Source organism: Pleurodeles waltl, chromosome 1_2, assembly GCF_031143425.1.
Source record: "Pleurodeles waltl isolate 20211129_DDA chromosome 1_2, aPleWal1.hap1.20221129, whole genome shotgun sequence".
In the NCBI taxonomy this organism is placed as follows: domain Eukaryota; kingdom Metazoa; phylum Chordata; class Amphibia; order Caudata; family Salamandridae; genus Pleurodeles; species Pleurodeles waltl.
In genome coordinates, this window is record NC_090437.1 from 588,472,876 (window position 1) to 588,617,054 (window position 144,179).

The window sequence follows — 144,179 nt, forward strand, 5'->3', positions numbered from 1 at the left end:
TGTTGGTATATATTTAATTTCCATTTCTCTATATAACCTCCAGTGCCACCAATTCTGTGTGGATGCATTTTTTGCAGCTTTTCAGTTAATAGTAATAGATGTAGTAGCAGAGGAGATTAAAAGTTCAAACAATTTCATATCCATATGTGATAGAGGAAATACAAAAGCTGAGGACTTCTTTATACCAACTTCTTAAGAAAGCAGAACATTAATATGAAAAATCTGTGAACATTTATCCCAAACTCTGTCCCAGAATTTACACAACAAACAAATAACATACTCTGATGTACTAGGTTCTATATGACAGTGGCAGCAATCTGATTTGTCACATATTGTTGCATTATGCAACCTAATAGGAGATCAATAACAAATATTTAATATGAACAGGTAAGATTGAGAAATAGATGGTGATAACTACTAGAAACATTATAAAAGCATTTTTTCTTGCACTTCTGTATTATGTAATTAGTATGTAATAGGGTTCTAAAATTCACACAGTTCTAATAGATTCAAATAGTTGAGATCAACATTTTATATGTTTTAGAAGCATGGTGACCAGGAACTATGTAAGTATTGAAGAAAAGCTTCAAGTCTGAACATTTCGGGTGTGGAAAAGAAAAATAGTAAGCATTAAAGATTGTACTGCATAATATAACGTACTTGTGATATTTAGAGAAGAGAATATGAAATTTAGAAAATAAAATAGGTGTAGTTAGCTTAATCCTGGCATTATACCACAAGAATACTTTTTATAGAGAACAATTCTGTTACCAAATAGTGCATCACGACTGAATAAGGCAGTTCTAGTTCTATTTTTAATTTGAGAATGAAGGCCCTTTTTTAGGATTCATAGTGAGGATTGCCTGCAAAGGAAAAGGGACAGAATGTTTCTCTCAATTAAAGCTCATTTAGATGTCAAATGGGGTTTTGGGTTTGAAAACCAATAGATAAGTTGTGCAGCTAAAAAGGAAATATTATATTTCTGAATGTCAGGAGTAACAAACCCCCCCTCTAAATTGGAGGTTTGTTGTATTTTATATTTAAGCCAAGAAGTGTTATTATTCTAAGTCTTTTCATTAAGAGTCTGATTAGAATTCTTAAACAAAGTTTTAGGAAAGAAAATAGGTAACATTGACATTACATATAATATTTGTGGACCTTTTGCTATTTTAACTGCTTACATTTCCCCTACCAAGATCAGTTCAATAAAGACCATTTCTCTAATATCTCTGTAATTCTAGAGGTTAATTTCTTGCAATTTACATCAACTGTATATTTTATTGTATTTTGAAAGTAAATGGCAAGATACTTGAGACCAGATGAATTGCAAATAATTTACATGCCACGCAGCATGTCTGCTGTAAAAACAAAAAACATTTAATGAAAATAAATCACACTCTTATTAATGTTTAATTCATATACTGATACTGATGCAGATCTACCGATATTATCTAGTATAGCTGGAAATGTATGTATAAGTTCCCTGAGAATGATCTGCAATAGCAGAAGCCTTAATCGTGTTATTAATATTCGTACATTTCTTATCAGCAGATCAATGAACAAGCATAGCAATGGTTCAATGAATAATGCAAATATTAAGGGGAGTAAAGGACGACCCTGTCTGGTGCCGCTAATTAAATCAGAAGAAGCTAATTTAATGCCATTAACTTTTATTGTTGTTGTAGGTGCAAATTATAAAGCTTTCACTGTTTATGTAAAGGTAGTGTCAAAGTAAAATTCCTACATGGTTCCAAATGGAAATTTCCAATTAAGCTTATCCAAAGCTTTTTCACTTTCCAAAGCAAATAAACCAAATGGAGAGTTTCATTTTATTTATGGATTCAAGAGTGTGACAAATTCATCTAGCACAGTGTGAGGATAATCTACCCTAATGAAACCAGTTTGACCCAAGGGAATATTATGGTTTACCATAGGAGAAGCCAAATGCCAAAATTTTGCATTTATCTTACAGTCTTGATCAATTAATGAAATGGGGTGAAAGGATTACTCAAAAAAACCTTCAAAAGCAAAATCACGAAATAAAGATAAAAGGGCAGATGATAGTTCCATAACAAAGGTTTTGTCAAACTCTGGTGGAGAAACCATCAGGAAGTAGCTTCTGTTTAACTCTATGTAAATAGTCAGAGATAGTGTTGATTTGTGCCAGAAAGTACTGTAGTAGTAATCCTTCTCCAGCTCGATGTATGTTTAGGGATTTTCTTGTGTTAAAGAAAATTAAGTTAAAGTGTTGTTTGAGATAGTTATGGGTTCTGTTTTGGGGTCTGCAATCATATGGTTTAACTTCCTAGAAGAGAGTATGTAGCTAATAGGTGAATATGTTGTATGTGCATTAGAGGAGAAAGTAAAATCTCTATCAGTGGGATATGTAAGTATCCAGTAATCAATTGATTTATCGCTAGTTACAAAAGTTTTTTATGGAGCCTTTGGTAGGACAAAGTATAACTGTGATTTACAGTCTAATAATAGAGACTAAATCATATTAAAATCACTGTCCAGAATAATAGGAACATTTCCTATTTAAAGTATTTAAGAACATATTGATTTTAAGAATTTGGGATCATCTTGGGAAAGAGCATAAATATTGAATAAGTGAATGGTGTACTTATCAATTCAGATTCAAACATAGCTATAATAACCTTCAGAATCAATTTTGCTTTTTAAAATGGTAAACTGTATTTTGTAATTGAAAAATATAGCTACACCTTTTTTACAACCCTGTGCTGATGAGGAAATTATATTACCGATCTGTGTTTTTATCATATAAGGTGAAATGTTGTCATCTATATTTGTTTCCTGTAAAAACATACAACAGCATTACATTTGTGTAAACAATGTATCTTTTTCTCCATTTCATTTGGTGAAGTATACCTCTAACATTTAAAGATGCAGTTTTCTGATTATATCAGGTAGCTATTAATGTTTATTTAAACACAGAATCGAAAAAAGTGATACAACCTTAAAAGTGAGCAGAGACAGAACAACAAAGACATTTATAAATTCTAAGAGGAAACCACATTAAATAGAACTTTGAGACAAGGAAGGTACAATCCAGGATAGAGGTTACATACTACCTGCTAGTGAAAAGAAATACATACATCATGCAGCACACACCATTGTGTAATATTTATGGAGGACTGGGAGTCCAGATCCAAGTAAGGAATTAGTTCTGCGGGCGAGAATTTGGATGTATCATTTTTCCTTATTTGCATTACTGATGGGTCAAAAAGTCCATATTTGTAATCAGCTTAACTAAGTCTGAGGTGTAAATCAGAGAATTGTTTGTGTAAAGTTACTGTCTCTTTTGCAAAGTCTTAAAGGATTATGGTTAGCATTTCTCTGACCCCTTTTTGCATTAGAATAAGATGGCGTTGGCTTAGCTCATCAAATATCACTAGTCTCATCTTACATAGATTGGAATTACAACACAAAGGTCCTTGATGATCTTTATCAATTTTGAATTCATCAGAGAATGGCATTTTTTATTAGAAGTGGTAGAAGATTATATTTTCGGAATCCAATAGCTGTTATTCATAGGTATTATATGATTGACTTGAGACATTGATCGGTTGATTGCAGGTCTATTAAAATCTGATTTTATTCTCATTGTCAGAAATTTTCACAGTAAGCTCAGCCTTATTTCTTTGAATATGTTTAGCATTAAAACGTATGGCATCTGTGCATTACATGACTTTCCTCCAGTACTTTCTTCATGTGACTCCACTACTGATCTGTTCACACTTGAAATGAGGATTCTGTGTAGATTTCGTGTCCAAATTTGAATGTGACATAATGTGGAATTTTAAAAAGAAAACATCCCTTAATCTGTTGGGTATATTGTAGTATTTACGTCTGCTTGCAGAGTCTCAGACTCAGAATACAAAATACAGAGATATACACTGAAGAGAATAATCTGCAACTAATTTGAAGAAAATAGAAAGATATAGCCTGCTCCCAGATAAAAACAAAAACAAAACAGCAGTCTTCACTTTTAAGGAGGAGAGCTAGATAGTTTTTACAATACTTTTGATAGAGAATAAGGAAGTTGCTTGGTCTGCCCTCTTTACTCAATTCAGTCCTTAGACACATGGCCTCCTGATTAGAAATTGAAGCCCATACAAAAGTTGACAAAGAAGCAGAGCTGTGCTGGAAAATTGAAGCATTGAAGTAGGTAATAGCAGAAGGTTTTACCTCATAAATCGAATACTCAAGGTATGTAAAAAGTCTGCTATTTTACGTTAACAATAGTTGTTATCAGCAAGCAGGATCGGAGCTCAGAGACAGTCTGCAATCATGTATTGCTCACTCTCCTGTGTCTCCCTAATCGGTGTGAACAATATATTAGCCCTGATACGGTATTGATTATACATCTATTGATATTAAGTTGTCTCATATAAGTTGTCTAAACCATTGAACCATATATACAATAAATTGATATAATTTAGATCCTGCATCCAAATGATGTCTACTAAGGTAATTAAGGACTTTTATTTATTAAAGTGGCAATGACATCATACATCCATCGACCTCACATTAAATCACTAGGTTGACCCCTTGCCCCACTCCTTGTCCCCAGCCATCTGATATTTGCTGTTGAAGGGATAGGAAAATGGCAAGTGATGAAAACTATGCAATGAGCCGGCGGTTTAAGAGCTTTGTCTTCTCCATGTTGCATTTTCCATTTGCTACCTTTGTGATGCTCTGAAGCAAATTTTAAACATTCTTATCCGGATGGTAAGCAGCTAGAAGATAATAAATATTGCTGCCTTGTCATTGTGTTCACCACCATTGTTACTATAAACCTATGGAGGCTACTACAGAGTTGTGCAAAAAACACCATGCATAGTCTAAACACATTCTGTAGGCAGCTTAAAAGTCTTTCTCTTCAAAGCCTAAAGTCATTGTTTAACATGAACATTGATCAATTTCTATATTATGGTTCCCCTGTAATAGAAAAGTTGTTAATCCTACCAAGGGCATTATTTTGCAGTTTCTATATAGTGTGAACTCGCCCAAAAACAATGGAGTGCTCTACACATTTTTAAAGCATGGTGAGAGTAAGTGGTTCGCCCAGAATCACAGGATGTTGAGTTGATACCATTACTCGAACCTGTTCCCAAGTTCCAAAGTTGGCGGCTCTGTCCTTTAGGCCACATCTCAACCCCATATGTTATGGAAAAATGCCCTTTTAGTAAGAAGTGCTTTTACTATGTTTGTCATTAGAATAGAATTGTCTATTAGAGATAAGGCTCTTCAAGTCATGTACTTATGAAATAAAAAATAAAGAGGACAGTATGCTCCTTGGTTTGTACAGGAATTATTGTAGTGCTAGATGAAGTTTCAACATGCCCACTTGGATGGAGAGGTTATGCATTGAAGATACCTCCAGTGACTTTACCCAAACTGCATTAGTCTTCAAGCATACTGTTAAACTCAAAGTCATGAAGTGGTTCACTGAGCAACACACTGACCACCTTCAATCAAAAAGTTTGTATGCCCCTTACTGAGGAATTTCAAGCACAAAAATTCTCTTGCAACATAGTATTGAAAAATTTGATCCAGACTATGAAATTCCTTATCTTTTCTTTCTCAATATCTAGAGAAAAGTAAACAAAATGCCATAATATGTCATCTTCATCAAAACTTTATTTCAGCCAAATAGGCCATATAAGTCAAAACAACATACAATGAAAACATTATTATATAATCATTATATTCAGTTTAAGACAGATAAATAAAAAGGAAAATATCTAACCACTAAAAACGTCTAAAATATAAAAACAAAACGATTTCATTATAAAATTCTAAATTAACTAACAAAGTAATTCCACAATACAATATCGCTTAATTGTAAAATTATTTTATCCCTATCAATCATTTCCCAAGGATTTTCCTAACTTTAACTACAGAGGCGATAAAATGATAAACAGTAGTGCAAACCAAACCATTTGTAGCAGCTGGCCTAATGTTCAACGATTCAAGCAATGGGATCAATATATTCCAATATATTCCATCTTTGTCTGTGGTATAGACCACAGAACAGCATCATATGTAGATATGTTTAAGAAGACACAAAATCACACTGGCACATCGTTAAAACTTTAAAGCTGAATACCAGGTAAGCCACCAAAAAGTGGGCAAAACCCAATCAAAGCCTCTGAAGATAATATCTTTGACAATGAGGTACCCTCAACAAGTATTGCTCGGTTTTAGGTGTCATAAAAATAAAGAAATATTCTGCCACCAATGTCTTATCTTGAGCTAAAATACTCTTTTTATTCCTCAATCATTCTTTCAACTTCCTCTTAACCGTCAGGCAAACCAGTTTACTCACAGACCAAGGATTGGTGAAAATTTCAGATCTGTCAATATGACTGAGCATTTGTTTTTACATACATAAGCCATTTTCAGTTAGTAATCCTATTGAGAGTCAAACAATCTTGAATCAGGGATTGAGTTAGTACCGCCTCAGTTCTTGCCCAAACTGACAGCCATAATGTTACAGGAGCAAGTTTCATTATGTCCTCTACAAAGCGACGACACAGTTCCTCATGAACTATAGAAGTGGGAATGTTACCTGGGAGAAACAGTACTTTTCTTAAAACTTTATTCTCGCAAACCTGTTTTGATTGCAAGTGTTTTATATAGGGGGTACATTCCCCATTCCAACCGTGTCTAACTTTTGTTTTAACATCAATGTGCAACTGTGCCATAAGATGCGCTATTTTAGGATCTGCTCCATGGTTTATCAGCATTGCCCAAAGGATGATCCGGTTGACGTTATCAAATACAGCACTGAGATCCATAAATGACGAGTAAAGACATTCCCCCTTGCACTAATATACTTTTCTATCATCAAATTAAGATTCAAACATTGGTCCTTTGTACCCAACCCAGATCTATATCCATACTGGGCAGCTGATAGTATAGAATTATCCATAGCCCATGCTTTGAGATGCACCAAAAGGATTCTGCCCATTACTTTGGCATTAACATTTATCAAAGATATGGGGTGGTAAGAGTGAGGGTCATTACGGTCCCTTTTTTGAAAAATTGGTATGATAGTTGTCCTGGACCCAGCAGTAAGGGGCGATTGCTTAACTGTACTTTTGAAAATATTCAATAAAATTGGTGCCCATCACTCCAAGTTCCCCATAAAAATATCTACAGGGACCCCATCAGGGCCAGGGGTTTTATTTGATGGTGATCTCCTAATAGGTGAAAGTACATCACTAAGATTAATATCTAACTCCTTTTTGCATTCCCAAATATGAGATTCCTTCTGACTTCTAAGAATCTCTGCCCCCTCACTTCTAAATACATTGGTGAAATGCTCAGTCCAAGTACTCTCAGGGATGGTAACTTCCATTCATTCAGTTACATTAGGGGTAAAACAGTGTGAATTTGCCACCTTCCGAAATTGTAATGAGTTCCTTGAGTCAGCAGCACTAACCATTTCCCCCCCAGCATCCCTTCTAATTTCAGCTTTCCTTGCCCAAGTACCTGCTTTATAGGATTTCTAGGGTGCCTCCACAGTGTACATATCAATTATCGATGGGCATGAGAGCAAGTCTTATCAAACCACTTTAATGGCTTTGAAAGCATACATTTGGAAGTAGTAGTTAAAAGTGCCTTAATTGATACACAAATGTCACTAAAAGCATCCAGCACCATTTGTGGATCTGAATTTATATCTAAACAGCAATCAAAACGGTCCCTTTTTTCTGCAATCAGTCGGCTTGAAAATACCTCCTCATCGACATCCCTTCACTTCCTTACTACCCCCTTGTTACTAGTATATACAACAGGGTAGACCATTCTTGCAACCGTTCTAATCCAGCATAAATGCAAAAGGCCAAGGGGTTATGGTCACTCAAGGTACTATTAAAGATCTTAAAATCAACAACATTATTTCCCCATTTCTTAGATAATATAATATTAACAATTATAGGTCCCTTGCCTCTCCCTGTATAGGTAGCTCGCCTGGCATCATTCCCCAAAACTAACTTGAGGCCCAGAATTGAGTCATGTGAGCTCTGGATTGTGTTCAATTAATTCCTGCAAGGATTATAAATAAAATGCGAGAAATTCTATGTCTCATACTCCAGGACCCCATACACCTTACTGTCCAAACAGCACAGGGTTTAACATTAAAATTACCCCCCCGACAATTGAAAAATCAGCATTCAAAGCTGACACAATAGATTCAAAACTATTAGGAAGAGACTCTACATTAACATTTGTTGGGCTGAAATCATTGTGATGGAAATTTACAAGTAAAGTCAAAGGAAGCCCTCTCATGGACAAAAATATCAGCTGATAAAAGGGAGAATCAGTGCAAACTTTAACATTTTAGCCAGAAGTGATCTACTAGTACGTGTTAAAAGTACCCCACTGGAATGTCCTGCTAGGGATTCAATAGCAGGAGTTCAGATTGAGTAAAAAATCAATAAAAACATCCATGTTAGGCCATGTTTCCTACAGACAGACTATTTGGTATTGGACAACTATGGATACCCAATTGCTTTCATTTTATTTGCCTGTAATAAACACAATATTCCAAAAGAGGATGTTCGAATCAGGGGCAGTTCCTCTGCTACCAATAATAATTGACTCACCCTTAGCTGCATCCATACTAGCATAACACTTATTCCCAGCAATCAACTGTACCATCAACAAATTGTGGTGGCTAGTGGGCATGTCATGCAGTCGAATAACCCCTCCAATTTCTCCATCCACTATACTACTATTCATGAAATTTCTGGGAGGATCCATTTTTCTAACAGGGAGACAATCCACCTCCTCTAATGGGGCAAATCATTTCTGGGTCTGTATTGTAAAAGTATTTACTTCTGGGGGCATCTCCATTGGTCTGGTTGGATACAAATAACCCAGCAGAACAGCTTTGATGCTGCATAAATTCTCATTCTGATTGGTACTGTAATCCAGTATCCCACCCACAAAACCTGGGTCATGAAAATGTATCACCACACAATCACCTTGCACCTTCTTCCAGGTATATCCCACTCAGCAAACCCTTCTCACCCCCAAAATACATCTGACCAGGGCATCACTAGAGACACCTGTAGGATAGTACCATCTTGCCTGGCATGTTACCCCCATATTTCACTGTATATATGTTGTTTTAGTCTATGTGTCACTGGGACCCTGCCAGGCAGGGCCCCAGTGCTCATAAGTATGTGCCCTGTATGTGTTCCCTATGTGATGCCTAACTGTCTCACTGAGGCTCTGCTAACCAGAACCTAAGTGGTTATGCTCTCACTGCTTTCCAAATGTGTCACTAACAGGCTAGTGACTAAATTTACCAATTCACATTGGCATACTGGTACACCCATATAATTCCCTAGTATACGGTACTGATGTACCCAGGGTATTGGGGTTCCAGGAGATCCCTATGGGCTGCAGCATTTCTTTTGCCACCCATAGGGAGCTCTGACAATTCTTACACAGGCCTGCCAGTGCAGCCTGAGTGAAATAACGTCCACGTTATTTCACATCCATTTACCACTGCACTTAAGTAACTTATAAGTCACCTATATGTCTAATCTTCACCTGGTGAAGGTTGGGTGCAAAGTTACTTAGTGTGAGGGCACCCTGGCACTAGCCAAGGTGCCCCCACATCGTCCAGGGCAAATTCCCCGGACTTTGTGAGTGTGGGGACACCATTACACGTTTGCACTGTACATAGGTCACTACCTATGTACAGCGTCAAAATGGTAACTCCGAACATGGCCATGTAACATGTCTAAGATCATGGAATTGTCACCCCAATGACATTCTGGCATTGGGGTGACAATTCCATCATCCCCCGGGTCTCTAGCACATAACCCGGGTACTGCCAAACTGCCTTTCCGGGGTCTCCACTGCAGCTGCTGCCAACCCCTCAGACAGGTTTCTGCCCTCCTGGGGTCCAGGCAGCCCTGGCCCAGGAAGGCAGAACACCCTCTCCCTTTGGAAATAGGTGTGAAGGCTTGGGAGGAGTAGCCTCCCCCAGCCTCTGGAAATGCTTTGATGGGCCCAGATAGTGCCCATCTCTGCATAAGCCAGTCTACACCAGTTCAGGGATCCCCCAGCCCTGCTCTGGCGTGAAACTGGACAAAGCAAAGGGGAGTGACCACTCCCCTGACCTGCACCTCCCAGAGGAGGTGCCCAGAGCTCCTCCAGTGTGTCCCAGACCTCTGCCATCTTGGAAACAGAGGTGTTTGTGGCACACTGGACTGCTCTGAGTGGCCAGTGCCAGCAGGTGACGTCGGAGGCTCCTTCTGATAGGCTCTTGCCTCTCTTGGTAGCCAATCCTCCTTCCTAGGTAGCCAAACCTCCTTTTCTGGCTATTATGGGTCTCTGCTTTGGGGATCTCACCAGATAACGAATGCAAGAGCTCAACAGAGTTCCACTGCATCTCCCTCTTCACCTTCTGCCAAAGGATCGACCGCTGACTGCTCAGGACGCCTGCAAAACCGCAACAAAGTAGCAAGACAACTACTAGCAACCTTGTATCACTTCATCCTGCCGGCTTTCTTGACTGTTTCCAGGTGGTGCATGCTCTGGGGGTAGCCTGCCTCCTCTCTGCACCAGGAGCTCTGAAGAAATCTCCCGTCGGTCGACGGAATCTTCCCCCTGCAACCGCAGGCAACAACAAACTGCATCACTGGTCCTCTGGGTCCCCTCTCAGCACAACGAGCGTGGTCCCTGGAACACAGCAACTCTGTCCAAGTGACTCACACAGTCCAGTGACTCTTCAGTCCAAGTTTGGTGGAGATAAGTCCTTGCCTCCCTACGCTAGACTGCATTGCTGGGTACTGAATGATTTGCAGCTGCTCCGGCTCCTGTGCACTCTTCCAGGATTTCCTTTGTGCACAGCCAAGCCTGGGTCCCTGAAACGCTAACCTGCAGTGCACAACCTTCTGAGTTGTCCTCCGGCGTCGTGGGACTGCCTTTTGTGACTTCAGGTGGACTCTGGTTCACTTTTCTTCTAAGTGCCTGTTTAGGTACTTCTGCGGGTGCTGCCTGCTTCTGTGAGGGCTCCCTGACTTGATGGGTGCCCCCTTTGTCTCCTCATCCAAGTGGTGACATCCTGGTCCCTCCTGGGCCACAGCAGCATCCAAAAACCCTAACTGCAAACCTTGCAGCTAGCAAGGCTTGTTTGTGGTCTTTCTGGGTGGGAACACCTCTGCAAGCTTCATCGCAACGTGGGACATCCATCCTCCAAAGAGGAAGTTCCTAGTCCTCTTCTTTCTTGCAGAACTCCAAGCTTCTTCAACAGGTGGCAGCTTCCTTGCACCCTCATATGGCATTTCATGGGCTCCTGCCCACTCTGGACACTATCGCGACTCTTGGACTTGGTCCCCTTGTCTTACAGGTACTCAGGTCCGGAAATCCATTGTTGCTGCATTGCTGGTGTTTGTTCTTCCTGCAGAATCCCCCTATCACGACTTCTGTGCTCTCTGGGGTAGTAGGTTCACTTTACACCTACCTTTCAGGGTCTTGGGGTGGGCTATTTTTCTAACCCTTACTGTTTTCTTACAGTCCCAGCGACCCTCTACAAGCTCACATAGGTTTGGGGTCCATTTGTGGTTCGGAATTCAACTTTTGGAGTATATGGTTTGTGTTGCCCCTATACCTATGTGCTCCTATTGCAATCTACTGTAATTTTACATTGCTTGCATTACTTTCTTGCTATTACCTGCATAATTTTGGTTTGTGTACATATATCTTGTGTATATAACTTATCCTCATACTGAGGGTACTCACTGAGATACTTTTGGCATATTGTCATAAAAATAAAGTATCTTTATTTTTAGTACTTCTGTGTATTGTGTTTTCTTATGATATTGTACATATGATACCAGGGGTATAGTAGGAGCTTTACATGTCTCCTAGTTCAGCCTAAGCTGCTTTGCCATAGCTACCTTCTATCAGCCTAAGCTGCTAGAAACACCTCTTCTACACTAATAAGGGATAACTGGACCTGGCACAAGGTGTAAGTACCTCTGGTACCCACTACAAGCCAGGCCAGCCTCCTACAACACCCTCAAGTACTTTAGACATCCAATGAACTGCCTTGTTCTTCAGTTGATAATCCTGTTCTATAGATACTTTAGAAAGAGGTGGTACATTTTTAAAACAACAATATATGGGTAACAAGCTATATGGAAAAATCTTCCATAGCCACCACTTTCCCCTCGCTCCCCCACCCCCAAGAGTGGCCTTGCTATGTGTTGATCGAAACTAACAAACCTTGTTTCCATATTATCTGCTGCATCCGTCCTAGTAGCACTAATTACCCCCATCTCAGATGTCACCAAGTATCCCCTTTCATCAGCAGCAGGACAACCCTTTCCATACCCAAAAGAATGTGATACATTGCGCTTTACATGTCCCAGGAGCTCTTTCAGGTTTTTGTCTATATTAGCCAGGGTCTATACCATTGGTTCCAATTCTTTTGATAAAGCTGCCACTAAATTAGCAGTGACCCCCGCTGGAAATCCTATAGACGTATTAGATTTGCATTGACCCAAAGAGTGAGTGTGTCATCAGCTGTGGGGGTCTTTCCAGGGTCAGGCAACTTGTTACCAGAATTAGCAATGGCAGGGGCAATACTTGAGGGACGCAGATCTGCTTTCTTCCTTTTACTGGGGGGAGAGGTGTTATCATCAGACGTTTAATTTTTATCAGGGGCAGGCATAATTTGAGGAACCAATGTGTCAGTTATAATTGTCCAAACAACAGTTTGCGCGGCATGTTGTACAGGTCCTGATCTCACTCCTGCAGCCCCTCTAAGCTTTGTCAGTCAAACTGTCACCCCCTCCACAGGGGTATTAACAACATTTCCGACTTTAGATGAAACAGGGATTCATTTCTACACTGCCCCATCATTTCTTTCACTGTTTAAATTTCATCAACTAGCACATTAAACAGGAGGCAATTGATGCAAAAGCCCACTTTTCTCTAATAATAGCACTTGCTGTTCTTTTACCCATATCAGTTCAGGTCTCGCAGATGTCCTTCTTGTTCCAACAATTAGATAGCCAGGCCAAGAGAGGGAGACAGGTGCAGATGGAGCTGCTCTTGTCCCGGTCTTTGCCAGGGCACATCCCACAGGCATCCCGTACCGCAGAATAACTAATGTACTATATAGCGATAGTTCAGGAGAGTCCCTCCTCCAGGGACAGATGTGTTCTGGGGGACGAGGTCCCACCTCAGAAACAGGAGGAAAACTGCAGCAAATGACCCCTGAAGCACAAGCAAGTCCCGCAATGCTGAGTCACTAATGTGCTATATAGCGCTAATTCAGTGTTGTGTTTGGACGTGGGACGCTCCACTATGGAGGGGTATCCACTCTTGTTGTGGCCATGATTCCCCCTCCCTCCAGGAGCAATATGGCGCATCCCTGATGGAAGGGGCGAGGTAATAAAAGGAGGCCCTGTGGGATTTGGCACGGCAGTTGAAACCACTAACTAAGTGTCCGGTCATTATTTCAATTTCCATTGCACCGCTCGGCAACTCAACAAATTGGTGATGAGGTGGGCACCCCAGCTGCGTTGCAAGGCTTCCTTTCAGAGCGGGCGTGCATTTGCATAATCGCCATAGGGCTGGTAGAGTTTGGTGCCTCGCGTGTACTGCAGTGTGGTGGCTGGTGGCCTGGGCCGCGGTGGTGATGATCCCGACATCGGAGCGGATCGGTGGCCCGCCCTTTCCCCACCCCTTGGGATTTCTGAACAGTGATGGAGGACGCTGGGGGGCATAGCACATTCCCCGTCCTGCTGGCAAGACCGAGGGGAATGTGCTTTCTCGGCTCCTTGGGCCTGCTGACGGCCAGATGTCTGCCAGGCTACTGCTGCCCCTGAGTCTCCCGGTCAGGGCATGAAGCACTCAAGGTCCTGGGCAGCCTGAAGGATTACCCTGGAAAAAACGGTGATGACGACCCGGGAGGATGGCATGAAGCATATTCATCGTCTAGGAGCACTCTCAAAGCCAATTTCACCTGCAAGTTACCTGGAGGTAGTCCAACCTCAACAGAACTTGTGCATCACAATCAAAAGTCGGAAGCCTCAGTACAATGCCTGGCGAGTGCATATTATTGGACAGATCTTGGGGAAGGGTGCTAATATTTCTGGCACAGCACAATGTCGGCCGTACCCACGCTGGACCCTTTCTAAATTGACAGACCACCCTCAGCCCAGGCGGCTAGGTGAAAAGAATGAGTCAATAGATTAGAGACATACTTTGCGGCCATCCCCTTGGACAATGATCGGCGCCGTCCCATGCTCTTATATATGGAAGGGGCGCCCATCCATAAAATCAGCAAGTCCATCACTGAGGAAGGACCATCTTTCACATACCAGTCCTTGAAGAGAGCCCTTACCGCTTATTTTGAACCATTAGCCAACCCGGACTACGAAAGATTCCTCTTTCATCAGGCTCGACAACTCCCTGATGAGTTGGTGGACACCTTTTACACAAGACTCCGGAAACTGGCGAGCACCTGCTCCCTGCCGGATGTTGCGGATGAGATTCTAATGCAATTCATCCAAGGGTGTCACTCGGTAAAGCTGAGGGAGAATATTCTACAAGTACCAGGTATGTCTATGGCGTACATGCTCACACTTGGGAGAGCTAAGGAGCTATTGAAGGTGCATGCAGCTCATTTGGAGGCCGCCCTGCAAAAACTGGTAAAGACTGAACCACTGTCCGACAAGCTGGGTCTGGTGTCCTTTGCGTTCAGTGTACACCAAGAAAGTGTCAAAGGGCTAATAGCAGAACACTCCCAACCGTTCCAGGGAATTGGACGTTTGAAAGAGACACTGGTACACCTCCATATCGACCAATCCACACAACCAGTGGCCTTAAAACATCACATGGTCGCATTTCACCTGCACCCCAAGGTAGGAGAGGAATTGCAAAAACTAGAAGCAGCTGGCAAAATTGAGAGGGTGGAGGGACCCACTCCTTGGGTCTCGCCGATTGTGGTCATGCGGAAGCCCAAACCACCTGTTGAGGTGCGGATTTGTGTGGATATGAGGTTGCCCAATGCTGCTATTTGTCGTGAGTGCCACCTAACCCCAACCATTGATGATATAGTGGTTGAAGTGAGTGGGTCGAGGTGGTTCTCAAAAATGGACCTCAGGTCAGGCTACCACCAGCTCATGCTCAACCCTGAATCCAGAGCCATCACTACTTTCTCCACCCATGTAGGGCTCCAGAGGTATACTCACCTCAGCTCCGGAATCTCCAGTGCTGCAGAGGTATTTCAGGACACGATATGAGGAGTACTAGCTGGGCTGGAAGGTGTCATCAAAGTAAGTGATGACATATTGGTACATGCCCCTACCATGGAGGGACACCTGGATAGAATTCAGGCCACATTCAAGCAACTCCAAGAGCATGGCTTAACGCTGCATTGAGAAAAGTGTTTGTTCTTAAAGCATCACGTTGCCTTTTTCGGATATCACTTTTCTGACAAAGGAGTAATGCCAGACCCGGAAAAGGTACACAACATCCAGACGGCACCTGCTCCAATATTGGTCACTGGCGCAAGGAGTTTTCTGGGCATGGTCACGTACTGTGGCAGATTTATTCAAAATCTAGCGTCTCTAACAGCGCCTCTCTGAGAACTGACAAAAACTAACGCTACCTGAGAGTGGGGACCTGCACAGGAAAATGCCTTCCATGCCACCAAGAAAGCTTTGTCTGACCAGACCACTGTGAGATACTTCAATCCAGCCAAGGAGACTGAGCTAGCGGTGGATGCAAGTCCAGTGGGACTTGGGGCCATTCTGTCTCAACGCAGTGAACAAGTGGACTGGGCACTGGTGGCCTATGCTAGTAGAGCTGTGACGGAACAACGTTACTCCCACATTGAAAAAGAGGCCATTGCGGTCCATTTGAGTTGTCGTTATTTTCACCTCTACATATATGGCCAGCCCTTCACGGTGGTGATGGACCATAAAACTCTGGTGCCGCTCTTCAATAGATCCATGTCTGCTTCGCCCCCTCAGATAGAGAAGTGGGTCCTGCAGTTACAAGACTATCAGTTCAAAGTGGTGTATCAACTGGGATCCCAAAATCCTGGAGACTACCTGTCGAGACATGCTTGTTTGGCATTAGCCCAGGAGGAGGGTGAAGCGGATGCTGTGGAGGATTATGTTCGGTTGGTGATAGAGTGGTCACGACCATTACTGGTGTCAATGCAGGAGTTCACGGAGGCCACTTAGGGAGATGAGAATCCAACTTGCAATAACAGCTGTCCATACAGGGAGGTGGCATGAGATGGTACACAATCTATCAAGATGGACTGAGGAGGTGAGACACAGTTTGGCCACTCTGCATCACGTTTGGCAGGAGCAGTCTGTATCGTCAGAGGGGTGTTTTCTCCAGGGCCTGCGACTGGTGGTCTCCCAATCTTTGCAGTCACGCATAGTCGGTTTGCAGCTCACCAAGAAGTGGTCAAAACGAAGGCCCGACTCCACTGCAAAGTATGGTTCTCAGGGTTGGCTCAGCAAGTGGAGAGAGTGGTGCAACACTGTCACCTTTGTCAGGTAGTAGGACCATCGGAACCTCCAGCACCTATAGTCACTGAGCCGATCCCTTCCAGACCATGATGTTGGGCCAGTGCTGACCTGGGTGCCTTACCTGATGGCAGGCACGTGCTGGTAGTCACTGATGACTTTTCCAAACATCCCAAGGTGGAAATACTAGACACAACCACGGCTGGACAAGTCATCCCTCATTTGGAAAAAATAACGGCCACACATGGCATTTTTCAATAACTCTAAAGGGACAATGGCCCACCCTTTCCAGTCAAGAGTTTGTGGAGTATCTTGCCATACATGGGGTTGCCCATCGAAAAATTACACCCTGCTGGCCTCATGCTAATGGTGAGGCAGAGCGTTTCATGTGAACATTGAATAAAGTCTTGAGGATTGCGGTGCCAAAAGCCCACAACGTAGACTGTGCTCTGTATGCATTCTTGAGAGAGTAAAGACTTACACCTCATACCACCACAAAGATATCCCCAAGCGCTTTGTGTATGAACAGACAAGTGGAAGACACCATCCCACAGTGGGACGTTCCAATACCTTTGCAAGAGCAATCGGGTGGGAGATTTCGTCAGCGGGGATCTGCCAATGATCGAGTGTCAAGAAGGAGGTGGGCGAGAGATTTGCCTCTTCAAGTAGGCAACCAAGTGTTGATTAAAAAAAATAAACATCCCAGAGGAAAGTTTAGACTCCCATTTGAGCTGATGCCCTGGACTGTCGTGAGTATTCCAGGCACCATGGTCACTGCTGCCAAAGGTCAAGAGTATGTGACTAGGAACATGTCATGCTGCAGGCAGCATCACCTCCTCATCATCCCCTGATTGAGAGAGTAGGGAGGTGGGGTATGGCTGTCTTGATATCCCGGAGTCAAGGGTCCCAACACTCCAAGATGACTGCCCAGAGGACACCGTGGTCAGTCCCCAAGTTATGACTGATGGACAGGAGGGAGTCATCAGCCACCAACCCGGAGACCGAACAGTAATGCAGAGACAATTATAAATGTTCCTTTATGGGCTGGAACTGAGAGGTATCACCTCAGAACCTCGGCCGAGGCCATCGAGTAAGCTGCAAGACTTCCTATTGATGTAATATAGCACCATGCTGAGATGCATTGGTAGCAACATGTGGGGTCAGAGGCTGTGTTTAAGGGGATTCCTGTGGTGTGCCGGCCATCATAGTTGGGTTCTTGTTTATTGTTTTTGTTAGTTTTGTGTTATTCTTTTTTTTCTTTGGGGTTGAGGAGGAATGTTATGTTTGGAAGTGGGACGCTCCACTATGGAGGGGTATCCACTCTTGTTGTGGCCGTGATTTCCCCTCCCTCCAGGAACAATATGGTGTGCCCCTGACGTAAGGGGTGAGGCAATAAAAGGAGGCCGTGTGAGATTTGGCACAGCAGTTGAAACCACTAAGGCCCTCATTCTGACCTTGGCGGTCGGCGGAGAGGCGGCGGTCGGACCGCGAACAGACCGGCGGTATTAAAAATGGCATTCTGACCGCGGCGGTCACCGCCGCGACCGACCGCCACTTCCCCACTCCGACAGCCACGGCGGTCATGACCGACGGGCTGGAGTCTGCGCACTCCGGTCCGGCGGTCGACCCAAGACCGCCAACGGTATCATGACCCTGCTTACCGCCGCGGTTTCTGGCGTTCGGGAACCGCCATGCGAACCATGGCGGTAGGCACTATCGGGGCCAGGGAATTCCTTCCCTGGCACTGATAGGGGTCTCCCCCACCCCCCACTGCCCCCCGAGTCCTCCCCCCACACCCTCCACCCCCCTGCCACCCCCCAGAGGTGGTACGAACCCCCTCCCCACCCCGACATACACGCACCCCGACATGCACACACCCCCAACATGCACATATACACACCCCCTACACACACACATACACAACGGGGACACATACCCGCACACATACATGCCGACATGCGCACCCGCCGAACTACACACATTGCCCATAGGCACAGCAGCACTCCCCGCCCGCATGCACGCACTCACACACCCCCTCTACACACTCACACGCACACCCCCATGCACGCACACATCACACAACACCCCCCCACCCCCTCCCCTCACGGACGATCAACTTACCTTGTGCGTTGGTCCTCCGGGAGGTGACAGGAGCCATGGGGAGGTGACCGCCAACAGAAGACCGCCAACAGAAGACCGCCACACAGAAATGTGGGTCGTAATTCTGTGGGCGGTGTTCTGCTGCCGTGGCGGTGGAGGTTGACCAGTCTCCACTTTCCCGCCGACCGCCAGTGTGGCTGCTGGCGGTTTTCCGGCGGAACGCTCCCAGCGGTCAGAATGCGCACAGCGGCATACCGCCGCGGTCGGCGGTCTTCACCGCGGCGGTAACTCGGCGGTCTTGCGAAAAGACCGCCAAGGTCAGAATGACCCCCTAAGTGTCCGGTCATTATTTCAATATGCGTTAGCGAGCCTCTGCTCGCTCAGCAATGCAACATTCAGGAAAGTCCCTCCTCCTGGGCCAGGTGTGTTCTGGTGGATGAAGTTCCACCCCAGAAACAGGAGGAAAACAACATAAAATGACCCCTGAAGAACAAGCACGTCCCGCCATGCAGAGTCACTAATGCTCTATATAACAGGAGTTCAGGAGAGTCCATCCTCCTGGGCCAGGTGTGTTCTGGAGGATAAAGTTCCACCCCAGAAACAGGAGAAAAACAAAAGGAAACGACCCCTGAAGCACAATTGTAAATTTTACTTGGAGTACCCTGCGTGTAAAAAAGAATAGAAGCTACTGCAGAAATTCGTTCAGGCAGCAAAAGTCTTTTAAGCTGAAATCTTCTTAGAAAATCAATCTCCTTCTGGAAATGATGTGAGCATGTGCAATCTGGAGTCTCTGGAAATCTAATGGCTTTGGCAAAGTACAAAGGTCACATTTTTTTAAAGTGTCACCAGTGTAGTTGCATTTTTCCCATGCCTGAACTAGACCTTGAACGACCACTCATACTTTTACAATTAAGTCAATTGTTTCTGTAAAACTGCTCTGTTGTGGCTAGACCAAGTTATAATTAACAGCACTTTCATTGTTGTAAATCACACGAATCATGATATATTCTTTGTCTGAAATATGATTAATCAAAGAAAAATTGTAGACATTGTACAGCACATTGCATTTTTTGATTCATTGCATTTTTTGTTGCATCGTGCTACAAACCTTGGTGAAATGTGTAAACGCGTCCAGTAGGGACAGTAATTATTATCAAATGAAATCTATTTTATATTAGCCACATGAGAAGCATGATTGCATTCTTGTTATTGAAACAGGGTCATCACCATATTATCCGTCTCCCTTTAAGTATCTATACTGAAAGCATTTAGGCCCTGATTTAAGCCAAAGTAGCAGAGTGTGTTGCTGCACCAAAAACAGCAGCGCCGCACTGCATCACTTTTAAAATGCAGGGGAGCGCTGTACTTGCAGGAACATGGTGCAGCCCTGCGTTCCCCCTGCACAAGTGCTAAATGAAGCTGCCTCCACCAAGGCAGACATCCTTGCACCATAGTGCAAAGGTGTCTGCATTGAGGGGATAAATTGATTATGTGCAGGAATTTGTTCCTTCCTGCACATAAACAATCTATGAAGGTGATTTGGCACTACCAAAGCATCATTTCGGAAGGTAGACCTTTCTGCACATAAACAGTCACCCATGGCATTTTGCTTCTTCAATGTGTGCTGCAGGAAGCAGAACACAGAGAAAAAGCAAAAAAACAGGGAAGAATAAAAGCATTCCTCCTCATTTTGCCATGCTGCATTGGAGGTGGCCATATTTACAAGGAGACGTAACGCCACAAAAAGTAGCATCACACCTCCTTGTGAAAATGGGGCAGTGGTTAGCTCCACTGGAGCGGCACAAAAAGGGATGATTCGGTGCGGTAGGGGCAGTGCAATCTGCCCCTTAGTGTTTACATTCTTTGGAAGAAACTAAATAAAGGATTAAGATGACCTAACTCAATCATTCACTTCTGTTGTTTACAGAATGAATTTCTTGGAAATGTATTAATGTGCGCCCTACATTTCTATGAGTTATTTGCCTAATTACATCAGAAATTATTGCGAAATAGCCTATTTGTTAATGCAAAATACATTTTAAAGCCGTCCTAGTTTTCTAGTCCAAATTGTATTCAATAGCAATCAAATATTTTTATTGGGGGACCTGGAAACCTACATGGTTGGATTTTTCCCCTAGGTAGTGAGAGCGTAGATAGTAATTTGAAAGTCAAGCCATCAGGGTGTCTAAACAAACATCCATAATTAGATCATCCGTAAATGAATGTGATTATAATTATATAACACACCTGCTGAATGGATCTTTATCCAAATGAGGCTTAATTAAGTATCTGAGATAATTATTTTGCTTGTCAGTAAAAACAACATTCAATTAAAAAAATCTCCATGTATCTTTGTTTTTCTCTTATATGAAGGTTTTAACCTGATTTCAGCGAGCTGTGGGATCAGGTGGCTTGTTTTGTAACTTCCATATTTGACAGTAAGTGTGGATGAAAATGATTGAAAAGACCACCTGACCAGACCCGCAACAATAATCACTACTGATTGGCCGTGGCAATGTATCTTTTTGCAGTGGCCTCTCATAGCATGTCTTAGTGAATTACGTATAAAGCATGTGAATGTGCATATGCACTTTTTATGGTTTTTGGAAAGAGAGTTGTTGATTCATAGGCATGTTATGTATGGCTTTTGTAGAGAGCCTCTCCCGTTTGCTTCAATATCTGAAAGTCATAGGTCCTTGCTATGACATCACAACAGTTGATTAAAAAAACTGGTTATCAACTATTGTGATGTCATAAAGGCCTTCCAGGCCAGGTGACAGGTCTTTCTAAGAGCCAGTCAGTGCAGCTCTTCTTGTGTGCTTTGACTGACAGCAGAAAGCACAGCTGCAGGAGGGGGAAGGATGGCAGGGAGGGTTGTGGGCATTAGTTAAGGATAGCAGGCAAGGTATTTATTTTTCACATTCACATCAGGGAAGAGAGGGCATGGTGACTATAGCACTTCCATTGTCTTCTGCCCATGCACAGTAGTTAAAGGCAGGGGCAGATGATTTTGGGGGCCATACAGAACGTAACATTATAAATGAGTTCTGAGTGAGATAATAGACAACTCAAACTTCACTCACATTGAACCCTCAGTGAAATATATCCCTGTATGCATCTATAATTATATATTTTCTCTATCAGGAATTAAAATATGGCTAAAAATCAGCAATGTTCTCTCCCATTTTTAAATTCAGTGTTGTTGCTCACTGCGTAGTTGGATGAAATCTACAGTTCTCTAACCTGAACTAACCTGGAGTCCCCCATTCTGTATGCAATCCTTTTCCACAGGAGCACTGGGGATTTGTTTTCCAAAGTATCAATAAATAACTTCAACAATAATGTTAGACTTTTTTAAAGGTTTTCAATTATCACTAATGTAAAGCCCAATGGGGCTAGATTTAGCTTGTAATAACTGTGTCACATTAACAATGGGAGTACAGGAGAGAACAGCCAAGGAAGAGGTTGTTAAAGGTAATTAGCATAACCTGAGTGAGGGCAGGGGAGGGAAAACTTGTCATCATGAAAGGAAAAAATCAACAAAGCAAACTTGGGGGTCTTAATTGTTTGTTTGACTAACTCAAAGTCGGATGTTGATATCAAGTCAACAGAAGAGGGTTCCCACAACCCACTTACATCAGTGGACACCCGTTTCAGAGTTCCTGATTTTAAAAGAACTTGTTTTCAGACTTCAGGGTCTGCACCACTGATAAGGTGCACTCTCATGCTCTGCTCGATGGCACAACCTCAATTGTGCCCATCAGACATAAACCGAGGCAGTCCACCCTATCAGAATGAATGTACTGTTCTGAGTGAAGGCACAAATTTACCTGCACATTGAAAAGTAAATTAGTGGGAGACCGGCTGGCTGTATGAAGCCCAAATCGTTTGTTTACTACAGGTGGCAAATGGGCCTGCATTCCAAAGGTGGGCCACAGGTACCTTTGCAGGTGAATGATTTCACCTCCCTGTAGGACCTGGGGAGGATCAGGAACCATTGTGCACCCCTTTTAAGAGGCACCTTGAGGGTTGCATTGGCTTGCACAACGTCCACGTAGCACACAGGCAATGCACCTCCTTGCATCTGGCAGTTTAACCCACCCCCAGGAAAATGAGGGATGCCCTATCATGGTTGCACTAGTGAAAAATATGCAATAGCGCAATTGATATAATCAAAGGAGTTGCACAAGCATTTTTGTACCCCTTCTACAATACCAAAGCACCTTGGAAGGTGCAAGAAGATGAACAAAAATACCTGTTCAGTCCCCAGGGTATCTACTTTAATACCCCCGCTAATGTCTGGTTGGCCAGTGATGGCTTATTTTAGCTTTGATGTAAAGTATTATTGTGCAAAAGTGGACTTCAAAATTGAGCCTATTGAGAATTAGAAATATTTAGGATAACAACTTTTTACCTCCATTAATAATGGGATGTGTTAAAGAAAAGCAAATTTATTTTTCTGACTCATGCAAAAGAAGAGGTATTAACCGAGCCACTCATAATCAGGTCCTTAGTCTACCAAGACATTTTCTCAATCCTCTTTCAAAAACCCAATTTAGGGTAGTGAAATCATCCCAACTTAGTGGAGTAGAACAATCATGACAATTTCAGAAGCATGATGTACACATGTTCTGCTGTAGACCAATAGAAATGGGCAGCTGGGAGAATGGCACACACTCTTAGGCCCATATTTATACTTTTAGCGCCGCGTTTGCGCCGCTGTTTGACGCAAAAGTGGCTCAAATTTGCAAAATAGTACTGTAGTTTGTAAGTTTGCGCCATTTTTGGCATCAAAAAGAGGCGCAAACACGGCGATAAAAAAGTATAAATATGGGCCTTAGTATTTAAACATTAGTTCATCAGGTATTTTCTGTCCAAAGTTGCAGTGGGTGCTTGAAATACAGAGGTGCCACCAGTTCTTCTGAGGGCGAAAGTCCGCCAAACACAAAATTTGTAATTTCAAACACCACTGTTACACCACTGTAAAGTATACAATTGAGCCCTTCATTAACATAATTACATTTCTCATTTGTTCTGCATAGAAAAATGTTCTAAGTATTCTTCATACAGATATCATCAAAGAGCAGCATCCAAAATAAAAGCCCATTTTACAAGTTTCTTCAAAGAGTAGTATCCAAAACAAAAGCCAACACATGTTTCATCTGCTTAAAGGATATCAACCTAGACTTCATCAGGGCTACAACATCAAAATTATATATATTAGCAAAATGTCAAAGTTGTCTCTGGTCAAAACACCACTGAATACCTGACATGAGGAGAGAAGCAAGCACTGCATGCCAATTCCCAAGGAGATATATAGAGGATCACCTCCAATGTAAGAGGAAGAAAAAAGAGTAGAACCATTGTAGATGAATGTTGTAAGGTGGAAGAACCACAAAGAAAGTTCCAAATAAAATTCAAATGTTTGACATTCCTCAATTAATAGAATAATGTGCCTGTTCAAGTATACTAAATCCAATAAGATAGAATCCTACGAACCCAAGTCAGAATATAGCCAGTATATGTGCTCCAAAACTGCGCATAAACAATCCATCTCAAACATAAAACCATAAAAGCTCATCTCAGTAAAAAAAAGCGGATGTACGTGTGTAACGTGATGGTATGTTACATGGTCGTACCCATGGATAAGTGTGGAAAACAGTACCCAATTTCTAGCGTAATGTTTTAAATATCGGTTCCTAATACGTTCATCATGTAGATACAATACAGTGTTCAACATTCCCTTTTTCTCTAATCCACATGCATAATCTACTGAAATACAATGGGTTAGTGGCAGTTAGCCCAACAACACCTTCACGGCTAAATTAATATTATTAATATTATTTCCAAAGTCTCATCTTCCGCAGCTCACAGACAGTGCCCAGACCCAAGCTCCAATCTAATCACCAGGAAGAATCTTCACACATCCCATAGTATTTCAGTACAACAATTGGTGTGCAGCATGGCCGCCGTGTTGGACATCAAATTTATACTTGCGTCCCTTGCAGTAAAAGTGACGTAGGACCAGCAGAAACTAACCCAGAAGTATTTCCCATAGCACAACAGCCACCACCCTTAAATATGCTATGGAAGTGTATCATCCTATTGTTATTTAATCCCAATTGACAGATGCAAGGAAGGCCTAAATAAAACACTCCATCAGCACAAGGCTGTACAAGTCATAGATATTATTTACCAGTTAAATGTCAAGAACATTGCCAAAATAAACTTCCTTTGGAGCCATTATTCTAAAAAAAGTATCAAGTAAATCCTCTATAGTTGAGTACATAAGTAAAGTAATTCTTTAAAGTAAGTATATGACAATTCCCTATGAAATACTACATATAAAGTAGAGGTATAATAAGCCAACCAGAGACCCCTGTATAAGTTATCACATATTCACATCTTCTACAGTACCGAACTATATCTAATCCTCTGCAAACCACTGCTAAAACTTAAGCCTAGCCTTCTATTTGAAAGAATACCTTCAGAGTAGCAAGCTTGCAAATCTCTTAAAGATATTGCATCAAAGTCCCAAATAAAGCATGACTAACTGATTAGTATGCTCTGATCCCACTTTCCAAATGATCAGCTGTGAGGACTAAAGTTGTGTAGCCAGCTTCCTAACTCCTCAGGAGAGTGATTTTTGCTATGTTATTTTATAGCTAAATATCCTTTGACGCTGATTATAATTTCTTTTAATAAAGTTTTAATCAAAGAATTATGGTGTGTCAATGACCTTCTACTTCTTAGTTGGCCTGGGTGAAATCAAGTTATGCTGGCGTAAACTGAATAATTGTGAGAGAAATTCCCAAAAGTCCACAATTACACCACAATGCATTTTTGTGGTGCAATTTGTGTAAAAAAAATGCAGGGGTGTGGAATCAACATGAACAATCATGATGTGAGCAGATATTGGCAATTCTGTTTTTGTGCGTTTTCTTTTAGTGCAAAATGCATCCTTGCATCAAGGACGCATTTTGTTCTAAAATATAGCACGAGAGGAAATATGAGTATTTTGGCTAATTAATTATAATTGCACATAAAGTCCCTGAAATCTTGCATAATTATGCAAAAGCAAATTATGTACAACACAATTTCCTAGAATTTGTTCGCATACTGCTCCATCCACAAAAGAGTCCAACAAAGGAAGTCAAAAATTTGGGCTGATAATATTAAATCTCATCTTCAATTCAATTGAAAAATACTGTGAAGCTTCCCAACAATATTGATTATGATCTTTCTCTTTGACTGAGGGCTGCTCAGTAGGGATGCTTACTAAACTTACTATGGTGAACATATATACACATGCATTAAGGACAGTGATGGAAACATATTAAGTAGTTTATAGAACATCTCCATGGGCTAAAGAAAGAATATTCTTCTTTCTCATTGGAAATGACTGCACATTTGAATATAAATCTTTATTAGCCCCTACACATAATGAAGGATTCCATTGGAAATAGGCCCTGTGCCATCAGGTTTGCTTCTGATGCAAAGAAAATACACATTTGCTGAACCTCTCCATAACCATCATATAAATTGTAATTGTGAGTGGAAGATTTGCCCTGGATAGAGCAATCTCCCTGACTTCTTGACTTATTCCACTTCATAGAAGTGTAGTATTAGATTGTACTACATTTTATGATCTAACACTACATGGCGGAATGAAGCACTCAGAGCACTTGATAAATGAGACTCTCACTTATTGTTATATGGTTTACTGCCTGAGGTAACCTATAGCATTTTTTCAATGTCTTTCAAATCAACTGGCCTCTTGGGAGAATGTTGTGAGCACTGGTGTTTGAGGGCTGCAGTGTTGTCATACCTGGGAGCTGCATTACCACAGTACCTGGCAACTGCAAGATGCCTTTTGAAGCCTGTGGCTGCAAGCAAGGGAAAGCACTCACAATATTGCTTTTTTATAGCCCCTTTTTGAGGGCAACCAATGAGCTACAGACAGAAGTTCCTAAAAGGTGCCATTACTCTGCTACGATAGGACATCAAAGCTTGAGCTTAGCTTTTGAAGTTGCATCTTGTTCTCTTTGGTGGCCTCTGTATGTGTTGCGAGACACTAACCTGAACTCCAGGTGGTTCTGATGGGGCACTGATAACTCCCAAGTCCCAATGAGAACTGACAGGGCAGCAAAGAAGGATACACTGCAACCCTAGAACTTTCCAAGCGGGAGGGGGGCTGAAATGAGAGAGAAATACTAGAACGTATGCGTATTCTGATTTCTCTACTCTGGGCACTGCAGAGCTCAAGGATATCTGGATTCTGGTCCTGGATTCTCAATACTGGCAATCAGAATTATTCAGATACAAGGGTCTGGACTTTGGCATTAACCAACATCAAAACAACATACTAATAATTCACAATAGAAACACTCCCCAGTGCAATTCAAGAATTATCCAGGAATTATCATGAATTGGATCTATCATGTACAAGGATTTCACTGAGAGAAAATAACTTGGTTAATCACAACAAAACTACAGTTCAAGGTTCATATGCAAATATGCAATAGTAATCAGATTATAGTTCTCAATTGTCCCAAACGCCTTTAGAACACCAACATCAGGTTCTGAATGAAAAGCAACTATGAGCACAAGATCCAGGAAAGCGCAGCTAATACAAGAAATATAACTTTTCTCTAATGTCTTTTCAGTCACGGGATTGACCCGAATATTATTGCGGGCTTTATTTGAGTTTGATTAATCAGCTCTTTTCAAGATCCCAAATGAAACCAAAAAACTTGTGTTACCTTTCTTGGGATTACTCGTGTCTTTTTGCCAGCGCCAGCTTTTTGCTAGAGATGAATTGCAAGTGGCCCGCCTTTTACAGGTACTGTGGTAATTGCATAGAAGTTCAGAAATACTAGGTCAGAACTTCAAAAAGTATGTCACTGCGAGGAGAAGCCTATTACTGTCAAGGTATGGATGCCGCTGTGAAGAGAGGACTGTGGCTGTGAATGTTGCTGAAGATTGTAAAGCGTTGCTTCCTAGTTAAACGAGGCTAAGCAGGGTTTAGTCTGAAATGCCGGCTTTTATAATCGGCCTGAACCAGATGCAAGGAAACACATGGGATAAACAGAGGCACTCGTTAGTTATTATTGTAATTGCACATGTTTCTCAACTGTCTTTTTTCTATTAAGAGGATCAAGTAAGAGCTCTTTAGTCATTATTTTAATTGCACGTTTCTCAACTGTCTTTTTTCCATTAGGATGATCAATTAAAGAACCAGCAGTTGTAGACAGTTGACATGTCCTTCCTGGATTACCTGGGTGAGGCCCAGGTGTTCAGAAGTTATCTTTGACAACAAGCATTGGTCTTGATCTGCTTTTAAGCATTGCGATTATGTTAATAACTGAGTTGCCAACTTGCACAAGGATTCAAACTGGTACTGTGAAAATAAATTATCAACATCTCTTACATCACTCATAAGGGGGAAGTAAGGAATAACTAAGGCATGACTAGCCCTGCTTAAAGCTGGGACAATTACAGTATGTAAGGTCCGGCCCTTATTGTGCTCAGAATACGGCCACCCATGACTAATTGTTTGGGTACATCCAACCATTGCCAGTGCCTCTTCACCCCTGGTATACCATTCCTATTGATTTTATTGTGTACTAACCATCCTTTGGGGGGTGAGGGGGTTGCTGTGTAGTCATGATAACAGTTGATCTCTTCTCTAGTTAAGCACATAAAAGTTGATGGGAGGGATGTTTGCAACAAGTCTAACCACTGCCCTCGGCTCAGATAATATTCAAACCTACTATTATTGTGACCACCAGCTACCTTACGTTAAGCCCAGTCATGTGCAAATCATTCTTGCTTCTACTCATGAGGAGCAGCCCATTTTTCCCCATGCTCATTTTGCCAGATGAAGCAAGGTGCACCTGACAGACAAGCCCAAATCAGGGTAAACCAGTCGTGGGTTGCTTGGGTTGCTTGTGTTACAGGTCAGAAAGGATCTAGCTTGGCAGCTCAGGCTGAACTGTTCCTATTGGAGGAGGATCAAGTAACAAATGATGGCTCAGTGTGCGGTCCAAAGCAGTTACCAATAGCAGAGATTAATTCAGGCATCCTACTCTTCACTTTTTATTTACCTCTTTTTCAAGTTGGCACACTTTTCTTTTTTTTTAGAACCTTCCATCCACTAATATGGCCAGGACATTCTTAAGAGATATATTCTGATTACATGGGCTACTTGACGTAATCATTTCTGTTAGGCCTCTCACTACATCTCACAATTTTGGCAATCAGGTTACTCCTCTGTGGGGCCTCTGCATGCTTCTTCCTTTAGTTTCTATTAGGTCTCTCCATCCATCATGGGGTTTGTCACATGGGGTGTTTCATCATTCCCTATTCATGTTTTGTTAAAAAATAAGTGCCTCAGTTTGATTGAATAGAGTGTTGGATCACAGTCATATTTATTCTGCAGTTCTATAATCATCACCTGCTGATTCCACTTTTTTGTTCTAGAACATAATTCTTCTGGTATTCTATCCTGTACTCTGAAATCCTCCAGTGGCCTTTTGGAATTCTTCATCCTGCAACAAGGTTTTTTATGCCTATGGCATTTTTCTCCTAAGACCGTGGAAGCTTCTTGGGGTACCTGCTGGTCACACATTCCACTTGGGTGTCTACATCATGGCTTCATGAAGTAGTAGCCCAAGCTCTGGCTCTGAAAATAAAATAAGAGCTTAGCTTTGAACAAGGGGGGCAAGATAGAAGCTGTAGACTTGTCTGATGTACAGGATGTAGGGAGCACACTGCCTAGTAGGCCTTTCTGAAATGTTAATCATGCCAGAGTAAATAGAACAATGTTGGTACTTTCAAATTGATCTTTTTAAGAGAAAAATACCAAATATTACGTGATTTCAGCAGTTTGTGTAATTATGAGTAATTTGGCACAAAAATCCTACCTCAGAGGTACAGGAACAATAAATGTTAAAAGTGTGAGTGGTTTCTGTTTGCTGTTGTTCGTGTTAGATTGCATTTAGCACTTTTTTCTTAGTGCAAAAATCATCTTAGAGTCCATTTTTGATGCAGGAGTGCATTTTGTGCTAAGAATATATTGCCCATTTCTCGGCTATGTTCCCTGCATAAGTCCTTCTAATCTCATGTAATGTTGCCCTAACTTTGCATAGTTATACTACAGCAAGCTACACAAGTTGTACCCACTCCTTGAAAACCGTGCATTCATGTAGTAGAGTGAATCACAGACTTCACTTTAGATCTGAGACAAATATTTGTTGTATGGGTTGGACATTACTAAATCTACTGAATATTTGTAATAGTGTGATGACACCTTTCCCACTGTGCTGATGACAGTTTGGTAGCCTAAAGCACATAGTGCAAGAGTGTCTGCGTTGTAGGCAGAATCGTTTTTGTGCAGGAAGTGACACCTTCCTGCACAAATAAAAATCGTGGGATGGTTTTCCTCTTTCTTTGGGTTGCAGACTGCAGCAAAAAAGCAAAGAAGAAACATGAGGGGGAAAAAGGGTTTACAATGCCTTGTATATGTGGTGTGCATCAAAGTCCATAGGTGTTGCATGGAAACATCCACTGCAACACCCATGAAATGCCTCCCTAATGCAGAGTAAGGAACACAGCGATTTGTGCTGCCTTGCCTTACTCCATATTTATGAGGCCATTCAAAGTCACTCAAAGTGGCTTTTGGAGGCCCAATAAATATGGGTGTCATTAAAAATAAAGCAATAGTGGTGCAAGCCTTTCATAAGTATGCCCCATAGTTTTTCACCTTATGGGATAACAACAATCTCTTTTCACTTCCTGGGGTAACGTATGGAATTTTTACACTTTCTCATAAATCAGCCACTATCTTGGAAGGAGGCACCCTGGAAACCATAGACTTGTTCATAGAGCACTACCTAATCATGGTAATTGTGCATTCGCTCAGAAGATGAGCATAGCAGAAGTACCGGCGGCATGCTGAAGTATTGTCGAAGGCAAACCTATATGTCTGTGTCTGAGTTTCTGACAAGTCCAGCACTAGGGACTCTGCAAGTTGGCTCATCACTATCTGCTAGACAAGAGAGAAACTACTGCAGTACTACAATAAACCTTCTAGCTAAGTGGAGGTACACACATCTAATAAGATGGGGCATGTAAGCCCAGTTGAACTGAGGCTAAATAACTTACCACAAGACTTGGAATACAATCTGACAAACTCTGGAACTCCTTATGAGGATAATTCATGCACCTCACTGAAGTGTACATATATTAATGCATGCACAGTGTCAGCACATATTAATGAACTTGCATTATCTATTCAAGCATTATTAAACTCCTAATATAAACATTATCAATTAACATACCATACATACATCATTGAATCCGTATATATTTTAAAATCAATGAAACACTTTACATAATTAATAATCATTTAAATAATTAATTAACAATTAAACATCATTATTTACTATTTCAATAATAATTATGTACTATTTCAAAAATAATTTTATTGGAAGAAACTGGGTTGTTGTGGGTCCATTTTAGTTTCCTCCCTGGGCATAGTATCTGGCTTAGCTTAGGCTTGCGGCCTGTGCCTTTTACCCAGATAACATGCTCTGTTTTTCATTTATTCAATTTCATTCATTTTAGCACAGTTTGTTTTAGCAGCAATGTTTTTATTTTCATAATCAGTCACTATTCTGCGAGAGCGTCACTATCAGTGATATGGATGACATACTTTGCATCATGTTTTTTTTACCCCGGGTTCACAAGAACAGAAGGCAAGGCACACAGAATAATATTTTGTATTGCCACCACAAGACTACGTAAGCAGTCCAGCGCTTAGGTACATACCTGCATCAGGATTCTGTGCAAGAACATAAACGTGTCCCCTATACAAACATATTGTGGTAGGGGGAGTTCCAGCCTGGATTTTCCAGCAATACTTCATGCTGGTTTGCAGCCGAACTCAGCCTTTGTGTCTCTACGTAGCCTGATTTGGAGACTGGAGGACTGACCTGTACCAAGGCAACGGGGGTAGGGTGTGATTCTCATGGACACTGCACAGACAGATTTGGCTTACATCGCCATGCTCTCGCTAATAGGCTAGAGACTACTTTTGAGGTAGGAATTATATATTCATGTCAGTACAATATGAATTACAGCTCATGCATTTTATTGTACATTGCAGTCTTTTCAATAAATGTACTGAAAACTATCCGGCATCTCCTTGTTTGCCTATGTGTGTGTAAGAGACTTGCATGTGTAGAGAAAAGGGTAAGGCTTGTTCACCATGATTTCCCTGAGGAGTTGCATGTGCTAGGCTGCCACAAATCACCTTTACCTTTTGGGCGAAGTGGTGCTAGAGTTCCAGGAGGGTTGGGCCAACAGCTGCCAACGGGTGTGTGAGTGACTCTATTGCCTGCAAGCAGAGGTGCTGCCACCCCAAATTCAGCAGTCTTGTTGTGATTCAAGAGTCCTTAGGACATTGCGCCACCAACGATGGTGTGGGCACTAAATTTATGAGTCTCCTGAGTATCTTTGTCTTTCACACACTAACGGTACCCTAAGTAACATTAGGCGGAGACGTCCATGGTCTTAAGGACAATCCTTCTCAACTGAATAGGGAGCACCTATCTAGTCTGTAGGCTGTTCAAGCTTGAACCTCAAAAGGATTCCCCCCGTTGGAATTCCCAACCCTAATACCTATTTTTAAATATGGCAAGCATGACAAACATTTGCAAGAGCTGCAAACACCCACTTGCGCAGTTTCTTTCATCCTATGGCATAACAGAAGAGGGTGGGGGGTGTTACATGGGTGGAAGCCCATGGAGCATATAGAACAGAAATATTCTACTCCTGGCTCACCTTTCATGAAACAGATGCAAATTCACATACATTTCACGCATACAGAATAGCAAACATACCACAGCAGTACTGAGCTTATCAATTTTTAGAGATACCTCTCTCTTATTAAGAGCACGTAGATTAGGTTCTTTTAGTAATGATAGACTGAAGTGGCCAACACTTAGCATGTACATGCCACATCTCAATGTGCAGGCTATGCCAATAGCTGAAGTGTGCATCCTTTACAATGAGCTAGTAGCAATATATAGACATGTAATACAATTTGTGATGCAGACTTTGAGCACCTCCCCAGCAAGGGATGCTCCAGCTGTTCATCAATTTGCTGTTCCGGGAATTAATCCACAAACAGTCAACTCAATAATAGAAAAAAACACCAAAAGAGCGGGTAAAGATTCTGTTCTGGGTTGCACAAAACAAACAGGCTGGAAGCAGTGGTTTCCCATACAGGACGCCAAGACAAACATAGAATTCTCACAATGTGCTTGCCATTTCATATGGTTCCCTCAATAGAGGACAGGAATACTTGGGGTTCAGTCTTCGCTGCAATTTACACTTCCACACATGGCACCCCAATACTTGCCAATTTATCAGAAATGTTAAAACAAATTCAAAATGAACACAGGGCAGCCTTGGCCCTGGACTTGAGGATGAAGTGGATGTGCAACTTTGACACAGTGTCCCCAATTATTGTAGGCAATATTAAAGGGGAAGCAGCAGCATTGGCCATTTGCTCGGGGAGATTTCTCAACTGAAACAGGAGAGAGAGCTTCCAAAGGTTATTTCTGAAACCTATGCTGTTCTAGGATGGGATAGTCTAGGGGCCAGACCAACTAAACCACAACTACAAAGTACCACCCCTAAGGAAGGTACTAGACAAGCACTGGAGGGTTCTAAGAAATGCTGGGATAATCAAAAACAAAATAAAGACAAATGAAGTCAAAAAGGAGAACCTATGCAACTGGAGACCTCTGACAGAAGATACAGGGCCTGATTACAACTTTGGAGGAGGTGTTAATCCGTCCCAAAAGTGACGGTAAAGTGACGGATGTACCACCAGCCGTATTACGAGTCCATTATATCCTATGGAACTCGTAATACGGCTGGTGGTATATCCGTCACATTTGGGATGGATTAACACCTCCTCCAAAGTTGTAATCAGGCCCATAATCTCCAAAATAGAGAAACTTTAAAAGCACTTCATAGATACATGTCACTCTCGTTCCTTTCAGGACACACCAGATAAACAGAGGGAGAGAGTGGGATGATCAGAAACATGAGGTGACTAAACAAAGCCAAAGAAAGACTTACAATGTTCCTCAGAAGCTTATGTCAAACATCAGGACAAAACTCCTCAGCCAAAGTCCAAATGCAACAAGAAAACGGTAGCTGCAATTTCAATCCAAAATGCCAGCTATGCTGAGAAGGTTGTTGAAGAACAGGACTTGAGCAGTGACTCTGCCAGACAGCGCAGCAGAAGTCACAATTTGTTGCCAGAATCTTATAATCATCTGGATGTGATAGCACCTAATGACTTTCTCGTCATTGAGACATCGGGTAGGCACGCCTCCTCAGCCAACATGGTTTATGAATTAAGGCCCATATTTATACTTTGTTTGCACCGCCTCTGCGTCTTTTTGTGATGCAAAAACGTTGCAAACTTACAAAATGTAATTGTATTTGTTAAGTTTGCAGTGTTTTTTGCGGCAGAAAATGATGCAAAAGCGTCGCAAACAAAGTAGAAGTCTGGGCCTAAATATCCAAAGTGAGGGGGACATAGAGCTCACAATTGAAGTCATAGTCTGAAAATCACTGAACTGTGATATACTATTGCCAGAAAAAGATGGCCACCTGACTTCGTCCACAAACTCCCATATGGGGAAGATGTCATTTTGCCTTCTTTCTCAGTCTTGGTTCCAGACATGGTAAAGGGAGTCCATGCTGCTTAATGGACTCTGGCACAGGCTCCAGCACTGTACCACAACCATGCAGGGTGGGATAAAGATTCCCCTTACCATGTAATACGCATTAGGTCATCACCACAGCCTCAGAACCAATACCCTATTAAACATAAGGCTAAAGCTCTGGTGAGAAAGATTCTGACACTACTTGAGTGCCAGGGAGTAATTGAACCCTGTGTCTCTGCAATGAATAAACTTTCATTCTCCATTGCAAAACCTGACCATTCATGCAGAATAGACATAGGGGGTCATTACAACCCTGACGGACGGTGTTAAAGCGGCGGTAAGACCACCAACAGGCTGGCGGTCTTTTTTGTGGAATTATGACCATGGCGGTTACCGCCATGGTCATCCGCCGCTTCTCCGTTCCGCCCTCCAGGGTGGAGATGACCGCTGGGCTGGAGACCTGGGTCTCCAGCCCGGCGGCCGTGACAATACAGCCACCGGTATTTTGACCCGGCTTGCTGCCGTGGATTTCCAGCGGTAGGAACCGCCATGAAATCCATGGCGGTAAGCACTATCAGTGCCAGGGAATTCTTTCCCTGGCACTGATAGGGGTCTCCCCCAACCCCCAACCCCACTCTGACTCCCTCTCCTACAACCCCCACCACCCCTGCCACCCCCGAGGGTGGCAGGACCCCCCTCCCCGACCCCCAACATTACCTTACACATACACACCCCACACGCACGCAGGCACCACCAACACACATACACGCACACACACATGCCAACATCCACAAACACAGTCAGACACGCACACCCACATTCACACATACACACACACATCCATACAGACATACCTACAGACATACACGCACTCATTCCCATACACACAACACCCCTGCAAGCATACACGCACTCACACACCCCCTCTACATACACACACGCACACCCCCATGCACGCACACAACACACAACAACCCCCCACCCCCCTCCCCTAACGGACGATCGACTTACCTGTTCCGTTGATCCTCCTGGAGGGGACGGGAACCATGGGGGCAGCTCCGCCAACACCACACTGCCAACAGAACACCGCCGCGCAGAATCACAGGACGTGATTCGCTGGGCGGTGTTCTGTTGGCGTGGAGGTGGAGCAACCTCCACTTCCCCGCCACCCGTCACTATGGCTGTTGGCGGCTCTCCATCGGAAAAACGACGTAGAGATGCCAAGAGTCATAATACGCCAAGCGGAAAACCGCCACCACTGGCGGTCTTCAGCACGGCGGTCCCTCAGCGGTCTTGTAAAAAGACAGCCGAGGTTGTAATGACCCCCATAGACTACAGACACTTGAACAGTCACAAATGCAATCATACAATACAAAATGCACACAACACAACACTAATTAACAACATAGGCCCATGCTCATACTTTTTTAGTGCCGCTCTTGCATCAAAAAGTGGCCCAAATGCGGCACTAAAAAAGTATAAATGTGGGCCATAGTGCACAAACAATACAAAACAACCTTGGATATTTCAGGTTTTTCTGCTAAAATATAGCACCTGAAAGTTAGGATCTAAGAGCTTTTAGCACATTAGGCTCCAGCAGCACTTTTTTTTGTTTGCCACAAGGATATAAGAACAGCCCAGGGTTGCTTTCAGCGCGAATAGCATCAATACTACATGATATTGATCCTGAGTCATTGTCCTACATGGATAATATTTATCTTACATATGATGACCACAACACACAACTGGCCTGGGTGGATCGAATCATGTTAGGATTTGCCACCCAGGGCAACAAATTTAATTGTAAGAAACCTAAAATTGCTTTTTTCAGGGTCCTATTTCTAGGATACGAGCTATCAGAGGAAGGCATGGGTATGACCCCTCACTTTCTAGAAAAATGCACTCAACTTCAACCTCCAAATACTATTAACAAATTGCAGTCATTGCTGGGTTTCTTTAACTTTGGCAGAACATACATACCTGATTATGCACAATGCTAGAAGCAAAACACGTGACAAAAAAACAAAAACTTGTAGCTGACCTTCGGAACAAACTACCAGAGGCTCATGTAGTACATACTTTCGGCCATCAATGTGCAGGAATGCACGTTGTAGTAAACACCTTGGCTGATGAAGCTGCCAAATCAGCAGTAGATATTGCTTCTGTTGCTGCAATAACTCGTTCTCATACGAGGTTGGATAATGAGATGTTGGCTGCTGGGAAAGGTTGTGCTGATGGAAAACACTTACCAAAAGCATATCCTGCAAAATATTCCCACCATCTCAGTGCCCAAAACATTGCATTTGCAACCTGTCAGAAGTGGGAGATCGTGTGATTCCCCAACCAAGACTAGAGATTAGATCTCATGAAAGCAGCACATGAGGGCAGCTACAATATCTCTATTGCAAAATCACTTTTGTAGGCCAGGTATTCACAAACAGACCAAGCAATATGTCCTTTGTTGTGACATTTGCCAACAAATTAAAGGGCCCACTTTCAGGGTACCCACTGCAGACATCCCTCCTAATTTGCAACTAACCACTATATTGTGTGTACCTGGACAATTGTGGTTCCTTACAACATGATGATGCATACAAATACAGTCACTATTGATTTCTGTTCTACATTCTTGCGGATATGGCCACAACGTTCTGCTGACGCTTGGACTGTTAATAAAGATTTGCAAGTCTTCATCGATACATATGCGGTTGCAGCATTCCACTCGGACCAGGGCCCTGCTTTTGCTTCTAGGGATGTAGTGCATGAAAAGAATTCTGTGAAAAAAGGAGCTTGGCCCCTCCTACAGAGCACTGGTTCCAGTCCTGGGAATGTACAGTACCAGAACTGTCATCATACCACCACTGCCTGGTTCCAAAGAAAACAGATTTGTTTCCATTGACAATGTCAAATTGCACCATGTGGCTGATCCTGCACAGTAGACCAAGAAGTCCTTTAGTTAGTACCCACTCCTCTCTCACTACCTGACAGGATATACCTCTACAAGCAATAAATAATGTTTTTGCAAATTCCATTGCTACAACTGTCTCCCGAGCAAGGGAAGGATGGAGAATGAGCTTCTGTTAATTCCTGTTACCACTTCATTGACAAGAAAAGTCCCAGATGTAGAACTTTATTATTCTAATTCAACACAGACGGACAAAATTGTCTACTATCAACCACCACAATGGGGTCCTTTCACCAGCTCTACTCCGGCACCTCTGTTTTCAAAGACTGTTTATCGTTATTTCATCGACATTGATGACTTTTCTTCTGACTCATCTGATTCTGCAACTGAAACTGTATCAAAGACACACAAGCTGTACATGTGGCTTAAAAACAACTACTTAATTTATCCATGGTGTTATCTGTGATACTGTTGACATTGCTTGCCTTTGTGCTTTGGAATGGTTTCGTTAGTGTTTTCTTTCTTTTGATAAATGGTCATTATCTTCCTGAAAACTCTGCCGTTGAGCCGGTGGATGAGGTTTTAACACCTTACCTATCTTCCCATAAGGCCCAAAGAGACTTGTCCCTTGTGAACATTTCAGTAGTTTCAATTCCAGATGGGATTGTTTGGGATAAAGTACTATTTGATAAAGAGAGTCCTACTGAAGTCATTCAAATTCCATATTAGTTTAAAATTTCATTGACTGATGTTATTACACCTGGTATTGTTTTCAATGACTGGGATATTAAAACAGTTGATTCCAATCTTTCATGAGACAGAATATCATACTCTATTTGAAAGTGAAGTAGTGTATATGAACACAGCGAATTATAGGAAAATGTTCTCCTATCACCGATATGGACATTACTTTCTGCACTGAACTAGTACTCCAAGATTAGTTTATAATTACACACAATGGGAGCATTGTTCAACTCAACATGTGGGGAGTTCCAAAACATATTTAGACATGTTTGTGTATGTTACTGGGCATGACACTAGAACTGCTGAATCATTCTATTTCATATTGCCCCCTTTTAGTTTGCTAACTGATACAAAATTGATCTATTCAGATTCCTTTGTTTCCCAGTTTACTGTTGAAAGCTATGAATATTGGAAAACACTGTTGATTTGAAGAGTGTATGGGGAACAATACAATTGCATATACAGGGTAGGGAAGCGTATTCCTCTACAAAACAAATTCTTAAATGACACCATCCAACAAACCACCTGTTTGGGGTTAGCAAAAGTCAAATAAATGAATGCGCTCAATATCCCTGCACCAGCTAAATTTCACCATTGGCAAACATTTTGGAATGTCACAGAGGAACAGCTCACTGCTTGGGATCAGAATAGTGCCCTTAATTCCTCCCTTTTGAGTCCTGGTGGGTGGTTATTGCGGCCAATGGACACTAATGAGTGGCAGGCACATTTTGTTAATTCCTCTGGGAGTTTCAGAGCACGCCGACCAGACCCTTGTTTTGTTGCGGCTCAACATTCAGGTATTAACAATACATACATATTGGGTAAACTGTGCCAACAATAGTTACATTCCTTCAATTTAACAGCTGTCAAACAACACCTCAGTCTCCTATCTGAGGAAGTCAGTTTACAAGATTACCTGTTAGGACCCTAGAAAGCCACGCTCAAAAAGCTTTCTGTATGACATATACAACCAGATCTGGAAACTCTCCCAAATGGAAGCTGCCGCGCTTTTAAGGCACATTGATAAGGAAACCATGGCGAAGGCTTAGCTGTTGTTGATAATGGCATAAACACTTTGTCCAACAGGATTTACACCTTAAATAATATAGTGACATCTGCAATCAATATTATCTAGAATGCCATGTCCTTTTTGCAACATGGACAAAACCAGCTGTGTACAATCATGCAGTTAAGTTAGACACTGCAGGTTCTCAAAAGTGGCCGTGTGCCTTATAAGCATTCAAACGGTACTCAATTGTTTGTCAGTTTTATTTTGACCAGACACCCACAGATAATGGCTAAAAAAGAAGCTAGTTACATCATGCTTAACATTCAGAAGCTGAAAACGTTGGCTTTCACTATAGAAGAAATCCCCTCACCAGTATGGGAGTAATAAATCTGCCCATTTCCAACTTTCCTTTCACTAAATGCTTAAAGCATTTTGAAGTAGACAAGTCTGAGTGAAAAGAAGATAGTCACATTCACGAAGTGTGGGAGTTGCCTTTCTATTACATGTGTATGAACAGTGAAACAGAGGTATTTCTTAGCAGAAGCGAATGTGAGACTACTGTTAGTCAGTCTTTATTCTGTCTTTGCAACGCAGAGGTCGCACATTTATTATTGTATCTGAAGAGTACTCCAGTCTCTTTGATTCATATTAATTTGCTCTATATGTTTCAGACTGCCGTAAACGTTTATGTGGCCCTGATGAATTCCCTGAAAGGCTAGATGGCATATCCGTTTGCTATTTTAAGTACAGTGAAGATACTGTCACATTCCACCAGACAAAACGTAGTCTGCAAGCACAGCTGGACTCTCACCAAACATTTTGTAAGGTAACCTTTGTATCATTAAATGATGAAATAAGCTCATGGCATTTGGGTGGTAAATTAAAGAAAAAGGGCCATGCTAAACTGAAGACAAACAAATTAGAACAAGTAAAGTAATATATGTGGGATTAGTTTTCAAATCAATGCAGTCATCATTACGATTCAGCCTTGATGAAGATTAAGCTCTCTTGTCCAACCAATTATTTACTTGTTCAAATAGATGGCTGACCCAACTTTTATCCTAAGATGACAGTGGCAAATAGCACATTTATTTCCATCTATCTCTTACTGCACAAAGCATATCCTGGCAAATACAGATGCTGGATAGATCAGGCTCAAAGTAAAGTATATGAAGCTCTCGTTCTGGTCGCACATTTTACTTCACCAGGACAATTACATTTAATATGTATTCTTCCTTTCACATTGAGTTTCCGAAATCAATGGTATACATATTGGAAAGCTAGTTCAGAAAATTTAAATAATTTAATAAGGAAGGAAGGGAATGTCCACACAGGTCCATGGGCCTGATGTTAAGTACATAAGGTTTCCTCCTTGAATGCTGATAAGTATATATTTTTTAGTTTTTTCACGACCTAGAACGTGGAACTCACATCCTCCACAAAAAATAGTCAACTTAGTGAGTTAAATCGGTGAGTTCTCTCATCAGGGTAATAATACTCCAGTAAATAGCTATATGATGAAACACTGTCTCCACTATTTAATGCTACAAATACATAAACATGTTATTTCTAAAGTATCATTGAGACCCTTAGGTTGTAGGATGCTCAAATAGTTGATCTACCAGATCTCTCTCTGCAGCAGTATTTTCCTCGTGTCAACAGTGGGATCTTCTTGTAAAACGTCTAATACTTGGAATCTCACCTGTACCACATTGTGTCCTATATTAGACAAATGGCATGCTGCAGTTGATTTATCAGATTTCTCCATATATTGCTCTTGTGTTCTGTTATGTGTATTTCAAATTTTCTTTCAGTTTTTCCCACATATGATGAGCAAGACGGACATTTAAGCACATATATGCAAATTTTTGTGTCAAAACTACTGAATGTAATAATTTGATCCTTTTCCCACTGTGTGGTGAGCAACATGTGCTCCGAGAATGATGTAATGAAAACGTACACAATTAGAGCAAGGAACAGTAACTTTTTACACTGGTGTTCTCTTTTATTGTATTTCTTTTTGTCAAATTCTTGATCTTTTCTAAAAAAAAATAATTGAATAAGTATGAAACTAGCAGAATACAGGTAAAAGAAGAGAGCACATTCAATAATGTCCCCATGCCATTAATGAGCAGTGGTAAAACTCGCAAAATGCATATTGTTGTTTAATTATTTAGTATCTGAGAGAGATAGTTGGGCAAGCCAAGAGCAAAGCCTTCCTTCACTAGGGCCCACAATTTCCCCAATCTATGTCTCCTCAGGTTGGAGTGAATAATTGTAAGTTCCAGCCCAAAGGAGAAAAAGAGCTCCTGCCAGCAAGCCCTGGCATAAGGTGCTTCGAGCTTTAGCCAGGCCCTAGCAATATCCAGTGGGTACGGTAATTGCATAGAAATAAATCAATGCCAGAGTTTCTTGAATAGACGCTGTGTGACCCACCATAATTAGGCCGGATGGTAAACAACGTTCCATTGTAAGAAACTTTTAGTCCATAGAAAACCGAAATCCAGTATAGCTCAAGGAAGGGCAAGTGGCAAAAATGTGCATAGCATCAGCCCTTGGTATTTCACACCTAAAGCAATCAGAGTGTGGCTGGAGGCTCATTTTGAGCAATCTATGGGGTGTGTTACAAAAATCAAACTGTCTTAAAAATGGCCCTTCAGCCAAGACACATCGAGTATGCTTCGGGCCAATTGAACACTAAGATTAATATCTCCTTTGGTCACCAGCGATCCTAAATGCTTCGTCCACTTCTCTGCCACCTTTAGTAAGTGTTGCGAGCTGGAGCCCAAAAGGAGAAATCCATTGTACAGAAAACCAATCACCCGTTGTCTAGATATTCAATAAAATTGCTCCAGAAATAGATTGGGGCACATTGAAAAATCCTTGGCAGACAAGTGGCTACCTAAATCCTGTATCTAAAAAAGCCCTGTTGACTTGACCCATTCTGACTTTGAATTGCCTCAAAAGGACAAAACTCACCGTCAACAAGTAGTTGTCCAAGTTCCTTATTGTTGATCTGGTGCCAAAAATGTGGGTACTCCTTTTGCGATACTGCAGGTTAATTGGGATTGCGCCCAAGGGAGGTAAACCTATTGAAGATAGAGATTCAACAGTATGTTTTAATTGCATCCCACACCTTATGAAACACCTCCAGTATGTTAAACCTTGTACGTTTGAAGTAAACCGTGTCAATCAAGCCTGTCGCCCGTGGTGGTACGTAACTGAAAACCCAGTATTCTGGATATAGATAGGACAGCAGACATTTGGTTCTCCCCATGACAACCCTGAGGCAAAGTCAAAAAGAGGAGAGCCATAGCGCACAGATTACAAGGAAGTTGCAGATAGCAGATAGTGCAACGCGATTTCCTATACCCCGACAGGAAGCCCTGGCAACTGGTTTCCACCATTTTAAAGTACTTTTTTGGAAGATGTAATGGTATGGACTGGAAAGAAAATATAAAGACCATGGAAGAATAGTCATTTTAATAAGATTGCAACAACCAATCAAGCCTATTTGAAGTTTGTCCCATTTCCGAAATAATGTCATTGTTTCTTAATATTACCGTGCATAATTGCATTTAATGACAAGCTCTGTGCATGCCGAAACGCAGCCCCCCTGAAAGGAAGATGGCTTCCCTCACATTAGGGGGGTCAGACAGGAGCACGGCAGAGCTGGTCACAATTTGAGTTTTGGTAATATTCAGTTTATAATCGGATAATATGCCACGGTCAGCCTTTGCAGTCTCAATACCAATTAAAGCCTGAAAAGGAGATAACAAAAAGATGGCACTTTTGTCCGCTTACGCCAACACCTTAGTGGTAAACTGATTTAGATGCAAAGGAGGTATGGTGTCCAGAGGCTTCAATCTCTGGATAAAGGTCTCCAAATTAAGTACAAACAGCAGTGGCGACGGGGTTCAGCACTGCCAGGCACTCCACTGGAGCGCACATCTGCCTAATATCTGCCCAATGCTTACGATTCTGGCAGATAAAGAGGTGTTGGGAGTCTTGACCGCACCAATAATCGGGCCTTCTGGAATCTGAGTGGACGTTAGAGATGGTAATTTAATCCCTTCCTGATACCTTGCTATAGTTGCTGCTGAAGGGGGACTCTCACCTGATAAAGTGCTACATATAATTCCTAAAAAAACAGAAAGAATTACACTGGGCCGTGGCACACTTGTCCTGGGCAATCAGAAATTACCACAATTACATGATTTGACTGTTGTTCCCTAATCTGAAAAGTGAGAACCCATCCCAAGTAAATATAAAAAGGGGACAGTGGCCCTCACACAGACTCCTTGGTAGTCATGCCATTCTCTGATAATGGGGCCGCCTTTGACCATTGCTCTGTCAATCGCTTGGCCTGAGCGTCATTATTACAGAAATTAATCCCACCATAGTAGGAAATCTTCAGTGCTCTAACAAAAATACTATTGCCTCCTGCCTCCGGAACCCCACAATGAGCTCATGTAATTGCCACAGACGAGTCATTGTTTCTGTGCAGGAATCTGCCTTACAAGTGTCCTAACCGGAGTTCTAGGGCAGGCTTTTTGATAAATGAGCTGGTGTAGAATGACATTGCTAATATAAATCAGAATAGCCAGCAGGTACCCTTGAACCCTACCTCTGCTAGTTTTGCGGAGCGGAAATATGTGCACCCTCTGAATAACAATGACTATATACCAGTTTGCAAACTGTGTAAATAAAGCTTGGAACAATTAGAAAACAAATGATCAAATGTGTTCTCCTGCCATGCCTTCTGGTACCTCCAGAATGAGTAGATTGTAACTGCGCAGGCAGGGCAAGCTTGGATCATGATTATCGTGGGTTTGCACTGCCAAACTGACCTGTTTCTCTTTGACTACTGTCACACAGGTCTCGGGTGTCGGTTGGATTTGGGCACTGCTAGTTTCTGACAGATGAGGCGACTCTCTCTTTGTGTGGTCGCTCATAGTCATGTGCCCCCATTCTCCTCCTTCCCCTCTGAGTGACTGCTGACCTATGAGAGAGAAAAGAAGGCCTCAAGAGCTTCCTGAGTCTCAGAGAGTTGCCCACAAATGCTTGCTTACTGCCAGCACCCGATCACTTTTTCCTGAAGTCAACATGCTTGACATGCCCAGCTAGCATAGCCCCAACAGCTGGCAACACTCCCTGGCAAAGTGGTTGCCCAGAGGTTAAGTCTTCCTGCAGAATGTCAGCCCCTGCTGCCCCGGTGTCCAGTACAGGTGAGTCATTGCACCCGCAGCTATCAGCAGCAGCAGCAACAGATTGATTGTCTATGCAACAAACTGACAGTGGCTCCATAGTGGTCACACTACAGATGAGTTTGCCAGGTGTAATGCAATAAAAGCGCAAGCTACTATCCAAACCAGGGCAGCCCTTGTTAACTTGAGCCCCCCCCACATGGTATCTACAATGGTGTAATCTGTGTTGGACGTCTGCGAGGGCAGTGGATAGCCTCATTTACCATGCTTAGTGTAGCTGAAGTGTTTATTTTTGTATTTTGGGGCTCATGAGAGATTCCTTGTCTTGGACTCCCTCCTCATCCCTCTCTTAACCACTAGCATTGAAACTCCCTCCCAGTCTCTTGGTGTAGATAGGGGTACGTGTTCTTCTTGCTGTTGCTGTAGACCCTAATGCCATTCCAGGTCTCTTGGTACATACTGTACCCTCTAAGCAATCTGCCATGTGAGAACCACGAATAGCCATTTTCAGAGTCCAGATTGTAGTCACCAATGCACCAGCTTCCTGTTACCAGTAAGCCAAACAGTGCCGAAGCTAAAACAGCCCGAGCAGCCCAAGGCGCCCAAACAGTTGAAGCCTAATAATCAGCCTCTCAGTCTTGACTGAACCAGGAAGTCCAGAGGGCACATGAAGCTGAACCACCTCATCCACCATGACCTTGTCTTGGCTCCTCTCCGCACTGCTGCCCACCTTGCCACTCCACAGCCTCCACAACCTTCTCAAAGGTAAAACTAAGTGGGCACAGACTGCTGCGGTCTTGGGCCCATTACCCGCATAGCTCGGACCTCTGCAGCTTTTTTGAGCTCTGATCCACGCCTGTCCAGAGCTGAGAACAGAGCTTCTGCCACTAGGATGTACTCTGTGACTGTACCCTTTATTACTTGCTACTCTGATAGGCTGCTCTGATGAAGCCCGGTGGTCAGCGTTTTGCACTCGGCACGAACAGTCACATGTACCACACAGCAGCATGTGTCGCCTCAGCAGATCTCAAAGCATTGCTCACAAGCACGCCCCATCTCTACTGCATCCTTCGGACAATTTGGTTGGGTCAATTAGCTAGCTGGGTGGGAGAAGAGAGGCAGGGAGGGCCTCAAATCTTCAACTACATGGCACAATCTTCACTCTAAAATAAAGCTGATAAGTATTTGAATGATGACTTGGCACTCAGAATATTTAAAAACATCATTAAGTAACAAACAAGGAAGCTTTATTTTAACAGGGCCTGGCTGTTTTAGAAAAAGGAAATATTCCCACCATGTAAGTATGGAGTGTTTAACATCCAAGAATACACACCCGGTGGAAAAAACATTCTTCTTTGGGAGGTGGTGCCTGTGGGTTTTAGAGTGAAACATTACCCCCACACTGTATGGCTTTGTCCTCCACAACAACTGCTATCATTTAAATATGGTATTCTGCCCCATAAAGCAGCCGTCCAAGTCTGGTGAGATTTGTTGGATATACACAATTTGCAGGAACATATATAGCTTGAATTAACCTTGCATGTATAAAATAGGTTGTTTGACTAATAAGATTTCTTCTGCAGTAAATTTGTAACAAAGGCCAGCAGAGTGTGACATATAAAAACATAAAAGTCAATTACTTTAAATTTGATTTAAAAGCTGTATGACTATATTTTTTGAGGAAATGGGTTTTAAATGAGAAGGGTCTAGACCCTGCTGCCAGCCACCACTGTGCAGGTGATAGGCCTGCACAGTATGGGTTGGCTGCCTGCAATGGGTTGAGTGCAGAGACAATCCAACATTCTTCATGGTTGAAGGCTGTGCGCAGTGTGGGTTGGTTGCCCAAAGATAGCAGGAGAATCGTGCTTGGCTGGGCCCCTGGCCTGACCACAGTCCAGGCCCAACACCCATTCCTCTACATTGCACGACCAAAGGCTGTGTGCAGCAGGCAATTGACCACCCTCTGGGACTTGCAGAGCCTGGCTAGAGGTCAGAGTCTGTACCCATCTTTGCTGAACATGACTGAAAGATGTGCGCATAGAGGGATTGGGTGCCAGAGAAGGGTTGGGTTCAGGCCATGAGTAAATTTGAAATAGGTAATTATTGCGTTTTTTTCAGTTTTATTCTTGAGTTTTATTCTTGCGTTTTTTCACTCAAAAAATGCATATGTATATAGTTCTCATAATATGTTTTCTACTAAGTAAACTAAAATACTAAAACACTATAGCACCTCTTTGATGCAAACTGTTACCAGACCAACTAAAGCATCTCCATTTATCTGTCCTTTCCCATGCAGAGCACTGCTAAATGTCTCAAAAATGATGAGACACATACATTCAACCTTTAGTCTCGACTTTATTAAAAACAAACAATATTTAATTACTTTCCATCTTCGGGACATATTTATGTGATTTCACCTCCACCAAACGATGAACAGAGGTCTTTTAATACTTAGATTTACTCAAAAGGATTGTCTCCCCTAAGAACGCAAATGATTATTGTAGATAGTTTGGGAAGGAAATCAAAAGACCACTCATGTATGGTTAAAGTGAATCCCGTATTGTAAGCAAATACTTGGAGATCAGAATGTCAATAAAAGTTCCACATTTGTTTCAGTCCTTAAACCAAATTTACTGCTAATAAAATACCCTCAAACCCCATATCATTTGAATCAATTTATGTATGGGAAGAGAAGATTCCCTAACCAGAGTTCGTAGGTACTCCCATTATGGCAATAATGCACTTCGTTCAGGCAGCATTAAATTGTATGGTAGAATTAATAAAGAACAAGAAGGCTTTATTTTTTATTCTTTAGAAAGATAAAATAATATTAACCACTGTCAAAATAAATCCACTCAACTTTGTGTTGACTGCTTATCTGAGAAAAACTGGGTTTAAATTAAATATCAATCAATCAGAGTATTTGTAAAGCGCTCTACTCACCCGTGATCGTCTCAAAGCTCTGAGAGAAGAGGGGCTGCTACTGCTCGAACAGCCATGTCTTGAGATGTCTCCTGAAGGTAAGTAGGTCCTGTGTCTGATGCAGGTGGGTGGGAAGAGTGTTCCACATCTTGGCGGCGAGGTGGGAGAACTATCTCCCACTGGCGGTCGTTCTGTGGCTGCGTGGGACGGTGGCGAGGGCAAGGTCGGTGGAGCGAAGCTGTTGGGTCGGGATGTCGAAGGAGAGCCATCTGTTGAGGTATTCTGGTCCAGTGTTGTGCAGTGCCTTGTGAGCGTGGGTGAGGAGTTTGCAAAAACTTGTTCTAGGGTGTCCACTGTAGATGATGAAGATAAAATAATGCTTCTAAAGTAGATGTCATGGCCTTTGGTGTGGATGATTCTGTGCTTAGTAACAACATAGGTTCAAATGGGTATGTTGAAGTAGTTGAAAAAACGTATGCTTCTTTAGTTGATACTTCAAACAAGGTTAATAAAAATGAAAAAATAAGAAAAAATCAAAATGACCATAGAGAGGACCTGGTTGTACAGAATGGTCTGCTAAATTTAAAGCAATGGCCAAAAAGTTTGCTGAGGACTCGAAGAGTAACAAAATAAGTGAATTCAGATTCTATTAACATTATGCAAGACAATAAAGAAAAGGCAATGCCATTTCCAAACATGTTATTAATGTGAGTTATAATCACTTTTTTCAACTTCGATAGAGCACTAATATAACTGTGAAATCCTCTTTTCTACTAGGAATAATAAAGGTTGGGTGTGCTATTTGTCAACAACTCAACCTAGTATTCCCAAAAACAATGGAAAAATACAAGATAATGTACTTCTTTCTTATGTTTGCATGGCATCAATTATTGATAAGCTACTTCCTCAACAATATTATATGAGTAGGCAATCTATTTTAAAAACATTTAATTCTGTTGATGACTTGTGGTTTATCAGAATTAGTGAAGTGAATGATGGTAATCCAAATAATGGCCATGGATTTTAGTTGTTGTTAGAAATGGGGTGTATGGTTGGCAGTCAATTAGCACTCTGTTCAAGCAGGGACCCTCATTGTAGTGAGGGCAATGGAGAAGTACACACTTACGATAACCCCTGCTCACCCCCTTGGCACAAGCAGTCAGGCATATCTCTAAGGCAATGTGTCAAGTATTTGTACCAACACACAGAGTAATACTGTGAAAACACTTCAAAATGGACACCACACCAGTTTAGAAAAATAGGCAATATTTATCTAACTCAAAGAAGACCAAAATGACAAAAATCTAACATACACAAGTCAAGATATGAATTTTCAAAAGAATAAGTGTTTTAGTCCATAGAAAATGATGGAAACATTGATTTTACCCAAAGTACCTGGTTTGCGTCAAAAATAAAGCTGCACGGGTGAGCTCACATCGGAAAAGTCAGCGATGCATCAATTCCTTACTCGCAAGTGGGGCCGCGCGTTGTTTCTTCTCCGGACGGGTCAGCGATGTGTCGTTTTTCTCCCCTGCAAGAGCACAATGCATCGATTTCCAGATGAGGCACATCGGATCCACGCAGGTTCACAATGACATTGACGTCCAGAGACGAAGCATGAGAAATCTGGTCGCACGATGTTGGAAAACTGTGCTACCTAGGGTTTGCGTCATTATCACTATCTGCAAGCAGGTGTTGCATAGTTTCTCTAGCCATGATGTGTCATTCTCCTAGCCATGATGCAGGTGGAGCATTGATTTTAGCTGCGAATTGGGTGGCGCGTCGTTTTTCAGTCACATTGCAGGTGGTGCATCGAAATGTTGCCTAGCTTTCAGTCCTTGTTCTGCCAACTTCATCTCTCCAGGGCCCAGGGACTGAATAGGGCACCACTTTTCAGGGCAGGAGTTTCAGCAGAGAGTCTAGATGCTGGAAGAGGAAGTCTTTGATGGCCCTGAGCCTTCAAAACAGGAGGCAAGCTCAGTTCAAGCCCTTGGAGATTCTTCTCAAGCAGGAATGCACAACAAAGTCCAGTCTTTTTCCTCTTTCAGGCAGAAGCCGCAATTGCAGGTCAACCCCGCAAAGCACAGTCACTGGCAAAGGAGCAGTACTCCTCCAGCTCTTCAGCTTTTCTCTTTGGCAGAGGTTCTGATTGCTTCCAGAAGTAATCTTGAAGAAATCTTAAAGTCTGGGGTTTGGGGCCTACTACTTATATCCCTTTTTTGCCTTTGAAGTAGGCAAACTTCAAAAGAAAGTCTCTATTGTTTACAGGATCCTGCCTTGCCCAGGCCAGGCCCTAGACACACACCAGGGCATTGGAGACTACATTGTGTGAGGGCAGACACAGCCCTTTCAGGTGTAAGTGAGCACCCCTCCCTCCACTCCAGCCCAGATGGCTCATCAGGATATGCAAGCTACACCCCAGCTCCCTTTGTGGCACTGTCTAGAGCAGATTCACAAAAAGCCCAACTGTCGGTTTGACCCAGACAGCAAATCCACTAACAGGCAGAGTCACAGAATGGTTAAAGCAAGAAAATGCCCACTTTGTAAAAAATGAATCTTTCAAACCAACAGTCTAAAAACCAACTTCACTAACAGATGTATTTTTAAATTGTGAGTTCAGAGACCCAAAACTCCAAATTTCTATCTGCTATCAAAGGGAAACTGCACTTTAAGTCTATTTAAAGGCAGCCTCCATGTTAACCTATGAGAGAGATAGGCCTTGCAACAGTGAAAAACGAATTTGGCAGTATTTCACTGATAGGACATGTAAAACACATCAGTACATGTCCCACCTTTAACATACACTGCACCTTGCCCATGGGGCACCCTTAGGGGTGCCATACATGTATAAAAAGGGAAGATTTGGGCCTGGCAAGTGGGTACACTTGCCAGGTCGAATTGGCAGTTTAATACTGCACACACAGACACTGCAGTGGCAGGTCTGAGCCATGTTTACAGGGCTACTTATGTGGGTGGCACACCCAGTGCTGGAGGCCCACTAGTAGCATTTGATTTACAGACCCTGTGCACCTCTAGTCACTTTACTAGGGACTTACTAGGAAATCAAATGTGTCAATTATTGAAAAGTCAATTGCACATTCATTTTACACAGGGAGCACCTTAGCACTGGGCAGCAGTAGTAAAGTGCCCAGAGTACTAAAAACAGCACAACAGAGTCCAGCACACAGTCAAAATATGGGAAGCAGAGGCAAAAAAGACAGGGGAGACAAGACCAAGGATGCCAGGTCTAACAGTTGTCCAACACATCCAGCATCCACATTTGTTATTTCAGTACAAATTTGAAGAATTGCTCCTCCTATGTAAAGATATGGGCCATCTTACGGATAATTGTTTCCAAAAATGATGCCTATGAAGCAGCCACTTTATTATGGCTACTTAGTTTGTTATTGTAAATCTTGTATTTACCCAATCTACACTGTTTACTTAGAGTTTAAAATTAGCCCGTTTGGGCAGTTCTCAAATGTGGGAAGATCAGAAAACATTTAACCGTTGTACTATATTTTGTCTCCAGGAAACCTAATTGACAAAAATACTTTTATTTGATTCACTTCATCACATTCAGTAGTGCTGCAATAACAGTTCCAAAGGTCCATGCTAAGTGCTGTCTAGACATTCCCTTAATGTTGGATAATAACTGGGATATGATACAATTAAATTCAAATTGTAATTGTATACTTGTGGTGAGTTCCTGATATTAAATTCTGAGTCTTCATCATTTGAGGTTACAATCTCCAATACATGTATTCGATTGGACCCAACATTCTTCTGTTTTAGATGTAAGCATTTCCCACCTTCATCCATTATTATGGAATCAATCTACTGCTGTTTACTTCATAGTACTCAAATTACTTCAAATCTGTCTCTTCAAAGTGTTTTTTTTAGACTTGGATTAAAGTTGGGGCTTTGACTTTCAATGCAAACCTGGCAGAAACTGCCGTCATTTTCCATTACTATGTTTCAATCATTCTGATTATATTCCCTACAACGTTACCAAAGAAGAAGCCTTCATATGGTAGTTACCACATGATTTCAATGTCAGATTAAGAGAATTAAGAGAGAATTAATAAAGCGTACACTTGAATAAATGGTTGCTTGTCCTGATCAAAAATGTAATATTCTAATGTGAAAAATGCATGAGTAATTACTACGTAGGTATCTGTTTTTAATTGGAGAGGTTTTTTTCACACTTCTTCATAAAATTTCCACCAGATAACCAGTGGGTAACTATCCAGTGAAAACATACTTCTCTCTCATCTCAATATAAATATTTTCATGTGTGGCATTGTGGCCAATGACTTCATAAATTAATAGTAAACAAATGCTTTTGTTAAGCTAAGTTCAATTCAGGTGCTTATAATGGTTGTCTTCCAACCTTATAAGCCACATAACGACTCATAGAGTCAAGAATGGTCAAATGTTATATTTGAATCATGAGCCTATGAATACGGAATTTCCACCAATGGAAAGATTTATATTTGGCATGAGAGGTGAAAATGTTTATGTTTATTCAGTGGGGCACTTTGCAAAATAAAGCGATTAGCGAATGCTCACTGATCTGTGAGTGTGTTGGTTTTCACATTCCTCTTGCAAGTAGGTTTATACTCTGGAAGAACATATAAAATGCATCCTGTAAATTCTAAGGCAAGTTTGTGTCACTTCTTGGTATAAAGACTATTTCACAGAGTGCAAATTCTCTTTTCATAAATGGTACCTAATCAAGTTTCTTGATTTTCTCGTTGAATCCTCTGTAAATCTCTCAAAAGTCATAAAACTAGATTTTTTGCTGCTTCGCTGAAGCGACCAACCATTTTGTAAATGTAAGTTTTCAAGGAGTAAGGTCTCTGTGGTTTTGTTTTTTAGGGTCCAACTTAGTGCTTTGTTGGAGTCGGACTTTCAATGTCTTCAACAGTGTTGTTAAAGAGATTAAACATTTCTTTCCTCTGAGTTTCAACAAAGGATTTGGTTGTTTGGTAGAAGTGCCCAACCTCCTACAAGGAAAAGAAAAGGAATGGTGTATTAGAATATATTTTCCCTACTTTTTAAATATTTTTATAAAAGTTTAACATACCATTACACATAGTTCAGGGCAGACCACTCATAGGTTACATCAGAGTGTGACTAACAAAATCAGTCAGTACCAAAAACAGTAGAGAAGGAAAACACATAGGGTGCAAGGGCAGCAGTAAAGTAGAGATAATGTGTGTCATCCTCAAAATGGTATCATTGTCCTTACAAGCAGAGTCCGATCAGTATTTCTCACTGGTCCCCTCCGGCTGCCAGGTTACACGTGGTCTTCCTGACTTCAAGGAAATCTAACCCCTCATCAAAGTTGTTCACATAAATCTGGGCTAGATAATTGCACAAGGGGCCTGTTAGCACGTCAGACCTTATTTGGTTAATTGACATTAATTTATAAGGGGATGCGTTTCTAGGTCGATGAATCTTTTGACTGCGCTTAGAGTAGTTCCCACCATGAGACCCCGTACCAATACAAATCAATAGCAATAACAATCAATAGCATCGATAACCATAAGAGTCTGTAATTTCCACACCATGACCTTTCAGTCATGAATAATCACACCTTTATGTAAAAGTTAGAATGTTTATTTCCCTATATTAACAATGCTAATATCACATAACTTAGTTTCAAAATCAAATGGTATGCACACAGAAACAATACTGACTGCCCAAATCTCCTAAAGAATCGCAATTTAATCAAGGCATCGACCACTACACATTCTAAGGTTACAGTACAAATCAATAGCAAGAATAACATGCAAAAGAATTGGCATACATCTAGACTCAGCAAAGAAAAGACATTAACTGTTATTACATGTACTGAGCGTCATCAGTGAGAACACTAACTAACCTTCAGAATAGAATAGCGTGTTTAGACTTCATACAAAACAACTAAGTCAACACAAATTTGGAAAATGTCTCACTATACCTCTATCAAAATTAGTGGTTGGTACCTACGGACAAAAGCAAATAGATATAACAATCATTAACATCGTCTTATACCTTACCTCAGTATGGTTTAGCAAGCTATGATTTGGTCAGCAAGGCATCAGAATTCATCATTAAGGTTCAGGAAAAGCAAAGTTTCTTCATGCAGTTCGGAAAATAATCATATCTAAACACTCAAAAGAAAATGGGCAGAATGGCCTCACTCCTCTCGGTATAGTGTGGCTGAGTTAGATTTCCTAAAACTACTTCCCACATTGCTATTGGTCAAAGAATCGTACGTTTGCATTTATTCCAATGAAAGTAGAACCCCAAATATAAGATTTTACTACTACACAGTTCACATGTCGATGATTGGCTCCTCTTCTCCTGTTCCCGTTGTTGGGCTTGTCAGGTAACAAATGTGTATCAGCTTATACTCCAGTCAGTGCATCCATTGTCTTCTGCTGGAAAGGTCGTCTTTACACACACTAAGTTATACAATGTAGCCCTAGCTAGTACAGCATATTCTAGCAAGCAGTTCTCATGAGAAAGAATTTCAGCTAGTAGCATTTGGCCAATGCAGTGGAAAATCACAATTTAATTCTCTAAGCAGCCATTTTATAATTCGCTTAAGAAATGCAGCTTGACATGAGGCCATGCAACTAGGCCCAAGACCTTGCTAAAGTAAAGTCTACGAATAATAAAGCAAATACATAATACATAACCCTTAACATGACATACTATTACATTAATTCAAATATGAGCTCAACATTTTACATTAATAAGCTGTTACTAAGTACACTTCATGAACATTGGGGGCCATTCGAGTAGGCACGCATTCAAATGCCTGTATTATTTTTCTACGTTAACTCATTTTCTATGCAAATTCATCACTCAGAATACATGAATATTCATTAATAAAAAATTCACCATTAACAAGTCCCTCCTCTGATGACTAAATATGTCATCACATCTACATCTTCCCTCACAAATTTTCTGCTTCAGCTAAAGATTGTCATTTCTATCCCTCTAAATATTTGTTCCCTCTTCGAATTTTCCCTAAACAAATTTTCCCTTATCATTTCGTCCCTCCTCTGATCTTTACTCATTTTCTTTAATTTAATCACATGATACAATTTACATATTCCTCATGCTCCAATTATGCAAATCACAATAATCAATATCCCTTGTAATATTTTCAATATTATCCCTTTCCCAAAGTTGCTGAGCCAATTTCCCACTGAAGCAAATCCTTTGCAAACTTTCTTATATACACTTGGGGGCATATTTATACTCTGTTTGCGCCGGAATTGCGTAGTTTTTTTTTACGCAATTCCGACGCAAAACTAACTCCATATTTATACTTTGGCGTTAGACGCGTCCAGCGCCAAAGTCCATGGAGTTTGCATCATTTGTTAGCGTGGACACCTACTTTGCGTTAATGATATGCAAGGTAGGCGTTCCCGTCTAAAAAATTGACTCCGAGGCATGTGCGCCGTATTTACACTCCCGGGCAAAATTCACGCCCGGGAGTGGACGGGTAAAAAAAAATTACGTACGGCCGCTTTTGCGCCGTTTCTTAGCGCCTGGTCAGGGCAGGCGTTAAGGGACCTGTGGGCTCGGAAGGAGCCCAGAGGTGCCCTCCCATGCCCCCAGGGACCCCCCCTGTCACCCTTGCCCACCCCAGGAGGACGCCTAAGGATGGAGGGACCCATCCCAGGGACATTAAGGTAAGTTCAGGTAGGTGTTTTAAAAAAAAAAAAAATTGTGGCATGGGGGGGCCTGATTTGTGCCCTCCTACATGCCACTATGCCCAATGACCATGCCCAGGGGACAGAAGTCCCCTGGGCATGGCCATTGGGCAAGGGGGCATGACTCCTGTCTTTGCTAAGACAGGAGTCATTTCTATGGGGGTTGGGAGTCGGAAAAAATGGCGCAAATCGGGTTGAGGCGAAAAATTTGCCTGAGCCTGACTTGCCCCATTTTTTGGTGCCCAAGCTCCATATCCCCCTACGCCGGCGCTGCCTGGTGTACGTCGTTTTTTTTCACGCACACCAGGCAGCGCCGGCGGCTAACGCCGGCTAACGCTGGCTAACGTCATTGAATAAATACGGCGCCCGCATGGCGCTTCAGAATGGCGCTCACCGGCGCTAATTTTTTTGACGCAAAACTGCGTTAGCGCAGTTTTGCGTCAAAAAGTATAAATATGGCCCTTGGTTCTTTCAATTCTTTCAAATCAGCGCTTTCATTAGTCAGATCAGTAAGTAAGCTGCTAATTTCTTTACTATTATCAGAAATGTACGACCAGCAATGCTTTGAATTAAGCATTTTGCATACTCCGCCATCCTTTACTAAAAGAATATCTAACGCAAGGCGGTTCTGAAGAGTCATAGATCTTACCGCAGCCATTTCTGTATTGCTTAGGATCATGGCTCCTGAAATTTTTTTGAACTTGTTACCCACAATAGTAGACAACTTTTGAATCTTTATAGAATTCAGAACATCTCCTACTGAAGGAATCATTGCTCCAAATATATCTCCCACTATACCAGAAGGAGACTCTCTCTTTTGTTTAATGCGATGTAATTCAGTCTTTTTCAGTAATCTTTTAAAGTCATCAATTTGAAAAATCTTTGGGAAAATTATCCCCAAGTAACATGTGCCATACCATCCTCTTGGAAGACGGTCCACAAATGTAATATATGCCAGGAATCCTGTCCATTCAACATAAATGTCCTTTTACTCTGAAACAAAAACACATGTCTACATTCACTTATTCCTACAGAGTGTCAGTACTAAATGTAGGCCTACATACATAAAGCTTTCCTACGTGGTGCACATCTAGAGCTAATTTCCCTTGTGTTTTTATTTCACTAAAAGCGTAAAAGCATAATCAATTTCTAAAAGTCCTTTTCTCTAAACTCTTTTCTAATTTCTCCTTTAATGCCTTTCTCCTGTCGTCTGTCTGTTCTAAAAATCTCTTTTCCAATGGTGTGAACAAGCATGTCAAGTTGTTCTTGTGTCCATATGCTGTGCCAAAAGTTAATGTAGGTTCAAAGAATCATCTCAATAATTCTATATTTTTCTGCTACGCTACTCTACTCAAGCACTTAATTATGGGGACAAACAAAAACACTATGGCCCTCATTACAACATTGGGGGTAAAGCCGCTTACCGCCATGCAGAAGACTACCAACACACCGCCGCGGAAATCCGCCATAGCTATTATGACACACAGCTCGGAATCCACCAAAATTCAGACACCCACACAAGTCCGCCACACCAAAGGTCAGTGATAAACTGGCGAAAACAAAACCTCAACCGTCACGCCAACAGAAATACGCCCACACTATCACGACACACGAATCCACGCGGCGGTCTTTCAACCGTGGTATTCCATTGGCGGTACACACCACCGCGCTCAAAATACACACATCTACAAAACACTACCACATTGGACAATTCGAAATACACACACCTGATACACATACACACACCACTCCCACACACCCATTACAACATAAAACACACACCCATATCACCCACAAACCCCTACGACCACAATTACAGAGAGAAGGCCAGACAGAGACACCACAAACAACTACCAAGCATCCACAGGCACACATTACCATCACCCACAGAACTTCCACGCACCTCACACAACACACCACTAAATATCACCCCACTTATCACTACGCACACCACCCCACACATCACCCATACCACCCCATGGCACGGCAAAGACACCCCAGGTTCTCTGAGGCAGAGCTCAGGGTCATGGTGGAGGAAATCGTCCGGGTAGAGCCACAGCTATTCGGATCACAGGTGCAGCACACCTCCATAGCTAGGAAGATGGAGCTATGGCGCAGAATAGTGGACAGGGTTAACGCAGTGGGACAGCACCCAAGAAATCGGGATGACATCAGAAAGAGGTGGAACGACCTACGGGGGAAGGTGCGTTCCGTGGTCTCAAGACACTACCTTACGGTTCAGCGAACTGGCAGCAGACCCCCACCTCCTCCCCCACAACTAACAACATGGGAGGAGCAGGTCTTGGCGATTCTGCATCATGAGGGCCTCGCAGGAGTAAATGGAGGAATGGACTCTGGTAAGTCAAATCTTAACTATTACATCCCCCACCCTACCTGCATGCCATCACATACCCCCCCCTCACCCTCACTCCATCACTCCAACTCCTCACAAATGTCCCAACATCACAAACCACCCATCCCCACACCAAGCCTTCCATGCAACAACAAAACATGGACACCCATCACCAAAGCATGGCCATTGCACATACCCATACACCCCCCTAAACCACAATCACACAAGGTCCCACACAGGAATGCAAGCACTGGGGTACACGGTCACCCACCTATTGCACACCATGGCACACACAGTTGTAATAAACATCCTTTTATACCCCTGCAGGACCCCTACCCAACTTCACCGGACAGGAGGGTCCACACATGTCCACACCACCAACAGAAGAGGCCCACAGTGATGACAGCAGCTCTGTCCAACTGGATCTAGATGACCAGCCCGGCCGATCGGGGACCTCAGGACAGTTGGTTCCCCTCACACACTCACAGGCCGCTACAGAGCTTCCCCCCTCTGGAAACACCAGCACAGCACCCACCCAGCGGGCCCATACCTCTGTCCCCAGGACACGTCAATCAGCAGTGTGTCCACCACTACAGGGTAACCCAGGTTAACCCACCACCCCAACAACAACAGGGACCTGGGGGCAGTGGTAGTGGGCACACGGTCCAGGGGACGGAGGCCCAGGAACACAGAGGAACTGGGAGGGCTGCTGTGCGACAGGGGGAGGACAGGCCAAGGGAACCCACTCTCCACAAGGCCCTCTCCAACATCATGGGAGCCTACCACCACTCCCAGGAGACGATGGCAACGGTACTGGCCAAGTTTCAGGAGACCCAGCGCCTACAGGAGGAACAGTATTTGGGCTTCAGGGAGGAACTCAGAGCCATCAATTCCACCTTGGGCACCATCGTAGTGGTGCTGAAGGAAATACTCAACAACAGGAGGGACACTGTGGCACAACAAAGTGCCCCTGACACTAGCCTGGACGATTAACTGACCACCACCTCTGCCAGCGCTAGTGGACAGGAGGAACTGCCACAGGACCACCACACCAGCACCCCACCCCCTGCAGAAGGAGCAAAACCCCACAAACGGTCCCTGAGATCCAGGACAAAGACAGAGAACGATGCCAAGACCCCCGCCAAGAAATGAGACCACCCTGAATGTCATCTTTCTGTCCCACTTTGTCACCCTGTCCATCCTCAAACTGCCCCAGCTCCACTTCCTATGCCCATTTGGGCAATGCACCTGTGAGACTAATAGACTGGACTCTGCCATGGACATTCCTCCACCATCACCCCTCAACATTTTACAACACACTCCAATATTGAGCACTTAAATAAACACCCTTGAAGCACAAAACAATTTGGAGTCAGTCTGTGATTTCAAAATAGTGTATTAGCAATTACAGTGTCAAAATGCTCTTTCAAATATAATGTCAACATACCTATGTCACACAGCTCTATTCCATGAGGAAACAAAGCAGATATCACACAGTGGGACCCACATCTGTGAAATCGTAAGGGAAAGTGACAACTCAGTGACCATACACTGGCTGAAAACGACAGACAGTGGAGAGGTAGTAGTGTTAAAGTACATGTAGTAGGCAGGTTTGTATTCTTACCTGTGACTCACTGGAAATATTGCAGGATCACCGAGTTCCTGTTGTCGATGTCCTCTTCTTCTGCTTCCTCGTCTTCACTGTCCACAGGCTCCACAGCTGCAACAACACCGCCATCTGGACCATCCTCCTGCAGAAAAGGCACCTGTCGTCTCAAAACTAATACAGCAGGCCACGATGATCTGGCACACCTTCTTTGGTGAGTAGAATTGGGATCCACCTGTCATATGGAAGCACCTGAACCTGGCCTTCAGGAGGCCGAAGGTCTGCTCTATTATACGCCGAGTTCGCCCATGGGCCTCATTGTAGCGTTCCTCTGCCCTTGTCCTGGGATTCCTCACTGGGGTCAGTAGTCATGACAGGTTGGGGTAACCAGAGTCACCTGCAAATGGTGAGGGACAACTGTTAGACATGCACAAACCTGTAGGGATAGCCCCAGACAACCATTCCCACTGACTTGCTTCCAGGTGCTCACCTAATAGCCACACACAGTGCCTCTGGAGTTGACCCATCACATAAGGGATGCTGCTATTCCGCAGGATGTAAGCGTCATGCACTGAGCCAGGGAACTTGGCATTAACATGGGAGATGTACTGGTCTGCCAAACACATCATCTGCACATTCATGGAATGATAACTCTTCCGGCTTCTGTACACCTGTTCACTCCTGCGGGGGTTACCAAAGCCACATGGGTCCCATCAATGGCACCTATGATGTTGGGGATATGTCCCAGGGCATAGAAGTCTCCTTTCACTGTAGGCAAATCCTCCACCTGAGGGAAAACGATGTAGCTCCGCATGTGTTTCAGCATGGCAGACAACACTCTGGACAACACGTTGGAAAACATAGGCTGGGACATCCCTGATGCTATGGCCACTGTTGTTTGGAATGACCCACTTGCAAGGAAATGGAGTACTGACAGCACCTGCACTTGAGGGGGGATTCCTGTGGGATGGTGGATAGCTGACATCAGGTCTGGCTCCAGCTGGGCACACAGTTCCAGGATTGTGGCACGGTCAAGCCTGTAGGTGATGATCACATGTCTTTCCTCCATTGTCAACAGGTCCACCAGCGGTCTGTACACCGGAGGATGCCGCCATCTCCTCACATGTCCCAGAGGACGGTGCCTATGAAGGACAACAGCGAGCACAGAGTCAACCAACTCAGAGGTACGTACCCACAGCTTACACAGAACACAAATCATAATCCGATATTTGGCCTGTATGAGTTTTGAGGCAAGGCATAGGTATGTGTGACGCAGTTAAATGTTAAGCCATGTGGGCCCCTGAAATAGCGGCTGCCTGACCTGTAAAGTGGGACAATGGGATGTGAGGTAACTGCGCTGGCGTTGTACACCGTTGCGGTAGGCGGTCGAAGACCGCTGCGCAATGCTGCATTGGTTAACATTGGACCCTATGGGTCCCAGGAGCCAATGACGATGTACGTCGGCGGTGATGGTACGCACTGCGCAGACGTGACCACCATTTTCTATCTGTTCAATCACTCAATACCTGATCTTCGACAGGAGAGGACCTACATTGCAAGTGCTGCTGTGACCTTGGTCTGGAAGAGACAATGGCTTGTGCGTCTGGGGAAAGGGCCCCTGCCTTCACATCGGAGGAGTTGGAGAAACTTGTGGATGGGGTCCTCCCCCAGTACACGCTACTCTACGGTCATCCAGACAAACAGGTAAATACACTGGGAGCATGCTGTATGGGCTATGCCTGTGTGGAGTGGGGTGGATGAAAGATGGGGGGGGAGATTGAGGCGTGCATGAAACGACGGTGAGTGCATGTGCATCATGGCAAGGGTAGGGATGGGGGCCAATGACTGTGACGGTGCATTTGGTAATAACTTTTCTTTTCCTGTACAATTCATGTAGGTCAGCGCCCACCAGAAAAAATATATTTGGCATGCCATCGCCAAGGACGTCCGGACCCTGGGGGTCTACCACAGACGGAGCACCCACTGCCGTAAGAGATGGGAGGACATTCGCCGCTGGAGCAAGAAGGCGGCAGAGGCCCAGCTGGGGATGGCCTCACAACGTGGGATGGGTGCCCGTCGCACCATGACCCCCCTGATGTTCAGGATCCTGGCTGTGGCGTATCCTGAGTTGGATGGGCGCTTGAGGGCATCGCAGCAGCCACAAGGGGGTGAGTACACTCTCATTCTGCTGATTTTGCGCGAAGTGGAGATGTCTGGGTGGGGGAGGTGGGCTGTGGGTTTCCCTAGGCCAGGGCGAGTGTGCTAGTTAGGTCCCCTTGTTCTGGCAGACCCTGTGGCACCCCAAAACCACCTGTGTACAGTGCCAAGTACACCTAGTCAGGCTCCTGTGTCATCCATGTGTGCAGATGTCGTCCATAGCCTTGTAGGCCATGTCCCAGGGATTGAACAGTGGAGCCCAAGTCCACGGCGTAGTGCAGGGGGCTTCTGTGTCTGTCGTGTCCACCAACGGTAGCAGTAATGCATGCACTCAACATGTCTTTCTTCTGTTGTCCCCCCCCTTTTTGTGGTCTCGCTGTTCTTGTGTGCATTAGCATCATCAGGCGGAGGAGCAGTGGCACCGGAGCAGGAGGGAGCTGCATCCCACATGGCCCTGGAGGGCGACACTACGGACTCGGAGTTCACCAGTGGGACGGAGGGCGAGGGGAGCTCCACTGCGGGACAGGAGCTGACACCAGTGACACGGACTCATCCTCTGATGGGAGCTCCCTTGTGGTGGTGGCAACATCTGTGCCCCCGCATCTACAGGTACAGCCGCCACCCCCCCCCCCTACCAGCACTGCCCTCCCAGCAGACCCTCAGCCTTTGCCCCGTGCCCGCTCACCCAGGAGGGTGGGCATCACCTTCGCCCCAGGCACCTCAGCCCCTGCCCCAGTCACCCCTGCTGCCCTCAGTGAGGAGGCCATTGACCTCCTCAGGTCCCTCACTGTTGGGCAGTCTACCATTTTGAATGCCATCCAGGGTGTAGAAAGGCAGTTGCAACAAACAAATGCATTCCTGGAGGGCATTCATTCTGGTCAGGCGGCCCTTCAGCGAGCTTTTCAAACTCTGGTCTCAGCACTGATGGCAGCCATTGCCCCTGTCTCTAGCCTCCCCCCTCCAACTTCCTCCACACAGACCCAATCCCCTCTACCTCAGCCTATCCCAAGCACATCTTCAGACCAGCATGCACATACGTCAACACACATGGGAAGCTCTGGCAAACATAAGCACCACACATCCCACAGGCACTAACGCAAGCATCACACACATGCAGACACACCAACATCCACTTCCCCCAACTGTGCCCCCCTCCTCCTCGCCTCCCTCCTTCCTCCCTGTCTCGTCTACACTCACACCTGCATGCACTACATCTACAGCCACTACTTCCATCACCAGCACACCCACCACCACACCCCGCTCACGTGCAATCACCACCCCCACTGCCATTCACACATCCCCTGTGTCCTCTCTCAGTGTGTCTGTGACGCCCCCTCCCAAGATACAAAAACGCAGGCACACACCCACCCAACAGCCATCCACCTCACGACAGCCTCCAGCGCATGCACCTTCACCCTAAGTCACCAAACGAACACCTCCTACAACCACAACCTCTTCCTCCACTCCCAAACGCCCTCCAGCTACCTGTCCCAGTGTTCCCCAAAAACTTTTCCTGTCCAACCTTGACCTCTTTCCCACATCTCCCCCACCCCATCCGTCTCCTAGGGCCCGACTCCCCAGGTCCCAACCTAGCACCTCAGCCACAACATCTCCGGGACCAGTGGTGCCTGTAGTCACCGGAATCTGGTATGCACCAGCCACCAGGGCAGCCAGTGTGGCACGGAGCCACAGCACAGACAGTCCTCCACCTGTCAAGCATCAAAAGTTGGCCAGTGCCAGGCGGGAGAAGGGGAAGACTCCAGCCACCAAAGCCGCTCCCAGGGGTACAGGTGGGAGTGTGGATTCAGCTGCGACACCTTCCAAGGTGGGGAAGGGCCACAAGAAAGTCAGCAAGTCTGGGAAGAGCAGCACGGCGGAGAAGACCGCCATCATCCCCGCTGCCCAGGAGGCCACCGCCAGCAGCCCAGCTGCCCAGGGGGCCACCGCCATCATCCCTGCTGCCCAGGAGGCCACCACCAGCACCAGCCCAGCTGCCCAGGAGGCGACTGCCATCATCCCCGCTGCCCAGGAGGCCACCGCCAGCGCCAGCCCTGCTGCCCAGGAGGCCACCGCCAACAGCCCTGCTGCCCAGGAGGCCACCGCCACCAGCCCTGCTACTCAGGAGGCCAACGCCACCAGCACAGCTGCCCAGGAGGCCTCCGCCAGCACCACCTCCGCTGGTCCACACAGGACCGCCAGCACCAGCCCGCTCGACCAGACAGGACCGCCAGCACCTGCCCCGCTGGGCCAGACAGGACCGCCGGCACCAGCCCCGCTGGGCCAGACAGGACCACCAGCACCAGCCCCGCTGGGCCATGAAGGACCGCCAGCACCAGCCCCGCTGGGCCAGACAGGACCGCCAGCAGCTGAGTCACTGCAAAGGACCCCGCCGCAACAAGCACTGCTGAACAGGGCACTGCCGCCACAAGCACTGCTGAACAGGGCACCTCCGCAACAAGCTCCGCTGAACAGGGCAAAGCCGCCACAAGCACCGCTGAACAGGGCACCTCTGCCACTAGCACCGCTGAACAGGGCACCGCCGCCACAAGCACCACTGGCCCATGAGCGCCAAGGGCACTGACGCTACTGAGTCCGTCACGAGCAGGATGAAGCACTCTGGACACCAAGCCCCCTCCAGAACCAGTGGAGATTCACATCCACTACCTCTGTCCTTGGCAGGATGAAGCACTCTGGGCACAAAGTCCCCTCCAGAACCAGTGGATATTCACATCCACTACCTCTGACCTTGGCAGGATGAAGCACTCTGGGCACAAAGCCCCCTCCGGAACCAGTGGAGATTTACATCCACTATCTCTTTCCTTGGCAGGATGAAGCACTCTGGGCACAAAGCCACCTCCAGAACCAGTGGAGTATCACATCCACTACCTCTGTCCTTGGCAGGATGAAGCACTCTGGGCACAACGCCCCCTCCAGAACCAGTGGATATTCACATCCACTACCTCTGTCCTTGGCAGGATGAAGCACTCTGGGCACAAAGCCCCCTCCAGAACCAGTGGAGATTTACATCCACTATCTCTGTCCTTGGCAGGATGGAGCACTCCGGGCACAAAGCCCCCTCCAGAACCAGTGGAGAAAGGCATCCACTTGAGAGACTGTGGCTTTGCACTCCCCAGGATGGAACAGTGGGCAAACCACCCACTGTAGAGACTTTAGAGACTGTGGCTTTGCACTCCCCAGGATGGAACAGTGGGCATGTGGCCCCCTCGTGGATTTGGCGTTGTGCACTCAACCGGTTGAGGTGCCCCCCCTTTCCCTTCCCCCTGAGGTACCTGTTTTATTGCTATCTGATGCCCCTGCAGTGTTCTCTCCGTCATGTTCGGGGATTGAGTGTGGGCCTCGCCCATACCGTGTGGGCCCAGTGTTCCACAGACTTCAATGGAGCACTTTCTGGACTACTATTCTTGGTGTATATTTTGTTTATAGTGTAGATATATATTTTTGTGTACTGGATTTTAATATATTACAATGGTTACACTCATTTCCTTTTGTCTTTACATTCTTCCAGGGGGCTTGGGGGGGTGTAACTGTAATGTATCAATATGTATTAGTGTGTGTGTTGTTGTGGGTGGGGTGGGGGTGGGGGTGTTGCGTATTGCGTGTGTGTGTCCCTGGTTTTTGCCTCCCCTGTGTCGTAGGTGCTGTACTCACCGTGGTCTTCGCCTGCGGCATTCGTGCTCCTGGTAGAGGAGCAAGAAGATAAGGGCTGGCAGGATCTGGAGCTCGGGTTCCATGGCATCCTGATTCCACGTGGGGTGTGTAGAGGTGAGCGTTTTCCCTTCGAAGTCCTGTTTCCCCTGTGTTTTTGTTCGTGGGGAATCCGCCCCGGAAAAGGTGGCGGATTGGTAGGTTGTGATACTGTGGGCGGTACATTGTCCTCCGCCTGTTGGCGGTGACCGCCGCGCTGTTTGTTTGTACCGCTGTGGCGGTCGGAGTGTTAAAGTGGCTGTCTTTGTTGGCGGTTTCCTCCACGGTCGTGATTCCATTTTTTTTCCGCCGGCCTGTTTGCGGTTTTACCGCCGCTTTAACACCGACCACCAGGGTTGTAATGATCACCTATGTCATGGTTAGAATAGAAATATTGAATGTACTCCTGGTTGTAGAATCTTGTTAGTAACAGATTACAACGTATCCCATAAGTGAGGGGCAAACTATGATAGGTAACTCCGTCTTCGACTGATGAAGGAATCTGGGTGCATACATAACAATTTTTCACATCCATCGTCTCAACATACTCACTCAAAAAGCGATAGAAGACATTCGATGAAAGTTCTCCTTGTGCATATTCTTTGTATAGATACTTCTCATCTAACCTAAATGTCTCTATTTCTGTTAATGCAGTAGTTGACTTTAAAGCTGAAGTATGATTGACTTTACTCTTGTCAACAACAGTCATTCCCACAATCAATATCAAGCACAATATCATGCACACAATTGCCAAACCAATACTCATATATTTAGAGCATCTATCCTTCCTACCTTGCTGGCTAAGGTTACTCGTGATCTGTATAGAATCAGAAAGTAGAAGAGAAAATTAGTAACTATGCGGCAAAATCAAAAACAAAATCTTTAATCTTCTTTCAGCAATTATTTACAGCTTTCAGTCTCACTTCCAGGACCCTTTGTCAAAATCGGTTTAGCAGCTTGTCAAATCAGGTTATCTTGTAAAATCAAGTTTCAAAAGTCTTTTCCGTTTACTTTCAAGTCTTTTTTCTTTGTACTTTTCTCAATTTGTAGTTTCCACAATTCAGTTAATTAGTTTCCATCAAGTGCCAGAATATTGACATGGAATGTCTCGATCAAAACAAAAAGACAAAAATTATCTTTGCCATTCGCTTGATGTTGCATATGCCCATTCAGGACCAGTGTCCTTTCGACTTGCTATTCTCTTTCTTTTCAACTTTCGATCTCCATTCAATTCTCCTTCACTCAGGTTCTCTTCCTTGTTGTATCTACTTCCTCCTCCCTTTTTGTCACTGCAACTGCCACCTTTTTCCTTGATTGTGACTCCGGCCACTTGTCTTCTTACAGTGGACTCTTAGTCAATACTCTTTTTAGTGTTGAATTATAACTTCTTTTTGCTACGCAGGATTTTATCTCGGTGGACCTGCAACTGGTTCAGGAGGAGTCAGACCACATTGGCTTTGATCCACCTCATCTCCTTCCCCCTCAGGGTCTGACATTTTCTCTTTTTGTCTCTCAAAATCGTCTACTTGTGGGAGAGCCCTCCTCCGACTAGACTCTCCTGCTGCCTCTATTGAGAGGGGCTCACTGTCACTCTCCTGTAGGTCTTCTCTTTCGTCTCTCTCAGGAGTGACTAAACAGTTCTCAATGTGCTCAGATCCGGTCTCAGTTCCCCTTTCTTCTCTTTCCGGCTCTGAAGCTGGTCTGGTCATTGTTGGTACTCTCAACAGCTCATCTTCATTGTCCAGAGGACATGCCACTTTTGCTGTATGGCTTGCATGGATCCAGTTTGGAACTCTAGCACACTTCACAGCTGTGGTAGTGATCAGAACTACCTAGAAAGGGCCTTTCCACCAAGGCTCCAAACACGTCTTCCTCACGTTTTCGGATCACAACCCAGTCACCAGCTCTCAAGTTGTGACCTTGAACCTGAGATGGTTGCATTGTGGTGGCTTCCACCTGATGAGAGAAACAGTGAACCACATCAGCCAGACCTTTGCAGGAGTCCAACACCATATCATCTGTTATGTTCACAAGAGTATTTGCAGGAACCGCTGGCAACCTCATTGATCTGCTCTTCCTGTCAGGTGTGTTTCTCATTGCCATCAGAACTAATGGCAGTGCATCTGGCCATTTCAGATTTGTGAACGCACACATTTTCTCTATTCTTGATTTCAAGGTACCATTCTTCTGTTCCACAAGTCCTGATGCTTCAGGGCTGTAACTACAATGCAACTTCTGCACAATGTTTAAGGCTGCACATAGTATGCACATAGTAATTTGACTACTTCATTGTTGAAGTGACTTCCTCTATTTGATTCTAAAGTAATCGGAAACCCAAAACGTGGTATTAGTTCCCTAAGCAGTGATTTGCTACTATGAGGCTGTCAATTCTTTGTGTAGGATAAGCTTCAATTCAATGACTAAAGATGCAGACAATTACCAACACATATCTCAATCCTCCACACACAAGCATCTCAATAAAATCCATTCTCCGGAATGGACCTCCTGCTCTTCCAATGTGGCTCAATTGATCATTGTCCCTTTACCCGTGTTCATTGGCTGACGAATGACGCAACAATGGCAAACTGCGTCATCAACTTGTCTAAATTTTGGATTGAACCAGTATTATTTGAACAGTCGAATCATGGCATCCCTAGCAACATGTGCTTGACCATGATAACACCTACCCATTTGAGTCAACAAACTGTTCGGCAAAAGCACTGACCATCTTCTGAAACCCACAGTTCATCCTGTCGCTGTACACATTTCATTTTGGCCCATGATCGTTTTTCCTCTCTGTCAATATTATTTTGCAGTGTTCTCAGTTCTTCCAATGTATCTATAACATGTAATGCATAACTTGGACATGTCTCATCTTCTTCAGGTAACAATTCCCACTTATCCTTGAATGATATTCAGTTCAATGTGCAAAACCTTGTGACTTGATCCACATATCCATTTCCCATAGACACAAAATCTTGCGATTTCAGATGTGTATTGCATTTTACCACGACAATCTTTTAAAGCACTTGAATAGCTTGCAACAACTCTTGAATTATCTCACCATTTCTTACTGGTGAACCAGAAGAGCTCAGGAAACCTCTCTGTGACCACAACTGGCAAAAATCATGCACTATCCCAAATTCATACTGGCTACCCCTGTAGAGGGTAACTTTAAGCTGTGCAGAAACATGGCATGCTCTAGTAAGGCCTACCAGTTCTGCTACTTTTGCAGAGTATACTCCTCGAAGCCAGGAAGCTTCAAGTATACCAGAAATTGTGCACACAGCATATTATGCTCTCAGTGTTCCCGCATTGTCCCTTAGACAAGAACCATCAACAAAGATAATGTGGTCATTTTCTTCTAATCGGGTGTCTCTGATATCGGGTCTCAGTTATGTGCACAGATCAGTTACTTCAAGACTATCAGTCTCAATGTCTTTTGGGAGTAAGGTTGCCGGGTTAAGCACTGTACATCTTTTCAATGACACATTAAGTGACCCCAACATGTTCGTTTTATAGCGAGTCAATCTGGCACCTGTCAAGTACTGCGTCTTGGTCCTTGTGAATAAAACTTCAATAGAGTGAGGGACCATAATAGTCAGGGGATATCCCATCACAATGGAAGGCTCTATCCAACCACTGCAACTGCAAGCAAACAGCCTGGTAAAGCTGCTGAAACTGGGTCCAAAGTAGCTGAAAAATATGCTACTGGGTGGTTTACACCTACATGGACCTGAGTCAAGACAGACAAAGAACACCCATGACAAAACAATGTGAAAGACTTAGGCCCCCATTACAAACCTGGCGGTCGATGATAAAGTGGCGGTAATACTGCCAACAGGCCAGCTGTAACAACTGCCAAATTATGACCATGGCAGAAAAATCTCCGAAAGACAGCCAATGCACCATACTGACTGCCAGGGCAGAAACAACAGGCACCACGACGGTAGCTGCCTACAGCCAGACAGAAATCAAAGTTCTGGCCCCCATATTATGACCAAACAATCCGCCACATCTTCCAGGGCGGTACCAACGACATCAAAAGCCTGGAGGAAACACTGCACAGAAGTGAAAGAACTCACCATTGGAGACACAGGGAAGAACCACACCGCCATGGAACTCAAACTGCAAGTATTTCTGATGATATTTTACTTTCTGCTCCACCATGAACACCAATGGCGACGAAGATGACAACGGTGAGTATAGCCACCTAGCACACAAGGGAGGGGGGGGGAATGACAGTGACTCACACAACCCAACACCTGACACACACACAGCATACACACACAGCACAAGAAAACAAGTTACCCCCGTACATCGGCTGAATAATGCAAGGACAACAGGAATGTACCAAAGTGATTGTAATAAGATCAACACAGTATAAATAATAACTTAGCCAATGTTCCAGATCTTTACAAATGTACAGAAAAAGGGTAACTGCCAATCCTCAGTGCGCGTGGGCCACAGGGCAAAGTCCAAAGCCCCACTTGTCACCTGCATCAATACGGAGAGAACAATGCAGGGGCATCAGCTGGCAAATAGACAAGCACCTCAGGGGGTGGGGTGGCACCTCAGCCGGAAGCAGAAACAAGACTACTGGTTCTGAAGGGGGCAACATGCCCTGTGCTTTGTCCTGGGGAGTGATAGGCCACAGTCTCTCAGGTGGGTGTCTTCCCCACTGGTTCTGAAAGGGGCAGCATGTCCTGTGCTTGGTCCCGGGGAGTGCAAGGCCACAGTCTCTCAGGTGGGTGTCTTTCCCACTGGTTCTGGAGGGGGCAACATGCCCTGTGCTTGGTCCTGGGGAGTGCAAGGCCACAGTCTCTCGAGTGGGTGTCTTTCCCCCTGGTTCTGGAGGGGACAGGCCGCACACCAGCCCATGGAGGTTGGATCGCATAGTGTCCGCTGGCAGTGACGGCTCCACTGTGGAGATGCTGGTGGTGTGAGCCTCCTGCACAGCCCCTGCACCCTCAGATGGCTGCACTGTGGTGGCGCTGGTGGTGGTGGTGGGAGGCTCCTGCACAGCTTCTGCACCCTCGGGTGGCAGCACTGTGGTGGCGCTGATGGTGGTGGTGGGAGGCTCCTGCACAGCCCCTGCACTCTCGGATGGCTGCACTGTGTTGGCGCTGGTGGTGGTGATGGGAGGCTCCTGCACAGCCCCTGCACCCTCTGATGGCAGCACTGTGTTGGTGCTGGTGGTTGTGGTGGGAGGCTCCTGGACAGCCCCTGCACCCTCAGATGGCTGCACTGTGTTGGCGCTGGTGGTGGGAGGCTCCTGCACAGCCCCTGCACCCTGTGATGTCTGCACAACCAAGGTTGGTGGTGGGGGCTCTGTGTCAGCTGTTGGTGCAGACTCCTTGCCCTTCTTGCCTGCTGTTGCAGGCTCCTTGCCCTTCTTGCTTGCTGGTGCAGGCTCCTTCCCCTTTCGGGTGGCAGGTGCAAGCTCCTTCCCTTTCTTGTCTGCTGTTGCAGGCTCCTTGTGCTTCTTGCCTGCTGGTGCAGGCTCCTTCCCCTTTTGGATGGCAGGTGCAGGCTCCTTCCCCTTCAGTATATGTGGCCTGGAATCCTTTCCACCACGAGTAGGTGCAGATGGAACTGGGCCCATGGACTGTGTGGCTGAGGTGCTTGGCTGGGTTCTTCCTACCCTGCCCAAATGTGCAGGACGGGAGGAGGGGTAGGGAAAAGGTCAATGGTGGAAAGGAAAAGCTTTTTAGGGACAATGGGTGGGAAGTAATGGGGGTGGAGGAAGAGGTAGTGGTTGTTGGAGGTGTCTTTCTGCTGGATTTGGGTGCAGGTGCATGGGTTGTATGCTGTTGTGAGGTGGATGGCTGTTTGGTGTTTGAGTGCTTGCATTTGTGTACTTTAGGAGGTGGGACAGACAGTGGGAGTGAGCACAGGGGACGTGCGCATGGCTGTTGTGGATGTGTCTGGCAGTGAGGTGTGTCTTGTGCTTGGTGTGGTGATGATGTAGGTAGTGGATGATGATGTAGTGCATGGAGGTGTGATTGTAGACGTAACTAGGTGGGAGAAGAAGGAGGAGGAAGAGGGGAAGACAGTGGAAATAGTGGATGTTGTTGTGTCTGCAACTGGATGGTGTTTGTGTGAGTGCCTCTGAGATGAAGTGTGGTGCTTGTGTTTGCCTGTAAGACTCTTGGGTGTTGTCCTGTGTGCATGCTCGTCTGGCTGTGTGCTTGGGATGGGTAGGGGTTGAGGGGAATGGGACTGGGAAGTGCTAGTTGGAGGGGCATGGTAGAAAAAGAGACAATGGCTGCCATCAGGGAGGAGGTCAGAGCCTGGATCGATCTCTGTTGGGCCGCCAAACCAGTGTGAATGGCCTCCAGGAATGTATTAGATTGTTGCATCTGGACTGCCAGCCCCTGGATGGCATTCACAATGGTTGACTGCCCTACAGAGATGGATCTCAGGAGGTCAATAGCCTCCTCACTCAGGGCAGCAGGGCTCACTGGGGCAGGGCCTGAGGTGCCTGGGGCGAAGGAGATGTCCACCCTCCTGGGTGAGCGGGCATGGGAAACTCGCTGAGGGGCTTCTGGGAGGGCGGTGCTGGTACTGGTGTGGCGGCTGTACCTGCAGCTGGGGGGTCACAAAAGTGTCCGTCACCACCAGGGAGCTTCCATCGGAGGAGGTATCTGATGGGGTCATTATGACCCCGACTGACGGCGTTAATATGGAGAAAAGTACTGCCAACAGGCTGGCAGTGCTTTTCTCCATATTAAGACATTGACGGTTTGGCTAAAGCCAAACCGTCAAGGTACCACACCGACCGCCACGTCGGTAACGACCGCCGGGCTGGAGACTTCACTCTCCAACCCGGCGGCTGTCACTTGCCTGCCTTAAGGATTATGACCCCACCTACCGCCATGATTCTCGTGGCAACCTTACCACCATGAAAACCATGGCGGTAGGCACTATCAGTGACAGGGAATCCCTTCCCTGTCACTGATAGGGATCTTCCCCGCCACCCTCCCACTCCCCTGTTTTCCCCACATCCCCCATTCCCCTCCAGAACCCCCTTCCCTACATGTACCTTCAGTCACACACGCACACACACATCCACACACATCCACACACACATACATACAAGCGCACACGCATTCACATAAAACATCATACATACGCTTACACCATCCATACATGCAACCACATACAACAAGCATCACACACCTGCATACACGTGCTCACACACATTCACACACAGCCCCACACACACACACACAACACCTCCCTCTCCTGTTGGAGCACCGACTTACCTGTTGTCAAGGGGTCCTCCGGCAGGGGACAGGACGGGGCGCTGCTGCCAGCAGCAGTGTCCACCAGCAGAACACTGCCAGGCCGTATCATGGTTCATGATACAGTCTGCGGTGGTCTACTGGCGTGGTGCTGCTGCTGGGAGCAGCACCACCTTACCGCCATCTGCTGGCATGGCCACCGCCAGATTTCCACCATCCTTCTAGCGGAAGTCCGACTGTGGTCATAATCCGGCTAACGGCTGGTAGCCGCGGTGCTGTCTTTTGGCATCCGTAGCCGCGGCAGTAGGCGGTTTTTACCGCCGGGGTCCAAATGACCCCCTGAGTCTGAATTGTCCCCTCGCCCGTGGTACTCCCCTCACTCTCCGTCCCACTGGTGCCCTCACCATCGGTGGACTCTCCCTCCCGGGTCCTGTGGGATGCAGCTCCCTCCGTCACCGGTGCCTCTGCTTCTCTGCCAAATGATGCTAATGCACATAAGGACAGGATCAAAAAACAAGAAAGGGGGGAGAGAGACAAAGGATACACTGTGTCAATGGCTGCACCAACACCACCATTGGCGTACACAGCACCCTCACACACAGGGAACAGGCCAACGCACTATGCATTGCACCACCACTGATGTTGCTAGTCACCAAGGCATGAGGAGGGGCACCCACTGCCAACTGCAGCACACCTGGGACCCAAGCAGCCCTGACCACACGTGGATGCTTACTAGCTAGGTAGGCAGGATTATACCTTCTGAATCCTAGCCACCAGAGGACCTAAGCTGCTATGTTAGGCCTGGCCTAGGGGCACCCACTAACACACCTCCATAACCCGTGGTAACTAGCATTGTTACTGGTAGTGCACTGCATAGTGTGTAGGGCTGTTTACTGTGTGTGAGGGTGCTGTGCACGCCAACGGTGGTGTCGGTGCAGCCATTGACCAAGTGTTTCCTTGGTCTCTCTCCCCCTTTTTGTTTTGTCATCCTGTCCTTATGTACATTAGCATCATCTGGTGGAGGAGTAGAGGCACCGGCGATGGAGGGAGCTACATTCCACAGGACCCAAGAGGCAGAGTCGACTGACGGTGAGGGCACCAGTGGGACGGAGAGCGAGGGAAGCACCACAGCAGAGACTGGAGGGGACAGTTCGGACACAGATACCTCCTCCGATGGAAGCTCCCTGGTTGTGGTGGACACCTCTGTGACCACCCCAGCTACAGCCGCCACCCACCATACCAGCAGCGACCTCCCAGCAGCCCCTCATCAAGTTGCCCGTGCCGACTCACCCAGGAGGGTGGGCATCTCCTTCACCCCAGGCACCTCAGGCCCTGCCCCAGTGAGCCCTGCTGCCCTGAGTGAGGAGGCTGTTGACCTCCTGAGATCCATCTACCTTTGGCAGTCAACCATTGTGAATGCCATTCAGGGACTGGCAGCCCAAATGCAACAAACCAATGCATTTCTGGAGGGCATTCACAATGGCTTGGCAGCCCAACAGAGATCAATCTAGGCTCTGCCCTCCTCACTGATTGCAGCCATTGTCCCTGTTTCCACCATCCTCCCTTCAACTTCCTCTACCCAATCCCATTCCTCTCAACCCCAACCTATCCCAAGCACACAGGCAGAGCAGCATGCACACAAGAGTGATTCAGGCAAACACAAGCACCACATGTCATCCCACAGGCACTCACTGTAGGAGGCTGGCCTGGTTTGTAGTGGGTACCTTAGGTACTTACATCTTACACCAGGTCCAGTTATCCCTTGTTAGTGAATGTAATAGTGTTCTAGCAGCTTAGGCTGATAGAGGTCGCTATAGCAGAGCAGCTTAGGCTGAACTAGGAGACATGCAAAGCTCATGCAATACCACGTATAGTTACACAATACTCATACACAAATAAAGACAATACTCAGTGTTATCAAAAATAAAGGTATTTATTTGGGTGACACAGTACCAAAAATATCTTAGAGACAATACTCCTTCTGGAGGTAAGTATTATACACAATATATACACTAGACCCCAAAATTAGACAAGTAAATAGTAATAGAACAATGCAAACAGTAGGAGATCCTATAGAATGCAATTGGAGAAAATAGGTCTAGGGGCAACACAAACCATATACTAAAAAAGTGGAATGTGAATCACAAATTCCTCCCCTAGAAAAGCAGGAGTAAAGTACTGCAAGTTTCCTTAGGACACACTACACCCCGTTTTTGGGATTCTGCAGCATTCAACCAAGTCTGCAAAGAACAACTGCTGGATTATTGGACTGAAGACCTGCAAAGGAAGGGGACCAAGTCCAGAGGGTGAAAGAAGTTCTAGGAAGGACAAGAGCCCCAGCCAACCCAGAAGAGGGTGGAAAAGAAGAGTCCCCAGTTGACTGCAGAAATGCACCCTAGGAAGATGCCAGCGGGTTCCTGCATGATTCAAAAGATGTCCCACGGCGTGAAGATTGTTGCAGATGAGATTTGGTGTTGGAAGGTGACAACAAGCCTTGGGTACGGCAAAAGTGGGTTTTTCATCAAAATGGTGCTGGATGGACCCAGGAGGGACCTGGGCGTCTCAACTCTGTGTGAGGAAGAAGAGGGGGCTCTCAGCACTTTAGAGAGCCCTCAGGATGCCAGCCAGCACCCCCAGAAGTTGCAGGATCTGGGTTCAAAGGAGATGCAAAATGCGGTTGATGCAGCACAACAAAAGAAGGTCCCACGTCACCGGAGAACAACTCAGCAAGTTGAGAGTCGCAGGGTGGAGTGCTGGGGACCTGGCCAGGCTGTGCATGAAGGAATTTTGCAAAGAGTCCACAGAGGCCTCAGGACGAGAAGAAGACACAATAAAAAGGGGTACCGTCGTTCTCGGGGAAGGCAAGGTCTTACCTCCTCCAAATTGCATCAGCAGAACCTCAGGACAGTTTGGGGGTCATTTTGACCTTCGCCAAGGTACCGCCGCTGAATGACCGCGGCGGCCATTCAGACATTTCCTCTGGGCCGGCGGGCGCTCTCCAAAAGAGCGCCCGCCGGCCCAGAGGAAATGCCCCTGCAACGAGGACGCCGGCTCAGAATTGAGCCGGCGTAGTTGCAGGGGTGCGACGGGTGCAGTTGCACCCGTCGCGTATTTCAGTGTCTGCTTAGCAGACACTGAAATACTTTGCGGGGCCCTCTTACGGGGGCCCCTGCAGTGCCCATGCCAAGGGCATGGGCACTGCAGGGGCCCCCAGGGGCCCCGCGGCACCCCCTACCGCCATCCTGTTCCTGGCGGGAGACCCGCCAGGAACAGGATGGCGGTAGGGGGTGTCAGAATCCCCATGGCTGCGGAGCGCGCTCCGCAGCCATGGAGGATTCACAAGGGCAGTGGTAAACCGGCGGGAGACCGCTGGTTTACCCTTTCTGGCCGCGGCTGAACCGCCGCGGTCAGAATGCCCTCGGGAGCACCGCCAGCCTGTTGGCGGTGCTCCCGTGGTCGGTGACCCTGGCGGTCACCGGCCGCCAGGGTCAGAATGACCCCCTTTATGTCGATGATGTCTACCCTCTGTGTCCTTAGGAGTACGCTTGCTGCCATGAGAGGAGTCCCAGGGCACCGGTCATCGCCTTGGAAGGTGCCTGCTTGGAGCAGGAGAGTGATTCCGTCACTCCACAGGAGATTTCTTCAGTTCTTCTGGTGCAGGATGAAGACAGGGAGTTCCCAGAGCGTGCAAACCATGGAAACTGTTGCAGTTGCTGATTTGGAGCTGAGGTTGCTGAAGAAAAGTGTCTCTTGTAGTCACTTTTTTGCAGTTACAGCGTTTCTTGGAGCAGGCTGCGGTTGATCCAAGGTCAGAAGAGTCTGAAGTTGTTGCAGAGGATTCCTGAAGGAAACTTGCAAGCAGAATCTGAAGAGAACCCACAGGAGAGACCCTAAATAAATCTTAGAGGGGGATTGGCTACCTTATCAGCTAAGGACCTATCAGGAGGGGTCTGTGATGTCACCTGCTGGCACTGGCCACTCAGAGCCCTCCAGAGTGCCCCCACACCTTGCAAAGCAAGATGGCTGAAGTCTGGGACACACTGGCGGAGCCCTGGGCACCACCCCTGGGGTGGTGATGGACAGGGGAGTGATCACTCCCATTTCCTTTGTCCAGTTTCCTACCAGAGCAGGGGAGAAGGGGTCCCTGAACCGGTGTAGACTAGTTTATGCAAGGAGAACACCATCTGTGCCCATCAAAGCATTTCCAGGGGAAGCATCCCGAACAACGAGTCCTGAACAACAAAGTAGTGGAAAACGAAAGCGGAAAAAAGCTTTAGTTTTCCATGACTTCCTTGTTCAGGGCCTTAGCCACGCATGTGCTGAACCACGTACATAAGTGGTTAAGGCACAGAAGAAGGGAGTCGGCTGAGGAGGAAGACACGATCAAGGAGGAGGTAAGTTGGGCTGGGACTGGGGCTGTTTTAAGGACAGGGGGATTGGGGTATTTTTAGTCTTAGTGGCGGGGATGGGGAGTCGGGGTATTTTTAGTTTTTGGGGCGGGTGGGGTGGGCTGGACTTGGGGTGATTAAGGTTTAGGGGAGGGGGGTCAGGGTTTAGGTTTTGGCGGTGGGGAAGTGGGTTGGGGTGCTTTAGGTTTTAGGGGTGGGGGTGGGGAATCGGGGTATTTTTAGGTTTTGGGGGTGGGGCGGGGGGACTTGCGGTGAATAAGGTTTAGGGGCGGGGACGAGGGTCAGGGTTTAGGTTTTAAGGGTGGGGTGGGAGGTTGGGGTGCTTTAGGTTTTAGGTGAGGGGGGTTTAGGTTGCGGTCATTTTGGGGGTGGGGGTTTGGGTGGTTGTGGATGTGGGGGGTCGCAGTAATTTTTAGGGGTGCGGGGCCAGTGGGGCCGCATGCTGGAACCATGCATGCCGTTCACTAATGCCTTTACCAGGAATGCCTTTACAACGAAAAATCGCTGTTAAGGCATTCATGGTAATGGCATTAGTGGTAACAACGAGGTCGTTGTTCCGACCTCGTTGTTCAGGCATGAGTAGTTCGAACATTCATTGCTCCGACATATAACCATTTCCAGAGGCTGGGGGAGGCTACCCTGCCCCAGCCTGTAACACCTATTTCCAAAGGGAGAGGGTGTAACACCCTGCTCTCAGAGGAAATGCTTTGTTCTGCCTTCCTGGGACTGGGCTGCCCAGACCCCAGGAGGGCAGAACCCTGTCTGAGAGGTGGCAGCAGGTGTAGCTGCAGTGCACACCTCAGAGAGCTGGTTTGGCAGTACTGGGGGTCCATGGTGGAGCCCCCAGGATGCATGAAATTGGCTCCCCAATACCAAATTTGGAATGAGGGGACAATTCCATGATCTTAGACATGTTACATGGCCATATTCGGAGTTACCATTGTGAAGCTACATATAGGTATCGACCTATATGTAGTGCACATGTGTAATGGTGTCCCCCCCACTCACAAAGTCTGGGGAAGTGGCTCTGAACTATGTGGGGGCACCTTTGCTAGTGCAAGGGTCCCCTCACACTTAGTAACTTTGCACCTAACCTTCAGCAAGTGAAGGTTAGACATATAGGTGACTTATAAGTTACTTAAGTGCAGTGAAAATGGCTGTGAAATAACATGTGTTATTTCACGCAGAGTGAATTGGCAGGCCTGTGCAAGGGTTTGTCTGAGCTCCCTATGGGTGGCAAAAGAACTGATGCAGCCAATATGGATCTCCTGGAACCCCAATGCCCTGGCTACCTACGTACCATATACTAGGGACTTATAAGGTGGGTCCAGTATGCCAATTGAAATTGGTAAATGCAGTCACTGGCCTACAGTGACAAATTTAAAAGCAGAGAGAGCATAAGCACTGAGGTTCTGGTTAGCAGAGCCTCAGTGACACAGTGAGGCACTACACAGGCTCATAGTTTGGCTCATATTAGGCCACAAACTATGAGCACTGGGGTCCTGGCTAGCAGGATCGCAGTGAGACAGGCAAAACACACTGACATATAGGTTTGTATCTATGAGCATTGGGGTCCTGGCTAGCAGGATTTCAGTGACACAGTAAAAACACACTGACACACGCTCACAAACAGGCCAAAAGTGGGGTTAACCATGCTAGAAAGAGGCTACTTTCCAACACTCACACAAATGCCATCCAGATGCAGTCATACCAACATCCACTGCCTCCACTGTGTCTCCCTCCTCCTCCTCCACCTCCCTCCCAGTTGCGTCTACACTCACACCTGTGTTTACCACATCCTCATCCACTACCGCCATCACCAGCACACCTATCAGGACACACACCTCACTGGCAGGCACCACCCCAACAGCCATGCACACGTCCCCTGTGTCCTCTCCCACTGTGTCTTTGCCGGTACACAAACGCAAGCACTCAGAAACCCAACAGCCATCCACCTCATAACAGCATCCAGCCCATGCACCTGCACCCAAACACAGCAGACAGACACCTCCCACAACCACTCCTTCTTCCTCCACTCCCAAACCTTCTCCCTCTTCTCGCCCCAATGTCCCTAAGAAGTTTTTCCTCTCCACCATTGACCTCTTCCCTACCCCTCCCCCCAAGTCCTTCACGTCTGACCAGGGTGGGTAAAACCCAGGCAAGCAACTCAGCCACCCAGTGCACGGGCCCAGTAGTGTCCACAGCAACTTGTGGTGGTAAAGGATCGAGGCCACCAGACAGCCTCACGAAAAAGTTGCATGTCCCAAGTGCTACCCAGAAGGGCAAGGAGCCATCCCCAGCTGCTGCCCAGAAGGGCAAGGAGCCATCCCCAGCTGCTGCCAGGAAGGGCAAAGAGCCATCCCTGGCTGCTGCCAGGAAGGGCAAGGAGCCATCCCCAGCTACTGCCAGGAAGGGCAAGGAGCCTGCACCAGCTGCTGCCCTGAAGAGTAAGGAGCCATCCCCAGCTGCAGCCAGGAAGGGAAAGGGGCCTGCACCAGCAGGCAGGAAGAACAAGGGGCCTGGTGCAGTGACTCAGTCAGAGCCCCACCACGAACCATGTTTGTGCAGCCATCCGAGGCTGCAGGGGATGGGCTGGAGCTTCCCCCAACAACCACCACCAGCAGCAGCAGAAGCATCGCCACCAGCAGTGGGCAGCCGTCTAAGGCTGTAGGGGATGGGCTGGAGCTTCCCCCCACAACCACCAGCGGCAGCAGCACTAGTGTCACCACTGAGAAGCCGTCACCGCCGGCAGACATTCCTTAGACCTGCCTAAATGGGCTGGTGTGCGGCCTGCCCCCTGCAAATCCTGCGGATATGACAGCCAGCTGACAGATTGTGACCTTGCACTCCCCAGGATCAGAAGCATAGGGCACATTGCCCCCTCCAGAACCTGTGGGCATGGCACCTACTCACCCTATCCTCCCCAGGATGAAAATCACAGGGCACGATGCCCTCTCCAGAACCAGTGGGTATGGCACCCACTCACCCTAATCTCCCCAGGATGAAGATCACAGGACACGATGCCCCCTCCAGACCCAGTGAGTATGGCACCCACTCACCCCACCCTCCCGAGGATGAAGATCACAGGGCACGATGCCCCCTCCAGAACCAGTGGGCAAGTAACCCTCTTGAGAGACTGTGGCCTTGCACTCCCCAGGACCAAGCACAGGGCATGTTGCCCCCTCCAGAGCTTGTGGGCAAGTCACCCACTTGAGAGACTGTGGTCTTGTACTCCCCAGGACCAAGCACAGGGATTGTTGCCCCTCCTGGACCAGTGGTGTTGTTCCATCTGCTGGCTGAGGTGCCCCCGTTCCCCATCCCCCTGAGGTGCCTGCCTATTTTCAAACTGATGCCCCTGCAGTGTTCTCTCTGTGTTGTTGCAGGTGACAAGCGGGGCCTTGGACTTTTTGATGTGGCCGTGTGGCCCACGCACATTGAGGGCTGGGCAGTGTCCCTTGATTTGTACACATGTATATACTTTTAGGTTGGATATACGTATTTTTGATTTATATTATTACACTCACTTTCATCTATTCACCTTGTCCTTGCATTATTCCTGAGGGCTACGGGGTATATATGTTTTATTATTGCATCTGATTGTGTGTACGGTGTTGGCGGTTGGGGGTGTGTGTTGTACATGTGTGTGTCACTCTCTTTTTCGTCCCCCCCTCCCCTGTGTGCTAGGCGGCTCTACTCACCATGGTCGTCTTCGTCGTCATTGGTGTTCGTGGTGGAGCAGGACGTAGATGATCATAGGAAAAATCTGCAGCTCAGGTTCCATGGCAGTGTGGTTCTTCTCTGTGTCTCGAAAGGTGAGTCGTTTCCCTTCTGTGCAGTGTTTCCGCCAGGATTTTGATGTTGTTGGAAAAGGTAGCGGATTGGATTGTCATAATATGGTGGGCGGAACATTGTCTTCCGCCTGGCTGTAGGCGGCTACCGCCGTGGTGACTGTTGTTTCCACCCTGGCAGTCGGTGTGGTAAAGTGGCTGTCTATCTGAGCTCTTTCCGCCATAGTCATGATTTGGTGGTATTTACCGCCAGCCTGTTGGCGGTATTACCACCACTTTATCACCAACCGCAAGGGTTGTAATGAGGGTCTTAGTGTAACAGTTTCTGCTGATGGTTTCATGAAAAAAGCTTGATCTGCATGTAGCAGTAGTACCACTGAGCCTGTGTGATAGAACAACCTATGTCCCTCTTCCAAGCACACCTAGCACAATCTGTGTGAGGTGGTTTAAGTGAGGCACAGGCCAGGTAATGTCTGGAGACCCATTGAAACACATCAATGGACATGTCAGGAGTGTCTGTGGGGTAATGTCCACCCATTCCTCAGGAGACTCAGGGATACACTCTCGGAACATGTGTTGCAACTTGGCATACAGAAAGCAATCTAATCTGACCTGTAGATACAAATGTCCCCTGAATATACATGGCTCCCAAGTCATATATCCTCCAGTGCTGCAGGGCATTGCAATTGCACACCAGTGTTTAAGCTGCAAGTAGGAGTAATGGTTTGTCCAGAGAATAAAGAAATGTGCAATGAAGGTTCTGGGCTAATTGCCTCCATTTTCTGCAGGTTGTGGTGACAGAATGTATTTTCCTGTGGTCGATGGTGATACCCTTGAGGAGGAGGACCCTGAGTGAGCCCCCATTTACCTGCCATGCTCGGTTTTAAGGAAGGGGAGGCAAACGTCTGGATGGAACCAGTGCCATTCATATTGAGCCTGATCAACCAAATAGTATAATTTAAAGTTGGGTACTTACTTTCCCCTTTCCCCATATTGGAATGTGAGAATGTCCCACCTAATCCTAAACTGTTTTCCAGCCAACACCAGTTTCAGCAATATGCTCCTAAGTATCTGGAATTGGGAGTCAACACCTGTCAGTAGGTTTTATAAACTTACTCAGTGAGGCCATCACTGCTCTGGGCTTTGTGAGTCAGCAGGCTTTTGATGGTGATCAAGATCTCCTCCTTAGTTATGAGACAAGCCAAATATTGGCCATGGGCATCATCGAGACACACCATTGCTATATCATTGAGATAGGTGCTTATGGCGGGTGCAGCCCCTGCCAGCCCCTAGGAATGTAGTTGGCTATATTATTGGTCAAATTCAAAGGTGATGTCCGCCCGCTCCTCCCACCAACCTCCTTCCCTACACCCTCACCGACTGGACACCTCTCTGCACCAAAACCACCACATCCATCATGTCTTCCATCCATTCCAGAGCTCCGACCTACCCCTGCCCCCACCATGCCTTCAACCTCGGACACACAGAAATTAGACCCCCGCTCACCAGAATCATCAACTCGACGTTGAGCTCCGCCATCTTCCTGGAAACCTGGAAGCATGTTGAAGTCAAACGCCTCCTAAAGAAACCCACAGTGGACCCATCCGATCTTAAGAACTACCGCTCTTACTGCTCCTCACCTTCCCAGCCAAGGTACTAGAGAAAGCCATCAACCACCAACTCAAAGACAACCTGTAAGCCAACCACTTGCTTCACCTCTCCCAATCTGGCTTCCACTCGAACCACAGCACAGAAACCTCCCTCATAGCCAGCATGGACAATGTCAGAGCCATCCTTGACTGTGGTGAGTCAGCAGCCCTGATCCTCCTTTACCTGACAGTGGCCTTCAACTCTGTTTCCTACCACCTCCTAATCCAAAGGCTTCAATACATCGGCATCTACGACAACACCCTCAAGCTGCTATCCTCTTTTCTCACCAGATGCAATCAGAGAATCCGTCTCCCTCCATACACCTCCGACCCCAAGGGCATCATCTGCAGCGTACGCCAGGGCTCCTCACTCGGACCCACACTGTTCATCATCTACATGACTCCACTGGCACCCATAGCTTGTAACCACGGTCTCAACATCATCTCCGATGCCGACAACATCAAGCTCAAACTCTCTTTCACCGAAGACATGGACACCACCAGAGCACATTTCCAGAATGCCATGAACCATGTCATCAAGTGGATGAGAGCCAACTGCCTCCAAATCAACACCAACAGAACCGAAGTCCATCTCTGCAGAAGACCTCCCTCACCATGGGACGACTCCAGATGGCCCTCCACCTTCGGACCAGCACCCACCCCAAACCCCACCACCCACACCCTCAACCTCTGAATTATCTTCGACAGCGAGCTTTCCATGAGACGACAGGTCAACTTGGTTGCCTCCACCTGCTTCAACACCCACAGAATGCTCTGTAAGGTCTTCAGATGATCCCAACAGCCTCACGAAAAAGTTGCATGCCCCAAGTGCTACCCAGAAGGGCAAGGAGCCATCCCCAGCTGCTGCCCAGAAGGGCCAACACCCACAGAATGCTCCGTAAGGTCTTCAGATGATCCCAACTGACTCACGAAAAAGTTGCATGACCCAAGTGCTACCCAGAAGGGCAAGGAGCCATCCCCAGCTGCTGCCCAGAAGGGCAAGGAGCCATCCCCAGCTGCTGCCAGGAAGGGCAAGGAGCCATCCCCAGCTGCTGCCAGGAAGGGCCCTCATCACCAGTTGACTGGACTACAACAATGCCCTCCATGCTGGAACAACCACCCTCCTCCTCAGATGCCTCCAAACAATCCAGGACGCAGCATCCAGAATGACCCTGGACCTGCCCAGGCAATCTCAGATCACTCCCACCTCCGCAGCCAGAACTGGATCCCCTTCTAAAAGACGTGTCACTTCAAGCTGCTCACGCATGCCTACAAAGCACTCCACAACACAGGACCAGAATCCCTGAACTACTGCCTGACCTTCCACCAGCCCACCAGATACATTTTGTCTGCCTCCTTAGCCCTCACCATGATCCCCCGCATCCATCATACCCGAGCCGGAAGATGCTCTTTCTCCCACCTCGCAGTCAAAACTTGGAACAACCTCCCCCTCCATCTCCAAACCTCTGCCTCCCTTGCTGATTTCAGGAGTGGACTCAAGACCTGGCAGTTCAAGAAGCTCCACCTCATGCAGTGCCTGGAAACCCCTCGAGGTGATTAGCACACTTAACAAGTGCTAATTGATTGAAATTGATTGATTGATTGATTGATTGATTAGTAAGAAGTCTCCCCAGTTGCGGTGTGCAACAGGGGTACATGATTTTTAAGTTTATCCCCTGTAAGTAGTGAGGGCAATGTTCTTCTGGGTGTTCACCCTCACCATACTGTCTGACTAGAGTGTACTTGCCCAAATATATTTTTCCCTATCTGTTAGGTCCCCGTAAGTGTTAAATAAATGATGCCATCCAGGAGACAAGAAGCCTGGTCTAACCCTGCGGCAGCATCGTCCAAATGCTTTAGTGCCTGTCCTATTATCTCTCTCAGGCCTAGGATGTCCCTCAGCACCCCCGTCTGTTTGGCTATTTCAATATCCTGGTTATAAGCCTTAAAGGCTTCCCACAGGGTTGTCTGGGATCATACCGAACCCTCAGTAAACAAGAAATACTCAAGTATTGCTTCCCATATTGTGCAATGTGTCACTAAGAAAACACCAACATGGCCTGGACCATTGGTAGGTTGGAAGCATGAGGGCTAGCATGACAGGGAGTGACTTGAGAGTGTGCACAACAAGTGGGTTAAATCAGAGAACGATGGGGCTGCAATTTTTAAGTTGAGCCAATAGCCATTACAGGATAAGCTCTCATGTAGAGCAGAGCTGTGGGTGTATATCTGTCTAGTTCCATGGAGAGTGCACTAAATATCAAAGATACCGTTACTGTCCAATATGTCCAGAAGTATCTCTAGGGAGTAGGATTTGTGGGCACTTCTAGGGCTTGAGCTATCAAGGTATGTGTCCAAGACCAGGTTTAAGTTCCCACCCTACAGGATGACACCCACTGAGGCTTTTGTGAGGATTAATGGTTGGCCATGAATACATGTGGGTTAGTCAATGTTAGGCGCATTTGTGTTAATGATAGTTACACTATATTGCTCCATGCAACCAACTAGAATAAGATAGTATTCGTGTGGGCCAACATGTTGGTTCACAAATGTTAAGCTGACCCTCTTATGGACCAGTATGCAGACATCTCTTATGCAGGAGCTATAAAAAGCAAAGTACCTATGTTGTCCTCATTTGGAAGATTAAGGAATGGATCCAGTTGGTGGAAAATGTGTTTTTTGAAAGCAAGTGACATCCACCCCATGTCGATTAAAATAGGTCAATATGTGTTTACGGGGATTGTTGATGTCCCGCACATTTCATGTCCAACTGTCTAGAGGTATGAGGTGTTACGTGCCTCAACGTGAAACATAATTTCTGACATCTAAACGTGATTTAAAGCACAATAGCCGGTCATGCACTCCGAGCATATGAGGTCAGCAATGTGGAGCAAAATATCTTGTGTGTCACCCCTTCAAACACTGAACCCCCACCCACTCTGAAGCCTCGAACTTTCAGTGGTATCCATCCCCAATTTTTCTAAAGCAATGATTCCGGTGGTACACCCCCTAGGGCGATGACAGAACTCCACTGACCGTACCCGCCAGTAAAGTAACAGTTTAGATAAACATTGAATCATGAGCAGCAAGAAGAAAAAAAAAACGAAGAGCAGAATAGCAACAGATGAAGCCGGTCGGATCAACATGCCCTGCATGTGTACAATAGTCTCCAGTCTCCACACCAATGGCCAAGCGAGGCCAAGCGTGGCCAAGGCCCACTTTGACATAGTTTAGTTCGCCACATCACAGGAAAGCAAGTCTTTTGGGCCCATATTTATACTTTTTGACGCAAAACTGCGCTACCGCAGTTTTGCGCCAAAAAAATTAGCGCCGGCTAACGCTATTCTGAAGCGCCATGCGGGCGCCGTATTTATTGAATGGCGTTAGCCGACCGGCGCTGCCTGGTGTGCGTGAAAAAAAAACACGTACACCAGGCAGCGCCGGCGTAGGGAAAAATGGCGTTTGGGCGTCCAAAAATGGGGCAAGTCAGGCTGAGGCAAAAAAATCGTCTTAACCCGATTTGCGCCATTTTTTTACGACGCCCATCCCCCATTGAAATGACTCCTGTCTTAGCAAAGACAGGAGTCATGCCCCCTTGCCCAATGGCCATGCCCAGGGGACTTCTGTCCCCTGGGCATGGTCATTGGGCATAGCGGCATGTAGGGGGGCACAAATCATGCCCCCCTATGCCTAAAAAAAAACAAAAAAATAAAAATTACCTGGACTTACCTTAATGTCCCTGGGGTGGGTCCCTCCATCCTTGGGTGTCCTCCTGGGGTGGGCAAGGGTGGCAGGGGGTGTCCCTGGGGGCAGGGGAGGGCACCTCTGGGCTCATTCTGAGCCCACAGGTCCCTTAACGCCTGCCCTGACCCAGGCCCTAAAATCCGGCGCAAATGCAGGTTTTTTAGACCCGCCCACTCCCGGGCGTCATTTTTGCCCGGGAGTATAAATCCGACGCAATAGCATCGGAGTCATTTTTTAAGACGGGAACGCCTACCTTGCATATCATTAACGCAAGGAAGGTGTTCACGCAAAAAAATGACGCTAATTCCATGAACTTTGGCGCTAGACGCATCTAACGCCAAAGTATAAATATGGAGTTAGTTTTGCGTCGAATTTGCGTCGAAAAAAAGACGCAAATTTGGCGCAAACGGAGTATAAATATGCCCCTTGATGTTTTTATGGCATTTTATCACAGATTTGAGTTGTACAGTATTTTATTTACTTTTGAATAACTGTGCCTATAAACCACTTAGAACAACATTCGAAATTCTTCTGCCTTGTCTCCATATTGTCAGTCATTTTCTTCTATCATCCTGTTTTAATATGGTATATATTTTTCGGTATACATATGTACAGAAGACTACGAATCCTAGACAAACCCAGTCCAGAAATCTAACACAGCGACAAGCAAGTCAAAAGTATGGGTGAGAACGGTGAAAAGAGAAGACATTCTGGATGATACATAACGCTGGATCTCAAGCAGTGAAAATGCTGAATGTTGTCTTGTAGATGTTAAGGCACTATTTTCAAGAAAAAGTGTTTGTCGCAGGGTGATGATATGTAAGTCTATTCTGAGTGACAAAGAAAGTGCTGTGACTTTGCAGCAAGGGCAGCACATTGGAAAGCTTACAAAGTTTTCAAACAGCCAAGATTTTTGGTTTTAGACTAGTGACACCGTCTATTTTGGTGCAATCATGTTTGGAAAGCATTATAAAAGCTGGGATTTGCATAGTAATGGCAATGACAGATGTGTATTTTTGCTGGGTGGTAAGAAGATTGATAACCTTCTTGGTAGCATGCATACCTACAGAGTGAGTCATTATACACTGTATTTAGAATGCGATGGTGAAGTACGTTTATTATAGTCAAATTGTGGATCAAGTAAGTAGAGGAACGGTATGCTAGTTTAAAATTGGTTGTCCTTTATTTATTTTTAGGCAGTTCTAAGGCACTGATTACAAGTGGACCAGTTAATTCTGATCACTGGGAATGCCATGTTTGACATGGGGCAGAATTACAAGTTGTGTGAATTTCACAGCACCCAGCAATTACAAGGTGTGACGAAGAACAAACCCAAACAATTTTCCAAATGCAAATATTGGTAGAGCAGAACTGTGATATATTCTGGAAGACAGCGCCTAACAAATACTACGACATGCATATTTTGATTCATGAATCAAAATTACCTGCATAATATATTCCATTTGTAAGGGCTAAACTCATAATATATTAATATCATTGCAGGGTATCGGAATTTATTAGGTGTGAAAATTGTGGCCAGTTCTTTGAGGGCACTCCTCATCAGGCCTTATGTCTTCTGTTTGTTTAAGGACTACATTCATTTATCCATGGCATGGAATGCTATGGTAGGACATGCCTACCAGTTTATTCACGAAGTCTCCACAGTCCTAAAAATACAATTAGTTAAAATAAACTTGCAGTTTGAGAAGACCGAAAAAATAGTAAACTTAAACAAAAGTGTAAATCAGGCCCAATATGAATATGAATATAGAATAGATAGTAAAAATGCATGTAAAGGAAAAATGCATTCAAACAAGTTGCTACCTGAAAAACCTGTAAGAAAGTGGGTTGTTAATTGGGTTTGATGGAAGTCCACCTCAAGAATTAAAGTCACAAATGTACTAAGGGAAAATACAGTTCAATAATTTAAATCTGCACACAATTGCCTGGTAGCCATTGCACTTAGCAGACAGGAAAATGTGCAAAATATTTAGCATAAATAACACAGTTAAAAAGTCAAAACATAACACAAATACATCACAAAAAATGTAATGAGTAAAATGACATAAAGTGACAAAAAAGTCAATTAGGGCAACCAGACAGATGACATTTAAAAAAAGTAGGATAGAATCCACCAAGAAAATGTAACATGCCAATAAGTAGTCACTGTTCACACTTGCCCGAGACCTAGGCATAATTACAGGAGAACCGCAATGTATCACAGGTTGAATACACCAAGTAAATTTGTCCGGATCAAAGATTTTACCTTCTGACTTAGAGCCTGATTTAGATTTTGGTAGATGAGTACTTCATCACAAATGACAGTGATATACCATTGCAAGTGTTTCAGGATATAATGTACTTGTAATAAGTCAGGAAAGATACCTGTCACATTTTTGATGGACACTAGCTAGTTGGTATGGTTAACTCCTGGACACTGCCTAACCAATGAGAAAAAGGTTCCCAGGGCCAACCCTTCTCACTTTTGCAGTGCATCCTGTTTGTCTTACTGCAAGCTATCCCATAGTCCACTATACTGAGAAAAATCCAACATGGCATAATGTTTCTGCTCCTAGGGGTGTGTATATGTGGGCCAGTCAGGAGTTTGTTTGGGAAAATGAGAAGTCCTCTCCTCTTTAACTATATTAAACAGCAGTGGTGCAACAAAGGCCCCAACACCCCCCATGGTTCAGTGGGCCCCTCAAGTTTGCAGGGGTACCTTCACCACAGTATGCTGTGCATGGGTGGCAAGCCCCTGACAGGGTCCAGGGGAGGGGCCCCATATAGGTACTTTACAACGGGGCCTCCTTATGTTTTGTTACATCACTGGTAAACAGGTTTTGGGACCAGCTCCCTTTCCCACTGGACTAATGCCAAACTGGCTACAGAGGGCCAAGAGAAGAAAAAGCTCTTCTTCCTTATGCTTTGCTAGTCACTCACTTGAATCACAGATCTTCTGCAGAGGTGACAGGAGTCAACCAGAAACCATCTAGAACAGTTCTCAACATATGCGTCTTAAACAAGTATTAGCAGTTCTCAGAGAGAAAGGGGATGGGATAAGAGAGAGAAGTAGAAAATGTATTGCTCCTTGTGATCATACCTCAAATCTTCAAGTCACTGCAACATCTGTTGTTCAGACTGCCAGGAAGTTAGCACCTGGATTCTTTGAAAATCCTTTGTGTGTCGAGGCAGTGTACATGAAATTAAAAAAAGGACATTATCACTATATTTATTTTATGATCAAACATTTCGTAGTAAAACATAAATGTAAAAGGCTCACCTAACAATAACACAGTGCACTCTGGTTTGGGCTTTTACTTGGCTCTCTTTGAATACTTTTCTTTATAGGAGAAATTATATCAACATATAATCTCTCAGTCTTGTATCGCTTTTTGAGCACAGAAGTTTTACTTTCACAAAAAGGTGCTATAGCTATTGTCTTTAAAGTTTTCTTTGTCAATACAAAACAAATGCAAGATGTTTATGTTATATGTCCAAGAGAAAATAAATACTTTAGTTCTCTAACCTTGTCTGTTTCATTTAACATAGTGGCGGTGAGTCTGTGTTTTCTCTTAATTTGTATTTGTCCTATCTTTACAGGCTATGACAACAAAGATCCCCTCAATAGTGGTTCACAAGAAGGATGCAGCTGGAGAAAGGCAACATGATCACTCATGTAAGTTTTGGGATGCAAACTGTGTTATTCTAAGTACTGGTCCGATACAATGAGTGAAGCAACATTCTCACTAGTCGTAAAAGCTAAACAATGGCCTTGTGGCTTGAGTGTGCTATTTACACCCTGCATGATCACTCTGAAATCTTGGCTGTTCTTGTGAGGCTTCCAGCATGGTCTTCACTTGTGCACAGTCATTGGGAAGGGTAGCAGTCTTGGAAAGCAATGCGGAAAAAACAAATTTGAGGTATCAACATTCACTTGTTTGAGATAATAATCTAGAGTCTTCTGCTAATGATTAACTTCTGCTCATAAAGTCTATTGAAACCTTTCAGCACTTGACTTTCCATGATTGTGTGGGGAAATATCCTAGAAGAATTTTGCTGATTGGGGTGTATATGAGTCAGATAATAGGAACAATAAGTTCAATGAAGTGGGTAATAAAATGCAACAATTAGAAAAGCCTAGGAAGCTTGGCAGTTCTTTGACGGTGCATCCCAATCTAGGTTTACTCTGACTTTCTTCTATTCCAAGGTAATTACAGCAGGCAAGGAAAATACCCTAGGAACTCAGTGGTGGTAACATGGAAGGATGATTTTTCCAATATGGTAAACAAGTTTTGATTTTTTCATAAGCACCAGCTTCCCAGCTTTCAGGAACAGGCAGACTTGAATCAGAAAACCCAATTTTTCAACACAATTTTGGCATTTTACTGGCACATACCCCATTTTTACGATGTTTTGTGCTTTCAGCCTCCTTCCAGTCAGTGACAGAAATGGGTGTGAAACCAATGCTGGATCCCAGAAACCTAAACATTTCTGAAAAGAAGACAACATTCTACATTCAGCAATGGGTAATTTGTGTAGATCCTACAAGGGTTTCCTGCAGAAAATAACAACTGAAATAAAAAAATATTGAAATTGAGGTGAAAAAAACAGCCATTTTTCTCAACGTTTTACTCTGAAACTTTTTTCCTGCAATGTCAGATTTTTTAAAGCAATATACTGTTACGTCCGCTGGACTCTTCTGGTTGCGGGATATATAGGGCTTGTAGGTTCATCAAGAACCCTAGGTACCCGGAGCCAATAAATGAGCTGCACCTTGCAGTGGGTTTTCATTCTATACCGGGTATACAGCAATTCATTTGCTGAAATATAAAGAGTGAAAAATAGGTATCTAGAAAACCTTTGTATTTCCAAAATGGGCACAAGATAAGGTGTTGAGGAGCAGTGGTTATTTGCACATCTCTGAATTCTGGGGCACCCATACTAGCATGTGAATTACAGGGCATTTCTCAAATAGACGTCTTTTTTACACACTGTCTTATATTTGGAAGGAAAAAATGTAGAGAAAGACAAGGGGCACTAACACTTGTTTTGCTATTCTACGTTCCCCAAAGTCTCCCGATAATAATGGTACCTCACTTGTGTGGGTAGGCATAGTGCCCTCAACAGGAAATGCTCCAAAACACAACGTGGACACATCACATTTTTCTACAGAAAACTGAGGTGTTTTTTGTAAAATGCCTACCTGTGGATTTTGGCCTCTAGCTCAACCGGCACCTAGAGAAACCTACCAAACCTGCACATTTTTTAAAACTAGAGACCTAGGGGAATCTAAGACGGGGTGACTTGTGCAGCTCTCACTAGGTTCTGTTACCCATAATCCTTTGCAAACCTCAAAATGTGGCTAAAAAAACACTTGTTCCTCACATTTTGGTGACAGAGAGTTATGGAATCTGAGAGGAGCCACAAATTTCCTTCCACCCAGTGTTCCCCCAAGTCTCCTGATAAAAATGGTACCTCACTTGTGTGGGTAGGCATAGTGCCCACGACAGGAAATGCTCCAAAACACAACTTGGACACATCACATTTTTCTACAGAAAACACAGGTGTTTTTTTGCAAAGTGCCTAGCTGTAACTTTTGGCCTCCAGCTCAGCCGGCACCTAGGGAAACCTACCAAACCTGCACATTTTTGAAAACTAGACACCTAGGGGAATCAAAGATGGGGTTACTTGTGGGGCTCTCACCAGGTTCTGTTACCCAGAATCCTTTGCAAACCTCAAAATTTGGCTAAAAAAACACTTTTTCCTCACATTTCGCTGACAGAAAGTTCTGGAATCTGAAAGGATCCACAAATTTCCTTCCACCCGTGTTCCCTCAAGTCTTCCGATAAGAATGGTACCTCACTTTGGAACGGAAAGGAAAGGAAATGCCCCAAAACACTATCTTCGACACATCCAAATTATCAAATACAAAACTACCTGTTTTTGCGGGGGGCACCTGCTTTTTGTGCCCTGGGCTCAGCAGCCATACAGGGAAACCTACCAAACCCAGACATTTCTGAAAACTAGGCACCAGAGGGAGTCCAGTGAGGTGTGACTTGTGTGGCTACCCCAGTGTTTTCTTACCCAGAATCCTCAGCAAACCTCAAATTTAGCTACAAAATCAAATTTTTCCCACATTTCTGTGTGGGATCACTGCACCGGGACACATTTCCTACCACCCAACGTTCCCCTCAGTCTCCCGGTAAAAATGATACCTCACTTGTGTAGGTGGGCCAAGTGCCTGTGACAGGGAAGAGCCAAAAACATGTCAAAATTGAGGGGGAACCAAAGCGGGTCCAAAAGGGCAGTTTGGAAGAAAAAAATGTAGGCTGACAAGTGGGGCAGAATTTCTATCGGTATAGATGAGACAATGCTGGGTGGTAGGAATTTTGTGGATTCCTGCAGATTCCAATAGGTTGCATCACAAAAATGTGGGAAAAATGTGTGATTTCCAGCAAAGTTGGAGGTTTTCAGGGCATTGTGGGTAAAAAAATGGTGCGGGTGCATGTGAAGCACACCACCCTGGACTCACCCAGATGTTTAGTTTTCAGATGTGTCTAAGTCTTGTGGATTTTTCTACATGGCAGCGTCCCAAAGTTCAAAAAGTGCAGCCCTTACCATTCCAAGTGGGACGATTTTGAGAGTTAGCCAAGCTCTCATGGCCCAAAAGTAAAACCAAAACCGCAAATAATCAAATGTCCACTTGCTTGCCGTGGGATAAGATGTTTTAGTGTGTGGGAGAGAGAAGGATTGTTGCCCCCTTCAGTTGGGGTGGGGGCATAACCATGCCCATACTGGTTGGTAGCCACCACCCCACAATTTTTTTTTCAATTTCCTGGCATTTAGTAGACTTCCTGCCCCCCGGTGTGTGGATCGGGGGTAATTGCCCCATCTTCCCACTGGTGGGCAGAACAACTTTGGCCCCATTTATTTGCAGTGGGGGTATGGCCATACCCCCACCCTCTTATTTTGAAAAAAAATCTCCCCTGGTCTCTGGTGGGCTTTCTGCCCATGGGCCTTCCAAAAATAATCCGATCTGCCCCCAAGGGGCCAACAGTAATGTGCCCCCATGGGGAGTGACCCTTGCCCAAGGGGCTACCCCCCCAAACAAAACACACACACCAATCCCTGGTGCCTAAGTGGTTTCTGCCCCCGGGGGCAGATCGGCCTAATAGAAGTAGGCCGATCTGCCCCCAAGGGGAGCAAAAATGAAATTAAATACATTTTCCCCCCAATGGGAGCGACCCTTGCCTAAGGGGTCGCTCCCCTGGCGTGAAATTGGCGCAAAAAAATAAAAATCCCTGGTGTCTAGTGGTTTCTGCCCCCCTGGGGCAGATTGGCCCAATAAAAATAGGCCGATCTGCCCCCAAGGGGGGCAGAAATGGCCCAAAGATAATTTTCCCCCCAGGGGAGCGACCCTTGCCTAAGGGGTCGCTCCCCACATATAAAAAAATAAAACAAAACAAAACAAAAAAATCCCTGGTGCCTAGAGGTTTCTGCCCCCCCGGGGGCATTTCAGCCTAATTACAATAGGGCCCAAGGGGGGCAGAAATGGCTTAAAACAAATTTGCCCCCCAAGGAGAGCGACCCTTGCCTAAGGGGTCGCTCCCCTCAAGTAAAAATAAAAAATAAAATCCCTGGTGTCTAGTGGTTTCTGCCCCCCTTGGGAGCAGATTAGCCTAATAGAAATAGGCCGAAACGGCCTAGAATTAATTTTGCCCCCAGTGGAGCGACCCTAGCCTAATGGGTCGCTCCCCACTTATAACAGACAAAGAGAAAACAAACAAAAAAAAATACCTGGTTTCTAGGGGGTTTCTGCCCCCCCCGGGGGCAGATCGGCCTAATTATATTATTGATAGGCCGATCTGCCCCCAGGGGCCAATCTGCCCCCTGGGGGAGCAGAAATAGCCGTAAAATTATTTGCCCCCCTGGGGAGCGGCCCTTGCCCAAGGGGGCGCTCCCCTTATGTGTACATATAAAAAAACAAAATCCCTGGTGTCTAGTGGTTTCTGCCCACCTTGGGGGCAGATTGGCCTAATAAAAATAGGCCGATCTGCCCCCAAGGGGGGCAGAAATGTCCTAAAAAAAATTGCCCCCAGGGGAGCGACCCTTGCCTAAGGGGTCGCTCCCCACAAATAAAAAACACAAAAAAAAAAAATATATATCCCTAATTGTATTAGGCCGATCTGCCCCCGGGGGGACAGAAACAGGCAAAAAACAAATTGCCCCCCTGGAGAGCGGCACTTGCCCAAGGGGCCGCTCTCCTTATGAAGTAAATAAAAACAAAAAAAATTCCCTGGTGTCTAGTGGCATTTCTGCTGCCCGATTGCATTGCGATCGGGCAGCAGAAATGCTCAGAGAAGCCTGAAAGGAGAGGAAAGGCCTTTCCTCTCCTTTCAGGCTTCTCTGCCCCCTCCACGTGATCGGAGGAGAAATGCTTTGCATTTCTCCTTCGATCCGGCGCTGGAAGCTGAGCTTCCAGCGCCGGAGGGAAGGCCTCTGATGAGGTCAGCGCACGAAAGCGCGCTGACGTCATCAGATGCCACGGGGCGGTCATGGGACGCGGGGTGGAAGGGGAAGTGATTCCCCTTCCATTCCTGCTCAGGGGAGGGGGGTGCCTGGCCATCGGGGGGAGAGGGGGCCCATAGCAGGACGAGGTGGTCTCGTCCTCGGCACCGGGGAACCGAGGACGAGATCACCTCGTCCTGGGCACCCAAGCGGTTAATGGGGTCTCCAAAACAATTCTCAGTGGTGGCTAAGGGAACAGGAATCCCAGTATTTACAGTTCATTTTGAGGGGTTGGGGCTCATGGGTGTAGGTGTTGAGAGAGGATTATTTAGAGACTCCCCAAATTCAGGAGGTTGGGTCAAAGGTTGTGTTTCTTTGGAAATTGCTCCCTCACTGCTTAATGAAAGATTTATACGAGGTCCATATTTCTGGAGTTCATTATCCAATTCCTATTTTTGTTCGCTTAGGGACAATATTATACCTCATGTTCAATATCTGAGGAAGACCCTTGCAATGTGCATCAAAGCGGGTACCTCATCTGACAGGACTTGCACCAAATCATGAGGGGTCCATGTTGCCAGGTAGAATTTACATTACGGCTTGACTGAGTTATGCTAGCCACTCACCTGAATCACAGGTATTCTGTAGGGGTGACAAAAGTTCACACCACCCTCTTTAGGAAACGTCTCTACATGTTTCCTTAAAAAGTATTGACAATTGTTCTCAAAGGAAAACAGGAAAGGGATGAGAGAAAACTAAACAATGCATTTCACCTTGTGACCTTATCTCAACTCTTCAGGCCATATGATTTTCCTTTCTTCAGGCTGCCAGGAAGTTAGAGCCCTTATGTAGTGAGGCATTATACAATACATACAAAAGGAGGTTATCCCTTGTTAGGATTCAACAAAATGTTCAAGCAATTTCTAGAGTAAACCATACATTTATATGGCCAACCTACCAATTACACCATGCCCTTTGATTTGCACTCTTACTTAGTTCTCCTTAAATGCTTTTTTTCTCTCAGCATGCAAAAATATCAATGATATCAATGATTAGCCTCTAAGTCTTTTTTACGTTTGTGAGCACCATAGCAGTTAATTTCACAGTAGTGAAAGTTATTTAAAGTTATTTTATCAAATCAGAACAAATGCTGAGATTAGTGTTATTCATCCAAGAGAAAAGCAATGAAATAGTGAACTAAACTTGTCTCCATCATTTCATTCAACAGAGTAGGGGTAAGCCTGGACGGTTCCCCCTTTCTTTCTTTTCAAACTCTATTGAAGAAGATCTCTTCATCCTCGGTTCAAAAGAGGGATGTGGCTGGAGAAAGGCAACATTCTCACTCAGGTAAGTTGAGGAATGCAAATTGAGTTCTCTGATACAGTAGCCTAAGGTGATGAACAAAGTACCTCACTTACGGTTGAAGCCAAGCTATGGCCTCATGGCTGGGGTATTTATACCCTGCCCCAGCCAAGAAGACTGTCTGGTCACTTGACTTACCCCCATTATGGGGAAAATATCTAGGGAATATTTCTGGTTGAGGAGTACATGATTAGGCGGTGCTGCAAAGCATGATGTACAGATTGGATGATACATGATTAAAGAGAGCACAATGGTGTAGTGTTCCTATTGAGCAGGAAGTCATAAAACCTCAGGTCTTCCTGTAAATCTTTCTGTGAACGGGCAGGCCTTACCATAATCTATTTCACATTAATGAAGTTCCTCAGCTCTCCTCCCTGAACTGATTTCTGTTTCATACCTCTCACCCAGTTTTTCCTGTTAAAGACCCAAGCCATTGTTCCTGCTTTGGAAGGAGTTTTCACAGCTCATTAAGGGAAACCACTGTCAGGGCCATCGGCCATCAGGTTAAAGCTAATGAACCTATTGGCTCAGGTAGGCAAAGTATAACTCTTTAAGTCACTTTTCCACAAACGCTTATTGAAAATCCAACTTTACCCTTGAATAGGTGTAAGAAGTTGGGTCATTAGTTGAGAAGAGTGAGAGCCCACTAAAGTAACAAACACTGGCCCAGATTTGTGAAAAGTGGTGCTACACCTAGTGCAGCATTACTTTTCTTGCACCCCTTAGGGCCCCCCTAACGCACCATGTGTGTGCCGTATTTAAAATACCATGGTGGTAGTCAGGTGGACTATCCCCATAATTTGTTACGCCAGTCCTGCAAAAAATATGATGCTAATCCTTCAAAGCACCCAGAGACCCATTGAACACAATGGGAGCCTCTTTCTGACACCTGCACTTAAAATGGCGATGCAAATGGCGCAAAGGAATCTCATACATTCTTTTGCACCATTTTTACTGCCCCCCAAGTGCCAGAACTCCCGCCTTGCATACATTATGCCTGTCACTGGCATAATGTGGCGCAAGGGGTTACAAAATGGCGAAATACAAGCATTGCTCCACTTTGGAAAAATGGAGTGATGTTTTTGCCCTTCCAACGCCACATTAACGTAAACAAAATGGCGCTACAGTGTCGTTGGAATGACACTAGGTCACCATAAATCTGGGCCACAGTCCTTGTCAGTGTGAACACAAAAGTCATTAGAGAAACCTGATCTTAACCATCTGGTATCTCAAACCGTAATAAATTTAAACCACAAAAATAGAAACATAAGAAAATCAATTTAAAAAGAAAAGAGTACATTTTAGTAAAAGAAATTACACTAAAAGGACAACATTCCAGCAACTGTAGTTGTGAAATTTTAAAGTTACAGATAAAAATGGCACCAACAAACACAAATCGGTGTCATCTGGTCCCCCTTGGTGGGAACTGTGAAGAGATCTTTCTCTGTGCGAAGAGCAGGCCCCCATCAGTGCTTTGTGTTGGCGGGAGATGCAGGTGCTCCTTGTTAATGTTAAGAGCAGGTTGCCTTTGGGTCTTTGCATTGGCATAAGATGTGGATGGTCATCTGCAGTCACGAGGTGCCTTAAGTACACTCTGAGATCAGCCAAGGGTTCAGGACCTGTGGATGCACTTCTTGGGGGCCAGGACACCCTGCATTGGATGTCAGCTGCATGGCTCAGGCAGGTTCAGTTGGTACTGGGCAGTTGCAGTGGGGCCATACAGAAGATTTTTGTGTCCCTTCAGCTTAAACACGAAGTCAGAACCATCCACTGGAGTCAGTTCTAACACCCTAAGTTCAAGTCAAGCAGGTCCAGTCTCCTTCTTCAGACATTAGGGCAGTCCTTCTTCTGAATCTTCCCCATGTCCAGAAGTGTTCTGAAATGAGGCTCTCAGGGTCCACTTTTATACCCAGTTCCAGCCTCTGTGTGGGTATCCTTCTCTTTGCCTACCCCTAAATTAATTCAAGTCAGTTTTGTCCCTAACCCAGGGTCTGGTGCCAAACTGTCCAGCGTAAAAAAGACAGGCAGTCTTAGATATCATCTCATTCACCAGCAACAGGATAGGTGTCTTCAGGAGCATGGGGCAGACACATCCCTCAGGGTACCGTTCCAAGCTAAGGAAGGGCAGAGGACAACCCCTCCTCCCCCCAGGCCAAATGATTGCATTTCTTAATACTCAAATGAGATAGTTATGTCATAATTTGTACCTGTGTCTGCATTCCTGATGTGTAAGAGTAGTGTAACCCACCTGCTGTTCAACCATATAATGTCTCCATAACCGGAGTGACGGCACTGTATGTAAGCATGCAGAATTTGTCTAGCATTGCTGTACTGTGTAAGATTGAAAATGTGTGTACTTCATATTTTCCATTCTGCCTTTTTCCAAAAGGCTTCTTGCTCAAATATCTGAGCAGGGAGTCTCCTTAAAAAGGGCAGGATAACAAATTAAAAGAACAGAAATATAGAACTGCACATAGGTGCCATTATAAATTGTAGGCCACTTGAAATGGCATCTTCTGACGCTCTTATTTCACATGTCTTTTTAGACTTAATTTAGAGAAAAAGGGCTGCAATTGACTTATTCTCTTGCTATTTTGTCAAAATAAGCATACTGTAACCTACACTACTGCTGGTGAGTGCCTGGATTGTTTGTAAAAAAATGAAAGTACTGACATAATGAACCCCTTCGCTGCCAGGCCTTTTCCCCCTCGGGTGCAAGGCCTTTTTTTGGCTATTTGGGGCAGATCGCCCTTAGGCCCTCATAACGTTTTGTCCACATATAAGGTACCCATGCCAAATTCGCATCCGTTTTTCAACATCCCAGGGATTCTAGAGGTACCCAGAGTTTGTGGGTTCCCCTGAAGGAGACCAAGAAATTAGCCAAAATACAGCAAAAATTAATTTTTTTGAAAAAAAAATGGGAAAAAAGGGCTGCAGAAGAAGGCTTGTGTTTTTTTCCCTGAAAAGTGTATCAACAAGGTGTTTGTGGTGCTAAAATCAACAGTTTCCCAGCTTCCAGGAACAGGCAGACTTGAATCAGAAAGCCAAATTTTCCAACACAATTTTGGCAGTTTACTGGGACATACCTCATTTTTACAATTTTTTGTGATTTGAGCCTCCTTCCAGTTATTGACAGAAATGGGTGTGAAACCAATGCTGGATCCCGGACAGATAAACATTTCTGAAAAGTAGACACAATTCTGAATCCATCAAGAGGTCATTTGCCTAGATCCTACAAAGTTTTCTACAGAAATTAACAGCTAAAATAAAAAAAATATATTGAAATTGAAGTGACAAAATCAGCCATTTCTCTGAACATTTTACTCTGTAACTTTTTCCTGTGATGTCAGATTTTTTAAAGCAATATACTGTTACATCTGATAGACTCCTCTGGTTGTAGGGATATATAGGGCTTGTAGGTTCATCAAGAACCCTAGGTACCCATAGCCAATAAATGAGCTGCATCTTGCAATGGGTTTTCATTCCATACAGGTATACAGCAATTCATTTGGTGAAATATAAAGAGTGAAAAATAGGTATCAAGAAAACCTTTGTTTTTCCAAAATGGGCACAAGATAAAGGGGGTGATTCTGATTCTGGCGGGCGGCGGAGGCCGCCCGCCAGAATTCCGCCCCCATTATACCGCTCCGCGGTCAGAAGACCGCGGAGGGTATTATGAGTTTTTCCCTGGGCTGGCGGGCGGTCTCCAAAAGACCGCCCGCCAGCCCTGGGAAAAACTCCCTTCCCACGAGGATGCCGGCTCGTAATCGAGCCGGCGGAGTGGGAAGGTGCGACGGGTGCAGTGGCACCCGTCGCGTATTTCAGTGTCTGCAAGGCAGACACTGAAATACTTTGCGGGGCCCTCTTACGGGGGCCCCTGCCGTGCCCATGCCATTGGCATGGGCACGGCAGGGGCCCCCAGGGGCCCCGCGACCCCCCCCTACCGCCATCCTGTTCATGGCGGCTTTCCCGCCATGAACAGGATGGCGGTAGGGGGGGTCAGAATCCTCATGGCGGCGGAGCGCGCTCCGCCGCCATGAAGGATTCCCCCGAGCAGCGGTAAGTCGGCGGGAGCCCGGCGACTTGCCGCTTCTGACCGCGGCTGAACCGCCGCGGTCAGAATGCTCGTGGGAGCACCGCCAGCCTGTTGGCGGTGCTCCCGTGGTCGGTGGCCCTGGCGGCCACCGGCCGCCAGGGTCAGAATGACCCCCAAAGTGTTGAGAACCAGTGGTTATTTGCACATCTATGAATTCTGAGGTCCCAATACTGGCATGTAAATTACAGGGCATTTCTTAAAAAGATGTCTTTTTTACACACTGTCTGACATTTAGAAGGAAAAAAGGTAGAGAAAGACAAGGGGCAATAACACTTGTTCTGCTATTCTGTGTCCCCCCAAGTCTCTAATAAAAATGCTACCTCACTTGCATGGGTAGGCCTAAAGCCCATGACAGGAAACGCAACATGTACACATCACATTTTTACATTAAAAACTGACGTGTTTTTTGGAAAGTGCCTAGCTGTGAATTTTGATCTCTAGCTCATCCGTCACCTAAGAAAATATACCAAACCTGTGCATTTTAAAAAAACTAGACAGCTAGGGGAATCTATTACCCAGAATCCTTTGCAAACCTGAAAATGTGGCCAAAAAAACACTTTTTCCTCACATTTCGGTGACAAAAAGTTCTAGAATCTGAGAGGAACTACAAATGTCCTTCCACCCAGTGTTCCCCCAAGTCTCCCGATAGAAATGGTACCCCACTTGCGTGGGTAGGCCTAGTGCCAACAACAGGAAATGCCCCAAAACACAAAATGGACACATCACATTTTCACAAAGAAAACAGAGCTGTTTTTTACAAAGTGCCTATCTGTGGATTTTGGCCTCTAGCTCAGCCGGCACCTAAGGAAACCTACCAAACCCGTGCATTTTTTTAAACAAGACAGCTAGGGGAATCCAAGATGGGGTGACTTGTGGGGCTCTCACCAGGTTCTGTTACCCAGAATCCTTTGCAAACCTCAAAATGTGGCCAAAAAAACACTTTTTCCTCACAGTTTGGTGACAGAAGGTTCTGAAATCTGAGAGGAGCCACAAATTTCCTGCCAACCAGCATTCCCCAAGTCTCCCAATATAAATGGTACCTCACTTGTGTGGGTAAGCCTAGTGCCTGTAACAGGAAATGCCCCAAAACACAACGTGGTCACATCACATTTTCACAAAGAAAACAGAGCTATTTTTTGCAAAGTGCCTAACTGTGGATTTTGGCTTCTAGCACAGCCGGCACCTAGGGAAACTTACCTAACCTGTGCATTTTAAAACTCTATACACCTAGGGGAATCTAAGATGGGTGACTTGTGGGGCTCTTGCCAGGTTCTGTTACCCAGAATCCTTTGCAAACCTCAAAATTTGCCAAGAAAAACACTTTTTCCTCACATTTGGGTGACAGAATGTTCTGGAATCTCAGAGAAGCCACAAATTTCCTTCGACCCACCTTTCCCCAAGTCTCCCGATAAAAATGGTACCTCACTTGTGTGGGTAGGCCTAGTGCTCACAACAGGAAATGCCCCAAAACACAACATGGACACATCACATTTTACCAAAGAAAACAGAGCTATTTTTTGCAAAGTGTCAAGCTGTGGAATTTGGCCTCTAGCTCAGCCGGATCCTAGGGAAACCTACAAAACCTGTGCATTTTTTAAAACTAGACACCTAGGGGAATACAGGATGTGGTGGCTTGTGGGGTTCTCACCAGGTTCTGTTACCCAGAATCCTTTGCAAACCTCAAAATATGGCTAAAAAACACTTTTTCCGCAAATTTCGGTGACAGAAAGTTCTGGAATCTGAAAAGAGCCACAAATGTACTTCCACCCAGTGTTCCCCCAAGTCTCCTGATAAAAATGGTACCTCACTTGTGTGGGTAGGCCTAGTGCCTGCGAAAGGAAATGCCCCAAAACACTATCTGGACACATCAAATGCAAAACCACCTGTTTTTGCGGGGGCATCTGCGTTTGTGGTCCTGGGCTCAGCAGCCATACAGGGAAACCTACCAAACCCAGACATTTCTGAAAACTAGACACGCGGGGGAGTCCAGTGAGGTGTGACTTGCATGGATCCCCCAGTGTTTTCTTACCCAGAATCCTCAGGAAACCTAAAAGTTAGCTAAAAAAATCACATTTTTCCCACATTTCTTTGTGGGATCACCGCACCAGGCCAATTTCCTACCACCCAATGTTCCCCTCAGTCTCCCTGTAAAAATGATACCTCACTTGTGTAGGTGGGCCAAGTACCTGTGACAGGGAAGAGCCAAAAACATGTCAAAATTGAGGGGGATCCAAAGTGGGTCCAAAAGGGCAGATTGAAAAAAAACATTTTTAGGTTGACAAGTGGGGCAGAATTTTTATCGGTATAGATAAGACAATGCTGGGTTGTAGGTATTTTGTGGATTCCTGCTGATTCCGGAAGGTTCTATCACAAAAATGTAGGAAAAATATGTGATTTCCAGCAAAATTGGAAGTTTGTAGGGCATTGTGGGTAAGAAAATTGTGCGGAGTGCATGTGAAGCACACCACCATGGAATCACCCAGATGTTTAGTTTTCAGATGTGTCTTGTGGATTTTTCGACATGGCAGCGTCGCAAAGTCCAAAAAGTGCAGCCCTCACCATTCCAAGTGGGACGATTTTGAGAGTTAGCCAAGCTCTCCTGGCCCAAATGTAAAACCAAAACAAAAAATAATCAAATGTCCTCTTGCTTGCTTTAGGATAAGATGTTTTAGTGTGCGAGGGGAGAGCTGAAAGACTCTTACCACCTTCATTTGGGGTAGAGGCATAACCAGGCCCATACTGGTTGGTAGCCACCATCCCACTTTTTTTTTTTTTATTCCCTCGCATCTGGTAGACTTTCTGTCCCCGGGATATGGATCGGAGGTAATTGCCCCATCTGCCCACTGGTGGGTAGAACAACTTTGGCCCCATTTATTTGGGGTGGGGGTATGGCCATACCCCCCCCATTTAGCTTGAAAAACAATCTTCCCTTGTCTCTGGTGGGCTTTCTGCCCCCCTTGGGGGCAGATGAGCCTTCCAAAAATAGGCCGATCTGCCCCCCTTGGGGGCAGATTTGGCCTACAGTAATATGCCCCCATGGGCAGCGACCCTTGCCCAAGGGGCTGCCCCCCAAACAAAACACACACATACACACAACAATCCCTGGTGCCTAAGTGGTTTCTGCCCCCCGGGGGCAGATTGGCCTAATAGAAATAGGCCAATCTGCCCCCAAGGGGAGCAGAAATGGCCTAAAATAATTGTTCACCCCCAGGGGACGACCCTTGCCTAAGGGGTCACCCCCATTGTGTGAAATTGATGCAAAAAATAAAAAATCCCTGGTGTCTAGTGTTTCTGATCCCCTTGGGGGCAGATTGGCATAATAAAAATAGGCCCATCTGCCCCCAGGGGGGCAGAAATGGCCTAAAGACAATTTGCCCCACAGGGGAGCGACCCTTGCCTAAGGGGTCGCTTCCGACATATAAAAAAATAAAATAAACAAAAGAAAAAAAAGCCCTGGTGTCTAGAGATAAATGACCTAAAACAAATTTGCCCCCCTAGGGGAGTGACCCTTGCCTAAGGGGTTGATCCCCTCACCTGAAACTGACAAAAAAAGTCCCTGTTGTCTGGTGGTTTCTTCTGCCCCCATTGGGGGCAGATTGGCCTAATGCCTAATAAAAATAGGCCGATCTGCCCCAAATAGCCTAGAGTTAATTTTGACCCCACAGGAGCGACCCTTGCATAATGGGTCGTTCCCCACATATATATATATTAAAACAAAATTGCTGTTGTCTAGGGGTTTCTGCCTCCCCTGGAGCAGATCGGCCTAATTATATTAGACCGACCTGCCCCCAGGGGGGCAGAAATGGCCATGCAATATTTTGCCCCCCTGGGGAGCAGCCCTTGCCCAAAAAACAATTTCCCTGGTGTCCAGTGGGCATTTCTGCTGCCCGATCACATTTTGATCGAGCAGCAGAAATGCTGAGAGAGACATGAAAGGAGAGGAAAGGCCTTTTCTCTCCTTTCATGCCTCTCTCGCCCCCTCCATGTGATCGGAGGGGAAATGCACTTGCATTTCTCCTCCGATCCACGCTGGAAGCTCAGGGTAGGCCTCTGATGAGGTCAACGTGCAATCACATGCTGACATCATCAGCTGCCACAGGGAGCCCGGGGGGGCTGGGGTGGAAGGGAAAGCAATTCCTCTTCCTTCCCTGCCCAGGGGAGGGGGGTGCTTCGCTCCCCCTGAGGGCCCATAGCAGGACGAATTGGTCTCGTCCTCGGCACTGGGCAACTGTGGCTAAAGTGAGACCAGCTCGTCCTGGCCACCCAAATACCTCAAAATGTGCTTTAGTGTGCATTATTTCAAACTCTTCTCAACAGAGAACCCTTTTGCATGCACCATTTTAGATGATCAGGCTCATTCACATAGGTATTATGCCCCACAACTTTCAATGCTCACAAACCATCAGTGGGTGCTGGAGGCACTGCAAGCTACCCACACTGTGTCCTCCTAGCAGCCAAGGCCCTGGTGTAGTGACAGTCAAGTGAGTGGTTACCTCCATAGCAGGGGTGGCTCCCCTGTTAGGGCGGGGGAGCATTGCCCCCCCGCCACCAGCGTCAGCTGTAACACCTTTACAAGAAAATGATAATAAACTGTATTTATTATCATTTTCTTGTAATGGGGCTGGGCCCCAGGGGTTATGAGCAATGAGGTGGAGTGCACAGCACTCCCCCTCAGAGTGCATGTGTGTTTTGCCGGCCATCTTGGGCCATCCAAACACCATTGTGCAGTATGCTCTCTCCAGCCCGGCACTCTGTTGCCGGGCTAGAGAGAGCAGACGCAGCCTCCCAGTCTGCCTGGAAGTGTCCCGGCTGGGTGCTCCCAGCCAATCCTGATAGCGTCAGGATTGGCCACAGGGCAGGCTGGGAGCCTGTGCCTGCAGCCTGCAGCAAAGGAGACGAAGGAGCAGAGTTGCGCGGTGGCGTACAGGTGTTTAAAAAAAACAAATATATATATGTTTATTGCCCTCTCACCCCCCACGCGCCTGCCCGCCGCTTATATGCGCTGCAAGCCACGACTGCTCCAGCAACAAAAACCTTGAACCTTGAGCCGTGGCAATTTTCTCTTTTACAAAGTACACACTGGTGTCATTTGCTACACCATGCTGCAACTGAGCTTTTAACTCTGCATATTCTTCTACTGTAAAAAGTCCCTTATCCCTTTTAATACGACAGAGTATTAAGGCCCATATTTATACTTTTTCAGCGCCGCATTTGTGCCGCTGTTTAACGCAAAAGTGGAGCAAACTTACAAAATACAATTGTATTTTGTACGTTTGCGCCACTTTTGCATCAAACAATTACGCAAATGCGGCACTAAAAAGTATAAATATGGGCCTAAGTGCCCAGTGTGAGCAACTTCGTTGTTTATCTAAAGAGAAATAGTTTGCGTGTTAACCAACAGTCAGCACCACAAATATTCCTAGTGACCATTGATTGGCCAGAGACAGAGAACATTGTCACAGTGCCTGCACTATTTAGCTGGAAGCATTTTGTCCAAATTACTGTTCAATAGTTTTAGGCAGTAGACCTGTGAAAAGATTGAACAGTAAGCCAAAGCAGGATACGATTTTGATGAAATGGCATTCTGCTGCCTCCTGCTGCATCCCACAGACAGCATCAGCCCAATGAGCTGTGCCCAGTGGGTGCCAGTGCGGTATACATGGATATTGTGCATGTTAGTACCTTCATGACTGGCTGTTTTACTTTTGGGGCCTTGAAAAAATGGGTGCCATATACATACTTCCTCCCTGCATTTGCGTTCATCTGAGCACGCTTTTCATCTGGGTGTGCTAGGGTGGTACCTGCAGGCATTCAAAGCATGCGGTTGGTGCAGGTACTTGCCGGTCAAACTCGTAGCAGCTGCTGATAGAATTGTGTCGGATTTTATCACGGTCTACAGTTCAGAAAGAGGCTTACTTTGGCTTTCATAACATTTTCATTTGTCAATTTAGTTGTCATTCTCGCTTCCTCGAATTTCGTGCAGATGGTCTCTGTGTGGCACAGGGAGCTATGCTCCCAGACTAGAACATGATGGGACTTGCTTTCCTATAGATGGATTACATTTAGCATTGAGCATGCTGGTACAGTTATATCATCTAGGTAACTGCATCAAATATGCGGAAGGAAAGATTTCCGAGAAATGAATGCCAAACTACCACTGTTTGCCTTCTTGCTGCAATCCTTTATTTCGGAATAATTTTTCATTCGGCTGATGAATACGAGTGCAGGATTGTTCTTCCTTATTCAGCTGGCTTTGGAGCAAGGCAGAGGGAGAGGAGGTGCCCAACTGGCTTTCCTATGTGTCCTCCTACAATAATTAGTGCACTGATGGAATATTACTGCCATGGCAAGACAGTAAATTATGTGTAACAAAGAGATGACACTTGGAACGGACCACAAACGTCTAGTTAAGGACAAATATAATTATAACTGTGGGTACAAACATTAAACTGAGGCTGTGCAAGCATAAGGAATTAAATGAAGGTATCTGAAAGCCGATTTTAGGAAACAGCTGAAAGCTCACTGGTGAATGATTAAAAGGAAGGCACTACATCATGTTATGGAGTCTAAAAACCGTCCAAGACTAACGGTTAGAATTCATAACTCATTACCTTGTCGAAAAGTCAGGTTAAAACAAGTTGAAATATTAATACTCATGCTCAATGAGGTAAAGAACTCAGAATATGCTAATGACATTATGAAAGAAGAAGAATAAGTCACGTTTGTGCACTGTTTAAGAGAATTCTGAACTCTAGTTTTACTAATATGCTCGCGAAAAAATGTAGGACCAGAGTTATGAAGCCGTCATTTATGTATATATACGTTTTATATATATATATACATATATATATATATATATATATATATATATATATATATATATATATATATATATATATTCATTTTTAACATATATATATTTTATAATTTGTGTGTGTTTATATATGTGTGTGTGTATATATATATATATATATATTTATATATATATATATAAACATATAGATATGTATTCACTGAAAAAAACAGAGGTTAAAGTAACGTAGGTGAATTTCTCACTGACAATGTTGATGTTTTGAAATAAAAAAACACAGAAATTCACCAGGTAAGGTTAGCACTAACTATAACTTGTGCCCCCATTATGCACTGTTTATGGCCTCACGTATGACATCATTTTTTACATGTTCTATGGCATCATTTATGACATGACATCATTGATGACCTCACTAACGACATCACTTATGACTTCATCCTATGTGTGCCAGTTTGTTTTACAGTTTGATTTGTGGCGAGTAACTACCATATTCATTTTAAGTAATTTGGTACATCTTGGGTGTAGCTAATGGATCAAGGCCCATATTTATACTTTTTTAGCGCTGCATTTGCGCTGCTTTTTGACGCAAAAACGGCGCAAACTCACAAAATAAAATTGTATTTTGTAAGTTTGCACCACCAAAAATGACGCAAATGCGGCGCTAAAAAAGTATAAATATGGGCCCAACTGTTTACAAAATGTGTGTGATCCTAATGAACCATTGCTGTATAGAGGTATTGAAAACGTGATTATTGTTTGATTTCAAGATTAACTATATATGCGAATGACAGTTGAATTGTATTCATTATGCTGCACACAACATTTTAGTTCTGCAGTAAAGGTTTCCAACAGGAGAAAGATTCTACATAGTAGATACTGACTTTTGTAAGCAGACTTACGTTATTAGAGAGAATTGTGTCAGTATGATAATTCATACTTTACATGGATGAGTGTGTGCACTAGTTACTAACGTATGTATGATTCTTGTTTTGCATTAGTAATTGAAGTTTTCAGCACAGTATGAAGGGCACAGGTACTATCATCTTTAACACTTTCAGATCTTTGTTATTTTGTATGATTCTTGTTTTGCATTAGTAATTGAAGTTTTCAGTACAGTATGAAGGGCACAGGTACTATCATCTTTAACACTTTCAGATCTTTGTTATTTTTTAGCAAACAGCGTTTTTTGACAAGTGCTTCATGGAATGTACATTTTTCTTATTAGACCTAAATATAACATTACCTTAACCTTTAGTTTTTCATTGAATTCTATGTTAAAGCAGTGAATAAAACATGTTCAGATATTTTTTTTTTAAAGTGATGGCTCTCATGAGACACTCGTGGGAGCTGGAAGCACTATCCCCTATGTGGACCTCAAGGGGGCTGTACTTCCTGCCCCATTCTTGTGATTCGCTCGTGAGATCGTACATTTGGAATTAAGTTTAGAACAGTGTATTTTGGTAGTTCTGATGAAAGTAATGTAGGAGGTTGGCCCACTATGTAGTGTGCAAAACCAGGGACAATGCGTAGAGGGTCCAGACAGCCACACGTTGGTTTACAGATGTAAAATCTAGATCACTTAGTGCTCTAATTTTTGAGGTACCTTGGTCGAGCAGTTAGGCTAATCTTGGAAAAGTGCATTTGTTGTACTCACAGCATCGATAAAGCAAGACACACACTCAAAAGAATACCTTGAGACCACTTTACAAAAATACTTAAGATTTGTATAACATTTTTTAGACCAAGATCATCAAAACTGGATAAGTACTTGTTAAGTTCTGAATTTTTAAAATTCAGAAAATGTATTCTGAATTTCTATACGTAATTACGCACCATAGGAATCAATGAAGAAATACTGAAAAAATACGTATTAAATCAAGCAGTTTGTTTACCAATGTCCCCTTTTGCAGGTATGTCGAGGTCATCGGTGGGCCCTATGGACCACCTGGAGAAGTTCGGGTGGCCCCCAGTTTTGGTGGGAGCGGCTGCAGAAAGTCGTTGCGAGGGACCACTTGGAAAAGCACTGCACAGGTGGACTTTAAAGGTAAGTCCGCTGGGTCCCCTTGGAGTATCCAGGTTGCAAAGGGTGGGGACCCATAGGGCTTGTCTTTTGGTGCAGGGCACAGAGCGGCTGGGTGTAGAGTGAAAGAGCTGCACTCAAAGGCACCCTGGAAAACAGGAGGTAGGTCCAGTTGAGGGTTGCTTGCAGGTCAGCAGGGGCACTCTGGTGAGAGGTCCTGGTGTTTTCTGAAGTTCCTCAACTGGGGCTTCATCCTGGTCCTTTTACCGTCCAGAATGGACTGTCCTTTTGGGTGTCCTCCATGAGTTGACCACTACCTGGGTCAATTGCACAGTTCAGCCACTAGAGGTTGCAGTCCTACGAAACTTGGCACACTTGCAGTTTGTCCTCATGATTAGTGGGGTGGAGTTTGGTCTGCTTGTGTCATCGGCTTTCTTGGTTAGCTACCTGGCAGTGAAGTGGCCTTTACTGGTTCTTTGGTCTTGGTTACAGGAGAATTATGCCTTCACTCTTGGAGGGAGATCTTTAGTGAATTTTCAATTGTGGAGGTACTCTGGGGGTTTTGTAGAGGCCATCCAGTGTCCAAGCAACCCTTCACCTGTGATTGTCAAATTCTGGGTGCAGCAGGACTTCAGTTCTCAAGCCTTGGGTCTTCTTTGTTGCTGGTCTTCTTTTGTCCTTGAAATCTAATTTTCTTGGTCTAGGGATGCCCACTAACTATTGTATTAAGTGGTGTAGGAAAGTACCATCTTTCTTGGCATGTTACCCCCATTTTTACCTGTATGCAGCATGTTTTTGCCTGTCTCATGCGTATCCTGCTGGTAAGGACCCCAGTGCTCATAATTTATTGCCTAATATGTGTGTTGTCAGTAGTGCTTCTGTGTCACTGAGGCTCTGCTAACCAAAACCTCAGTGCTTATGCTCTCTCTGCTTTTAAATTTGTCACTATAGGCTAGTGACTTCACTTACCAATTTCAATTGGCACACTGGACCCCCCTTATAAGTCCCTAGTATATGGTACCTAGGTACGCAGGGCATTGGGGTTCCAGGAGCTCCTTCTGAGCGGCAGCATTTCTTTTGCCACCCAAAAGGAGCTCAGACAAACCCTTTCACAGAACTGCCACTGAGCATCTCAGTCCCAGGAAGGCAGAACAACGCAATTCCTTTGGGATGAGGGTGTAACAGGCTGGGGAGGAGTAGCCTCCCCCAGCCTCTGGAAATACTTTGAAGGGCACAGATGGTGCCCTCCTTGCATAAGCCAGTCTACACTGGTTCAGGGATCCCAGTCCCCGCTCTGGCGCGAAACTGGACAAAGGAAAGGGGAGTGACCACTCCCCTGTCCATCACCACCCCAGGGGTGATGCCCAGAGCACCTCCAGTGTGTTCCAGACCTCAGCCATCTTGTTTTCTAAGGTGTGGGGACACTCTGGAGGCCTCTGAGTGGCCAGTGCCAGCAGGTGACATCAGAGACCCCTCCTGATAGGTCCATATCTGATAAGGCAGCTAATCCCCCTCTCAGGGCTATTCAGGGTCTCTCCTGTGGGTTTCTCCTCAGATTCTACTTGCAAGTTTCCAGCAGGAATCCTCTGCAACTACTACTTCATCCTCTGACCTCGGATCGACTGCAGACTGCTCAAGGAATCACTGTAACAGCAACAAAGTATCCAGAAGGGCTACTTTTCCTCTGCAACTTCAGCTCCAGCCAGCAACTGCAACAGTTTCTATGCTGTGCACACTCTGGGGACTCCCTGCCGTCACCCTGCTCCATATGGACCGAAGAAATCTGCCGTGGAGTGACGGAGTCACTTCTCTGCTCTTGCAGGCACCTTCTAAGTTGACAACTGGTTCTCTTGGACTCCTCTCCTGGCGACGAGCATGCTCCTTGGAACAAAGTGGTGGACCCCTTTGACACAGACTGTCATAAGGTCCTGCTGTCTCAATTTGGAGGAGGTAAGAGCTTGCCTGCCCCGAGTACAACAGTACCCCTGTGCACAGCATCTTCTTCCCCTCCAGAGGTCTCTGTACACTATTTGCAAAATTCCTTCATGCACAGCCTGGCCCAGGTCCCAGCCCTCTATCCTGTGACACTCAACTCACTGAGTTCACCTCCAGCGGTGTGGGACCTTCCTTTGTAGTGCTGCACCAACCGCATTTTGCACCTCCTTTGTCCCCGTGTCCTGGGACTCCCGTGGGTGCTGTCTGGTCGACTGAGGGCTCTCTGAAGTGCTGAGAGCCCCCTCCTCTTCACGCAGAGTTGAGGCCCCCAGGTCCCTTTTTGGGTCCAGACAGCACCACTTTGATGCAAAACACCAAGGCTTGTTGTACGAATCCAGTGCCAAAACTCATCTGCATCCAATATCTCCTCGTGGGACATTCATTGCATCAGGAGGGAACCCACTGATGTCTTCCTTGGGTGCATTTATGCAGTCTTCATCCAACTGGGGACTCTTCTTTTGCACCCTCTTCTGGGTGGGCAGGGGCTCCTGTCCTTCCTGGAACTTCTTCCGACTTCTGGACTTGGTCTCCTTCCTTTGAAGGTCTTCAGGTCCAGGAATCCACCATTTGTTGTTTGCAGTCTTGTTTAGTTCTTACAATTACTCTAATCACGACTTGTAATGTGTTCTAAGGAAACTTGCAGTACTTTACACATACTTTCCTGGGCTCTGGGGTGGGGCATTTTACTTACCTTTGCTGTATTATTACTCTCCCAGCGATTCTCTAAACATTACACTTGTCTAGGGGGGAATTTGTGGTTCGCATTCCACTTTCTTAGTATATGGTTTGCCTTGCCCCTAGACCTATTTTCTCCCATTACATTCTATAGCATTTCCTATTGTTTGCACTATCCTATGTCTAATTACTTACCTTATTTTGATGTCTAGTGTATATATTGTGTATAATACTTACCTCCAGAAGGAGTATTGCCTCTAAGATATTTTTGGCCTTGTGTCACCCAAATAAATTAACATTTTTTTTGTCAACACTGAGTATTATCTTTACTTGTGTATAAGTACCGTGTAACTATAAGTGGTATTGCAGGAGCTTTGTATGTCTCCTAGTTCAGCCTAAGCTCCCCTGCTATAGCTACTTCTATCAGCCCAAGCTGCTAGAACACTAAAACATTTCACTAATAAGGGATAACCGGACCTGATGTAAGGTGTAAGTACCCAAGGTACCCACTGCAAGTGTGGCATTTAGGGGAATACCTAGTAATGACCAATGGGCCATCTACCTTAGGGTGGGTACACCCACTATGTGACCACGTCCTGTGAGAAAAGGTCACTTCCCTACACCTGACTGGCTATTTTCCATCCACGCAAGATGGAGGAAAATTAAAATGGAGGGGTCATCTCGCATGCAACTCCTTAGGGTTCGTGCAAGTTGAGGCTGACCACTCCTCCTGTCTTTTGTGTATTTTCCCACTGTTGCTCCCACGAAAAGTGGGGGTTTGCAATGGGGGCAGACATCTGCTGCTAGCAGCAGGCATGGGGGTTGAGTTTCAGGGGCAGTAAGCTCTTTGAAGCTTGCTAGCATTGTAGTGCACATTCCTCAGGGAGGGGATTATTTGCACCTCCACCCAGGAAGGGCTATGTTCTGGGATCCAGAGCAGGATCTTTCACCCAAGGGTTCCATAATCTTGTATGGTGGTGGCAGGCTGGTTGTGACCAGCAAGCAACCATACCAGGCTAGTTAGCTTTTTCAGGTGACACCTCTAAGGTGACTCCTATGTACTTTTTGTAATAAATCATATACTGGTATCAGTTTTAATCTACCATTCTGAGTTGTTTGATACCAAACAACCCAGGGTTCAGAGTCGCCATCATGTAACTGTGAAACTTGTACTGACCAGTGTCCAGTACATGCATTTAAATGGCTGCTCTGATCAATTACTATGTCCCAGGTTTGGCAAGGACACAGTAAGGGCATATTGCCCATGTATCTATGTCCACATATACAGTATAGTGCACCATGCCTTAGGGTTCAAATCAGCGGTGGCTGCCACTCAATGAGAGTGGCAGGGCAGGGCAGGGTGGGACGGGGTGGGGGGGATGAAAAAAATGTTTTTAAAAAAGCTTACCTTCAGGGCAGAGGTGTTCATCTTCCTCTGTCCTCGTCCTCTCCCTGGCTGCACACAGGCTCAAACAAATCATGACGCTGCTGTCACCAACACGACCACATCATTGTGATTGGTCTGAGCTGCCTGCTTCACCCCTCAGACTGGGAGTGGGAGTCTGTGCATGGTCTCTGTGCAATACAGCCGGAACATAAAAGTGTGCATGTCTGTTTGGCCTGCCTAACATTGTGTTATCATTTTATTTTTCAATTCCCCATAATCCAGTGGGACAATGCCCCTCTGCCTTAGCAGAGGAGCCGTCCCAGGCTGGAAGGCCTGCCAGAGAGGTAACTTACCTATATTGCATACAGTGTGTAGTGGACAGGGCTCACAGGTTGTGTGCCATGTCAAGATTGCATTTTAGGATTGCATCAGAACACACAGCCTCCAACGGCAGTGCTGGGTGCCTCTGGATGCATGGCCCTAGAGGATGGCACAACTTGTGCTACTGCCCTCAGGGGCTTACCCTTAGTGCCCCATGCCCTGGATACCTAAGTACCATGTACTAGGGACTCTCTTTTCATGATCTTGCAAGACAACTGGAAGGATTGTGATTGGTTCATGTGAATGTCTTTATTACCAAATAAAGATTCCTTTCTTTTTGCTTCAATTGTCCATTGGGTTTTCCTGTGGTTACACCTTTGGGGCTGGGTCTCTGACTTTGCTGATTTTAAGTGACAAGAATGTCATCCTCTGATTCAGATGAGAATCCTACTCCTGTTCCTGTACCTCAGCCACATCAACCATCCAAGGAGTTCTTGGCTTGACATTTTTTTTTTAAATTAGGCCTGGTGGGATAAAAGTATTGGCAAAATATGTGATTCGTAAAATATGCAAAAAGGCGTTCAGCAGGATTAGCAAGAACAACCAATACAGTATGACTACCACTCTGAAGTGGCAACATTTAAGGGCTATTCACCCTCAACGCTTTGCTCAGGCTGAGATAGCCAGTGCTTCAGAGCTTGATAACTCCAGGGCATCCATATCTTTTCAACCTGGTGACACTGTGCCTGCCCAAGTACTCAACGCTCAAGCAGATAGCAACCCTACATATCTGAAAAAAGCCCTTTTTTGCCGCTTATGCACACAAATGATTTCTTATTCTGAGACAAGCATGGCTGTATAGGGCAGGCTTACACAGGATTATAAATGTCCACGTAGGCAGTAGTCATTTTTCAACCTTTTTTACCAAGTTTTTTTCTCCTCTTTGAGTTGGAGGAGATTTTTTTTTTGTTTACTCCTAGTTTCTTGTTTTTATTGTACCCTTTTTAGAAAAAAATACAAAAAAAGTTATAATTGTTAAAAACCAAATAAATACAGATGTTAAAAATTCTGAATTAAAAATGCTCTTTTACTTTCCCCGATATTTTCCCCTGTACTTTCATTACGTATGTTGTTTGTACTTTGTTCTCCTTTTTTTCTCTTCTTAATGACACTTGTGAGACACTCGTGAGAGCCAGGCGCACAGTCCTCTTCACCTACTGCGAAGGGCAGTGCTTGCTGCTTTATGCTCGTGAGTGTCTCATGAGAGCGTATTTTCATTATGGAATTTGAATTTTCACTTAACATATCCTCATGCAATAGGTATGATTTATATGCACTAGATTTTCACTACCCCTCATTTTTTTCTGCAATGTCACAAGACTTTGGTGAGTTAATAAAAAAACATTAGACTATCGGGGAGACTGGCCTCTCCACTCGGACATTTCAAGAAGATAATTAATGTCTAGAGTAGGGTGCAAGCATACACTGCTTCTCCATTCACACCTTTCCCAGGCTCAGTAGTATACATAGTAGGGTGGGGATGGTACTCACCTTGCATGTAAGAACTCACTATTCCATACTAAGTACAAAAAGTACCAGTCTACCCAATGACACTTCTCCCCAGGGGAATGTTTATTAGTGTGTGGGAATGCATTTCATTGTATGTTCACAGCTCTCCCCAGAATGACAGATATGTACAGTTATATGTAGATAAACTTTGTCTTCTGAATAACACCTATTTCCAGGACAATTTGAATGTACAGTACGATGTAGTGAGGTAGTGGCCTCGGTCCGCACACATCTCCTTAGAACAATACCCATATGCAGTGTTGTCTGAGAAGTGAGTCATCTCTCTGGTAACACATCTTACCAGGAGAAGAGGTTTATCTTGTACAATTTCCGAGAAATGCATCTCTCTACTCATACCTATTTTCATGCTGAGAGGTATGCATAGTAGACTGTTGGGAGAAAATGCCCTGTTTCCTGACACTAGTCCCCTATGTTATAACTCTGCATATCATAGTGTGTGGAGAGACTGGCCTCTCTTTGTGATATGCCCCTTACATAATCCTTGTGCAAATGAGAATGTGAAAAGCGGCTTGTTTTTGTGGTCACACCTCTCCTCAGTATGACAGATGTACAAGTAAAGTATGGAGTTGAAATTAACTTCATACTCAAACCCATGTCTTGCATTATAACTATAGACACTACGCTAGGAAAACACACTATTCTTTCAGGTGAGACATCTCCCCAAAATGACAGATGTGAAAAGTAGACTGTGGCTAGAAACCGCTCTCTCTACACATACCTCTCTTCATACAGATGAATGTCCATAGTAAAGTATAAAATGGAGTATCCTCTCTGTTCAGAATTGTGTCTTGGATACTCATGGCCATATTTCATTATGGAAGTATACTTACCTGTGTTTCAAATGCCTCCCAATGGCAATATCCATACATAATAGGGTAGGTACATCATTTGATAGCCATGTGTATTAGAGTATAAACATGAACTTGCCTCTGTGTGAAGATCCCACTCTCGCATTACAGTTACCTACACTACAGCATGCAACACCTCACTGTGCATAACAAGTAACCATATCTGCATTGCAAAATAATTGGCTTCTCTGTTACCAACTCTCTGTAGTATAAAAGATGTGCATAGTATCATTGACATACATATAAATGTAATAGCATGTTCACAGTCCCGGAACATGATACTGATAGTTTTACTAACATTTGCAATACTGTAATAAACTTAAAATTCATAATAAGTATTAAGGAAACTAATCCAAAGTAACATTAAACTTTTTTATTACAACAAAACAATTTATCAACACTACAAAATTACAACATCTACATTAACAGACAATAGAAATAGATACAACATAAAAACACACAGCTTTGAAATACACAACATGTATTGTGATGCTCATAACCATGTCCTAAAAAACCCTTTTCGGTGCATTTGCCTTATGGATTTTGTTGTAGATGATACTTCCTTTTCTGTCTTTTAGCCACCTTAGCCTACCAAAGAGTCTTTAGATGTGTGCTATATAATGGCAGGCTAGGTGGCATAAAACATCAGCAAAATGGCGTATCTATATGTACAGTTCACAAAGCTTAACTAGTCCAGAGTCAGCTTGTGCTGCTGAAGTACTCAACTGTTCAGGTGACTTCACATCCTTTCAACCTGAATACACTGTGCCTTAAAAGGTTATTGCTGATGCTGATCTACTGCAATTTGATGCAGTGGTACTAATTATGCTATTTAAGTGATCCAATGTTTTGTAAGGATTTAAATGTCTTTCCAATGGTGTGGCACACATCTCTCTCCTTTTTTAAGGGGCGGTAGAGGGGGGGGGGACAAGTTAATGAACTGTAATGTTATTTGTTTGTAAAATGAATTGAAAAAAGACAAAAGAAAGAAAGAGATAAAAGTTACACACATGTCAATAATTGATATCAGTGAAACATTAGTATTTTTTCTGAACATTTCTATGTTGTTCACTGAGAATCAAAGATTTGCATCTAATGTACCAGTAACTTGTTATTCCTTTTGCTTGAAAAATTCCACACCGTCACTGAGGCACTTTTTTCACAAATAAATTATAACATGCCGTCAAATGTAATTTCATAAAAGTTTATAAAGTAGCACATTCCTCTTGAGACAATTTTGCTAATACTCACTGCAACTTTTCACTCTTGAAATAGCAATAACAACACTCAAACTTTTTATACAGCCAATGTATATTTTCAGTGAGTTGCTTAGCAAAAGTACAGCTTGTATTTTTGCATTCTTTTTTAGAATGTGGGAAACACTGCTTCCTGTACTTATTAATACTCAGTTTATATGTTTCATTTTTTAACACAATCTGCAAACCTTGGTGACACCTCTCTACATTCTAATCTGTACCACTCAAAACCTATATTAGCACATGTACACCACCCCAATTCTTTAGTCTGTAAACACTGTAGAACAAGTGTACCAACATTAATATACTTACTAACAGTTCCAAACAAAGTTCTTTAAATATATACAAATACCTGAACTTGGAGTTCTTTCTTAAATGGAAATGACCACACCAGTCTCTTTCAACTCCACATAAATTAACTTCTACTGAGCACAACTCAAAGAGTCATTCTTCTCTTCCAAAGCAGCAAGGGAAAACTAAGCTATCTCTGGTTTTGCACCCAATCATATCACACAATTTCTCAATCATGTAATAAAAATAGTAACTATTGTTTTTTAACTTTTCCCGAATACGATCTTGCCTCCCCATTACGATCTCTTGAGACTCTCACAGGATCAAAAAACACCTTGTGACAGACCCAGTAATTTTCCAATGTGACCTCCGTAACAATTAACTATCTGCTCATCACAGGACTTATCTCTCACACAGTTTCTCTCAAAAACAGAATATGGAGATTAAAACTGATGGAGTGTATGGAGAACTTGTTTGCCCCTTTTTACTATTTGCAATCCAGTGAGAGACCTATGGGATCATAAAAATGAATTAAAAACAATATACATTCATTTTCTTTGCAGTAGATGTCCCTTAGGCACTTCCTCTATAGTCTGCACACACACAACAGTTTCAACCGAAACCTCTCTCTTGGGGCAGATTGTCTCCACCCTCCTACTTTTTTTTATGATCCTACAAATCTCCAGCGAGTATGGGAGCACCCTAGTGCCTGCCTTCAGCCATATATTTCTCCATGTTCAGCAAGCTCAAACATTTGGGTGCAGCACAGTACAACACATCACCTTGCTATGCTGCTCTGTGTCTCACAGAAAGGGAAGGAATGTGCCATATTGATACCAATATGGCACATTCATGTTCTTATCTGAGGGATGGCGCACAACGATCTGCCTAGCGCTAATACAGGCACCCTTGCACTAGGGTGCAAGGGTGCCTCTGTAGAATGCAGGATTGTTTTTGTGCAGGAAGGGTTGAGAACACCTACCCATTGGCCATGGCACACCTTTCCAGAACAGAGTAGTGCAACACGTTGCTTTACTCGAGATTTATGAAGCCACTCAGGACAACACAAATTGGCCTTGTGTGGCTTCATAAGTCTAATTTTTGTGTTGCGTTGCTCTTGCACCACATTGCATGGTGCAAGTGCAATGCAACAGGGCTTGCAAATTCCCATTTTAGTGTATTTTTCATTATCTGTATCCTTCAATGTGGATAGTAGAGAATTCAAACACATTAGCCTGTGCAATGACACTCTTCTCTATAAACAAGTTTCTTTATCACTCTCTACCACCCTCTTTTATCAATGATCTCCAGTTCCTTTAGAGTATCATATTATACAATCTCATTCATTACGGTACTTACAACGTTTACCTCCTTCTCCTAGAATTTTAGGAAAAAGACACCACTCCAGTCCCTGCTTTATACAGTATGGCAGCAGTATATAGTAAGGAGATCCCTTTGTCATCAAAATAAGTAGGGCTACACAAAACACGTTTCTTCAAGTGTACAAATGATGCCATAGGCAGTAACAACAACATCAGTTGTGTAATTATTTTTTCCAGCCTTTCCACACATTAACCGTTCCTTCTTTCTTCCAAAGGGAATCATTTTTGTTTTTCTCCTCTGTGTACTGTGGGGCTTGATGCTTCTGTTTCACAAACCTTCTGTTTTCCATTTTCCACCTAAAAAGAAAAGATAACCGAAAGGTTTAAAGCTACATGCTGGTCAATAATTGACAGCAGCGATTTATCGCTATATACTCTAAAGCTGTTTTTACAGTTTTTACCCACAATCACATAGTTATATGTACTGTACAATTAACTTCATATTCATTTCTATTCAAGAATTCAACACCTTTAACCAGGGCCTTTTTTCACAATGAAATTATAACATGCCATTAAACATGATTCCATAACAGTTTACAAAGTAACACATTGCCCTAAACACACATTTCCCAAAAGCGAACACATTGTTTTACTTTGGAATTAGCAATAGTTCCACTCAATCATCTCATAGGGGTAAAATATTTACAAAGTAATGTTCACAAAACACAGGGGCCCTCGTTACGAGTTTGGCGGTCTTCAGGCATGACCGCCATGAAAAATCCCGCCAACAGCGTACAGTTTCTGCCATATTATGAGTCACAATCACAAAGCCGACAAAACAGCCAGAAATCCAGGACTGCCAGTGCCACCGACCGATGTGAAAGCGTGACTGTCTGCCCGCTGGACCCGCCACGCCAACACCATTCCGGCCGACATATTATGAGTTACATTTCAGCACAGCGGAACATGCACAGTAAGAAACCATTGGCGGTGCGCACCGCAGTGAGCTAGAAAATCACCGCCAATAGAAGGCAACACCAGATTGCACAGTTCGAATACCCCACACCATACTACACACATCTGTTCACTGCACCATAATACACATCCCCTCACATCCCCTCAAATTCTTGCGAATTCTACCACGATCCAGAGACACACAACCCACTGTCGCCTAGGCTCTCATTCTTCTAATGAGACTACTGGATTTTGAGCAGCAGAATCGTCCGCGGTGTGGGAGACTGAGTCTAACCCACTGCGGGTGATACCTGTCGCTCTAATCCGGGTTTTGCTCCAGCTAACTAGCAGTGCCTCATCTCCACCAAAGGACAGTGATGATTGGGCAGCCGAGCGCATGACATACTAGGATTCTCAGGGAAATCGTGGTCACTCAGGTCGCATCTGGTTCTCTCATTTACAATTAGGTCTCATATATAAACGACAAGCAGAGGCAGTATATGTTTCAATAATGAGTTTAATAAAACGACTGCATCTTAGATAGCAAAGCGTGAGCTGTAATAACCAGGACGACACAACATGACAGTATTAAAATTGTGACGAGAAGAGTGAAGCATAAAAACAAAGCTATCATTTTGTCACTATGATCGATGGACTATTTCCTATCTAGGCTGTAATTTGAGCACAGCATGTTAAGCTCTAGTTCTGCCTTTCAGGTTCCCCTGGGAAGACATCATCCTCCATACCTGAGCAGAGGCCTGTGGTCTGCATTAGCATCTATAGCGAAGCATTCAGCGATCAGCATACAGTCGTTGTTCCCTGGCTGGAATCTCCCTCTAACGTGTAAGGGACAAGGAAGTGTTTATATAATAACACAGCTGATGTTCTGAGAAAATGTCCCTATGTAAGGATGTGTATTTTCTACAAATGTTGGAGACTAAACTTCTACCATGTTCACCGGCAATGTACCAAACTGTAGCCTTGATTGAAGCACAGAGTGATCAAGAATGTCTTGTTTGAGAACAAAGTGCTGGCCTAGGCAAAACAGTTAGACAGATGAAAATAAAACAAGACTGTAAAAATGGTTATTGTAATAATAATAATGCGAAGCTGAATAAAACATATCTAGGTTAAAGTGCACAGCGGCCTAGTGTGTTAAAATAACGTGCATGGAGCTATAACCAAAATGGCTACACAACACCACGAACCACTGCACATTAATCATTGATTTCACACGGTGCACGCACCCCCACAACATGTCACGCCACAAGCACCCACGCTTCACCGACAATGAGTTGCCGGTCATAGTGGACGAGATCGTCAGAGTAGAACCACAACTGATAGGAGCACAAGTCCAGCAAACATCTATGGCCAGGAAAACAGAGCTATGGCAGAGGGTTGTCGACAGGGTGAACGCAGTCGGCAGCTACCCACACACAAGGGAGGACATCTGAAAGAGGTGGAACGACCTCAGTGGGAAGGTCCGTTCCTTGGCGTCCATGCACAACATCGCACTCAACAAGACTGGCGGTGGATGACTTGACATCCTGGGAGGAGAAGTTCTTGGAAATCATGCATCCTGAGGGCCTGACTGGAATCACCAGAGGGAGTGACTCTGGTGAGGAAGCAACACCTCCCCTGAGCACTAACCACTCCAGTCCTGCATGCCTCCTAAGCTCCCACCACTCCCCCATTCTATCATACACCAGAAGAATGCAGCCCCCACTATCACCCACCTTCCTTCTCAGTATGCCACACCACCCTTCTCCCACCATCCACACACCCACCACACACAATGCATGCTAAATCTTCACTATCTCCTCAAGTACCACCTCCACAATCCATCACTATGCACGCCGAATCCGAGTCACACTCACAACTCACAATGGAGCAACTGCATGGGCAATCATCCCACAGCCCACCCCGACTACTAGCCAACACCACCTCACTAACTATGGCAATTACAGCAATGTCAAACAGCAAACCCATGTCTACATCTGATATGACGAGCATGGCCCAAAGCCCATTCACCATGCAGTGTCTGTATTGCTGCAAATGTCATTGCCTTCCCTGGATAACGAATCCACACACTGCAAGCAGCACACCATGTCACTACAATGACATATCCACGTACTAACTCTCACCCTTTCCATCCACAGCTAACCCTGCTATTGCCACCCAGCACAGGATGCCAGGGTCAGACAGCCTTCCCCAGGGTGAAGGTCCCAGTGGATATCTGGAGGATGATGAATTGCCAGGGCCATCTGGGGCGATGGACAGTCCACCCCCAGCAACCCCAACCTGGACAAATGGGACATACCCTCCCATGCGGTGACAACACCACAGCTAGCCCCTCCTCCCCAAACCTGTGCCTCAGGGACCACTCAATTAGAGGTGTGCCCGCAGTACAGGGCCTGAGTCAAGGGCACCCGCCCCAGACAATAAAGGTCCTGGTGCTACTGGGTGTGGGTACACTGTGCCAGGGGCACTGGCACAGGGGGCCAGGGCTAGTGGGAGGGGATCAATGGTCAAAGGGAAGCAGCGACAACAACATCAGACTGACCAGGAGCCCCTCACCCAAGTTCTGGTTGCATACCACCAAACCCAGGACACCATGGGCCAGATCCTCACTACCCTGTAGGAGGCCCAGAGGCTTTCGAAGGAGAACCATCAGGAGACCATGCAGCAGTGGCAGACCCCCAATTCCACCATGGCCTCCATAGCAGGGGTGCTGATGGAACTTACCACCATCCTGCATAAGTCCACCTCCCACCAGCAACCCCTTACCATTAGCCAAATCACATATGAGCCCTCCACGTCAGCCTCAGCTACTGGAATAGAGGCCCTGCCACAGGACACACAGGACACCAGCATCCTTTCCCCTGTAGTTGAGGAGCCCCCACGCAAGCGAGGATGTCCCACCAGACATCCAGCCTCCACTGATGCCAAGACCACCGCCAGGAAGTGAGGCACTTCTGGACATACCCCCTTGTGTGTCACAGCGACACCCTGTTGACTGTCCACTGTAATAACTCAATTTTCACATGGCCATCATACTGGACTTCGACTCCCCAAAGGTGGGCTAAGTACTGTGATAATCCCACTCGCCATGACCCCACTCATCAGCCCTTGCACTTGTATAATTAAAATAAACAACTTTGAGCACAGTTTCTGCCTATGTCTTTTTCTACCATGAGTACAAAATATACAGTCATGACATGTGTAACAGGCAGATCATTGTCCTACTAATGTATGTGACAGTGCCAGTAGGAAGAGCAGTTATTTACAAGTTCTGTAATACAGATAACAGCACCACATCTAAAGTAATGGGTTCACCTAATACCCATATTGAATACACAACCCTGGTAGCATTACATGACATAGCATGGCTTTTACACATACCTGTATGTCAGTGAGAGTATTGTTGTATCAGCTCTGCTCTGGAATCAGCTGCATCCTCCTCCTCATCACTCCCCATGTCCCCTTCATCAGCCACTGGCATAGCTGCATCCTCATCAGCATCCAGTAATGGGATGTGAGGTCTAAGAACCAAATTGTGTAACACGCAGCACGCTACAATGATCTGGCACACTTTCGCTGGTCTGTACAGTAGGGCCCCTACATTAATTTGTAGGCACTAGAATCTGGCTTTCAGTACTCCAAAGGTGCATTCGATGACTCATCGGATCCTACCATGGTACCATTGAAACAGTTTTCTGCTGTTGTAGTCAGATGCCTCTGGTGTCAGTAGCCATGGCAGGTTGGGATAACCACAGTCACCTGTGTGCACAGAGGTAATAGACATATTGAAACCTGCAGGTGAATCTGGAAGGTGGTGTAGAGTGTTCAGAATACAGAGGCACGTATATGACACGTTACGTACCGATGAGCCAGGCACGATTCCTTTGCAGTGGTGCCATCAGGTGTGGGATGCTGCTGTGCCACATAATGTAGGCATCATGCACTGAACTTGGGGACTGGGCAGTCACTTGTGTGATGTAGTGGTCTGTGGGACATACCACCTGAACATTGGTTGAGTAGAAGTTTTGACAGTTCCTAAACACCTGTTCACTCCTCCTGGGTGGCACCAGAGCAATGTGGGTCCCATCAATAGCCCTGATCACATGTAGCACATGTGCTACAGCGTAGAAGGCTGCTTTCACACTGGGCAGATCGTCACATTGGCGGAACCTGGTAATGCTGCCTATATGTTTGAGTAGGGCACATAATACCTTCTTCAAGATGTGGCTGAACATGGGCTGGTACATTCCAGCAGCCCAGCCCACTGTAATTTGGAAGGACCCTGAGGCAAGGAAGTGGAAAACTGGAACACCTGTACTGTGGGTGTGATGGCATTGGGATGACGAATACCAGGCCGCAGATCCAGCTCCAACAACCTCACAAGCTCCATGAATGTCTGACGGTTTTGGCGATAGCAGTGGATGACGTGCCGCTCTTCAAGAGTGGCAAGATCGACCAAGGGACTGTAGACAGGAACATTCCTCACCATCATTCTTCCACCATACCCGGAAATAGGAGGGAGTATCAATCATTATGTGCATAAAGGACTCTGTGGATCCAGTGGAGCTGTGCATAGGTTACTGTAAAACATCCATGACGCACCTCATAAAACCTCAATATAGACATGGTAGAAGTAAAATGGCAGCAGCCTGTCCTGCATGCACAAGACAGATGGAAGTAAGCGAATCCCACTGGCGTAAGATATCATGGCGGTAGGCAGTTGCAACCGCTGTGCAGCTCCTCATTGGTTAACATGGTTGCCTATGGGAGACATGAGCCAATGACGATCACCACCAGCGGTGACGGTGATTTCCGCAGTAGCCGTGACCGCCATTTCATGTGCTCATGTCCACTTGACTCCCGGCACTTGTGCTGGGAAGACCTCCACTGCGTGTGCTGCTGTGTTCTACCACTGGTAGCCAAAATGTCACGAGCTGCAGGGGATAGGGCCCCATCCTTCTCACAGGAAGAACTAGAGAAGTTTGTGGAGGGTGTCCTACCCCTGTATGCCCAGTTGTATGGGGCACCAGAGCAGCAGGTGAGTCCACTATGATTGTATTGTCTGTGAGTGGAATGAATGTGGACGGGCGCCGTGGAACAATGATTAGTGACTTGTGGAAGGACCTGGCTGAGGGCTGTGAGGACAACTGGAATGCTGAAATGTGCGTATGTTCAGGAGATGTGTTGTGTCCAATGCAGTCATTAAGATGCCACGCTACATGACTGTCTCCGTTTCTCTGTGTCATCCATGCATGTGAGCATCCATCAGAAGAAAGAGATTTGGCTTGCCATTGCCAAGCAAGTGCAAACCCTGGGGGTCCATGCCTGGTGAAGCACCCACTGCAGGAAGTGGTGGGAGGACTTGAGATGCTGGGCAAGGAAGACCTGTGAGGCCCAGCTGGGGAGGTCCTCCCAATGAGGGAGGGGTGCCCGTTGGACACTGACCCCCCTTATGGTCTGCATTTTTTTTGTGGCATACCCTGAGGTGGATGGGCGCTTGAGGGCATCCCAGCTGCCACAAGGGGGTGAGTTCACATTCGTACTCCACATCATCAGTCCCAGGTGAGTGATAGGTGCAGCCTGTGCAATGTGTGAAGGCTGTGGAATGTGTGCTAGGAAGCTACTGTCGGGCTAGGCTTGGGACACATAGGGCCAGATTTCTACTTTTTGACCCAAAACTGCGCTAACGCAGTTTTGTGTCAAAAGTTTTAACGTGGGCTAATGCCATTTCTTAAGGCCACCTGTGTGACAAATTTGTACTTTGACGCACGGTGGCACTAAGAACAGGTTAGAGTCATTTTTTTGTACACTAAACATTGCACCTTGTCGTAAGGCAAAATGATGTTAACGCAGGAAAAATTACCCTAATCCGGTCTGCGGCATGGAAAACGTTGCAAAATGGATATGCCCCATTTTTCACCACAATAGCGTCAAAAAGCGACGCAAATGCAGCAAACAGTGCTAAGGAGCCCCAAAATGGATCCCAGAAGCCAGGAGAGACCCCAGGGAGAACTCAATCAACTAGGAACCAGCCAGGAGGACACAGGCAAGACCCCGGCAAGAGACAAGAAGAGGAAGTGTCACTTCAGTGCAGAGGAGCATGAAATACTGGTCAGAGAGGTGACGGAGCACCAGCATCAATTATTTGTTAGCTCTAAGTTGCCAATTGGAAGGAGAGAGGCAATTTGGCAACAAATTGTGGACAAGATTAACAGTGTGGCAGAGGTCAGGAGAACTGTCACCGAGTGTAAGAAATGCTGGCATGACTGCAAGCGCAGGATAAAGGAGAAAATGGCAAGAAACAGGAAGGCAGCACTGCAGACTGGAGGTGGGAGTCCAGCACAGCAGGAGGACCTGCACAAGATGAAGGAGATGGTTGCAGCCGTCATCCCAGAGGAAATTGTCACAGGAATCGCAGGACAGGACAGTGCAGACTCCCAGGAAACAACACTTATGCAGGGTAAGTTGCATGAGGGACAAAAATGCCTAAATGTCACAAGCAAGAAGGGGGAGGTACATACCTACTACACAATGCATGCGAGCCCTGGAAATCAGGCAGTGGAAAGGGCAAAGAAACACAGCACGGGTGAATGGGCTGTGCAGGGGCATCCAGGGGCACAAAACAACACCAACAACCTTAGCATGGGGGTACACTGCCATGCCAAAGCTGCTGGAAATGCGAAAGTAGACCAGGAGGGTAGGGTAGAACATAAAACTGGGCTGATGTCACAGGACAGCTGGTATTTTCAGAATGTAAACTAGATGACAATGCCCAGTCTTAGACCATTGACTGAAGCAGCATTTACCATTGACAACACTTGCCACTACTACCTGTGCTGTGTGTGCTGGTCAATTAGGAAAGGGCAGATAGGTGCCAATGGCACAAACACACTCAAAATGAGGGTTCAGCATGACTATGTGAACAATCTCCATCAATTCCTATCCAAATGCAACTCCTCATGTCCATAGACTCAATAAACATCAGGCACTGTCACATACATTATGAAGTACACAGCAGTAATCTCATACCCATGCTTCCCATTCCAGGGTCTACCCCTCTGTCACAATTGCTGCAATGCCACCATGCAACATCTCAAGTGTCATAGTGCTAAGACAACAGCATTGAGGGGAGGACATATGTGTAGCTAGGGAAACACACCAGCACAGTCATAAGAGGAAATGGAACACTGCCAAGCCCATCAGTGCAATGCAATGTAGCACACATACGCAAACATCAACATGAGAAACTACCAATGCTGGCACCTGTATCGTGTCATGCTAATGCAATACATGGTATGGAGCTAGGTCTCAGCACTGTATGGTTGTATGGGAAAAATGATAGACTGGGACAGGGCCATATTGTTATGTGTGGTGCATGTGGCATCAGCACACCAACAAGCATTGCAAGGCCTCACTATGCTAATGGAAGCAGAGGGAGGGTTGATTAGGACGAGAAAGTGGTAAGCCACAATTTAGACAAAAACCACACCTAGAGGATGTGACACAGACAATTCTTCAAACTGCCCACACTACATGTGACATGCAGGTGGGGCATAGGCCTGAGACAATGCAAACATTAAATACAGGAACAATACATGGGAACCAAAATTACAATGTTCCACCAACAGGAAGTCAGTGACACCACATTACAACTGGCACAACACAGACACTCTAATTGTACAATATATCATTGCAGAGGACGATGGCTTTCCTGTGGATCTGCCTGTCCTGGACTACCCTGATGACATGGATGACCAGCTGACAACCATCAGCCAGGAAACCCCCCAAAAAGTCCTGGGACCCTCTAGACACCACCTCCAGTTGCAAGGAGGAGCACACATTTAGCAGCCATCCCAGAGGACCCACCCACCACCCCAATTGTACAACCTGTTAGCTCAAACACAGCTGAGGACTCTGATGACACTGGGACCACCTTTGAGAGGACAGTTGTGGGAGTACAGCTGGAGCTGGCCAAGGAGGTGCAGGTTGGGATGCAAACTATGGCAGCCAGCCTTGAGGGGATGTGCATGTGCATGGTGACATCCACAGAACAGTCAGCAGCCATGCAAGTCACACAATCACTACTGCAAGGACTCCAACAGTGTATGAGGGACCTCACCACTGCTGTGAGGGAGTTGCCACAATACCTGGCCTCCCATTCTTGTAGCTGTATTCATGACAACAAGCTGGACTCCTTCAGGGCAGACATGGCCGCCTGCCACAGGGATGTTGCTGCCATACTCAATAACCAGTATCTCCTCCTTGCTGCAGTTATGCCCTATATAGTTCCACAGTTGGCAGCTGCCAGGAATTCGGAGTCCACTTCTCCAACCACTGAAGTGTGTGTTGCCCCCTCAAACCCACCACCACCATCACCACCACCATCAAGGGCAGAGGAGAAGACACACACATCAGAGGATGAAGATGTGAAACAGATCACCTTGACCCGTAGGAGTACCCAGTAGCATCAGCCCATGTCACATGGGCACTATTTTTCCTTTCATCCTGTGGTTGACAACATGCCAGTGTTGCTACAGTTGGTGACATGCACTCTTCACCCACTCACTGTTCACCTTACCACATGGACTGCAATTGTCTCTCACTACCCAATTGCAATTCATGTTCCTCTGCAATGAATGACACTTCATCTCAGCATGTCAAATGACATGTCCCTCAACCTTGTACTTGTGTTGTGTCACAACAGAATGCTTCACACTAATAGGCTCACAAACCTGGACAATGTAAATATTGCACTACAACACTTTAAAATAAACAGCACCTACACAACCACTTTGTCTCTGTGTAATGTGACATATCAACTTTGCTGGAGAATTGTGATGCATGTAACATGTTAATGGCAACAGAGTGCCAATACCAGAGGGCAGAAATAATGTGGGCAGATATTTATGCACATGGGTCAGGATTTTTAAATCATACGTGCTGCCTGTTGCTCATTTCTGACGTAAATGCAGCACAAACATAAAAAATGTCATTGTAATTTGTAAGTTTGTGCTGATGTTGGGTTAAAAAATTAGACAAATGCTGTGTAAAAATAGTATATTTCAGGCCCGAGGTATCTACAAGATTAAACTCAATGCATGCCACATCCCCTACAAGACAATCAATGTGTATGTGACATTTAACTCAAAATATACATGCCACACACACAACACATAGAAGAAATGGCTGTGTAAGAGTGTTTGGCCAATAACATTAGCTGGGAGTACAATTAAAACCCATAGGCGTGAATTTTGTATACTTAACCTCATCATAAATTGACATCACTCAGTTTATCAGGGTTCACATGAACATCAGGCTGCAGGCAAATGTCTCACTGTTCCCGAGATTCCAACACAGGACCCAAACTATGACAGCTTCAAAATCACACCTACCTGTCCAGTACATGGGAACCATAGTCACCTTGAGTGGTGGATACAATGAATGGCAGATGCATAGAGATGTCACTTTGTTGTAGCTGCCGACGTGATAGCTCAGTTGGAAGTGGGAATTAACATGAGTGGGATGTGGATGCAGGACGGAATACACAGGCCAACACAAATTTGGCACTGTACACTCATGCAAATACCCAGATCCTCAAGCATATGACACATGCCATAAAGGAGTACCTAAAACGTTAATAACTATGTATAAAAGAGAACTTAAAACTATGTCACACACCTATACTAACCTAACCTATCCTAACTATACATTACCCACAACTGGCCCTAACTACCCTATGCCAAACTTACTTACCACATTTAACTACACATTCTAAACAATTACTCCCCACCCCCCCCCCCCCTTATATGACGGGACACATGTAGGACAACATACTAAACAGATACTGTCTAATACTAAACAAATATATATTTGTTTGTATTTTTTCAAATTTGATATATATATATTTTTAGAATACCCAAAAGTCCCAACTTCAACCCCCACCCACCCACTCACAAGCTAACATGTAATAATATAACCTCCCACCCCCAACCTACTTATCCTATCTAAACTACTAGCCTACTCTAACCTATCACAAAACCCCCTAAACCCACTAATAAACAGGATAAGGAAAGAGGAGGGAGGGAACGGATTTAGGAGTGAGGCAATGCAGCAGTTCAGAGGTTTGCCCTCTTGAGAGTTTTCTTAATAGATTTTAGCCTCCGATCCATATCCCGCAGGAGAGTGTCAATTTTCCCCAGGACCTTTCGCATGTCCCTCTGTAGCTGCTTGATTGTGGCCATGTCCAAAGCAGCTGCTGTGGTGGTCTGTGTCCCTGATGTTGTTGCTACTGCAGGTGCCGTGGTTGGGAGTGCTGGAAGTGGAGGTACAGCAGGTGTTGTGGCTGTAGCTCCCGAGGTTGAGGATGCAGCAGGTGGGGCTGATATACTGGTGGCCACGGTGCCACTGCCTGCAGTCGTGGTGGTGGCGACACTTGTTGTGGCAAATGCCGGGCCCCCTTAGCTAAAAGCCCACCTTGCTCCTGTGGCTCTCTCCTGACGATAGCGTCTTGCCATCATTCTAAAGCCAGAATCCACATTCAGGATATGTCTGTATCTCACTGCCTGCCTCTGGAACTCCCTTATCTCAGCCGCATTCATGGTTGCAGTGGTAAAAATGAGACAGGCAACCATTAGTGTCATCATTGTGTGAAGCATGTACAGATGATAATCTAACACCCCCCCTCAAACTGCACATGCAGTCCAAATCACAGTACAGATGATACATTGTCCCTGAGGAATGACATGGCAACGCGGCCTACCCATCAAATATTTAACAGCACAGCAAATAACAACCAGGTGTGTACCAAATAAAGTTATCTGTGCATTTATGCACTGCAATGTGTCACAATGCAAAAGTACTTAACATGGGCCAGGCCGACTAATCCCTATCATCTGGATCAACTTCAAGGCACACAAGACCTGTGATTTGTATATGTAATTGGCAGGATGGTATGCAGTTGCTAATCATAAGGGGTCAGTGTTGTTTGGGGCACATGCATGCTTGAATTAGATGTCTGTCATCTACTCTGTGTTCATCACACCTACCTACATATATGTTCTCCCCTACCCTTGTGCCTCGGGGGGATGGGCATGAAATACATCGTCACAACCGTCAAGAACAACCACAAAGCCATGTCCAGCTGTACATGGATTTAGTGAGTGGAACACATGTGAGGAGGCCTGCCAACTAGGAGTGAGGTATCCATTGGTCAATCACATCTACATTTGTGTTTCCATTTGTGGACAACCATCAACATCTTATCTGCCAACACATTTCCTAAATCACCCACATTGATGCAAGAACTCATCTGGCCTTGACCTGCATGCACGTATATAACATATCACATAAGTGCCACGTAAATGGAGTACAGCATTTGGGGCTAGATGCGGGGTAGTCACCCATACAGTCCTACATGTACATTACAATACAGGGATGCGCAATTTTGTGTGGAAAACTGATGGATCACTTTCTTGTGTAAATGAGGGTATGACTTGCTGTCAATATTCTGACACTGGACCACCTCCAAATCAAATGTGGGCCTACATGTGGCTACCAATCACCTTGTTCACCTGCTGCTGCATATTGCACAGCACAAGACTCCCAAGTTATGACTCTCTGCCTGTGAATGTCTAACCCTCGCATGGAACACTATGTCAACCTCCAGTCAAGTCATATATCAGATCACGTGCAAGCTCATCATCTCTTGCAATGAGTTCAACACACAAGAGGCAATCACACAACAGCTGCAATCACAACAAAGGACAGACATTTTCACAGTTACTGGATACATCTGGGTCCTGAAATTGAGCCACTTCCCCCATGGTATAGGGGGCCAGTCCACCTGTAAGACATTAAAAGGAGATATATGCTCAATGTCTGATCACTTTACAAACGTGGGAACAACATATCACAGTGCGTGACATTTTATATGAGTGAGCTGCAGATCAGGCATGTAGACACTCCATCAGAAATACCGCTGCAAACTTGCATTGACACTGACACTCCAGTGAGTGATAGACACACATATGCACATATGCACTGGGCGTAACAATCATGTGGTGCTAAACCTGACTACAAAGTTTTGTGGCTAATCCATTTCATATGGTACTCCATGTCATGATTTGTAACTGGGTGACAATTGCGATGGCACTTTCCTGGTGCACTGCAATACAAGTGACTCAGGTATTGTGGCTTGTGCATAAAGGGATAATGATTAACTGTGTGATGGACATGTGGGCCACTTTTCTGTCAGCAATTATTGTGCATTCAGTGGTCCATAACAGATGTGGCACAATTGTATCTAGGTAACAAATGCCCCATTGGCAGTGTTCCCTAAGCCGTGTATGCCCCCTATGCCAACATGATGGCAAGGATCATGTGTATGTAATGATGACAATGTAGCGCTAAACATGGATTGTCCACTTTGCTGTCCCAAACCTGTGAAATATGGTATGCTGACAGTGTCTTAGCTAGTCATCATTGACAGAATACATGGGCACAGGTGTAGTCATTGCACCTGAAATGTGTCACTCAGGGCCATATCTACATATCTCAGGTGTTGAGATTCACACATTGCGAGACTTAGCAACTAGCAATTAGCAAGTTGGATGATCAGAGGTAGAAGATTTGAAATGACACTGTTTACAATTCAGAAATGGGGTAGCAAATGACCTACCTCTTGAATAATGATGACGTAGGTCTCATTTTGCAGACCCCTTGGGAATGGTGGCACTGACAGGGATGCTGGCCTGCTGGGCTCAGCAGACCACCATGTCTGTGACTGCCTTCATATATGGATGTAAATATTCATTTAATTGAAGCCTTATTTCAGCAGGGGTGAATAGAAAGTATTTTAAAAACCCATTTTATTAATGAAAGAAATGTTTGGAAGCAGTCAGTGGTCCATGGCACAACTTCCCGCTCAGAAATTTTCTTTGGCCATGCATTCACAAAGAGGAAGGGATCCCATGGGGACCCCTGCCCTTTTGCAAATTGGTTAGCACCAACTTGAAACGGATGTTAACTGCAATTGCTTAGTGCCATCATTTGTGCCCAAGAAAAAAACAAATAGCCGCCTGCGACTCAATAATAGGATAGGAACGCCTATTCCTAAACGCCAATAGGAAACCCTGTTTTGTGTTTGTGCAATGTGATAGCTGAATGGCAAATTTTGGTTTGTGCATTTGAATGAATATTTGTCCTGACGTAAATACAAAAATTCAGTAAACTATGCCGTTTGTGAAAGTTATAAATAGCTTGGTACATATGGCACTGAACAATAGTCGGACATGGCTCAACGAAACTATGGACTGTATTGTTAACATGTAACAACATGTGTAATACATCTCAGTACTGGCACACTAACAGTTTGTTTAACTTGTATTCCACATGGCCACAAACATTGCATGCAGCACGTCAAGACATCTGCTACTGTCACTCAGGAGCATTCTACTGTACACCTTTGTCAATGTGAAACTCACCAACAGGGCCACCGATCACCACACCCAGGTGGTCCAGCAGGTCCTGTTCTCGTGCCACCAGGTGAGCCCAGTGGTGCTTCAGCGGGTGCTCGTTCCAGGAGGTGTTGAAGACTCATTTAAGGTGGAAGAGCACCTTTGGCAAACACAGCCCCCTTGACTCTGTGTGATACCCTTGTATCACATGGCCCCCTGCCTCTGGCATCATTGGAAGGAAGTGGCACACCAGCCACACAGATTCCCCAAGCTCCTCCTCACCCATGCGGCTCAGCCTCGCCCTTCCCAACATGGTACAGTACAGTATTTCAACAAAAAAATGAAAAATAAAGGGCAAGAAAGTAGGGAAAAGGAAACTTACAAACCCAAATTACAGACCCCAATTACCCCAACTAATCTAACAGACACCTGAAAGTACAAATAGGATTCAGACAACAGTAAAAGACACAAATACACTTACACAGATACAATTTACAATAAGTATACACCAAAAGACAAAAGATAGACCAACCAAGATACAATATACACAATCACCAGAGAGCAACACCAACACACAGCCACACAGTAAAGAAAAATCACAGACTACAAAGTGAAAGTGAAAGTACTCCCACTGTACCATGTCTGTAAACAAGATTTCCTATTACATCACTTCCTGTCCCCTTTGCGCCCCGTTTTCCGTCTTGCTTGTATTTTTTTGGACGCATGCGTAGTTTGCATGAATATATTCAACGCATAACCTACATGTGCTGCGAAATCCCACACATTACCGGGAAACTACTATTTTTATGGATATCCACTTGCGTGGGGTGCGCTGGTGGAATTAACACTAGTGACCCATTGATGTTTAGTATGCGTTTGCGTGTTTTTTTGATGCATTTGTGTCCAAATTTCTGACTCAAACTGTGTTTGCATGATTTTTCATTATTTAACATGCATGCAGCCTATATCTAGATGAACATAGGATGATATGTCCTGCAGTGTGTGCTCTAGTGTTTGGCCACATGTGGTAGACCATGCAACTGCGGCCCACATTTCTACAATCTTTGCGCAGGATTTCCCTTTTTTTCCTGACGCAAAATCAGAGCAAAGTTAGGAAACTTAAATGGAATTTGTAAGTTTGCGCTGATTTTGCGTCAACAAATGACGGCAAGGCTGCGCTACAAAAGTATAAATCATTGCCTGTGTGTTTTGTGTGTGAATTGACTGTTACAACTATATGTGTGCTTCTTATGCAATGCCTTGCAATACATTTGGCCTAATGTTCATTGTATGAATGTGTTACAAATGGGTATCAACCTCAGATGGCAATCAATGATGTACAACAGTCATGATATGTGTTTGTAATATGTGCCGACTCATTTGCTGTGTGTAGTTGTTTGACTTTGGGGACATTACATTTCCCACTGCAAACAATACACAGGGAAGATCAAGGATGTCTGATGAGGTCTATGTCGGATATGTTACCCCTCACATGTCATTAATTGTTGGCTACAACTTCATGGTGACTTGTGTGAAAACTACCCATATGTCAGGCATTTCAACGTATTTGGTAGGTACAGTGTTTGCGAAACAGAGCCTCAATTCCAATCATAAAATTATTATGTACACGTCAGTTTGGCTAATGTAAATTACCTATGTTCCTCCTGTGGTTGTGGTGGACCTGCAGCCCTGGCTGCATGTGTTCACATATTTTCAGAGGTGCATTACACAAAAGTGTCCAGTTCAAGTGTGTGGGAATGTGTACCCTGTGTCAGTATTGGGGTCCATGGTGTTACAGTTTCGTGCAGGTCTAGTCAGGAGTCTGTTGGGGCAACCCTTGAGTCCACAGAGTACATTTCAAGGTAGATTTGTCCTAAAGCTGAAGATCAGCTAAAGGCATACAAGGGGATAAGGCAGCTATAGTACGGCAGATAATACAGAAGAGTCAAGACAGAGCAACCTTAGTGTGGACAAATATGTAACGGGTCAGTAATGGACAAACATGCAGAGCTCATCACTACATTTGTACACAGGGTAGGACTCAGATCTTCCCACAGCAACAGGGAACGTCAGTGCCTCTGTGCAGATTAATCTCACAGCTAGTCACCATGCAAGACCCACTGAAAGGTAGCAGCAGAAGTGAATCTCTGTCTGGACCCTCAGGGCACAAACATGGATTGTCATTACATACACAAGACTAGTCCTTGTTTGTCGGGCTGGAGACACAGTAAACAATCCAGGAATATAGCCATATCACACTGTCACTGTTAGGCACTAATGAATACATGCAAAAATAGACAAAGAATGGGGGCTGGATTAGCCTCCTGGAAACCCTTGTGCCAGTACAAATACAAAATTAAACAATTCTATACAGCTGAGGACCGAGAGTACACTTACCAGACACAATACCCCAAGAGGAAACGGAGGGCAAGGGAACCAACTAAGAAGCAAATGCAGGCACGGGGAACAGGCTCTGGTTGATGCAAAGAATGGAACAGGTCTGGCTAACAGCAAGCGGCTCTGTCAGGAACCAACATGAACAAGGCTGAAAAACAGGGAGCAGAGTCTGACTGGAACAAGCAGGAACAGCACTGTGTAAACAGAGAGCAGTTTCAGGCGTAATCAGGACTGTAACACAATCCAACAAGGGCTCTGGTACACAAATGTATTGTACTCCAATGCACGATGGGGAGCTTCAGGGAATGGCAGCTTATAAGCAGTTCCAGGCAGCAGCAAGGCCAGGGCAGAGTCACATGGCTGGGCTGCACGAGAGAGCTCACAGGTATGTGCAGCTTCAGTCTCTCAAAAGTCCTGGAGGAGTGAATCCAGTATAAGGGGAAAACCAGACTTTTCCCATGAGAAGCTAAGGACAGAAGATTACAGGTCTTATCGACTACCAGGCAGTGCATTATGGGGCCTGAAGTCCATACAGGCTAATGTAGTTGTTCTATAGCATGCCATATAGAAAAGGGAAGCAAACAGGAGTCAGAATGGGAGTCTGGGTGAGTATTAATGATGATTCCCAGGGTACAGATAGTCCATTTACAGCAACCCCCTAGAGAAGGGAGGGCAGAGACTTAACACATGGCAGTGGCAGGACTTATTACCAGGGATGGACTGCGCATAGCATGTGTTGTGACCATTGCTTGTCATACCTGAGACACTCATGCCATCCATTTTCAGGATTGATGCACCTCTTGTCACACAAGCTCCTTGCAGAGATAGCAAATGTTACACTTACTAATGTCAGGGGTCTGTTCATACATTCCTATTACCAATGATATTTCATATCCACTGCCTCATGTATGAAGCACTTATTTACCTTATGATTGAAGATGTCATAGTTGTGTGTCATGCGCTACAGTAGACCATGTTGGCAACAGGGATGTCTGTCATATGCTGTGGTCCTATGATTTCACCCTTCATATGTGAAATAGAAAAGATGTTTTTTTACAAACTGGTTGTAATGTTTGCTGTACAATCATACGCATCACATGTGATGTTGCATCACAAGTAGTCAGATTTGTCTTTGTGACATTCTCCCTGAGGAAATACTCACATTCCTAAAGAACATGTGATGCATAAATAAGTACCCAGAGCAGGATTGAGGGATAAAGTGAGGTGTCAATTACATATTGTAACAATGTGTTTATAGTGACTATTGTTGAAAAATGATTTGGACTATCTGCTGTCTGCGATGCGTTCCTGCAGCTCTGTTTGGATGTTCCCCCTCATTTCCCTGGCACCATCCCCCTCCTCCTCCTCCTAAGGCAGTTCTTGTTCGGGTTCATATAGGGGGATGTTCCTCCTAACACAAATGTTGTGCAGGATGGCACAAGTCAAGATGATCTTGCAAACCATTTCTGGGGAATATAGGAGGCTGCCTCCGGTGATGTCCAGGCACCTGAATGTGGACTTTAGGATGCCTAAGGTCCGTTCAACAATGGTGCGTGTCCTCCGATGTGCCTCATTATAGGCCTGCTCTGCTGCTGTGCTTGGGTTGGGAAATGAGGTCATGATCCATGGCTGGATCCCGTAACCCTGATCAGCTGAAAAAGAAAATAGGAGTATGTATTTTGTTGTTGCTTGCATCAGGAATATCATGTAGCATGGCAGTTGATATCCTGTGTCGTATGTGATTCATATGTGTTTTTGGCATTGTGTGAGATCCTGGGCTTCTGTGAGGTTCTTTCTGCATTGGGTTGTTTGACTTGACAACTTGTGTTTGGCTCATTGACCTGATATCTATGATTTAGTTTCCAAAATGCAGTTCAGTATTTCCCATGCATTGTGTAGTGAGCTACATGTTTTAGTGTGCATTCACTGGAGGGGATATGATACTTCCACACACACAATAGATTCCAATGTGGTAGTAACGTGGTTGCACTACATGGCCTGGACAACCCATCCACTTAGACATATGTCATTGCAGATGAAAACCAGAAGTAAGGCCCTTTGATTAGAATTGGTGACAATGCCCAAAACAACTCACTAAGTTGGCACTACGGAGGTGTTCAGTATTGACAATGCACAATTGTCCCATGTGTGACTTGCTTCTATGTAGACCTTTGTGGTTCCTTCTGCCAGTGGCTCATGTGCAACCATACACCTACACTACCAAACTTGCTCCAGGTAACCTGGCTAACTGCCTTGTAGAGGTGGATGTATCTGTGCAGGAAGGGCCATCTTCCTGTAAATCTGTTATTTTGATGGAGAATTGGCTTTTTCATTATGTGCAGCAGTGTGCAGTTTGCATTAGTGGCACATCAATATGTGTTCATAGCACAGTCCACTTCCTTATTGCTAGCTGGCAACGTCACCCTAGGAGTGATGTGTGATGTTGGGACTGCCTCAGTATTTCCAAGTCAGTTACATGTGAGTCAGCATCATCATGCTATGTGTCTCATGGTGTTTGACCTACAGAAACACACATTGCACACCCCTTCCACAGTACTTATTGCTTGGGAGGGTGTGGGATTGACTATGTGGCCTAATGTAATAGTAAATGGTTCATCTTCCAAATTGTACTTCCAGTGCAGGCCATGTCATTGTCACTGTGTGATTTGACATTGGTCCTCTGTAGCTCTAGAGTGGCATCTATTGTTATTGGCAGCCGTCATTTGTCCATAGGTGTGTATCCCATTGTGGCAGGGTGTCCAACATAACTATCTGTGCACAGCTCAGTGTCTTCCTGCCCACGTGTCAATGTAATGGTGTATGTATAGTGTGTTCTACAGGGTTGCTGTGCCGTGTGTATATTGCTAGGTTTGTGGACTTACCGACACGAAGGCCATTGCCATATCGTCCGTCCTGGAAGTGCCGATTGATGGTGCTGTGGCAAAAGATGAAGAAATCATGTACGCTCCCAGGATACTTGGCCAAGATGTTGGTAAACAATCCCTGGTGGTCAATTATGGCCTGCACATTTATGGAGTGGGTGTGCTTTCTGTTCCGGTATAGATGCTCCGTTGCAGCAGGTGGTATAATCCGGACATGGGTGCAGTCAATAGCACCAAGCACATGCGGTAAGCCATGTATTTGGTAAAACCTCTGTTTGGTCTCCTGCTGCTTCTGCTGTGTGTTGGGGAAGCTGATGTGACAGGGTGTGAGGGAGATGTTGGCATCAAGGACCTTGTGAAGTAGGGAGGAGAATGAGAGCTGTGATACCCCAGCAACCAGGGCACCTCTTGTTTGGAATGAGCCACTTGGCAACATGTGCAGGACAGCTAGAAGCTTGGTCACCAGTGGAATTTTGTGTGGTGTCTGCAGGCTGGCTGTTTTCTGTGGCTCAATTTGGCACAGCAGCTGCTGAATGACTTGCCAGTTGAGTCTATACATCCGGATGATATCCTGTTCCCTGAGGCCCAGGAGGGTTGTCCTGGTCCTGAAGACCCTCTCCTGCCTTCAGCATTGCCTTTGGGGTCCACATTGGTGTGGTGGTAGCTGCTGCTGTTGGCTCTGTGCTCTGCGTCGTCTGGCATGCTGCATGAGTAGCACCTCCATGTTGTCTTTCTTGAGCAATGATGTTGCTTGTGTGTGTTTTCCTTAAGTAGTGGTGTGTTTGCCCCATTTTTACGCCTGCCCTGACCCAGGCATAACAATTTGATGCAAATCGGGCTTTGCAGCATTTTTCGGGTCCGCATCCCAGCCATGCAGCATTTTTGCCCAGGTGGATAAATATGCGCATAGGTGTTTGAGTCATTTTTTGGACGGGAACGCCTACCTTGCATTTCATTGATGCAAGGCTTTTTCACGCATCCAGAAAATGACGCACACTCAGAAATGTTGACGCTAGACAGGTATAGCATCAAAATATAAATATGGAGTTAGGTTTGCGCCACATTTGCGTAAAAAAAATTACGCTAATCCGGTGCAAACAGAGTATAGATATGGGCCATGGAGACCGGATGTGCTACATCCATTTGTTAAAATGCCATGCAGGATGTGAGTTGAGGTTAACTTAACTGCTTAGTAGTATCGATGACATGGCAACTGTGTAGCAGATGAGCAGGGTATTTGATGTTTACAGGGTTCCTGCTTCTGGAGTTCACACACATTTTACTCCGAACTATCCAAACAGTGTTGCTGGAGCCATATCCCTATCTGCTGTCTCCTGGCATGTGGTGTATGTGTAGTCTGCGAAGTCTGAGGTTTCACATCACACAGCTATATGTGCATGTATTATGTGGCTGTGCAAATATACCTCCAAACGCCTGTAGAGTATATAGTTTGGGTCTTGTGATCGTCAAGAGCCATGACCCAATGGGCTTGTTCAGCCGTGTGTTGAGAGTATGGCTTTCATCCTGTACAGGACTGAATGTGTCTCAACATGTGTTAAACTCATGTGCATGACTGAGTGGCATATGTGAGTGAAGGCAGGCATGTAATGACATGGCATTAGAGTATGTTGTAGTTACTTGTGTGTGGCTGTTGTGCTGACATTGACCAATTGCTCCCTGTCTCTCTTTCTCCTACCCTGTCTCTCACTGTACCACCTTCCCTACCTGTCCTCCTCTGTTTTTATGTGCATCAGCATCATCTGGCGAAGGAGAAGGGGCACCGGCGATTGGAGAAACTTCAGCCCATGGGATCCAGGAGGCTGATACCAGTGGAGCCGAGGGGACCAGTGGGACAGAGGGCGAGTGGACCACCACGGGAGAGACAGGAATATCATCATCAGATTCTTCCTCCGATGGTGACCCCCTGGTGGGGGCGGATCCTTCAGGCCCTATGCCCGCACCATCCTTGTCCACCACCCCTCTTACCAGCACCGCCCTCCCTGTAGCTCCCCACCCAGTTGCCCGTGCCCGCTCTACCACAAGGGTGGGCATCTCTTTCGCTGCAGGTACCTCTGCCCATGCCCCAGTCAGCCCTGCTGCCCTCAATGTGGATGCTATTGACCTCCTGAGGTCCATCTCTGTTGGGTAGACAACCATTATGAATGCCATCCAGGGAATGGCATCCCAGATGCAACAGTCGAATGCGTTCCTGGAAGGCATTCACGGTGCCCTGTCTACCCTTCAGAGATCGTTTCAGGCTCTTGCCTCCTCATTGACGGCAGCCAGTGTTCCTTCTTTTTCTGTCCCCCCTCCAACTACCTGTTCTCACTCCCACATCCATTTCCCATCCAAAGCACACTTTCATTCTAGCATGCATCCCCTCCAACAGACCCACAGCGCAAGGACAATCACATGCACCAAAAACCCCACGACCGCCATGCACCCACCCACCATACAAACGCACACAACAACATCCACTCCCTGCACTGACTCCCCCACCTACTCCCTCCTGACAGTCACATCACCACTCACACATGCAGACACCACATCATCAGTCCCAGGTCCAGCCACATGTGCCGTCACTGCCACCGTCACCACAGCAGCAGATCCCCATACAAGCACCCCATACACCACATCCGCACGCACCACAACAGTAAACACAACCACATGCAGCACATCCACCCTACCTGCACACACCACCCCAACATTCACTCACACATTCCCCCTGCCATCTCCCTGTGTCTCCTCCACTCCTCCTCCCAGTACACCTATACAACCACACTCATCCACCCAACACACACCCATCCCACACATATCATACACCCACGCATCAGCACCCAAACCACATCCACATACACACCTGTCAACCATCCCCTCTCCCTCCACTCCCAAACGCCTTACCCATGACCTACTCGCTGCCCCAAAAAAAGATTCCTCCATGAGTTTTCCCTCTTCCCGTCCCCATGTCCAGTACCTGTTCCCCTTAAATACCCTGCTTCCATTGCCAGACCCCTGCCTTCAACCTCCCTGTCCTCCTCTGGGCTGAGCCATGCCCCAAAGACAGCAGTCTGCAGTGCTACCACAACAGGCACACCTTCCCCTCACACCTCCAGCCCTGGTAGCACTCTATCTGGGTCCCCTACTGTCGCGGCCTCCACTGCCATCCCACCAAAGAAGGCAGGAAAGGGGGGCAAGGCTAAGGCATCCCCCAAAAGCAGGACAGTAACAAGGGGAGCCCTAAAAAGAAGAGTAAGGACCCCCCATGCAAACCCTGATCACACCCACCCACCCCCTAGCCCTGAGGTGCCTGCATGCCCCATTGATGCCCCTACCCTGTGGAGGTCTGCACATTGCAGTCAGGAGTCAAGTTGGGCACTCCTCATATGCCCAGTGTGCCTGGGACATTTGGACATTAATGCACTGGCCCTTGTGGCATTTTGTAAACAGTTATTTTATTTACACATTTTATATTTCATATTGTATTTATCTACAAAGGCAACGTTGGTGTCGATGCTACATAGCTTGTCCTGGCTTTCTTTGCGCATGTATGTGTGGTGACTGTGTGTTTGTGCATGTATGTGTGTGTACTAATGTCCTTCCCTCCAGTGTGTGCTAGGCTAGGGTACGTACGGCTGGTGTCTATGTCAGGGTGGCTGGTCCTGGATGTCAATGGCCAGCAGATGCATTGGAAAGACTTGCAATTCGCGTGCCATGGCGTCTACGGACATGCCTATGTTCCAGGAGGTGGGGGCTTCCTTTTATGTTGTTTTTTTCCACAATGTTTTTTGCTCAGTTAGACTGCCCCGGAAGTCCTAACGGTGTGCAAACTCGTAATAAGGTGGGTGGAAACTGTCTGCCGGCCGGCCTGAAGAGGCCTTCTGCTGGCAACAGCGGACCAACCACAATGGCGGTCCAGACAAAAACTTGACTGTGTTTTGCAGGTGCCTTCCTAGTACTCGTAATATGATGGTCTATGCCACCAGGACTGTGGCGGTGCGACCACCATATCCAGTGCTGCTGTCCACTGACCACCAAACTCAAGGGCCTGGGTCTTGTATTATCAGGTTGTAGATTCTTTATTTTAAAATTTCAGAAGCACTGAAACACTGTCCCTTTTACTTACAATTACATACAGATTGAACTTTTCATTTTTTAACACAGTATGCCAGTATTTTGTAACATCTCTCAGCATTCTGAACTCTACATCTGAAAACCTCTATAATAAAACTTGAACCTTTAAAAACAGCTTTAACTCACTAAACCTTGTATAAACTACATTTACCAACAGTATTGCATTCACTGACTCTTCTTAACAAATTTCGTAAAGTATGTTTTTAATTATGTGAATGTAGAACAGTTTCCAATATGTAACTGAAGACATCAGTCTGTTTCAGTTCCAAGTTCAGTCACATCTGTTAAACACCCCCCCAACAGGCTTCCTAAACCATAGCAATGTTAACTATTTCTGGCTCTCCACACAATCACATTACATCATTCCTTCAAACATGCAATAAAAATGATAAATACAGATTGAGGCTTGGCCCTTTTTTTCTACTTCTTCCCATTATGATCCCACGAGACTCTCACTGGTTCACAAAACACCCCTTGGCAGGCTCAGTAATTTTTCATTGGGGTCTTGTGAGCTTTTCGCGAGATCACACGCGTCACGGCAGCAAGCTTCACTCCCTGAAGCTTGTGAGCAATTCTTGCCGGCGTCCCAAAGGATTGCAAAAAAAATTGTAGAGAGGGAGGTCTCCCCACTGAGACCTATCTCTTACAGGGAAGCTACGAGTAGTAGCGTATGGAGAGAGATTGGATTTTCCACACAGACCTCTGCCCCAGATGACAGGTGTATGTATTAGTGTGTTTGGAAGGACTAGTCTTTCTACTGAGACCCTTCTCTTAGATGACAGGTGTGTCATAGAAGGGTGTGAGGAGAGACTGACCTCTTCCCTCAGACCTCTTTCTTATATGTGCATAGTAGGGTGTCTCTATGGACTGCCCTCTCTTTCCACACCTCTTTCTCAGATATTGGGAGTGAGTAGTAAGGTGTGTACATGGACTGCCCTCTCCTTTCAGATCTCTCTCTCAGATGATGGGTTTGCACAGTAGGGCATATGGAGAGACTGCCTCTCCATTAAGTCCTCTCTCTCGGATGACCGGATGTAGGTATTCTAATGAGACTACTGGATTTTGAGCAGCAAGATCGTCCACAGTGTGGGAGACTGACTATGACCCACGGTGGGTGACACCTGTCGCTCCAAATCCGGGTTTTGCTCCGGCTAACTAGCAGTGCCTCATCTCTCCCAAAAAGTAGAGATGATTGGGCAGCCGAGTGCATGACATATCATACTTCTCAGGGAAGTAGTGGTCACTCAGGTCGCATCCAGTTCTCTCATTCACAATTCGGTCTCATATATAAATGACAATGAAAACAGTATAAGTTTTAAAGACTGGTTTAATAAAATTACTGCATTTTAGATAGCAAAGCGAGAGCTGCAATAACCAGAATGACACAACATAACAATATTAAAATGGTGACGATGAGAGTGAAGCATAAGAATAATGCTATCATATTGCCACTAAAGTCAATGGACTATTTTCTATCTGAATCATAATTTGAGCACAGCATGTTAAGCATTAATCCTGCCTTTCAGGTTCCCCCGGGAGGACATCAACCCTCATACCTGAGCAAAGGCCTGTAGTCTGCGTTAGCATCTGCAGCGAAGCATTCAGCATACAGTTGTGGTTCCCTGGCTGGAATCTCCCTCTTAATGTGTAGTGGGACTAAGAAGTGTTTTTATAATAACACAGCTAATGTTCTAAGAAAATGTCCCTACGTAAGGATGTGTATTTTCAACGAATGTTGGAGACTAAACTTCTACCACGTTCACCGGCAATGTACCAAACTGTAGCCGTGACTGAAGCACAAAGTGATCAAGAATGTGTTGTTTGAGAACACAGTGCTGGGTTAAGCAAAACAGTTAGATAGAAGAAAACAAGACTGTAAAACTGGTTATTGTAAAAATAACAATGCAAAGCTGAATAAAATATATCTAGGTCAAAGTGCACAGCGGCCTAGTGTATTAATCTAACGTGCATGGAGCTATAACTAAAATGGCTACACAACATATGGACTGGCCTCTTCTGTCAGACCTTTGTCTCAAATGATGGCTATGCATAGTAGGGTATGTACATGGCAAGGACAAACCTCTCCTTCTAGATCTCTCTCTCTAATGATGGGTGTACAAAGTAGGGTGTGTGAGAAAGACTGACCTCTCTAGTGAAACCTCTGTCTCACATGATGAGTGTGCATAGTAGGGTGTGTGGAGAGAGACTGGCCTCTCTGCTGTGACCTCTCTCTTGCAAGAGAGGTGAGCATAGTATGCTGTCCAGGGGCTGTCCTCCTTGCTAACACCCCTCTCTACAA